This window comes from Prionailurus bengalensis, chromosome E4 (genome assembly GCF_016509475.1).
Source record: "Prionailurus bengalensis isolate Pbe53 chromosome E4, Fcat_Pben_1.1_paternal_pri, whole genome shotgun sequence".
Lineage (NCBI taxonomy): Eukaryota > Metazoa > Chordata > Mammalia > Carnivora > Felidae > Prionailurus > Prionailurus bengalensis.
This window is the reverse complement of record NC_057360.1, coordinates 42602226-42744281: the sequence shown is the minus strand read 5'-3', so window position 1 is coordinate 42744281 and position 142056 is coordinate 42602226. Positions and strand designations below refer to the sequence as shown.

At 53.6% G+C, this 142056-nt stretch overlaps 1 protein-coding gene and 1 non-coding gene across 3 annotated transcripts; both read left to right on the top strand.

Moving 5' to 3' along the window:
- Positions 1 to 33736: 33736 nt before the first annotated feature.
- LRRN2 (leucine rich repeat neuronal 2) lies at positions 33737 to 95414 on the top strand. 2 transcript variants are annotated; one of them, XM_043569024.1, is made up of 2 exons: positions 33737 to 33794; positions 92306 to 95414. In XM_043569024.1, exon 2 carries the CDS (start codon positions 92540 to 92542, stop codon positions 94679 to 94681), a length of 2142 nt encoding a protein of 713 aa, XP_043424959.1. In that variant the 5' UTR covers positions 33737 to 33794; positions 92306 to 92539; the 3' UTR covers positions 94682 to 95414. The 2 variants fall into 2 exon arrangements, with proteins under 2 accessions (XP_043424959.1, XP_043424960.1); XM_043569025.1 differs by lacking the exon at positions 33737 to 33794 and adding an exon at positions 41806 to 42271.
- On the top strand, positions 75150 to 75234 carry TRNAR-UCG. The gene has a single exon. It is a non-coding gene; the product is annotated as a tRNA-Arg (tRNA).
- Positions 95415 to 142056: the final 46642 nt, after the last annotated feature.

The window sequence follows — 142056 nt, the reverse complement described above, 5'->3', positions numbered from 1 at the left end:
ATTACAATGAATGCAAGGTACCCTGAGTAGGCAGAGCCAGAAACATGTGAACTGGGGAAGAAAGTAATTCACTCTCTGGTGTTGGTCACAGTTACAGAAAAATTCATCATCTTTGGGGTGACTGGGGGGCTCAGTCGGTTAAGCGTCCGACTTCGGCTCAGGTCATGATCTCACGGTCTGTGAGTTCGAGCCCCGCGTCGGGCTCTGCGCTGACAGCCTGGAGCCTGATTCGGATTCTGTGTCTCCCTCGCTGTCTGCCCCTCCCCCACTTGTGCTCTCGCTCTCGCTCTTGCTCTCTCTCTCAAAAATAAATAAATAAACATTACAAAAATTCCTCATCTTTGCCTTTCTCCTTATAACATACAGACGGAGAGCCTGACAGACAAAGCAGAGTTGACTAGTGGGCATTCGTATTTTTTCAGTGAAGATTTGTACTTCCCGCCGTGTTCTAGACCAGAGGGCTCTCGTGATGCACAAGCAAAGGCTAGTAGAGATGCCCCAGCCCAGACTGACTCCGGATTCTCTAGGTTTGCATCTCTTTCGGGTCTCCCACCTTCTTCTAGGAAAGGTTGGAATACCCCAAATGTCCCTGATTTTGAGGAGGAGAGGGAGGGATGGGAAGAGGCTGGCATGTGCTGACTCACCTGGTGGCTCTCCAGAGGCCTGGTGAGGAGTAGGGGTGACCCACGGGGGTCTCTTCCCTTGATGGCCCTTCCAGAGTTGGCACACACCCATTCCGGGCTCACGGAGGCTCGTTCCCTCAGGACAATTGCTGTGGGGCCGCTGCTCTGGGCTCAGAGCCAGGAGACTCTGGCGTTCAACCCAGTCGCAGCCGAGTGCAGAGAACTACAGACAGGACAAGTGCTGCATGTCAATGACAGCAGGGAGGTGGGAAACGCTCCCCTCTCTGCTAGTCTCCATGTACACCGGCCCAGCCTGTGAGAGCCTGTGGGGGAGAGCGTGGGTGCCTCGGCGTGCACACATGGGGCGTGAGCAGGCATCAGAGGGACCAGGTCTGGGCAGGAGCTGTCATGCCCCGGGGAAAATGGAAGAGGCACGTATGTTTGTGTGCATGTGAATGTGTTTGTGGCATTTGAGTGCGTGCTGCGTGTTGTGAGAAGGGTGGGTGGGTGTGAATGTGTGTGTGAGCTGTACACATCCAAGACGTAAATAGATGGCAGAGAGGCTGACGCCATAAGCCACAGACAAAAACTTTGCAGATTAATGCTCTCAGCGGGAGCCTGGCTATGTCGCCTGTGTATGCCATTGGCATGGATGTCTGGTCTAGGGTTCTGTGCGCTTACAGGCGTGTCCGAGCACCTGGGTGAGTGTCGTACACATGTGAACATGAGGTTCCGTATGCGCGTGCTGGCATGTGATGTGGGCATCTGCGTAGGTCTGGATGTGCTTCTGGCCAAGGTTGGGGACAATGACGCAACTCTTCCTTTCCTATAGGCCTGGGATTCTAGCTACCATTTCTCCATCCCGAGTGAAACCTTAAAGGTCTAAGTATATCACATCAGGCTTTGACCTCCAACTGCATCCACTCGCTGCTCACAGCCAAGCCACCCAGGGACACCTCCCCAATGGGTCCCTCTTCCAGGAGGATCCACTGATCCAACAGCCGGACGGTCCAGAAGGCAGTCTCTCGTAGTCTCCTCTCATTCCGTCCCTCGGCGAGCCGGGCCCGTGGCTGAAACCGAACAGTCCACCCTAGCTCCGCTTTGCAGGACGTCATCACAGATGTCCCAGTTTCCCACCCAGGGCCTAGAGGGGCTGGTTGGAAGGCCCAGATGATTTCCTCACTACCCTGTCATCTCTTGAAAGCTGCTTGCTCTAACAGGCCCCCTCTGCTCTGGGGCTGACACTCCTTCTTTGCTCATTTCTCTCCGCTTTTGTCTAATGAGGTACAGGAGGCTGCTGAACCTGACAATAGAATTACCTGGGATGCTAGATTCTGTCAATCTCCATTAGGAGTCCAGGGAGGGAGCAGTCAAAGCACAGGGACACCTTGGTGCTGTTATTGCAACAGGGCTCCCTGCGAGAGCAAACAAAACAAGCTTTCTCCCAGACGCTTACCCTGGGCCAGTGAGTCAACCTGGCTTCCAGCCCAGACTGCAGCATCTACCTCACCGGGCAGCTGGGACGTCGGAGAGAAATTGCACGTCGCTTCGGAGGGTACTTGGGACGTCAGCTGGGCTCTCACCCTTCCCCAGAAGGGCTGCCTGAAGTTGGCTCAACCACCCTTCCCCACCGTTGTGACTTGTGCCAAGTCCAAGGCCTTCCTGTAAGTTCCCGGGTGACTTTCTGTAGCCTCCAGTTCTATCAACTGCCCCAGCAAATTAATACAAGCGAAGAAGGGAGTCACAGGAACCTCTGATTTCTAGCCAGTCCGTCAGAAGCACAGGTAACAATCTGGACTTGTGACTGGCACCTGAAGGGAAGGGGCAGGGGAGTCTTGCGAGAATGGCTAAAATTTTTTAAAAACTCAGACAAAACCAAGTGCCGGGAAGATTATAGAACAAGAGAAGCTCTCCCACACTCCCAGCAAGACCGCTGATGGACCGGCTACTTTGGGAAACAGTCTGGCGGCTTCCTATAAGTTAAATATACATCTCCCGTATGACCCTACGATCCCGCCTTTCTTTGCTCAAGAGAAACAGAAACTCACCTTCACACAAAAACCAGTTCATGCGTGTTTGTAGCAACTTTATTCAACCCCCCCCCAAAACTGGAGCCGCCCACACATTCTTTAACCAGCAAGTTCATAAACAAAGTGTAGGGCTGCAAGGGAGTGGAATAGTACTCAGCAGTCGACAGGAACAAGCCACTGACTGACACACAACGTGGAGGAGTCTTAAATGCATGTTGCTAAGTGAAAGAAGCCAGATCTAGACAGCTATTGTTGTGCGATTCCACTTATATGACATTCTGGAAAAGGCACAACTCCAGGGAGAGCAAATAGACTAGTGGTTGCCAGGGTTAGAGATACAGAGAGGGGCTGACTACAAAGGAGCAGGACGAGGGAATTTGGGGAGTAACGGAACTGCTCTGTATCATGTCTGTGGGGGTGGATACACGACTCTGCATTTGTCAAGACCTATTACCTTCTATACCACAAAGAGTGAATTTTACTGTATGCAAATTTTTAAAAATCACCAGAATGTTGGGAGGACCCACGATGGAATAGAAACTAAGAGATAAACCAAACTGCATTATAAATAAATCCTCTTGGGGCGCCTGGGTGGCTCAGTCGGTAGGGCATCGGACTCTTGATTTCAGCTCAGGTCATGATCTCAAGGTTTGTGGGTTTGAGCCCTGCATCAGGCTCTGCACTGACGGTGCAGAACCTGCTTGGGATTCTCTCTTTCTCTCTCTCTCAAAATTAAAAAAAAAAAAAAATAAGAAGAAGAAGAAGAAGAAGAAGATGAATCCTATTACCCACACTGAAGGGGATGGTAAAGAAGAGAACCAAGTAACTTTGGAAAAATAGTTTTGACTGGGCACCATTGGACTAAAGACAAAAAGAACTGTACCCAGGTTCTGTAGTCTAGTTAGTAAATTTGCTTCCCACAGGGTATGGGTTAGCCGTCCCGAAACTATGTTGTGTGTGTATACTCGGGTTTAAAAAGCAACTAAATTTAGTTGGTTCTCCTTATTTACAGTAGTTGTGGTCTATAAATCCCTGCAAACACTGAATTAGCAAATACTGAACCGCCGCTCCTAGGGGAAATACAGGGTTAGGTCCCTGTGAACCCCTGGCCACAATGTTTGCATTAATCAATCAATGTATAATCTTGTTGTACATGTGTTTCTGTTCAAAGACACCTTAATTTAATATATAGTTGATTCATTAACATGGAACCCACAGCCAACAGCACTATAACTCATGCCTGAACAAGGCTTATCTAAACACATATTTCCTACACAAGACACATCACAGCTTTCTTGAGGCTAGAAACAGCAGACAGCACCCCAGCACCACACTTGGGGGCCATTTGAAACAGTGAAATCACCACCACAAAGCACAAAGGTGTGGAAAATGTGGCAGGAAATAGACCATGAAACAGGCACTTATTTAGAGTATGAAAGTCAGAACAAGAAGGCAGAGGGCTCCTCCTTTGACCTCACCTGGGAACGTGCACCTTGGGCAACTCAAACTTTTCATGTTCTGCACATTTCTGTGAATGATCACCCAAGCACCCTGAGTGTTGATTTCAGTCATATAAACAAATTTTAGTGACTAGACAAATTTGCAAATACAGAATCCACAGATAACAAGGATCAGCTATACTTTGTAGATGCAGATAATAAGAGACGGATGAGGGGGTATCATCAACCCAACCATCCCCTGTGGTCAGCTCTGTTTCCTGAGTGCCCTCAACTTTCTGGAGGTGGCTGGAAGGGCCTTGGACCCCAAGCATCGTCCCCTCCTTTTATAGGGGAGTAGACTGAGGCCCGGGGAGGGGAAGGGACTCATCCAGCCTCTGTCCTATCTCTATTTCCCGCAGTGACACTGGGCTGCCTCTGTTCACATCTCCAGGACCTGAGGCCCTGAGAGTTTTGCAGGAGTGGGGATAGAAGGGATAGGATGCTTGAAACCTAGGCTTCAGGTTACCCAGTTTACCTCTCCTATTCCACCAATCTGCCAGAAAGACTTTTTAATTTTTTTTTAATGTTTCTTTATTTTTGAGAGAGAGAGAGACAGAGTGTGAACAGGGAAGGGGCAGAGAGAGAGGGAGACACAGAATCCGAAGCAGGCTCCAGGCTATGAGCTGTCACCACAGAACCCGACGCAAAGCTCGAACGCATGAACTGTGAGATGGTGACCTGAGCCGAAGTCAGACGCTTAACCAACTGAGCCACCCAGGTGCCCCCAGAAAGACTTTTTAAGCCGCTCTGCCTTGGGGCTCAGCCTCAGACCTTTCCTAGCCACCAGCAAGCACTCCCAAAACATCTCCTCTGTTCTCATGATTATAAATGCCATCTATATGCAAATTTGTATCTCCAGCCTAGACCTCTTCTCCTGAACTCCAGCCTCCAATTTCTAACTTCTTGACATCTCCACCGGGATACTTAGCAGGCATCTCAAACCTAACATCTCCAAACCAGAACTCTTATCTCTCTCTTTGCTTTTATCTGCATTCTTTCCCATCTCGGTCAAGGGTACCCCCAATTGCTCAGGCTGAAACCTTGGCCGTCATCCCTGAATCCTTTCTTTGTCTCATATTCTCCATCCAATCCAGCAACCGATTCCATTGTCTCCAAGACATGCCCTACCGCATTCATTGCTACCACGCAGGCCCTCTGACTCCTGCATTTGACTCCTGAGCTGGGTGTCCTGCTTCTGGCCTTGCTCTGGCCCGTCTACCAAACAGCGGCTGGAATTAATTGTCCTTATGAAAAATCTGGGCATGTCACTGCTCTTCTCGAGCCCTCCAATGTCCTCTCTCTCACTCAGAATAATATCCAAGACCCATAGATGATGCCCAAGGTCTCCCTGAGCCTTGATCTCTCCTCCTACACTCCCCTGGCTCCTCCAGCTCCAGCCACAAGGATCCTGGCTGTTCCCAAAGCCTGGATGTGCCCCCAGCAGAGCCTGTGCTCAGTACCCTTCCCTTTGCCTGAGAAACCTCCCAGAGAGCAGGTCTGTAGGTCTTGAACCCTTCCCCCATCCCGGGTCCAGACACACGGAAGATCTGGGTCGGAAACCTTTACCTGTGGGCAGGGGGAGGCCCCAAGTCCATTTGATTCTTGGTCTGTTGTCCCTCCTGTCCTGCCGCCTGCTAGCCACCCTCTGTTCCGTTCTGTTTATTCTTTTTCCACTTCAAGGTTGGATTTCCATCTCCTCTCCCCACTTTTGGAAAGTGTCCCTAATCACTGGAGAATCTAATTACCACTCCTTCTAAGAGAGCTCTCAGTCTCTGTTATGCAAATGTGGCTATAATTGTGTCAAGCAGGTTTTGGTGGCGTTTTATCATTCCTCCACCCGCATCTTCCCCCCTCCCCCCAACTTCAAACTGAAGTTTGCAGTTCTCATTTTTTTATTGTGAAGGTCCCTGAGGTCCCCAGCTCCCCCTAACCATGGAAATCACCTTGATTACCCACTCCGGATCCCAGGAGCCACAATAGGCCCGCCTCAGGGCAAACAGAAGGAAAAATTAAACAGCCTTTAGTGGAATTTGTTTTATTTCTTTGGAGATGCAAATCAGAAGGTTCCAGATGAGCTCTGGGAGTGTTCATGTGGGGCGGGAGGAAGTTGGCTCAGGGGATGGGAGCAGAGACTGTGGGGGAGGGGGGAGAGGCGACAGGTCCCTCTGCAGCAGAGGGCCTGTGCAGATTTGATGCAGGGTGGGGGCAGGGGAGTGGGAAACAGCTCCAACCCCCAAATCCCAAACTGTTGTATTTTATCTTGTCTCTGAGCAGGGGCTATTGGGAAACTCCTGTCCCTTTCATGGACAGCCTTGGCCACAGACTGTGTGCTTCCCGGGACCCATAAGAGGGGACCAGCTCACTGCCCCTGGAATGGTCTCCGGGCCTGCTTCCTCAGATGCCATCTCTCCTCGTGGCTAGAAGGCCATGGGGATAATGCAGTTTGGAGAAGGTAGTCAGGGAAGGGCTCTGATACAGGCACATTTGGGCAGAGCTCTGCAGAAAGCGAGCTGGACGTCCAGGCCTGACTCCACCTGGCCACCTGCCTCTTCTGCCTGTCTGGACCCAGGACTAAAAGTGTTTAAACTGGAGTCTGAGGATCTACCCTAAATTTTGTGCACAATTGACCTCTCCAAGGTCCAGCAATGCACCTGTGAAATGGGGTCTGGAGGGCGAGTTGGTGATCACATGAGAGACAGACACCATGTAAGAATGAACAGAGGTTAAACGCGTGGGCAGTATGATCATTTGAAAGACACTTCCCACCTTTCCAGCCACTGTGTGGCTTCCAGTGGGGCACAAAGTTGACTCCGTGTGCGAGGATGTAGTCTTTGTTGTAGCTGAGAAGGCAGTTTGCCCTGGAAGGGGAGGAGCTTGGCACATCCGGCCTGCATCACTGCAGACAGTGTGAGCAAAGATGGCGGGGTGGAAGGCCTCGGGGTGTTAGGGACCATGGTCTTAGATCCGGCTCTCACCCCCTCCCTCCCAATCCCCGCTTTCTCCCCTGAAGAAAGCATGCATCGTGGGGGTCACCTTGAATGTACATTTGTGCATACATAAAACTCATTTGCAAATGTGGATCCCTTATCAGTAGTAACAGGTAATTTGCATTATATCCCTCCAACTGACTGGGTTATGAGCTCCTTGATGAGAGGGACCAGATTTTTATTATGTTTGTTATCATTTTTAATTCCTGGCATTTGGCCCATAGTGGGTGACCAGGAAATGTTTAAAGCATGACAAACCATTTTTGACTGTCCCTTCTTCCCCTGTGCTGTGACATCGGCCAAAGGCGGGAGACTCTTTGAAACCAGCAATCTTAACTTAGGTCTATAACAGGCATGACTCAGCAAAGGATTAAGGGATTTAGGGGACGTAATCCTTCACACGTGACTTCTGGGCAACGTTAGGCTACTGGAACCAAGGCCCCCCCGTTTCCAAGAAGAGAATGATGGCAAGCCCTTCTCTAAAAAGGAACAAACTCATCTCTACCTCACCTCTCATCTGGACCCCAACATTAGAAACTAATTGCTATGATTAGAGAAGAATGAGTCGACAATTGTTCTTTCACAAGGTTATGCGTGTGTGTGTGTTTTCGTTTAAGTTGTGGGTATGGAAGTATTTCTGTAAGTCAAGTACTAGCTGAAGCTAAGAGTTTGTGTTCAGCGGGTTGCCATGGTAACCCATCAGCTTCCTTTGCTTCTCTCTCTCCCCCTCCTCCCTTATGGAGAGACTCTTTTTTTCAAACAAGGAGGGCCAAGATTAGTGAGAGAGAAGGGGTCATGGTCCACACCAGCTTCACCTCCACGGCTCCCAGACCCCGCAGCTGAAGACGGGTTGCTGTAAAACCCGTGTGCCTGTCTGCCTGCAGCCAGGCTCAAGCCGGTACATGGACGGATGGGCTCTCTGCTCCAAGGTCACCCCTACCCCCAGATTCCTGTTCAGCCCCCGCCCCACCCCGACAGCCAGGCTGGTGCTGTAGACACAGCTGTGCCCAGGGACTTAATTACACACTTGGGATTCTGTTCTCTCCAAGACCAGGTATTAGTTTTTAAAATAGAAGGGCGGCCAGAGATTGGAAGAAAGACAGGAGCTGGGGAGAGGCAAAGATGACTAGGAAGAATGATAGACAGAGCGCTGGAAAAAGAGCACAAAAACTTTTTGACCTTTTTGCTATTTTGAGCCAACAACAGTCCCCAGAGATCACAGGTGGAGTGTAACAAGACAAGGACTCAGGCTCAGAACCAGTGCAGCCTTAGCCCAGACATTTCCCGGTGTGCAGGTTACTCACTTGATGGCACAAGGCAGAGGGATCCTTTATATATAAAGGATCCCACGCTTTTCTCTTGATATTTTCTGATATAGTTACCTTCTCAGAGCAAGGGGACAGATCCAAAGCATCGTAGACTTGAGGTTCTGTTTCGACTCGATCGCTGCTCTATTGCTATCACATGTATTCATTAACTCATTTCATCCCTACAAAAAGCCATTGATGTAGATGCTATTAAAAGCCCCCATCTTAGAGGCACCTGGGTGGCTCAGTCGGTGAAGCATTTCAACTCTTGATTTGGGCCCAGGTCATGGTCTCGAGGTTGTGGGATCTAGCCCGGTGTCAGGCTCCACACTTGCTGAGCGTGGAGACTGCTTGGAATTCTCTCCCTCCCTCTCCTTCTGCCCCTAACCCCCCACGCACACGCACATTCTCTCTCAAAAGTAGATAAATAGGGGCGCCTGGGTGGCTCAGTCGGTTAAGCGTCTGACTTCGGCTCAAGTCATGATCTCGAGGGCTCATGAGTTCAAGCCCCGTGCTGACAGCTCAGAGCCCGGAGCCAGCTTTGGATTCTGTGTCTCCCTCTCTCTCTGCCCCTCCCCCGCCCATGCTCTGTCTCTCTCTGCCTCAAGAATAAATAAACACTAATAAATAAATAAACTGAAAAAAAATTTTAAAGCCTCCATTTTATGGAAAGGGAAATACAGGCACAAGATGGTTACAGAAATTGTCCAAGGTCACACAGCAAGCGAGTAGCAGAGCCAACAAGATTCAGACTCCAGGGTTTATGTTGGTGACCTCCGCGCTAACATGGCTCAGGAGAACTCAAGAGAACATCTTATCAAACCATCTCACTTTACCCAGAGTCAGGAAGGGACTTGCTCAAGGTCGCCTGGCTTTTATGAGCAGCATCCCGGGACAAGGGCCCAGATAATGAAGCCTGAGCGGATCCCTCCCCTCTGAGAGAGTCACCTGGGACAAAGCTCTTCCCTCCAGTCCCAGCTGCCTCCCCCTCCCCAGGCTCACAGTCCTTGCTGCCTTTGAGGTGCCCCTCCCCAGATGCCCCTGCCAGCCCTGCCTAAGGCTCACCTCCTGGGTGAACGGGGTGGGGCTGGGGGGGGAGTGGAGGAGGCTCTGCCCAGCAGTCCTGCGAAGAGTGACAGCATCGCCCACCACCCTGTCATCTCTGCTCGCTCATCCCTGTCAGCCGCCTCCCAGCTCCCAGCTGTCTGTCAGCAGCTGCTCCGGGATATAAATAACCCGCGGTTGGCAGAGGCGCCCTGGCAGAGAGGGGCGGGGGCGGGGGGAGGAGACAGAGTGCGGTGGTGACGGGCAGGGAAGAAACTCAGGGGTATCCTTCAGGCTCAGGCCTCGGGGCTCAGATACGCTGAGCTGCCACTCGGAGGTGCCAGTCGAGGCCCCAAAGGGGACGGGGAGTTTGGGTTTAGCAGGAGGCCGCAGGGCAGAGGACTGGAGCAGGCCGGCCCTGACACGCGCCTGAGGCCTTCCTTCCTTCCTTCCATCTTTTGGGGTGCCTGGTGCAGGTGACCCCATTCTTCCCTCCCTCACGCAGTTGTTGAGGAAGTCTACAGGGGGCTCCTCTCCCCCCGCTATTTACACGGTGTAAAGATGCTAATTCTGTAAAGAGAAGGGGGGCCCCCTGAGGCCTGATGAAAGCACAGAGTGGGGCAGAAGCAAGAATGGAGAGGAGGTTTGGGCAAGACGGGAGGACCAGAGAGTGATTTAAAATTCAGCGAACATTTATCAGGCCTCGGGCACATGTTGGGTGCTTCCTCACGTATCACCTCATTTCCTCGTCTCTGTGATCCCAGGGCTGGGCATTATCTCTATTTCCCAGATAAGGACCGGGAGGAGCGATAAGGAGAACCAAGGATAGGCAGGCCTGGAAGAAACTTTCCGGAGCATCAGGTTCAGTGTCCACATTCTGCTGAGGAGACACGAAGAAGTTGGTGACAAGCCTAGAGACGCGAGGCAGCCATGACAGGACCTGGCAGCCGGGCGGCGCGGGCCTCCCTCCCTCAGGCTGTGTGGTTGACAGCAGGGGGACACCGCCATAGGTCACCTGAGGAAAGTCAAGTGCTCGGCCCCTGCGTGATAATGTTAGGGGAAGGGGCTCCCATGTGGAAACATTTAACAGAACTATTCTATGGCTCAACAATGGCTGCCTTTCTAATATCTCTCGGCGGGGAGTGATGGTTCTCGCACTCTCGTGGGCACCAGAACCGCTTGGAGGGGTGCGACAATAGTGTGGAGCCCCGCCCTGGAGTTTCTGAATCAGTAGGTGTTTTGTTTATATTTTTTTATTTTCTGTAGACGATGTTGTTTTGACATCTTAAAAACTTCTCTGGTGGGGAGCCTGGGTGGCGCAGTCGGTTAAGCGTCCGACTTCAGCCAGGTCACGATCTTGCGGTCCGGGAGTTCGAGTCCCGCGTCGGGCTCTGGGCTGATGGCTCGGAGCCTGGAGCCTGTTTCCGATTCTGTATCTCCCTCTCTCTCTGCCCCTCCCCCGTTCATGCTCTGTCTCTCTCTGTCCCAAAAATAAATAAAAAAACGTTGAAAAAAAAATTTTAAAAACTTCTCTGGTTGGGGGGAGAGACTGCCCTACTGAGAGGAACCAATTCTCGGAGGTAGAAAAGAGTTGGGGGGAGTACACCTTTGACGTGCAAACTAATCCCAAGCCACCCTTCCTCTGCCTGCTCCCAGACCCTCCGGCCCAGGGCTAGGTAGCGGGCACTCAGGGCCCAACCCTCCGGCTTAGAGCTCGCCAAAACTATTCACACCAGCCAATGGCAACCTGTTGACTCTGCCCTGCCTTGCCCTGCCCTCAGGAACCCCAATAAAGACCGTGGGCCGGCGTCTCCCCCTTGCTCCTGCTCTTCCTGCCTCCTGACAACACTGGTGTGGCCCCGTGTGGCCCTGAACGGTGTGCTTCCTGTTTCTGGAAGCTGTGAGTATAAGAAACTTTGTTTTCCTGAGCCTCTCCTTCATCTCTTCCTGTGGCTGCATCCGACCGAACGTCACATAAAAGAACACAATGTAGGAGGTGTGGGGTGAGGCCCGAGAATTTGAATTCTAACAAGTCCCTGGGTGACGCTCATGCTGCCGGCCCAGGAACCCCACTTTGAGAACCACTGGTAAAGGTGGCTCCAGAGTAGCCTGGGAGGAAGAGGCATGGGGCCCAAGGAGCCTCTTGAAAGGAAAAGGGTCAAGACGTCAATCTCTTACTTACTCAGATTCAGTAAGTCCTGACTTTAAACACCACTGGTGGGAACAGACACGAAGGGCCCCCGAGGGAAAGGAGAATCTAGCCCTATGCAGGATGGTCCCTGGACGGACAGCATCAGCATGGTGTGGGGGCTGGTTAGAAATGCACATTCTTAAGCCCCATCCAAAATCTGCTCAGTCAGAATCTCTAGAGGCGTGGCCCCAAATCTGTACTCAAACAAGCTTTGCAGGTGATTGTACCATACAGTCAAATTTGGGACACACTGATCTAGACCATTTGGCCTTCATACTGATGAAGTTTTGGGGTGGTGGTGAGGTGGTCCGGAGCTGACGGCCAAGAAAGAATGCTTGAAGATGTCTTTGGTGCAAAAACGTGATTTTCTTAAAGCACGGGGACAGGACTCGCAGACAGGAAGAGTTGCACTGGGGTCGTGATGGGTAACTCATTATATACCCTCGGGGTCAGGGATAGAGTAAGTCTCTATGGAATTTTGGAAGCAAGGCTTCCAGGACCTTGAGGGGCTAGCTGTTGCTAGGGAAATGCCATTTATCACCATTTAATAAAACCTCAGTCATGAGACCCTTTAGTTGTATATCGGGGGCCATAACCTTGGAGTCTGATTGCCACATAGATCTTGGGGGAGTTGAGATAAAGGAAGTAGACTTACAGGATCCTCAAGGTTGGGATGATGCTAAGCTAAGGTTCTCTTTTGCCCCCAGCAAAGTGTCATCATCGAGGCAGCTGAGCTCCCAGAGGGAGGTCATTCTGCCTGTGTCAAGGACTCGTCAGTGGGCTACAGGCGGTAAGGGAATTTAATTTTTCATTTGCCTTAGTTTCCCACATCACCATGGCAAGCACTTAAACCCCTTTCCTTTGTTCTTGGGTAGCCAGGAGTGTCCGAGGAACACCACACATGTTCCACCCGAGGCCTGTATTGTTTGCCCTCAGCTTGCCCCAAGCTCCCTCGTCACTACTGGGGTCTAAAATATCTCAGTGGCAGAGTGGCTGGTTCTGGCACAGAGTGTGGCTGTGGCTAGAAACTCTCCTAGACCCAGCTACTTAGCCGGCAATCTTTGGCAACAGTGGCTGATCCTATGGGTAGATATTCATGTGCAGTATGCCCGGGGCCCAAGACCAGAACCTTCCTAGGTGGGTCTGTGCAGGAATCTGACCAGCAACCGAAAGCTCAGCACGTTGTGTACGACCAATGGCGACCATTGTATCATTAGCAAGGACAGGAGCATGGGCTGGTCAGGCCCTCCAAGTATCTGCTTGCAGGCCCCTTCCCACCTGCACAAGGGCTAGGCCTTTTTTAACAAGCACAAGGGCGGGAGTTGGGGAAGAAGAGAGGAACGTTGAGAAAGAGATACTGGGCTTCTCAATAAATCGGGCAGATGGATGCTTAAAGGATTAACTTAAGGATCAAAAACAGCTGACCTGATTTGTACCCTGAGCTGATAAAGCACATCACACCAGCTATCTTTTGATAATTTCATATTTTCTTTATGCTTCTGATAGAGAGAGTTGGTTACTGGGACTTGCAACGAGATTTAATGGTAACCCAAGGGCAAGGGCTAAGAACTGTGGTCTTTGGAAGCATGGCGCATGGCCCAGCGTCTTTAGTTTGCTCCGCCCTGAAGGATGCCCATTGCCAAGCAGCTGAAAAGCATTCCCTGAAGTCCTCCTGCACCAGCCCAGAAGACAAAGGCTCACGCCACACCTGCCCTCAGAGGCCATTGCCATTTCTCCCAGCGCCTCCTGCTGGACACTATATGTACCTCTGTCAGAGCCCATACAAGGTCTACCAAATTCCCAAGGGCGGAGGTCACCCTGCCTCTCCTCTCTAGACTCAGCACCTTGCATGGTGAACAAGACAGATGCTACCCAAGTGGAGTTTATACTCAGATGCAATTTTTATGAAGTTATCCAAGTAAATGATTAAACCCTGGATGATGAGCCCTAAATGCCTGATATTTGACCAATTAAACTACCAAGACTTTAGCACCTAATCTACTTAAGAAACGCTCCTGCTCTGAGGAGCTCCCAATTTGATGGGGGAACCCAGCTCTCACCCCCGGAGAGTTCCAATCTGGTAGAGGTGACACATCCCTTGCCCTTAAGAAGTTCCCAGAATGATGGATAAATATATTAGTCATGACACTGCTTCCTGCCATTTATGGGTCCCTTTTCATGCTGGGGGAATGGCGGCCCTGGAAGCCTAAGGCTAAATTGCCCTACAGATCACAGTCCGGAGGAAGAGCCCACGTCCTAAGATCAGATCTCAGAGAAGGTACTTTGTGGCCTGACCAAGGTGCCCCTGCCACCCCCCCAACCTTGGGCAGAGGGAGCAGGGTGAAGGAGGGACGGGCTAGTGGGCTGGGCCAATAGAATGGGTTTGCCATAGGGAAGAGTTCTGGTACAGGGGTGGGGGAGGGTGGCAAGTTGTGCCGGACACACTGCCGAGGAGGCTGGACCCACACATCTAGCCCAGAACGTAGCTGTGGACGTGTATGACAGAAGCAAGTGCAAATCAATACTCCAGAGTACACTCAAATGCTGAGAGGGATCCTGGCACTTGAGGTCAGGTGGAGCTAAACAGGGAAAACTTATAGGGGGTGGTGAATCTTCACGGGGAATTGGAAATCAGAGGGCAACAGGTCTTGGAGGGACAGAGGAGACAGAGGGCTCCTTTCGGGTGCCCCAGGGACAGGGATGGGGTGTGTTGAGGGGATACTTGGAAACCTAAGGCTTTATCATTCCCATGATCCTGGCCCAGGGCCCTTGGGCCCTCTGCTCCCAGTTACAGTGTGGGCCACCAGCCCCCTCAGTGGCTGGGACCAGCTCTTGAGAACCTACCGTCTCAGAAGGACTGAGGAGAAATGTGCACAGCCTTACTCCTTCCAGAGGGACAGACGGGGGAGGGAGATTTAAGTCCCATGGAAATTAGGAATAATGGTGGTGGGGGGGGGGAGGGAAATTGAGAATGATGGAGAGACAGAGACAGAGAGAGGTTTTTAGCCTGTGAAAGGAGCAGAGCATGGGGTGGAGAGAGAACAGGGGCAGCCCTCACTGTTGTCATGGCAACACAGACAAATCCAACTGTGCCCATAAACACCAGTGTGTGAGTCTTTTTCTAAGCCGAAGCTCCAGGACAGAAAGAAACGGGGGACAGCAGAGCCTGGGTTATGGGGATCACCCCCAAAGAGCTTGCACCTAGCATGGCTGGGCACTGTACAGGGGCCCAGGGGCCCCCAACAGGAGCAGGAATGGGGGATCCTTTCAGAGGTCACCTCTCCCTTGGAGCAGAGGAAAACCTCGGATGCAAAGGGCCTGAACTAATAGAAATGAATCTAATGATTATGCGCACAGTTTGCGCACTGGGACCGGTGGGGCTGTGGGGAGTCGGGGAGGGGGTTCCCGTCAGGAGGGCAAAAAGTTGGCACAGCTCTGCCCACCTATATCCCACACAGCTGCAGGGGCTCGTCTCCAGGACCGGGACCCCGGTGAGGCCACATTCTCCCTGGGATGGGGCACTGGGCTCCAGATGAATCCCAGGATAGCAGATCCCTCCAGCTGGCTGGGGAAGGGGAGACCCGGGAGGAGTCTCCACCGGCCACCAGGGAAGCTGCGTTCCCCACCTTGGCCCCCTTCCTTTTTATCCTCTGGCTCCCCTGTTCTCTGCACAACTTCCCTTTCAGCTTTTCCCTTCTTTCCTGCCTGCCCTTCCTCTCTGCCCACCTACCATGCCTTTGGCTCCTCCTCCTCTTCCCTTCTCTGCTTCAGTCTGCCTCTTGTTCCCCAGGTCCTCCCCCCACCCCACCTGCCTTCTCTATTTAAATCGATACCAAAGCCAGAGGAGTAGGTGGAAAAATACGGCGCTGGGGACAGCAGGGAGGAAGGAAGGCTTCAGTGGTAGGCTTTTTGCTTTCTGCCACAGTAGAACCACAGCAGAGATCCCGAGAGGCATTACCATGGGGATATAGGTCACCCACGCAACCCTGGCACTCACAGCCCGCGCCCCAACCCAACACGGTCCCTCCCTGATCAGGAGACAAGGAAGGAGAGAGGGACCACATCCCAGCCCCATCTGGTAGGCCACACTATAGCTCATTGTGATTCTAGACCCAGGGGGAAACTGGAACTTTCCTAAGTGTGGTTCATCTTGGGTCCAGCCCCCCACAGAAATCCTAGGTATTCTGCATGTGTTGAAGCCACCCGAGAGTCCCACGGATGGAGTTGTGTACTGATGTACCCAGGAGGCAGGGAGGAGGCCTGGGTCCCTGCTCCGGGCGGGGGGAGGGGGGGGTCCCTGCTCTGGGAAGCTCCCAGAGTTGCTGGAACACATATGCCAGGCCTGTGTGTCGGATGGCCTGACACCTGGGGCTGGGAGGGAGGACACAGGTTGTCCCAAATGTCTGGTGTGGACACGTCTGTTGAGAAAACTTTCTCCAGAACGGAAACTGAAGTGCAGTAATAAAGAAGGCCCTTTGAGTCCCATTCTGCTAAAGTTGTAAACCCACCCAGTGAGATAGGAGCCGTTACAAAGGGCCCATAAACTCATTTCCTGAAGCTTATCTTTGGGGGGCAACTACTCACCGATGAGCCTCTCCCCAACTGGGGTAGCCACACCAGGCATAGGCTAGCCAAAGAGTGTCCCAGGATGTCACCCTGCCCCCCCCCCAGAGGAGCTGTTGGCCCCAGAAGGCCCCACCCCCACCCCACAATGGATCCAGATTTATATCCAGAGTCATCCAAGTGTCTCCTGGATCCTAGAGTGTGGGCTGTGGGAGGTAAGGAGTGGGGCTGTCACCCCAAGGGATTTTACTCCTGGTCCAGGGTCCCACACTAGGGGGAAACGCGGATTCTGGGTCCCTTGAGGGCCTATGGTTGGGTGCTAACGACCAGTCAGCACGTGGAGCTGCACGTGTGTGTGCATGTGTGTGTAAAGTGACTGAACACACACACACACACACACACACACACAGAAGAGAGAGGATCTGACTAGCAGGCACCAGTGATGAGCACGCACACCCAGTACGGCCTGTGGAGCACTTGGCTTCCTCCTGGTGCCCACCAGCTCACAGCTGCTGCTCATAGTGGTTATTGTGGTTGTTACCAAATTCGAGACACGCTAGCGCACTCTGACTTTTCAGCGCGCTCTCTCATCTACTATCTCACTTGCTCCTCACGGCAATTTCACGGGGATCACTTTCCCAACTCCCAAGATGAACAGCTCTGAATTCAGAGAGGTTGAGTGACTTGCCCAGGGTCACACAGCTTATTAGATTTGACAGAGTACTTCCCAGATGTTTCCAGCGGGTCAGCAATGTCTTCTTTTTCACATTGCTTTGTCGCTCATTGGTCTAACACTGGCCTGACACAGCCCGGGGAATTTGCCCCTCTAAGACCTCCTGGGCTTGGGCCAGGATGGGAGGCGTGTGGGCAGCAGCCCTACAAGATGAGACAATAAGCAAAAAACTAAAATGCTCTGAAAGAAGGCAGCGCCCACAAGACTTGTGACCCGCATGTCAATGTCACTGCGTGTGCCCACGTCCACATCGTCTGGGCGCCCTCTCCCTGGCTGCCCTGGATGTCCTCTCCCTGCCTAGCAGCCTCCTTACGTCCAGGCCTGCTCCCAGAGCAGAACCCCCGATCTAAAAGAGGCAGAAGCCCTCGTGCCTGCGCTCCAAGCTCTGCGCATGTGGGCAGGATACACACACACACACACAATGATTGACACAGGCAAAGAAAACAAACAAATGCAGAGGAATCAGCCAGCTGCGGAAGCTTTACACAGCCATGCCAGGGGGTGGATGGAATGAGCCAAAGACGCATCACCGAGGGTGCTGGGTCCAAACATCTGTGTTCTGTGTTCGGGAGCTAACTCTCAGGCCAAGCTCTGGTGGGTACACGAGTCCTGAGCCCCCTCCACGTACGGTCTCCAAAGAGCACTCCTGGGAGGCAGGGGGGCGGGGGGAGGATGCTTAGACCCCACAGGCTCTGAGCCAGGTCCTGAAGCTCCCTTTGGGCCTGGAGCAGGAAGGTGAAGTGGCAAGGGGCCAGGGCAGAGAGGAGGCGCTTCCATAGAGGGCTGGGCCCAGAAAACCAGCCCCGTCCTGGGGCAGCCACAAAGCTGCACCGACACCCATCCTCGGTTCTGTTGGGTCCTTGCATGAAAACAACCGGCCCCCAGAACCAGCTGGGAGGGAGAAGCCACGGCACCAAGGGGGAAACAGAGGACGCGTGGATCGGGTCACACCGAAATGACAGCCAGGCCCCTCCTTGCAGCTCTTCCTCCCTGCTGGCCTCATTTGAGAGCTTCTGGAGGTTGATTTAAATCAAGCTTTAAAAAAAAAAAAAAAATCCCTACCTTGTATCCCCTGGTTTATGTTCCCCAGGCTCCAGTTTCCTGCTTGTAATTTGGACCGCACCGAAAAGATATAAACATCTCTCCGTTTGAAGAGCCCCTGAGGAACCGATAGTGGCTCCCTGGCCGTTCCGTGATCAGGGAAAGCGCTGGAGGTCAGAGATGCCAGCCCTCCCGGCCCTGCCTGCCCCGGGGCCTGGGGGTGCTGGCAGAGGGTGGGGTGCAGGCTGCCTGGGGAGAGCGCGGGGAGACGCGGAGGGAGGCTCCCGTCCGTGCTTCCTGCGCCACGGCTGCTTCTGCAGTTTACAGCCGGCCACCTAATTTATAAGCTGTTTTTACTGCTGTTGTCAAACGGCCACAAACCAAAGAAATAAAGTAGCCAAAGGAACAATGTCTCCCCTCTGCCTGGGCCCTCCCAGCCTGTCTGCTGGGTCAGGGCCTCTGTCTAAGGCGCTGAGGAGCCCAGGTCCTCTGGGACAGACCCTCCCAAGCGACTCCCTCGGGCCCGGTCAGGGCAGGGAAACCAGAGCTGGCTCACGGCTGCACGGAGCACCTCAGTGAGGGCTCCTCAGCCCCCCGCGGAGAAACGAGGACAGGCCCAAACCTCGCTGCCTCCTGGCTGAGCATATGTGGAAACTGCTCCCCGGCCCTTTATGCGGCTACCTGGCCAGCTACTCCCTGGTGCCGAGGGGACTGGGGCCAAGCATGATGTCTGGCAGAAAGAAGGGGGTGATAATGTCATCACCCCGTGGCCACGTGCTATCCCCAGGGGACAGCCCAGCCATCGCTGTGCCTGCCCACGCCCTCGTGGTCCATAACAGACGGCCCCCAGATTAGCCCTCGATTGTATGCTGCTGTTCCCTTGTGGGGGATTGTGTCTTCTATGAAATGATGGCAGCTCTGGGGCCCCCTTCTTGTCACTTCTGGGCAGGGCCCGGGGCAGGAAGGCGGTGGATATGTATGTGAGAAAGGAACCAACGTGATTCCGGGAGGGAACGCGGGCAAGAGCACACGAAGGAGGCAGCCAACGGGTGGACGTAAGGGGGTCCCCGGGGAGGAGTTGGTCCCACTCTAGACCCTCCCACTGGACTCCGGGGAAGAAGGTAGGGAGAGCCGGTTATTTCTGACAGCCTCTCCTCTCTGGGGGGCCTCGCACACATCAAGTGTTTGGTTAGACATTGAGGGCCTCAGACGGCCTCTTCTGCATGTCAACGAGGAGATGTCAAGGCCTGTCGTTAATCGCGCACAAGAGCACGGAGAGGAGGGACCGCCTCTCCCGGGGCGTCCAGGAGCGTGTCACAGAGCTGAGCTTCAAAGGCTGGGTTTCCTGGCTGGAGGAGGGCCCACAGCGATTTCAAGCCGTGGAAAGCTGGGTAGGTCATGGCAACTCAGTTGCTGAATCCTGTTTGCTCTGGTTCCGCACAGATAACCAGCTCCAGCCACAGCTCTGAGTCAAGACCACCCTCTCTCACCGCCACCCGAACCACAAGCTCACCTATAGACCCATTCAGAAATCCCTCTGGTAACAGTGCCAGCCTAAGCGACGCTGCTGTCCGCATTCTTTAACCCAGACACAGACCGACCAGAAGGAGACAGACCTCTTCCTTCTCCCTCTTGCCCAGGCCAGGCTCCCTCCGCTGGTTCGACTGCACTTGGTTCCCATCTCCATCCATCACACCCCTCACTCTTTTTTTAAAAACTTTTTTTTAACATTTATTTATTATCTTTGAGAGAGAGAGCGCGCCAGCAGGGGAGGGGCAGAGAGAGGGAGAGACACAGAATCTGAAGCAGGGTCCAGGCTTCAAACTGTCAGCACAGAGCCTGACGCGGGGCTTGAACCCACAAACCTGAGCCGAAGTCAGTCGCTTAACTGACTGAGCCACCCAGGCGCCCTCACACCCCTCACTCTTAACCAGCATCCTCCTTTCCACTCACCCCCAAAGCTCAGCTAGTCTACCGCTCAGCTAGTCTAACAAGCAGCGTGGGCCTCCTCTATGTGGGAACAATGGGAGACACCGGTGAGGGAACCTTGACTGATTTCTCATCTCTGCCCTTGACGAGCTCACAGTTGGGGAGCACCCCTGGCCCCTCTGCCTCATATGCAGTTCCTCTGACTCTCAGGCCAGACTCATTTAGTGACCCCCTGGGGCGCCTGGGTGGCGCAGTCGGTTAAGCGTCCGACTTCAGCCAGGTCACGATCTCGCGGTCCGTGAGTTCGAGCCCCGTGTCGGGCTCTGGGCTGATGGCTCAGGGCCTGGAGCCTGTTTCCGATTCTGTGTCTCCCTCTCTCTCTGCCCCTCCCCCGTTCATGCTCTGTCTCTCTCTGTCCCAAAAATAAATAAACATTGAAAAAAAAAAAATTTAGTGATCCCCTGAGGTTTACAAAGTACCCCGGGGATATGAAGAAAATAAGGTGAAACCCTTGCCCTCTAGAAACTTAGAGTTTGGGGAGAAACGACACAAATATGAAAAGAAAATGACAGCCCGAATCAATGCCCAATAATTCCCATGTGAGTTCTGACCCACGAGGGATCACAGTGGGTTGGAATAATCAGGGAAGGCTTCACAGAGGTGGCAGGATTCCAGACAGGCCTTGAAGGATGGTAGGGATAGGTAGGGACAGACATTCTGGAAGGTAGAAATGGAATATACAAAGCCCCAGAGGCAGGACTAGTCTCCAGTATGGAGAGGGCACATCAAGTCCCACCCTTTTGTATCATCCTTTCATTCATTCATTCATTTCTTTATTCATTCATTCAATAAATCTTTCTTGAGCACCTACTATCTGCCAGGCATTGTGCTAAACCCTGGGCATAGGGAGATGAAAAGTGTGGACACTGCTCTCAAATAACTCAGCCTAGTTGGCAAGACCAACTAGACGATGTGGAAATATTCAGGTAGACAAGCGTAGGGGCCAGGGGATCCAGAGGAGGGCGCTCCATCCGTTATTGTGCGGCCAGGCAAGGTTTTCTATGGCACATGCTATCTAAGTTGAAACATGAGGGACACAAATATGGAATGATTTTTTTAAGTTTATTCATTTATTTTTGAAAGAGAGAGAGTATGTGGATGCAAGAGTGGGAGGAGGGGCAGAGAGAGAGAGAGGGAGAGAGAGAATCCGGAGCAGGCTCCTCACCATCATGGTTCTTTCAGACCCCCCCCCCCCCCACCCTGGTCACCCCCAGGCCAGGGAGCACTAAGTATCCCATGACGACTGCAGGGTGGAGCCTCAGATCACCAGGAGCACATGATGAGTTCAGAGAGTTGGCCCCGAAATAAAGCAACCCGTATACCTGCAAGTCCTAGCCTAGGGTAATTGAATTCAGGATCCTCCTTAAACTTGAAGGTGAAGCTGATTAGGCTTAGGATAATCAAATAAACAAAATAAGTTTATAGTCCTACTGCACAGGGTAGATAATCCACTTAGAATACAATACCCCAAGAGGAGGCATAGGCTGGAAATACATAGAGCTCCCAGATGAGATTATAGTGATTCTGGGGAAAATGGCTTCATTGTAGGTTAGAAGGAGAACTAAAGTATTTCAGCTACGTTCCTAATATTTGAGAACGCCAAGAGGATCTGGCCCTTCCAAACCTACCCTGAGCGTCAGGCCCGAGATCAAAGGGAGACCAGGGGTTGACATAGAGTGGTAACAAAATCTGCAGCTGCTTTTTTTTTGGTAACAAAAACAAAAACCAGGAAATGAACACTGGGACCCCCCACAGACCTCATGCAGATTTCAAAGGTTTCACGTGCACTCATATGCGCGCACATGTATGTGGTTCTAGGCAATTTTATCATATGTGTCCCTTCCCGTAACCACCACCATAATCAAGACACGGGAACAGAGGTCCCTGGTGCTATCCCTCTATAATCCCACCATACTCCGCTTCTCTTTTTTAACCACCCCAAACTCTGGCAACCACTAATGTGTTCTCCATCTGTATAATTCTATCACTTTGAGAATGTCATATAAATGGAATCATGCAGTATGTGACCTTTTGAAATTGGCTTTTTTCACTCAACAGAATGCCCTGGAGATCCATCCAGATTGCTTCATGTATCAAGAGTTCGTTCCCTTTTTTTGTTGCCGGGTCTTATTCTGTGGCAAGGGTGGACCACAGTTTGTCTGGTCATTCACCCAGTGAAGGACATGTGGGCTGTTTCCAATTCAGGGCTATTACAAATAAAATGACTATGGGCGTTTCTGTACAAGATTTTAAGTGGACATAAGTTTTTATTTCACTGGGACACATGCCTATTTAAGGGAGTGCAGGATCATATAGTAAGTATACGCTTAGTTTTTAAGAAACAGCAGCTGGGGGCAAATGGACAGAGACGCATCGGGAAGAGCAGGCTGGGAAGGGAACGTATACTTACTGCCCTAAAAAGACGAAGGTTGGACCCGCCAGGAAATGGCCACAGGCAACTGGAAGGAAGAGCTATCTGAGCTCCAAAGCTATGCAAAGCAATCCAGGGAGAACTCAGAAACAGATTGTGAGCAGCAGAGTGATACTGGCCTCCAATAACCCCCTTAACCATGCTAGAATGATGGGTTGACCAGAATGATTTTCAAGCCATGATCACGTGCTGGTAAGTCAGGGCCCTGTACACAGAGAGCACAATCAGAGAGCTTAATTGTTCGCCAAGGAGTTGTGTGGTCCAGACGCAGCCACACCTGATCACAGAGGCTCTCAGGTGGAGGCCCCTGGAACATTCACTGTCTCTCTCAACAGACATTAGCTGAGGTCCTACTATGTGCATAGCACTGTGCTAGGCTTCTGACTATACCTAAAAGAATCTGGTATCTGAACAAGCAGCAAGCATCTAGAGGCAAAACCTAAGTCCTGCAGAACAAGAGGACGTTGAGGGCTGTCCCAGGGCACGAAGAAAATGAACATCTCCACCAGCTGGAGCTTCTGAAAAGGGCAGATTCTAGAACATGCAGATGAGGAACAATGGCTAACCCTCACTGGACACCTTGTCGGGCACCCGTATACTGTGCCAAGCACTAGAACATAATTTTTTTAATGTTTATTTATTTTTTTGAGAGAGAGAGAGAGAGAGAGAGAGAGAGAGAGAGAGAGAGGGAGGGGCCGAGAGAGGGAGACACAGAATCTGAAGCAGGCTCCAGGCTCCGAGCTGTCAGCACAGAGCCCGACACAGGGCTCAAACTCACCAACTTCGAGATCTTGGCCTGAGCTGAAGTCGGACGCTCAACTGACTGAGCCACCCAGGCGCCCCACTAGATAATAATTTAATACTATAAGACTCATGCAACAGATACTTCTTGAATTTCCTACTATGTGCCAGAATGACCAAGGAAGACACTGATTTCACAGGATGGGGAGAAGGACAAGAGATAAAAATGTCCTAGGATGGTCCCAGGTTGGCATAGTCAATGCTTTTCTGACTTCCTGTACTAGATATCTGGGCAATGATTCGGTAATTCTCCAATAGGGAGGTGCAGGGAAGTTTAACCTCCGGTTTGGAACTTTAATAGAGATTGAAAAGCATGTTTGAAATGACACTATAATTCTACATTTGGAAAATAACCATCCTTTTATTTTTATAGTAAAAACTAGAGTAAGTCAGGCTTAATAAAACGGTTTTAGCTAGAGCAGAGACGCAGAAAAATGATAATTCTCAAAGAGGGCAAAGTTCTGGGACAAGACACAGCAGAATCTCTGAAGGTGTGTGTGCTATTTTTATGCTCATCACAAAGAGAGTTTGAGTGGAAAAAAAAAAAAACACCACACCCCCCAGCGTTGTACCAGGGGATTATCATCCCCACGCTGGCCCTACCCACCTTCTTACACGAAAGACCCTCTCTCAACCAAAGTTAGAAAGCGGGAGCTTTGCAGCACCAGTCGGGGGCCTTGGGCGCCTCCTGCCCCATCTTTCTTTGATTAACAGTCTCTTTCCTCCAAGAAACCCTTTGTCGATGTCAAGCTGTTCCCCCTTTCCTCTAAGGTTGTCCAAGGAAGCAAGGTGTTCTCGTGCTAGAAACTGACTGGACTCAGCCCTGACTGAAAAATCCACTCTGTTGGTGAATGGGTCAGAGGGTCTGCCTGGGTAGTATAGGCCCCACAAGCCCAGCGTTCCCTTCGGGAAATCCGGCAGTTGGAAGGCAGGGAGAGCGGGTGATGGGAGACGATAGGGTCTCCGACCCGAGGCACCCCCTGAACATCGTCTGGCAGCCCCTAGAATGTTGTAAACCTCAATCAGTGGAAAAGGAGCCAGATCAGCTTCTTCTCTTGGCCCTTAAGAAAAAAAAAAGATACATTCCAGATAATTTCACCGCGATGAAAGAGGAAAAGCCGCTGAAGTAGCAAAGGAAATAAATTAACGCCATCTCAGCTAAAATCACACACAATTAAAACCTGGATCTGAATGTACTTTTCCTGTGCAGAGAGAGCATCTTGAAAATGACGTGCATTAGTCATCCGCTCCAGCCACCCAACTCAGTGTGTGGGGACACCATCTCTGACATTGCAAGGGGGCGGAGAAGGACAGGAGCTGGGTGCCTGATCCCAGCCCTGTGGGTTCTGTCCTGCCATCTGGAGGCTGAAAATTCCACTCCTCTGTGACCAAGGCATCCAGGGTGAAAGCCACCCAACAGAGGCAGGAGCCTGGGGTCTGTGAAGGGATTCGGACCGGGAGCTACTTGTGCAGAAGCCCACAGAAGTGGCCCAAGCTCCTGGATTCTCTGCCGGGAGTCCTTGCCTGCAAGGAGCCCGGTATTTCGGGGGCCGCCTCCTCACGTCTCCCCTTCAGGAAGATCAGTCCCCCTCAGCTCAGGGACACATGCCATGACTTTATTTCCTCAGCTCTCTTCTTCCTCCCGCTTCTCTTTTTCCTCTCCTTCTAATTTTTCTTCTTCCAGAAAAGAAAAGAAAACCCCAGCAAAGGAGAGGAGTTTATAGTGCCTGAAGAAAAGCGCACAAAAGAGACTTCATGAACCAAAAGGCCCCGGGGTCCCCACACACAGAGGCTGGCGCCCAGTGACAGGCTGTTCATCATCGCCTCGGGGGTCAGACGGGAAGAAACGTGATTCGTGGCAGAAGGACCTGTAAGGATAAAACATAAGGATGAAATTTCTGAAAGTGAACATGTTAAACCCTTTGACAAGTGGTGCCTGGGGAGTGTGGGATCTCTTTTCCAGGAGAGGCAGGGGGGGATATGGAGGGAGAAGAAAGGCAAAATAAAACCAAACAAATCCAGTGGACTTCCACCAGAGAATCTGGGCCGGCTCCTCGCCGGGAGCCCAGCCTCCGAGGGCCTCATAAGGACTAAGTGAGACATCACAGCGAACACTCACGGCCCAGAATCAGGAGCTCAGTGTCAATTTTACCCAAGCTGCTATCACGCAGGACGGCTCCTCGGGACAGGAAAATGGACCAACCTGACCTCCGCCTGAAGAACCGCTTAATCTTTCTCCCTCGGTCCATTGTAAGGCCTGGCAGTCAGCACTTAGGGCCCAGGGAGCTCGCTTTAGGCTGCCTTGCAGGGCTGGGACTAAGGTGAGGCAGGGAAGGAAGCACCCAGAGAGGGTACCCACTCTCGGGACCCTGCAAGTGCAAGGTCAGCCCCTGAGAGTGCATGCTTCCCTCAATTTTGCACCCTAGGCGCCAGCTTGCCTCGTTCTAGTTCTAGAAAGCTGTTCAGTCTTCTGCCCTTGCTGTTCGATGTGTTTCTAGACCCGAAGGATATAACAGTAGGTGATGAAGCTACAATCCCAAGGGGGTCATCTGGACTCATTAGTTTTTACCAATTCACTTCTCCCTAAACCCATAGAGGTGAAAAGGACAAAGTCAGACAGAGCCGGAATCACCCAATCGATAGTGCTGCTTGATCCAGGGAACAACTCAGACACTTACCGCTGGCCTAAAAACTGCTAGGTGGGGACCCCCACCCAGAGGCCAAGGGCCGGGAAGGGCAGGGGGGATATATGGGAGGATTCTGATAAGGGAAGTCTGCCAGGAGCAAGGTCTTACTGGGCACTCTGGGAAAACAGTAATGATTGATCAGTTCCTTGGGGGAGTTTATAATTTAATCGGGAAGGCGGGGTACTTCTCAGTACAAGTCCTAACTTCTCAGACGAGGTGCAAATGATTGCAAATAAATGCCAAGTGGCATAAACCAAGACTATTCCTGCGGAAGGGAAACAGCGGAGGGATCAGAATCAGGAGTGATGGGAGAAAGCTTCTGGAAGAAGTGGAATTTTCTCCATGGTTTATTAATAGCATTCTTCAAAGGGTGATCCTTAGAACCACTTGGGGAGCTCTAAAAAATGCAGTTCAGGAGCCCCACTTCAGCCCTACTAGGTGAGATCCAGGAAATACGTTTTAATCAGTTCCCCAGGTGGTTCTTTTGCACACACAGCTTCAGAAGCATGAGTTTAGAAAGCAAAAATAGACCCAGGTGCTGGCTGCTGGGACAGGCCTTGGGAATGATTTTTGGAGAGCCCCGTGAGCTCTAAGATCTATGCTGGAATTAGTCCAAATATTGGAAGTAAAACCATAAAGACTTCCTTCTCTGTGAGAAAATAAGAAGGAAAGGAGAGGGGTCAGAGACAGTACAAAGAGAAAAGGACAGAATTCAGATACATGGAGTCCCAGTTTCTTTGCCCTGTGAACCACTTCTGAAATGAAATGTTCAGAAACGAATAGAGTCTGATTGGAAAAGAAGACAACAGAAGTAATGCCAAGTAAAAAGGCTGGATTTGAGTAAATACTTTATTCTTAACACGTGAGATACCCCACGTGTATCTTATTTGCAGGCTTTGGGACTAAGAAGCCAAGATTTGATAAAGACCCGTGGTAAGAAATACACTGAATGCCATAACTCGGTACACACATACGCTTACGTGAAATGAACAAAAGTGTTAATGAAAGACATTCCTTCCTATCCCATTTCATTTTTTTTTTAATTTTTTTTTCAACGTTTTTATTTATTTTTGGGACAGAGAGAGACAGAGCATGAACGGGGGAGGGGCAGAGAGAGAGGGAGACACAGAATCGGAAACAGGCTCCAGGCTCCGAGCCATCAGCCCAGAGCCTGACGCGGGGCTCGAACTCCCGGACCGCGAGATCGTGACCTGGCTGAAGTCGGACGCTTAACCGACTGCGCCACCCAGGCGCCCCCCCATTTCATTTTTTTTAAACTAGTTCGTATGGGGTGCCTGGGTGGCTCAGTCGGTTGAGCATCTGATTTTGGCTCAGGTGATGATCTCACCGTTCATGAGTTTGAGCCCCGCGTCAGGCTCTGTGCTGACAGCTCAGAGCCTACAGCCTGCTTCAGATTCTGTGTCTCCCTCTCTCTCTGCCCCTCCCCTGCTCATGCTCTGTCTCTCTCTCTGTCAAAAGTAAATAAACATTAAAAAAAAATTTTTTTTAAACAAGTTCTCATTGTAACCCGCTAATGGGTCCCCACCTGTAGTTTGAAAACCACTGAACAGGACAGGAGGTGGGAAATGAACGCTTAGATACAAAGTCTTCTGACAGCCCATGGGTCATGGTGAGGTGGGTCAAAAGTCAAATGAAAATGGGGGCGCCTGGGTAGCTCAGTCAGTCGAGCATCCGACTTCAGCTCAGGTCATGATCTCACAGCTTGTGAGTTCGGGCCTTGCATCGGGTTCTGTGCTGACAGTTCAGAGCCTGAAGCCTGCTTCGGACTCTGTCTCTCTCTCATTCTCTCTCTCTCTCTCTCTCTCTCTCTCTCTGCCTCTAACTCACTTGCATTCCGTCTCTGTCTCAAAAATAAATAAATGTTAAAAAAAAAAAAGTCATGGGGCGCCTGGGTGGCGCAGTCGGTTAAGCGTCTGACATCAGCCAGGTCACGATCTCGCTGTCCGTGAGTTCGAGCCCCGCATCAGGCTCTGGGCTGATGGCTCGGAGCCTGGAGCCTGTTTCCGATTCTGTGTCTCCCTCTCTCTCTGCCCCTCCCCCGTTCATGCTCTGTCTCTCTCTGTCCCAAAAATAAATAAAAAATGTTGAAAAAAAAATTTAAAAAAAAAAAAAGTCAGATGAAAATGTGTTGGACCTCCCTGATGCTAACCTCTCAGGATACCTAACCATTTCCCGCTCCTGCCTTCAAGTATCTTCTCAAAAATGTACTCCTCCAGAAAGATCATTCCAGATCACCCTCATCCAACTTCAAGCACCCCAAGCCCTCTTAAATGTCTCCCACACATGGTGTGTGTGTAGGCGGTCCTTGACTCACACACATGCACTTCAGAATCAGCCAGGTGCGCCCAGATGCTGCTGCTTGGTTGGTCTCTTTTCAGAGGTGCAGGGGCGGGGGGAGGGGGGTACAAAACCCCGTCCCTCAGCTTCGGACCTCTGAGAGTCTCCCTCCTGCCTTTACAGGTTCCATATGGAGGGAAGGGGGAGTCTCTCTGATCCTCTCCACCGCTCGCTCCTGCCCCCCAAAATAACGATTCTCCTGGGAATCTTCTGTATACATTAAATTAAACAGAATGGGATTTGGTTACCATATTGCCCAGTTTAGCTGTTTTGTATACTCGGATGCAATTTTACCGAGCACAAGTGTATCATTTACAGTTGATTAAATATGGTGTTTATGGTATTTATACTTATTCCTATAAAAAGTTGGGCACCGGGACCTTGATGAGGAATGGAATTTCCATTATCGCATTGTTTCTGGGCAAAAACAGATTCAACCTCCATCATTTTTACCTGCAGTGCCTTTTCCAGGAATCTGTGGAATCCCTGCTGTTCCCACACAGCTCTGCAATCTGCATTGTCCTCCTGCCCTTCTGGTTTTCTGTGTTCCAAGGGTATCTGTGGATCCTGGGAGCTCCCTGAAGGCAGGGGCCCGGGAGGAGCCAGGGTTCGCGGGGGGGCCTCTCAAGAAAAAGAACAAAATACAAAATTCAGTCTAATGGTGATATTTCTTTAGAACTAGAGAGATCACAGCAAAGTACACAAGCCTGGGCAACTCAGATCCCTTTCTCCCGATAGCTCTTCGTTCAGTGGACCAGAAATGCTTACATAAAAATGCTTCCTATTTGCAAAATGGCCTCCTCTCCCCACCTAGAACACTCTACAACTCCCAGCTTTCATTGCCCCCCCCCGCCGCCGTCATCCCACAAGTGAGCGACCCTAAAGTTTAAGCTTCATCAGCTTCCCCATGAACCTGTTTCTGGTAGAGACCCTCTGCTCCCCTTTCAACGGTTCCCCAACAGCCAGAACAGGGCTCTGTACTTGCTGAGCCCAAGCAGGGAGCGGTCAGAAAGCAACGGGCACCTCGGGCCAGTATGTCTCAAAACAGGGCCCCTCCACTGACCTGAATCAGAATCGCCCGGAGAGCTTGCCAAAATGCAGATTTCAAGAACTGCAGAATCAGACTCCGAGGAGGACCCGTGGGTCTGCATTTGCACACATGCTGTAGGTGAAGCTTAAGCCTAAGGGCCGCTGCTCTGAGCCACACTCTCTCCCTACTCGGGCCGCTGGTGGGGCAACAGGCCTCTGGGACTCCAAGGGCCCCGCCCAGGGTCTCCTGAGGTGGGGGCTGGGCAGAGGCTGTCTAGAGAAGCAGAGCTCCCACTGAAGGAGGTGCATCACATCGCCAGCCTTCCTGCCCTGACTCGGCTCATCTGCCAGGCTCCAGGAGGAGCCCTCCGGTCCTCACCGCCCCCATGCCACCCAGCTCAGTGTCTGACCCCTACTTTAAGAGCCCAGGGAGATGAACCGAGGATCGCTTGCAGAGGCGTGTGCACAGCATCCTTCTTCAGAGACGCTGGTGTCACAGAGCCCCAGCCTTCCTGGCAGGGAGTTATGCATGGCTAAGCTTAGAGATTAAACTTACAGGGCGCAAGGTCAGTAACAGGGCCATTAAATCCTCGGGAGTAATTACCTAAGAGCTTCCAAATGTCGGAACCGAGTCCCCATCTTTTCCCAGCAAAGCGTCTGGCTCAGCGTGGCCACCATGGGAGCCCGGTTGTGAGAGAGAGAGAGAGAGAGAGAGAGAGAGAGACTGCCATTTACCGAGGTATGCTCCCTGCCAGACACGTGTAACCCCTGTTACATCTCACAACAGTCCTAGGAGGATGACTTAGTACCCTCATTGCTACCCCCATCTTGAAGAAATGTTGCCGGGTAGCAGTTCGGCGCTTGGACTTCGCCGTCCGATCGCCCTGGGTTTCGAGCTCCGCTCTATCACTACGAGTTATGCAAATGCGAAATGTGTGTTTCCCCCTGGCTCCAGAGTCCTCGGGGTGGTGAAATTTTCAATGAGCTAATGCACAAATGCGCCTAGCCTCGTGGCTTACGTGTTGGTATTCACCAAGCATCAACTGCTATTACTTGAATTAACATTGTGACACGGGAAAGAATTAGAGTTCAGAGAAGTTAAGCATTTTTCCGGAAGCGACACAAAGGAAGTGATAAATAGTTTCAAACCTCTGGCTTCAAAACCTGTGCTCTTGCCTCGGTCCCACTGAGTCCAGGAAATTTAGAGTCAACTCAGGAGAACGTTGCCTCAATCTCTGCTTTACTCACCATGTGTCTCACAGGGTCTGTCGCTCAGGACCCAGTCACTTGGCAAACGTTCCTTGCTTTCACCCTATCTATTCCTCTTTCTTTCTTTTTTTAATGTTTATTTATTTTGGAAAGAGACAGAGAGAGAGCACGAGTGGGGGAGGGGCAGAGAGAGAAGTGGGGGGACAGAGGATCCGAAGTGGGCTCTGCGGGAGCCCGATGCGGGGCTCAAACTCACAAACCGTGAGATCGTGACCTGAGCTGAAGTGGGGCGCTTAACCGACTGAGCCACCCAGGTGCCCCCCACCCTATCTATTCTCAGTAATCAGTTACTGAGCGTCTACTTTAAGGTACTAGTCCTGACTTGACACTGTACAGGACAGTCTCAGTCCCCAGAGGCACACGTTCTGGTTGGGAGCTGAAACACACATGACAGATATTTCAGGGGGGTGGGAGGGGTGGACGCGGGATTGAGCGCTCAGGCCACTGAGAGGGTAAAGGGCAGGTAACATCTCCTTTTCACGATCAATCTGTGAATACACTGACACTGGCCCTCCAGAGGGTGAGGTGGCCCCACTGAATTGCCATGAGACCCAAACACTCATGCTCAAAAGTCTGGAGTCAGGTTTTCACCTCTTGACTCAATGACTCTGACTCAGCGACAGAGTTCTGCCAGATCTTCCTGACAAAGGCCCATGGTCTTTACTGTCCATGCTCACGGCTCCCTCTCCACCGCTCTCCACTGGCCTCCTCACTGGTCTCCCATCTCCCTGCCTCTTTCGTCCCAAATGCCTTGTGTGCTGGGCCACAGCCAAACTGCTCAGCCTGGCAATTCAGGTTCATCAGCTGCCCCCACTCTGCATGCGGATCTCCGAGATGGTGCTACAGCCAGGGCAGCGTGTGTTTCAAGAAGAGGGTTCAGGGGCGCCTGGGTGGCTCAGTCGGTTGTGCGTCCGACTTCAGCTCAGGTCACGATCTCACGGTCCGTGAGTTCGAGCCCCGAGTCGGGCTCTGGGCTGATGGCTCAGAGCCCGGAGCCTGCTTCCGATTCTGTGTCTCCCTCTCTCTCTGCCCCTCCCCCGTTCATGCTCTGTCTCTCTCTGTCTCAAAAATAAATAAAACGTTAAAAAAAAATTTTTTTTTTAAAAAGAAGAGGATTCAAATTCTGCCTGTAGACCTTCCGCCGAGGCTCCATTCTCCTGTCTGTTAAATGGGGAGGGGAAAATGAGAGAAATATGTGAACAGGCCTGGCATCTCATAGTAGCTCTATAAATCGCCTCTTGCCACCTACCCTCCACACAATGCATTCTACTCTGCCTGGCTCCACTTTCCTGCCTTTGCTGGTCCCCGTTTTCTCTGCCACTTCAAATCTTGCCCCGCCATCCAGACTCACCTTGAGTCTCAACTCCCCGATAAAACCCTCTGTGAATAATCCTAGCCAATAATGGCTTTCTCATTCTGTATTTCTATGACACTTCCATTGCCTTGAGATGTTAAAATTTGTTTCATATACCTCCAACTCGTCCTCCTAAGCTCCTTGAGACCATTATGCCCCACAGCAGGGGTGGAGGGTGGAGGCATGGGGGTGGTTTAGGAGGTATAATGGGAATGTGATATGTGCTCATTGGATATACGAAGGTGAGAACCCGCTCTGTGCTTACAGAACACACAGACCTTCAAGCAGACTTTATCAAAGCCTCCAGGCATGGAGTTACCACTGGCTGTGCCCTTGGAATCTAAGACAGAACCAGAAAGCTCTGTCAATGTTCCATCCGGAGCTCAGCTCACAGGAGGCATTGAGCTCGCTCAAGCCCTGAATGAAGGAAGGCAGACTGGATGGCTGTCACTTCTGGCAGGACTCCCTATACCTTGGGGTCCCCCTCACCCACCCCCCTATGATGTGTTCTGTACACTCCGGTCAAAACCCATCATGGAGCTGAGCTTGTGTGCATTCTGAGTGATCCAGGCTGAAGGCCCCACCAGGGCAAGGGCCTTAAGCGGTTGGCTCCAGCAGGAGGCCCACTCTCCTAAGCCCCGATTTCAGTGGTAGTGATCCAGCTTTTCTAAGGCACCAGGCAGGCAGCAGCCCAGCACCCACCTGCAGCATGGATCAGCCCTGCTTTGCTTTTCCCAGTGCTCATAGTACAGTCCCCAGAATGGGCATCCCCCAAAGCCGAGCCCCTGGGGGGACTTGCCAGTTCCTGCCTCACACCGATGTAGATTGACATCCTTCACTTAGGGTCACGATGGGGTCTTCCAGAATGCCAGAACTGCCCAGCTCTGGAAGGGCATGAGAACTGGTGGGGGGGGGGGGGAGGGGACAGGTATCTCACTTCATTCTTTAGCATGAGAGGTGCCTGTGCCCAGGAACGCGTTCTTACCCACCACTGCATTCCTTAGTCCGCTGTTAACTTCGGGAGGGTAGGAAAAAATGTGGTCTTCGGAGCGCTATGCCCGTGAGATGCACCTGTCCTCTAAAAGCTGCCGAATTTCCCTTCTGTCCTCCTGGCCTTTGCAAGAGGCTGAGGCAGTGTCAGAAGAGCCACCCCTTTCCCCCCTCAGATCCAGGCGCCGCGTCCCCTTCTTCCAGCCAAGCCTAGCGTCCAAAGGCACGAGACCACCACCGGCCCCAGAGACTCCAGCCTCAACATCGGCCCCACCCTACTCCTCCCTCCCGGGTGTGCGTGTGCGTTAGGGAGAGGGGGCCTCTGGCCACTCAGGAGTTAAACTGGCAGCGGGACTGGAGGGGGGTGGGGGGGGGGTGGCGTGGCTTGCAGACGGGGAGGAGGCGACCGGAGCGGGCCGCGGAGGTTGGGGGAGCGGCGGCGAAGCGGGCGAGCAGGTTGAGCGCGAAGCCGGGAGGAGGGGCGCGCGGCGGGGGCCGGGGCGCGCGAGGGCCTGCTCTGTGCACTTGCGGCCGCGCGGCGCGGAGGGAGCGCCCGCCTGTCGCCCGCCAGCCTCCGGCCACGACGCGCAGGGCGGCGCGGAGCCCGGGGCGCGGACGGTGCGGGCGGGGGCGGCGAGGACGGCGAGCCTGCCACCGCGCTCGCCCGGCTCGGGCCCAGGACCGCTCCCCGGACAACTCCGCGGCGGGGAAGGCGCCCGCGACCCTGCCCGGCCTGTGGCGGCGGCGGCGCGGAGGGAGGGCGCGCCCCGGCCTCCCCCAGCCCAGCCCGGGCCGAAGCCGGAGCCGAACGGGGCGCGGCGGCGCGGGCGGCGGACGGCGGCCCCGGGAGCCCGGACGGCGCCCGCGGGTGAGTGTGCGGCCCCGGGTTGAGCCCCGGGCGGCGCGGGGGGGGAGGGGGGGGACCGTCGGCGTGGCGGCGGGGGAGCGCCGGGCCCGGGTCCCCGCCGCCCGGTTTCCCCGCCGGGCCGGGCCGGGCGGGGGCTGGGGGAGGGGCGGGCCGCGGGGACGCCGGCCGGGGAGCTGGGGACTCGGGGAGGGAGGCGGCCGCCGGGGGCAGACGGAAGCGGGGCTCGAGAATGTAAAGACGGCGGCCGACCGCGCGGGCAGCACCCGAAGCGGCGGGGAGGGGGCGGCTGGGCCTTGATCCCCCAGGGGGGCCTTAATCGCCCCCAGGGAGGCCCGGGGCACCCCAAACTGTTGCGTGGCAGAGCGGCGCCCGGAGATGTCGGGGAGCCGAGCGGTGGCCGAGGGGATAGGGAAGGCGGGACAGGGGCCGACTGGCGGGGTGGAAGCTCTCAGGGGCCGCGGGGACTTCCCCTTCCTTGGAGCTCGGGTGTCCGTGCGGAGGGACAAGGTGGCCTTGGTGTGTCTGTTCGAAGTATCTGGAACCAGGAGCCAGGCTTCTCCCGGGCCGGCAGGGGTCTGTCCGCAGCCTGGGATGGGACATTTGCGGTGGGGGATGGGCCGGGCTTGGGCCCAGCCTGGGGGCTCTGGGAGTGGGAAGCGGAATCGGAAGGACAGCCCTGGGCCCACCGCAGCACCCAGGAGACAGGAGAGGTTGGCCAGCCACAGGTGGTCCGTCTGTCCTGCAGGCGAAGGGCGGCGCAGGCTCTGATGCCCAGCCAGCGAGGAGCCGCTGGTTGCGTGGGGGGGAAGATGGGGGGACTGACCTCCATTCAGGGCTGAGCTGAGAAACTAAAGAGGTGCAGGAGACCTGGGCACTGGGGGTGGGCCCTAGGGGTATTGCTGTGCTCCCCCTATGTCCCTGTTCTTCCTCCCCCGCCGAAGGAGCAGGAAGGAAAATGTCAGCTGGGCTTTGTGCTCTCTTCCTCAGGCTGCCGCAGCTCCCATCTGTTGGAGCCAACGCAGCTTCTAATTGGACGACTGGCAGGGTCGGAGGGGGTGGGCCGGACACAGCATTCAGTGGCCAGCGATGGACCGGTGGGGCCGCAGCTTGAGGCCCCCAGGTGGTGGGGTCATAGACAGAACATCTGCCCCAGGTCAGAGGAAGAGAAGTTGCTCCCCACCAGCTCTGTCACCATCACTGAGATTTGGGTCTTTCCATGCACCGGGACCAACAGTAGACTCCCTCTTCCCTGTCAGCTTGGGATGGGCCCTACCCCCCCCCCCCCGCCCCGTGTCTTCTTCCTGAGTGAGAAAGCCAGGATCCCTTCCCACTGCCCCCTCCTTCTTAAAGGTCCCACCAGCAAAGACCACTGGGCATGGGGTGATCAAGGGCCGTGTATAGGGCACTGAGGCCCCCCCTTGCCTGTGGGCCCTGTTGTTGTTAGAAAAAAGTCCGATGTAGGTGGCCTGACCCACTTTCTCGGCTGGCCAGGTGCCCTTATGTGGGGAAGGTGGAAAGAGAAGGGCACAGCTAGGGGTCTGAGCCTTCCAGGCCCTTTTCCTGCCCCTGGGCTGGCTCACACTGCGTCTCCCCCTTCCTGCCTAGGGGGTCCCTCCGGACCTGGATGGGACCTCATTATCTGGAAGGGATGGAACTCAGGCCTCAGTGCCCTGCCAGGGGCCTGGTGGACACCCGGTATTAGGAGCATCCCCAAATCGACCCACTCGCTGGCACAGCCTAACCGGAAAGATACGGCAGAGGCAGTGGGAACCAGGGGTCTGCTGAGACAGCAGGCTTCCTCTGTAACTGTCCACACTTGCTCCCTACTTCCATTCTTTCTCCCTGTGCCTCCCTCCCTCCTCCTCTTTCTCTCCTCCCCTTCACTCTCTTTCCTCTAGCCGCATCTCCATCCCCGTGTCTCCCTTTCTGTCCCCCTGCTCTCCAGGACCTCTCCCTCCTTCCACCCCTGATCTCTGTCTCCACCTTTGCCCCCCTTCTTCTCTGAAAACTGCAGCGTAAACCACAAGGCAGGCATGTGCGCTCCCCAACATCCTGAAGGGGGGGACACATGCACTGTTGACTTTGCTGTATTCCTTTTGCAGAGGAGGAGCCACGGCTGGCAGGCCGGGCAGATGCATTTCCCTGGCATGCCCCCTGTAACCCTACCATTTGCCCCTTCTAACCCACCCCCCCATATTTTTATTTGAAAGAAAAAGAAAATCCATTGCTTTGAAAAATAAATGATTCAATAATTTGTTGAGCACCTACTATGTACCTGGTACTATTTTAAGAGCTGAGGATACAGCAATGAAACAAACCTCTACGTCGAGGTCTCTGGTGGCTCAGTTAAGTGTCTGACTCTTGGTTTTGACTCAGGTCATGATCTCACGGTTTGGGAGTTCGAGCCCCGCATCAGGTTCTACACTGACAGTGCGGAGCCTGCTTGGGATTCTATCTCTCTTCCTCTCTCTGCCCCTCCCCTGCTCATGCTGTCTCTGCCACTCTTAAAATAAATAAATACACTTTCAACAAACCTCCATATCTCAGGGCAGAACCGAACTTGTCTTTGGACTTCCCACCTGATTAGTTCTGCATCCGCCAGGCTTTTTCAAAGACCCGCTGCTTGGGGGAAAGGGGCGGGGGGGGGGGGGAGACAATTCTAGTGAATTGTCATCATCACAGTGAGTGGGTGACCTCTAGCATGAGAGGCCCGTCTCCACAACCTACCACGTACCACAAAGCTTACAGACCAGGGTCATCCTGTCCTTAAGACATTTCTGATCTGAAAGGCTGGGCCCGTTCGTATCTCACCATTTATCTGAGAGGTGGAAGAGAAGGCCACTGTTTTAGACCGAGAAGGGAGAAAGAACCAAACGTGTTATTTGGCACATACCAAGCACCAATCCATCAGGACCTTTACAAAAACTATCCCATTCAATGCTCCTGACCTTCTAAGGTCTAGATTATCATCCCCTTCTTCATAGCTAGGATATTGAGGACCACAGAGAATAAACCACTGGCCCCAGGTCATATAGGTCTCTTTTAAAATCACTGATTGTCTGCAGTTCCTTTGGTCTTTATGATGTCTGTGACATCCGGTCACTTGCACACTTATCCGAAGTTACGTCGTAACCAAGTTTTTCAGAAGCACGCCTCCTCTTCTCAGTAAGAGTATTCGAATATATAAGGATTCGCTGAATGGTTGCATGAATAAACTGTCTCAAGTGATCAGGCGAGACTGTTTGGAGGAGTTGGGACCCTGAGCGAGGAGGCAGGGAGAGCAGTGGATCTTCTTTGTCCCATACAGATCCGTGACTAGCTGTAGGTAGGCAACTAACCACCCCCCCCACCTGCACCCCCACTCTGCATCCAGGTAGAATTGATGGGAAGTTGCTGTTTTCATTCAGGGTCAAGGTGTAGAGGCTTGGTCCACAGCCAGTGTAATGAGTCAATATCACCGGGCTCTCAGCCTCGTTGGGCAAGCCTGGGCTCCATAAGCGCTCCAACGCCAAGAATGGGGGGGAGGCGGCTTTGAAGCATGCAAGAGCTACTGGGAAGAACAGTGAGTGGGGGCTGGATGGGGCAGGACAGGGAGAGAGTGACCAAGGAGCAAAAGAGGAGAAGCACAAAGGCAGAAGATAAACTGAGAAACAGAAAAACAGAAGGCAAACGATAAGACAGAAGCAGACAGGACAGACAAGGCTGCGGTGGGAATGCTAAGAGAAGGAGAATGGGGGGGGGGGGGGTTGGCGTACCTTTATCTTACACTTCCCTGAGGGGCTCGCTTTCTCTGTCCTGCAGCTCAGAGGCTGGAATATTCACCAGCTTAGCCTGAAGCAGGCATTTGCTTATGCAGTCAGCCCATCTTTTCTAAGCGCCTACCACGTACCTGCGCTGGGTGCTAGGGACGGAGACTAATTAGATGTCACCCCCGCCTTCCAGGAATTCACAGGAAGACTGTAGAGTCTGGAGCCGCCCGGCTGGGGCTCAAATCCAGGCTCCCCGCTTCTAGCTGGGTGACACTGGGCATGTCATCTAACCTCTCTGCGCCTCGGTTTTCTCATATATAAACAGGATAATCATAGCACCTACTTCATAGAGTTGTCATGGTGATTAAATGAGTTGATACATGTAACGGGTCAGAACAGGGCGGGGCACAGGAAGTGCTGTGTGCTGAAGTGGGCGGTCAGTCCTAGCAATAACGATGCCAGTGCTATAACACAGGGACGGGCAGTTAAAGCGGTGGCCGTCTCTGCCCGCAGGTCAGGAAATGGTTCTCAGAGGACGTGACATTTGGGGCAAGGCTTGAGTCCACCAGGCACAGGTGGTGGGTCTGGGGAGCGTGGTGCCGAGGGCATCTGGGACCCCGGAGTTGGGTATGAAAAGGTGTCGTGCTGTATGCGTGTTGCCTCCTATGGATATCAGGAACACCTTGGACGTGTCCCTCCTTAGCCTCTTTGTTTCCAGGGCTCAGAGCTGAGCTCCCAAGCTGGCAGGTTGCCCAGAACAGCCCCACACGTTTCAGCCTAGAACTGTTGGCCTTTGGGCAAGGGATCTGGCGCATCCCTGCTGGGACTGGTCTCAGGACCATGGTCCCTCAGATGTTCAGATGGCCTGAGGGAGCTGCCTTTTAGCGGGTGAGCTGAACCAGGTTTGGTTTAGAATTCTGTTGCTCTCTGTACATTTCTTCCACCCACACTTTCCCTGCTGATCAGCATTCGATGGACTTGGCGTCCTGAGATGAAGAGCAGAGAAGGCAGAGGGCTCCTGGGGTGACGACTGTTTCCCAGCCTCTACCTGTCATACTGGAATGGCACCAAGGACAGCAGCCAGCATTTCTTGAGCACTTACTGTGTGCCAGGCACCGTGCCAAGGGCTTTACCTACGTTATCCTACTAAATCCTCCAAAACACCCCCATTGGGTAGGTTCTTTTATTGTCTCTATTTATTTATTTACTTTTTAAATGTTTCTTTATTTTTGAGAGGAGGGAGGGGCGGGGGGGGGGGGGGAACAGAGGATCCAAAGCCAGCTCTGCCCTGACAGTAGTGAGCCCTGTGAGGGGCTCGAACTCACGAAACATAAGGTCACGACCTGAGCTGAAGTCAGACGCTCAACCGACGGAGCCACCCAGGCGCACCTGTCTCCAGTTTAAACTCAAGGAAACCGAGACTCCAGGTTCAGTAACTTGCTCAAGGACAAAGAGCTAGATAAAACAAAGGAGTTCTCTCTGACCCGAGGGCTCCTGCCCCTTATCCACTCTCAGAATCCAGTGCCCTTTGGTCTTGGAAGGTTCTCAGGGGGCATCTAGCCCATTCCCCTCCCTCCCTAGGGTGAGAAGCTCCCAAATCCTGTCCAAGCTAGGAACTGCCTGTCCCCTTTGGGGGACCTTCAGAGAGGGTCTTCTCTTTTCTTGCCTCTGTAGGTCACAGCTCTTTGAGAGCCAACATTGGTTCTCTCTGTTTCAGCTAAGTGCCTCCAGGCCACACAGAGCCAGTGGCCTTAACAGCCGGTCCTCACGGCCACAGGAGTGGGAACCAATATGAGGGTGACTTCTGGGAGATGTGAGGGTGGGGTGCAGACCCCAGATTAGGTGGGGATGGTTTGGAAATACCAGCGGGGTGCCTCTAAGTAGGGAGGCTCTTACAAACATCTCACAAGGCGGATCCTTCAGGAAAAAAAACACACGTAAGGAGGGGCAACAGTGTTAGCCAGCCAGCATGGGTCCCCCAGGAAAAGTGGGTCTGTCTTACCTGACCCTTTCTTTTTTAAAGAAAAGAGGGGAAGAGAGAAGAAAGCAGGAAAGGTTATGTTCCTCTATAAAGTGTTCTCAAAGTGAACATTCAAAGGCAGGTGATGAAGCGTCTGTCTTTGGCCTGGGAGGGCAGAGGTGGGATGTCCAGGAGAGAGAGACCCCAGAGGGGCAGCTGGTGGGCAAGCTAGAAATTTAAAAGCTGTGCATAAAGGGAGGGGAGGCACTTGACCTTGCCTGGCAGCCCCTGGCCCATCTTCTACTTCCGGACAGACCTCCCGGTGGGATGAAGGTGGCTCACACAGCTTCAGGCCTCTGAACTTCAGAAGGTGCTTCCCCAGAGTTAGTCCAGGAGTGGAATGCTGGAATCCCACTTCAAGAGGGGACATCCAGAATTTTCCTGCCCATCGTCCATCTCTGAGCACAACTGTGCCTGAGCCATCTCAGACGCAGGGTGGGACTGGGGTCTCTTCATTCAGCAAGTAGTTATCCCAGGCACTGGGAGTACAGGCAACAGTGAGCAACCAGGGATCTCTGCCCTTGAGGAGCTTATACTTTATGGTCTGGGGAAGATGGTAAAAAGAATTGTATGTTTGAGAGTGGCAAGTGCTGACAAAAGAAAGGAAGGAAGGAAGGAAGGAAGGAAAGAAGGAAGGAGGCGGGGTAGGAGAGTCTGTGTTAGGAAGAGGAGAGTTCGTAATTTTGTACAGCGCGGGCCCGAGGTGACCTTGCTGAGAACGTGAGCAAAGAGGAAGTGGAAGCAAGATGGGAAGGTCACGCCAGGCAGAGGGAACAGCAGGTGCGGGGCTCAGAGGTAGGGCCGTGCCTGGTGGGTTTGGGCGACATTAGGAGGCCAGACCTCAGAGAGCCCTGGGGGTGGAACAAACAGTTTCTTCTTTCCTCAGACCAAGATGGGGAGGCTTTGCAGGGTTTAGGGCAGGGGTGACATGACCCGGTCTTTTAAAACCTGAGGTTTCAGCCATCCGTTTCAGCATTTCACTGGGTGGCTAGTCAGGAAGTTGTCCAGCCATCGAAGCCAAGCTAGGCAGTCCATCAGAACTTACCCACTAAGTCCCTTTTTCGTGGGTACTGTCTCCCGAGCAGTGTGGGCTGTGGTGTGGGGCGGGGCGGGGAGGCGGCGGGGGGGGGGGGGTGTAGAATGTAAAGAAACAAAAGACGCAGTCTTTACTGTTAAAGAAACCTACCAGTCAGCTGGGGAGGCAAAACTTACACTCACAAGAAATAACGAGGGAATAATACCAGACAGTTATTTAAAACCAAGTGCTAAACTGTGTGATTTCGACTATAAATGTTATCAGAAGTGTGAGCTGTGTGTGGGAGGGTATAGGGGACGCTTCCTCCAGGAGGTGCGGCTGACTTGGGCCTGGAAAAGGGGGTAGGCTGTGGCTCTGCAGAGGGGGGGGGCCCTCCTGTGGGGAACTTACAGCTGGAGAGGGGGAGGGGGAGAAGGGGGGGCCCAGCAGGGTGGGGTGCAGCCAGGATAGAAGCTCCCCCAGGACAGGCACTTGGTCCCCGGTACAGGCCTTTCCCCACCATCCCGGGACAGGAGAGCAGCCCTCCGGAGAATGAAAACCGGGCCGCACGGCTCTTGCCCTCTCCTACGGAGGGCCAGCATCTCGGTCCCGTGAAGCCCCCTTGCTTTGAGAAGGTCCCGTTTCCAGCCCTCCAGCGTTCTCATACATCTGCACTCCCCTGGTCTGCCACGATCCGCCAGGCTCCTCCCAACACCCCCCCCACCCCCATCCGCCCCCAATCTCTCCACCCCTGCCCCATTGAACCCCATTTTTTCACCCAGCCTGCAGCTGGCTTCTTTTCTTCTTTCCTCTCACCGCCTGGGCTCCTGTTTGATGGGTTACTCCTAGAACATTCCAGTTAGTTTCGGTTCGGATGAACTGGAAGTCAAGTTGAGCCAAAAGGAGCAAACGTTCGCCCGTGAGGGGCGTCTGCCCTCGCCCTGGAGAGAGGCTGCCTGGGTCTCGGGAGTTTGGGCTCACTCCCGATGTGTGCAGAGCTTGCCCTGGAGTGGAGTGGGATCCGTTGGTAGTGCCCTTGCGTACTGGAGACGCAGGCGGACCCTCTGCCCCACTCCCCCCGCCCCCCATTCCCCGGGGCGGCAGGGCAAAGAGCAGGAGCCAAGGGTCCCATGGGCAAAGCGGTCTGCTCAGCAGCCTTCTCCCCCTCCTCTGGGCCGTGGGCAGCCCGGGGAAGGGGGAGAGCCCACCAGCGCTGCCCCAGAGGCTCCTGGCACAACGACCTGGAAGATGCAGGCCTGACCCCAAGGCTCCTCGTGCCTCACCGTCCAGAGGAGCCGGGATCAGCCAGAGCTGGGTTAGAGTCCCTCCCGAACCGCAGGCCCTTGGACATTTGACTTAACCTCTCTGAGCCTCCATACATCGGGGTCAATAACGCCCACTTCATAGGATCGTTAATACCAAGAGCTAACCTCGTCGAGTGCTTGGGGAGAGCCGAAAACTCTACTGCCTTCAGCTCATTTCATCCACAGAGCGCCGTGGGTTACATATTATTTCCCCCCATTTTGCAGTTGAGGAGACCGAGCTGGGAAACGTTAAAATAACACAGCCAGGAGATGTCAGAGCCAGAATTCAGCCCCAAACCTTTCTGACTCCAGAGCCCTGGTTCTCAACCGCCGTGTTAAACGAGCTAATCTATGTAAAGTGCCCGCCACAAAGCAGAAGCTGGATAAATGTGAGTTCCTCTTCTCCTCAATTTCCCCAGCGCCACTCCTCCAAAGAATAGCTCTCCCTACCACATCACGTTTCTTTTCCAGCACCCCCTGGGACGTATGACAGAGGGAACAACGAGAATGAGCTGTCGGCTTGTACCAAGGGAAAAAATAAGGCTGAGAGAGGGTGAGGAATTTGCATAAAATCTTAAAACACCAGGGCTGTGATTAATACCCAGGGCACCTTTCTCATAAGAGTTTTTGTTGTTTAGCCCCACTGGGTCCCAGGCGGTCAGCAGAGGGTGCCTTGCAGACATAAGGACAGAGGCCGTGCTGCAAGGGAGGAGAATGAGAGGCCACCGTGTCCCCCAGGGGCCGTCAAAGCCTGTCCCACCTCCAAATGCTGGAGTATTTCATTCTGGGCCCGGAAGGGTGCTAGCAGGAAGATTGTAAGACGTATGCTTTCTGAACTCGGGTACCGTTTCCAGAGTTTGTTATAAAAAATCTGGGGACTTCTCTGGATAAACCTAGGAAGACAGTATTGAAGGTCAAGGTGTGGGAAGCAAGGATGCTATCTCAACTTTATGACTATTAAACCGGTATACCTTCTGCACCAGGTGTAGCGCCAAGAGAGGGAGGTGGGTAATGGGGAGCAAAGAAGAACAAGGTCACGGCCTCGGGGAACTTCTCAGTCTGATGGGAGAGACTATTTGCGTGCATGTGCGGACACGCATGCACGCACGGTCTATCTGACCTTACCCGGACATAAAAATAGGAACAGAGGACTGCAGACTAGTCTGAATATATGGGCGCCTATGGAATGGCGAGGAGAGAATTGAGGCAGGTGGGTTCCCCGAAACGTCCCTCCTTTTTTCCTTCCCGGATACTCCTTTTCTGGTGGACACGGAGACCCAGGTCTCTGCACACCCCAGCAGGACAGCCCAAGTCTGCCTACGTTCACCCTCAGGGCAGTCGACAGACCTCCTCTGAACTTGCTTGCGGGGATCCCCCAGGGAGAAAAAAGCATCCAAGTCCTAACACTTTAAAACTGCTGGCAACTGAGAGAGTCTTCTGGCCATGTGGCTTGCACACATTTATAGAAATTGGTACATTTTTCTTCAGAACGATTGTACAGCTGACCCCTTGAACAGTACAGGTTTGAACTACGCAGGTCGACTTGTACACGGATTCTTTTCCCCCATAAATATATCAGAAAAAATATATGCATTGGAAACACTTTATTTTGTAAGTAAATATGAATTTCTCTTTCACATTGTTTTCATTTTTGACATGTGGCATTAGTAACACGCATAACATCTGCACATCTACAGTGTTTTGTATCATGTATTATGTATTGATATAGGTCCTGACCGATGATTCATCTTACAAACAGATGACAGAAACTTGCAATGTCAATAAACACAGCACAACGCTGTAAGTGTATTCTCTCTTCCTCTTGATTTTCTTTAAATTTTTTTTGATGTTCATTTATTTTTGAGAGAGAGAGAGAGACAGAGTGCGAGAGGGAGAGGGGGAGAGAGAGAGGGAGACACAGAATCTGAAGCAGGCTGCAGGCTCTGAGCTGTCAGCACAGAGCCCGACGCGGGGCTCGAACTCACGGACTGTGACATCATGACCTGAGCCGAAGTCAGACGCTTAACCTACTGAGCCACCTGGGTGCCCCCCCTTTTGATTTTCTTAACATTTTCTTTCCTCTAGCTTTATTGTAAGAATGCAGTATGTAATCATAGAGCATGTGAAATATGTGTTAATCAACAGTTTTACGTTAGCAGAAAGGCTTCTGGAAGGTCAACATGAGGCTATTAACAGTTAAGTGTTCGAGTCTGGGGGGAGTCAGAGGTTATATGTGGATTTTTAACGGTGCGTGGTGGGGGAGGGGGCGTCGGTGCGTTGAATTCTGTGTTGTCCAAGGGTCAATGATATATGTGTGGTTGGCAGGATAATGGTCTCCCAAAGGTGTTCACCTACGACTCCCCAGAACCTATGAGTTTGCCATGTTATGTGGCACAGGGTCTTAAGGTTGCCATCAGCTGACCTTCAAATAAAGAGGTTATCCTGAATTACTCAGGGAGGTCCCGTGTAGTCAAGCACAACCGTCCTTTAAATGTGGGAGAGGGAGGCAGAAGTCATTGTTAGAGCAATGAGATGGGGCAAAGACTTGACAAGACCTTCATCCTGAGAACATGGAAGGGGCCATGAGCCAAGGAATGTAGGCAGCTCCAGAAGCTGGAAAAGGCAAGGAAGCCGATTCTTCGAGAGCCTCCAGAAGGAGCACAGACCAGCTGACACTCTGATTTTAGCCCGGTGAGACCCAATTTGAACTTCTGACCATCTGAACCGTAAGATAATAAATGTGTTGTTTTAAGCCACTAAATTTGTGGTAATATGTTACAGCAGCCACAGGAAATTAATATGAGGCGGCTGTAGGTGGAGCAAAGCCAGTGGACCAGAGCCCCACGGGCTCAGCCTCCTCCTGACCCATAACCCCAGAGGAATCGCTTCACAACCCACACGCTCTGGACAGCTCGGTGGGAAACACACTGTGTGTGAAACGCAATCCGGTTATTTTCCGGACGATGAAACTGAGGCCCAGGAGAAGGGCCTCTGTCAGAGGTCACACCGAGTTAGCGGAACCGCACAAACTGCCATCCAGGGCCTGCGCCCGTCTTGTCAGAAATCTCGGGCGCTTACACACATTCCCTCGTCCACTCATCCATTTTCAACAAACGTATGTGTGTGTGTTCACCTGCAAAGACGCGGTGCTGTGCTAAGCACTGGGCAGAAGCAAAAGCAAGTTCCAAGCTCCGGGAGGTGGGAGAGCGTTGCCCGAGTGCTGATCCTGCCCTCGGCTCCTCCCTGAACTCAGTTTCTTCCAAACCCAGGCCTTCCGCACAGGGTTCTTAGGGCCCTAGGGCCGGTCCCCAACTGGCCCGATCACAGGCACCTCCTCAGGTAGAGGTGCAGCTCTGTGAAGGGAGGGGCCCGGCCCCCTGGGCCCAGGCTCACCTGTCCCCCTGCAGCCCTGCAGCATCTGTCGACCTGACGCTCTTCGGGGGCACAGGGCTGGGCCCTGAGGAGGGGACCAACGCCCGGAATCAGCACCCCGATAGCATAACGTTATCTCCTTCCTGCCAGGCCCTCCCAGCTCTCCCCACAGCACACCTGAGCCACAGGCCGGCCCCCAGGGCTGCCAGCTCCTGGTATCGGTCTCCATGGCAACCCCGCATTTGCCGTTCTGGTTTCTAATGACTTATTGGCAAGTGTGGTAATTTGCAGAGCTTGGCAGGCAGAGCTGGGGGGGGGGGGGGCTGGTGAGGAGGTGGGGGGCAGCAAGAGGGACGCAGCGGTGGGGGGGGGGGTTGGGGATTGGGATGGAGACAGAGGCACACTTTCCTTCCCGCCCCACCCTTCCTATTCCCTGCTGACTAATATCTGGAGTAAGGGAGCTGCTTCTGGTCCAGGGCCTCCCCCCCAACCCCCAGGAGCCTCCGTTCTCTCCAGGCCCCTGAGAAGGAGACAGATGGACAGACAGATGTGGAGCACAGCTGCTCACCTGTCAGGCAGAGGCAGGCAGGCAGGGGGTGGGGGACAACAGCCGTGTTCATCCCCAGCAGGTCAGACTGCTTGTGTTTCCTGACGCTCTCCTGCCCGCTCCCCAGGCCCCATAGCCTCTCTGCCTCACGGGAAGGGAAGCAGGGAAGGTCTGTCCTCAGGACGAGTCCTGGCAGCTCCCCGGCCCTTCATACGCTCAGAGGACCAAGCTGGGCAGCGCTGGATGAAATGCCAGCTTGCATAGGTAGTGGGCGAATCAGCCAAACAATCAAAGGGGGAGAGATGGGGTGGGGGTTAGGGGGTGACTGGCTTCACTTTTCTTCAGCAGAACTTACCCAGCCTCAAAACTACTTCCCCAGGGGAAGGCAGTAGGGAGCCTCCGACCACGTTGCTGCAACAACCTTCCTGCACACTTCTCTGCCTCCCCCCTCCCTTCTGTCCCTGTCCATTCTGTTCTGTTTGTATACCGTTAGAGGCAGCCTGGTGGGCCGCAAAGAGCACCGTCTTTAAAGTTGGCTGGCCCTGGGTTAGGATCCTGTGGCCCCTGCTTCCCAGCTCTATGACCTTGGACATGTTTCTTAACCTCTCTTTGAGCCTTGGTTTGCTTCTCTGTAAAATGGGGTTAAAATACCCATCGCGCAGGTTGTGAAAAGGAAACGCACTCATACCTGTAAAATGCTCGGCACACAGTTAGCCCCGATAAATACGAAAGAATTTTTAAAGTGATCTTTTATCCACCCAAATAAATAGGAGCGATGTGATCAATAATTTAAAAAATTCCAGTGGGCTCAGTAGGGTTTTCTTTTTTAAATATTTGAGAATAGTCTTCATTTATTCAGTAAATATTTATAGAGTATCTACTGTGTGCAAAGTACTGGGTCAAGTGCTGGGTCTTCCCTGATAATTTACGATGAGGGTGGAATTAGGCTGCGTGTATACTCTCTACGCATATAGCCTCTGACAGGAGATGGAAGGAGAGGGAGGCCAGGGAGAGCGGGCCAAGATCAGCCACGTAAGTGGACCTTCCGTGGATCTCTGAGACGTGGCGGCTCCAAGGGAAACGTGTGCCTTGTAAAGGCTCCGTCTGAGTCCTGTGCAGCGAGACCTGCTGCCTGACTCCCCAGAAACAGTGAGTCTCTTTTGGGAACTGGAAAGTGGGTGAAGGAGCCAGTGGGTGGCTGCTCCCCTACTTTCATAAGCCCCTGCCGAGGCTTGAGGGGGCCGCCAGGGACCACTCAGCCACCGGAGACAAGTGTCTTGGCCTCACCGGGGCACCTGAGCGGATCACGGATCCCTCAGCTTGGGCTGGGAGGGAGGTGAGGGGAGCAGGGGGGGAGCCGGGGGACTTGGCTTCCACCTCTGCCAGCAGATGGACTTATGCCTGCAGCGGGAGTCTGTCTGTTCTTCTATCAGCCTCCCTGCAGCTCCCTCCGAGACCGAGCAGCAGAGATGCGCAAAACGGAACGTCAGACACGGCCGGGGCCCTGGAGGGTGTCTGGCCCACGCTTCCCCCACCTTCTCATTCACCTTATAGCACACACACACAGCGATGATGGCTCCGGGACTCTGACCGAGGGCTAAGGGGGGCGGTCAACATCTCAGCACACCCAAACCCATGCCTGCGGCCCCCTAACATAAGTTGGGGAGGTCTAGTCAAGCCAGTTCCCCCAGCCTATTTTTATTGATGAGAAATCGGAGATCCAGGGAGGTCACATAGCATGTTAGTCTCATCAGGACTGCATATAAATCTCCCAACTTTCTGACCCTGTGCTGTTTCTATTACCTCTTCTAAAGACTCCTTCCATTTTCTTTCCTGGAGAACATGCTTCAGATGGCAAGGGAATAGAATTTCTCTGAGACCATGATTCCCCAGATCTCATAAAATCAGGCTACATCCCCCCCTCCCCGCCACCGTCATCACCAGCCACCGTCCTATTTCAGCGAAGCCTTTGGCGTCCACCCATAGACATCCTCCCCTTTCCGAGCCCATCTGCTGTCCTGGGTGAGACCAGTGATTCCAGGGGCCGCTCTTACTACGCCCAGACCCATCAGCCCTTCCCACCTCAGCCAGTCGCCTGCAAAGCTGCCATCACCTATTAGAGCATCCTGCTTTCTGGTCACCACCTCTGGCCTCCCAGCCTGCTTGTCCGATGACTCGCCCACAACCATTCTGTAACCCCATTGGGATTTTCGGTCCACTGGCACCTCTCCTTTCTCTCCAGATATAGCCTTCCTCCGCCTTCCCTTCCCTGATTCCAGATACATTCCATCTTCCATCATTTTAGGAACCGCCCCCTCCAATATCCTAAACTCTCTTGACCCTCTGTCTTTTTATTACCCCAGTCTGGTGAAGTCCCAGTTCTGGATCAATTACTCTCTGCTGCTTTCTGCCCGCATCCAGATAACTCAACCCTCTAGAAAAAGGCACAAACTAAGGCAGATCGGTACCTCCAGAAATTCACCATCACCAACCCACCTTATTCTCCAGAAGCACCTGGTGTTCCCACCACATTCCCCTGGTTGTCCCTCTCCTGACTCCCCACAAGGCCCGTGTCCCACCTTCTTCCCCAAACCTCTACCTTCGCCCTCACTCTCCGCAGAGGACCTCACCTCCCTCTTCACAGAGAAACACAAGGCCTCGGGCAGGACCCCTCAGCCCGTCACACCAGACCCCCAGACACACCTGCCTCGGTGCCTGTCTTCCCTCCTTCCCTCCTGTGTCAGCGGAGGAGGCCACTCGTCCCCCAAGCTGGGTTCTTGATCCTGTTCTCCGGTCTCCTTGGGAACATCCTTCCCACCATGCTCAAGCTTCTCCCATCTTCAACAACAAAAGCAAAAGCCTTCCTCAGGGCCCAGCTCTGCTCCCTCGCACCTTGTCTCCTTTCTCCTGCCGAGCCAGGTCTCCAGGTCTCCCGGGAGAGTTGACCGCCCTGGCGCTCCTCTCCTCTTGCTGGTGTCTGCACCTCCCACTTCTCCCCCTGCCCCGCTCCAGCCCGGCTCCCTCCCCCATCCTGCTCTCCAGGGCACTCTACCAGGGAACAGTTTTTAGTTCTCAGAAGCATCTTTCACTCCCTTCTGACACATTCCTTTCCCTTGGCTTCTCTGGCCCCATATTCCTGGCTTTTCTGCTCACTCCCAAGTCATCTTGCTGACTCATCCTTCCCTTCTCCATCTCTAAACGTTGGCGTTCCGTCTGGTCTGGTTCAAGGCACTCTCTTCCGACTAGACACTTGTCCCTAGGCCATCTCATGAAAGGCGTCTATTAACAGCCACGTGCAGGTGGCACCCAGGAGTACGCCCCCAACCTGCATCCTTTCATCTCCGTTCGTATCCTTAACATCCACCCGTCCAGCTGACGAAGTCGGGTGTCCCGAGAAACCTCAGACTTGGCATATCGAAAGACAGTCTTGATCCTCGTCCTAAATCTCTCACTGCCTTCTCCGCCCCCTGCCGGCTCCCCTCCAGTGTTAGAGAATGGCACCTCCTGCAGCCAGTTGGATACGCGGGGAGTCACCGTCCAGCTTCCCCGCACCCCCGCCCTGCACCCCTTGGTGTCCAGCCCCTCACCAGTGGCTGTCTGATCCCCGGGTAGCACCCAGACCCCACCACACAGGGGTCTTCACAGCTTCCACTTCACCCCAACCTGCACCACTGGGGTCACCTTGTGACCGGTATGCCTGCATCTACCCTCACACTTCAAGTCCCATCTCGGAATAGCGACCACAGTGACCTTTAAGGGATACAGATCTGATCTGAGCACGATCTCCCAAACTCTCGAAACACTTCAGTGTTTTCAGTGGTACCAGTGCCCTCTCCTGCTCTGCACCCCGCACATTGGATTCTTTCAGTTCTTGGACTGCTGGCCTCTTTTTCGCCTCTTGGCCTTTACACCTGCTGTTCTTTGGCCCTTGGTCACTCTCTCCACCTCATATTCGTCCTCCCATCTTTCAGATATCAGCCCAGATAGCCCTTCCTTAGAAAAGTTTCCCCAGGGTACCTCGAGAATCTTCTCAGGCCCGTGTTAGACACTCTCATAACGTCCTGTAGGCTTCCTTCATAAGATGCATCATGTTATCTAATTATATAATTGTTTACTAGATAAATGTCTGTCTTTGCCAGTAGACTGTGGCGCCATGAGAGCCAGGGCCCTATCTGTTCAGTCCACCATTGTAGCACTGGTTCCTGGCACGTATGAGGCGTTCAGAGAACATTTGGGGGGTGACTTCCTTAGTGAAAGGTCTTTAAAATTTTTTTTCAACGTTTTTATTTACTTTTCGGACAGAGAGAGACAGAGCATGAACGGGGGAGGGGCAGAGAGAGAGGGAGACACAGAATCGGAAACAGGCTCCAGGCTCTGAGCCATCAGCCCAGAGCCCGATGCGGGGCTCGAACTCCCGGACCGCAAGATCGTGACCTGGCTGAAGTCGGACGCTCAACCGACTGCGCCACCCAGGCGCCCCAGTGAAAGGCCTTTAGATACAAAATGGATCTCATGGGAAAAGCCAGAGGGAAAAGCAACCCCGAGTGAGGCATTGGTAGACCAGCTGACCAGGCCTGGCCCCCCTCTTCCTCTCTCTCCTCCTTTCCCTTCTCTGCCCTCGCCTCCCTAAAGACTCTGCCCGGATTCAAAGGGGATTTACTCCAATTTTCCAAGCAGAGGTACAGGCCCCTCTTCACCAATAGTTTTCAGCAGCAATAGCCATAATCTCTCATACCTGAACAGTTCTTTACAGCCTAAAAGCTCTTCCACGTATGTTGTGGTGTTTGAGTTTTCTATGTCTTTTGAGCCACACTCCAGCTTCCTGTGTGTTACGGACCCTTGGTTCACAGTGGGGGGACCTGTAGCTCAGGAAGGTTTGGCGGCTTTCCCACAGTCGGGGCTGGTCAGTGAGAAGGTGGACTTGAACCCGGTGCTTGTGGCCTCACTTCCATGCTCTCCACACAGGCTTGTAGAAAAGAGGATGCTGCGGGTTCTGGCTTATCCGCAGCAGTGGTACCAAGGAAAAATCCACAAAGAGCAAAAACCCACGTGGTGTGGGAAGAAGAGGGCGGGTCTGGAGGGTGGCGCGCAGTCTGGTTTTCAGGAGTCTGACCTCCTGTGTGATTAAGGCCAGTCCGGGTTGGCTTTGCGGTGCCCGTGCTGGGCCCCTCACTCGCTCAGATACTTACAGTTCGTCATTCAGTGCTGGGATAGACTCAGCGGTCCAGCTCTCTCTGGGGTCCCCGGAGCCGGAGTGCCCGGGGAATCCACACAGTAAAGAGCCAGGGTGGTTGAGGCTGGTGGGGGACAGTGGCTCCTCACCCCTGCCTCCCCAAGGACAAAGTCTGGGCTCTGGAGGCATACACGGCCTCCTTGGCTTGACTTATGCCTCCTTTGCAGCTTCTTTTCCTGCTTCCGTCCGCCTCCCAAATGCTCAGGTAAAACCAACTGCCCCTGGTTCCGCAGCCATCCCGTGCCACCCATGCCTCCAGGTTTTGCTTGGACTGTTCCTTCTGCCTGGGTGCCCTTCATATTCTCCTCGCCTGGCTGATTCTTGCCATGCCTCGATACTTGGCTGTAATGATATCTTCTCCAGGAAACCTTCCCCCAAGCCCGCAGAACTCCTCCCATGTGGGGGCACACTCAGCACATCCTGTTAAAGATCTCTCTTTGCTGTGTCTTCCTCTTCTGCCGAAAAGGAAGCTCCTCAAGGACAGAGACTGTGGCTTATCCACGTTGCGACTCCAGTGCCCGGCGTATCGTAGTAACAACAACAATATGTAATAATGGCTTACGATGTGCTAGACGCTATATTAAGTGCTTTATATTAACTCAGGGAACCTCAAAAATAGCTTTATGCTGTAGGTACTATACCAATTTAAACACACACACACACACACACACACACACACTTTTAGGGAACCTGGGTAGCTCAGTCGGTTAAGCATCTAGCTTCAACTCAGGTCATGATCTCATGCTTCATGAGTTTGAGCCCCACATGGGGTGAGCTCGAGCCCTCCTTCGGGTGAGCTCCGCTCCCTCTCTCTCTCTGCCCTTTGTGGGATTCTCTCTCTCTCTCTTTCTCCCTCTCTCTGCCCCTCACTCACTTGTGCCCTGTCTCTCTCAAAAAAACAAAAAAATAAAAATAAAAAATGTTTTATTTTCAAATATGTATAGATTCACTAGGACTGCAAAGAAATGTACAGGGAGGTCCTGAGTTCTCTTCATCCAGCCCTTCCCATGTTAACAGCATACATAGCTAGCGTGCAATGTCAAAACCAGGAAGCTGACATTGATATAATGCGCTCATCCAAATTTCACCGGTCATATATGCGTTCGTTTGTGTGCGTGTAGCTTTGTGTAACCAGCACCACAATCAAGATTACTTACCTGTCCGAGGCTCCTTGTGCCAACATTTCTAACCACACCCGCTCATCCCTAACCCCTGGCATCTGCCCCCTGCCCCCATGGCTACGATTATCTCACAAATGTTACCTAAATGGATTCGCACTGTCTATAGTCTTTTGCTTTGGGCTTTTTTTTTTTTTTTCTTTTACCATCCGTATAATTTCCTTGAGGTTCATCCGGGTTGTTGCCTATGTCAAGACTTTGTTCCTTTTCGTTGCCCAGCAGTATTCTGTGATAGGGATGTGCCATAGTTTAACCATTCACGCACCGCAGTGTGTTTGCATTACCCCATTCGCGTGAGAAAACGAACTTGCCCGGGGTTGCTCCACTAGGAAGTGGCACTTAGTATACATTTAGGAACAGGCACCTAATGGATGTGTATTGTACCAAGCTCAGCTCAATGAGGACACTTCACGTTCTTCTCTGGTGTTTTACACAGGGTAGGCGCTCAAGAGATGCTTGCCAGTGAGGCTAGGAATGAGACGGCGTCTATATTTACATGGGTGCAGCCACGCCTAACCTAGCCCTGTGCCTAGACATTCACAGGAGAGAACCAGGTCCCTCTCAATGTCTTACATAACTGCACTTTCAGTTTCTCTTGGAATATCAGAAAAGGAAAATTGGGACAGTAAATATGGTCATACACAGGGCCGGCACTTAATTGCCTAAAATGCCCAAAGCCATTGGTTCCAAATGAATATGTGCCATATTGGCATGGTAGTTTGCATCTAATTTGCAGGTTGCTCATTTTAGCACAACGCGAGGAAACCCTTACAACTCCTGCTTCTTGTCGCCGCTGCCCTCTTAGCTGCTCCCGGGTCAGGCTGTGCCACTACAGCCTGCAGAAACAGTGGGTCGGGTCTTGAACTCACCCACCCGAGGCTGAAGAGTCCGCCGGGCCATTTTCTCCCGTAGAAGAGGAGCCGCATTATTGCCACTCGGCAGGGGCCTCCGGAGGCTTAATTAAGGAGGATTTGTGGAGCTGTTGGAAGTCCTCAGCCTCAGGTGTGGAGAGCCAAATGCGATTAAGTGATTGGAAGGGAACCACAAGTCAGACTAGTCTCGCTCTTGGGCACAGCGCCCGGGAGATGGGCTCGCTTGAGCACCTCTGCCCTCCCTCGGTTGGGAGAGGTGAGGTGCCAGAGAGCCAGCCCCGGGCTCCAGCGACAGGGACACATCGGAGATCAGCGGGGTCTCCAGGGCGAGACTTTCACAGAGGGTGTTGGGAAACGTGTCCCAGGGCCTCCAGGGGAGCCTGTGGTTTTATTCCAAGCAAGGCCTTACCAAGGGCCCGGGGTTAGAGGGACAGATAAAAAGGGTAGGTCCGGGTAGGTCCTGCCCTCAAGGAACTGCTAATGGGTTGACCTCCGCTCAAAGCAACGAAGAATAATTAAACGCGGGAACTAAATTGTACGGGCCCTAAAGCTTATGGTAGTGGGTGGAAACGAGAGACCGCGTTAATTGGAGGACATGTCCTGGAGGAGGTGAGACACACGCGTACCCCCCCCCCCACCCCCCGCAAGCCTGAGCTGAAGAATAAGCCTGGGAACGTGCTTCCCAGCGGTGCTAAACCAGTGACCCTGGCTCCAGGAGAAAGCGTTGGCCGAAAGCAAATACGGAGCTAGTGTGGAGTTCACCAAGGGGCATGAAACAAGGCTTCAGGGTAATTTTGACCTTGCGGCAGGCGATTCGGGATGGTATCCTCAGACCCCTGGGAATGCATGACCCCTCTCTGTTGTCAGAGGCACTTCAGAGGAAGAGCTGGAGGAAGGGAGGATAGTTGGGAGTGGTTGGGGAGGCAGAACGGTCTGTTGGGGGGAAAGGGCAAGTTAGGCAGTGGGGCCGATACTGGGGAGAGGGTATGTGTGATCGGAGACCCATGTCCTAAGGAACTCAGGTGGAGGTTCGGCGCTTTAGGGCACTGAATGGGGAGGAGCTACCCCTGGGACGGTGACTGGGATAGAGGTAGAGCTGCTGGGATGGGGGGAGTGGGGAGATGCTGCACGAGGCCGTAAGGAGAGGCAGCCACGGAAGAGTGGGGAGAGGCTGGTCCCGGAGGGAAGGTGAGCGCTGGGAGCCCCGAAGCCAGGAAGAAAGCTCCCAAAGGAAGGGTTTTAGCCACGCTGGGTGATTCTGGCCAGAGCCCCAGAGCCCCAGAGCCCACCGACCCCTGAGAAGACGCTGCTGGATGATGGCACATGGCCGGGAGAGGGAGGAGGCTGTGTGGTTCGAGGGAGTAACAGACAGAAGGGGCATTCTGATGGTTCTTCTCAAAGGTGGAGAGAGGATACATGAAGGACTAGGTTTCCTGAGGAGGGGGGAAGGGAAGAGAGTGGTGTTCACAGGGAGGAAACCTCTCTCCCAAGTCAGAGGGCAGCGAGAGAGAGTGGGCCGCGAGGGGGCGGGCAAAGGGGGTCACGCCCGCCACAGGCACAGGCCCCTGAGGTGGGCAAGGTCATCTCTGCGGAGCGCAGGGTGCGGAAGGAAGGAAGCACAGCGAGCAGCAGGTGTAGACAAGGGCTCTGCAGAGTGCGCCAGGGCGGCAGCAGGAGAGGAATGAACGGATTGCAGCAGAGGGGGCGGGTGAAGCCGGAATCATGAATCTATAATAGGGCTGGTCTGTCGGCTTCCGTACTTCTCCCTGCGATGCTTTGGGAGGAGAGAGATGGGGGCTGGGAGAACTGAGACAGGGGCAGCAGTGGCCTCAGTTTCCCAGGCTGCCCAGCCTTCTGCAGAGAGACCCTCCCAGCCTGGCCTCTTCCTGTGAACGACCCAGCGAGGAGGTCCGTTCGCCCGGCCTTGTCGCCTGGGGAACTCTGCACTTTGCAGAGCTCGAGGCCATTTCTACTTGGCCCGACTTATCAGTGGGCCCGGTTCTAAAAGAGCCGCATTTGCCCTCCCCTGCTCTCTCTGCCCTGTTCTCATTTTTCTCCCCTCCTTGCTCTTGAGGCCGCAGCTTAATAGCCTGCAAGAGGGTCAGACGGGGAAGATGAATGCCGGCTGGTGGGGGGACTGCCCGGGCCTCTCCGTGAGGGAGGTGATGGAAGGCGGGGAACAATGGATAATCCGAGGAGACAAACAGGCACAGGGAAGAGCTTGCAGGATAATCCGAACGGTATTTCCACTCGTGCTTGGTATGTGCTGTGGTGACCTCAGTGCCTCCGATCTGCTGGTCTAATTACGTCTGGCTTGGAGAACGCTGGTTGCATTTCCCAGAGTAGAGTAGGCAGTGAGGAGAAACCGGGATGGGCAAAAAATGTTTGTTGGAAAGCCACCAAGTGAATAATCCTCAAGTGCAAACACAAGCAGGATGGAGGGTCTGTGATGGCTGCCGTCCTAAGACTTGCACCAGAGCAGTCCAGATGCTGGCAGGTTCCTGATCAACGTATTCCTCACACCTTGTGTGTTGACCCCTTCGTGGCCATGTTAACCAGGGAGAATGGCTGGCAAATCCCTTAGGAGGAATGTCAGGGCAGCGGTCCAGTAGGACTTCCCTGTCCCTACCTGTACCTTGCTGACATGCCCCAAGTCCACAGGCTGATGATGCCTCTGGATGCTCTTCGCTGGAGGAACTATGAAGACCCCCAGGGACTGCTGCCCTCCCCTCCCCCCCCCCACCCCCAACATTGGTTGATGCTTCCTTTGCACGTTTGCTATCCATTAGTGTGAATGGTCCAAATGAAGGCCGGAAAGGGCCTGCAAGGGAAAGCACATAAGATTGAAGGAATATCCAGGCTCTGGAAACGATCCATTTGAGGAAACATGGGTTCTGGTTCCCGCTCCGGCCTCAGTGTCCTGTCTAATCTTGAGTAGCTCACCAAAGCTTTCGGGGCCTCCGTGTCCCTGCTGATGTCATCTTTCCATCTCAGTCCCTTGAGCGGGAGGTTAGTAGAACCGGTTTCCAGTCATCATGAAACCAAGCTGTGCTGTGCCCTAGGCAGTGGCATCCCTAGTTCCTCCCAGACTTATGACAGGGCTGGACTGTTTCTCAGGGTCCAGACAAGGGACTGTGGCTAATCTAGAGCCGCCTGACCTGGGTCTAAGGCCTTCCTCCCAGCTACTTACCAGTTGTTTGACCTTGAAGTTATTCTTTACCTCCAGGTCAACTTTTTATCCATAAGACTTATACCCTAACACCAAGATGTTTGGGAAAATAAGGTAATTGTGAGAAAGCATTGTGCAAATTCTCAAATGTGCTGTCACAGTTAGAGGTTGAGAGGGAGAGGTGGCAGGGAACAGGGAAAGATCAAGGGCTTGAATCCTACAGAGTTCACAGGCCAGCTATTTGAGAGTTTATGGCCTTGGACGAGTTGGCGAATGTGTCCTAGTCTTGATTTCATCTTTAATAAGGTGGACGTAAGTAAGCCGGGTCGGGGAATTATTGTGAGGTCCAGATGACATGGTGTTTGTAAAGGCTCAGACGTATAGTAAGTGCTCCCAAAATGTTCCTCCCTGCCCTGTATCTCATCCCTCCCAGGCCTTCAAGTCAAGGTCGACTCAGAAGACATCATTTGCATACATTTTCAGACGTTCAGCCTGTCCTGGCATTTAGCTGTGGAAATGCCACACCGTCGGCACTTTCCCCAGGGTCTCCTCTTTAAGCCCGTGTCTTCGGTCTTTGGGTTTCTTCTTTCTGTCCAAGGGCCATCCCGTGGTGCGCCACTTCTGCTTCCCCAGCCAGCAGCAGGCTGCTCCGTGATGTTTGCCAGGGTGCCCAGGGGACAGGAGTGCTGGAGAGGGCTCCTTGTCAGAACAATTCTTTTTCCCTGATGAGGGGGCCCACTCCCTGTCCTGATCCTTCTTTGCCCAGAGAGCTGCCCCACATTTCCCACTACTGCTTCCTCTATGCTGGAGTGTGGCCAACCTCTAACCCTCCCTGCCAAGGGCATCTGGGAGTCCTTAAGCACCCCGCCACCCCTCATGGCTCCCAGCAGGATGGCACTTAGGCCATTTGACTGGGCACATGTCCAAGCCCCTGTAGTCTTGTTTGTGGACCACGGGTCTCAAAAATCACCCTTGGGGAGGACAGGGATGTTGTTAACAATGTACATTCCCAGACAGCACCCCAGACCAACTAAATAGATTCCAGAGCGGCCAGAAATCTGCGTTTTAAATAAGTCCCCGTGTGATTCTTACGCACAGTAAAATGTGAAAGCCGTTGGTGTCTTTTTTTCCTCTCTCATTTTTATTGAGGTGGGACTCCTACAGTGAAACACACAAATCGTGAGGTGTGCAACCTGGTGAATTTGTCCACAGGGTTCGTGATGCCCCCCAGGTTACCCCAGCCCAGATGGAGATGCAGAACCCTTCCAGCTCCCCCGAAGGCTCCCTCATGTGACCTGGAGACGTGGCCACTATTCAGAGTTCCAGCCACATGGGCTAGTCTCGCTGTTTTCAAATTTCATATGATTGGAGCATTGGCTTCTTTCAATGTTGCGTCAATACTCCTTACTCTTAAAGGCCCAGACGACTCCTCCTCCATTCCCTGCACTTGCCCTTTCCCCCAAGATAGGTAGGTAGACAGGCAGGCAGATAGGAACCAATGAACAAAGAAAGAAAGGAAACACAGTCTTCTAGGTCCTGACCTTAAACCCCTCTGTTGCAGCTTCCTCTCTATCCTCCCCTCCTCGAGCCTTGTGGAAGTCACGTTCGGTCACCGGCCTTCAAGCATTAGTGCTCTTGGAGGCTCAGGACCTGTCACTCTGCGGCCGCGGAGGACCCGGCCGCCCATTCCCCTGCCGATCTCTCCATCAGCTGCCGGGACCACTCATCTGTTGGGTGTGGACTGCCAGAGAGTCCAAGCACATTCCAGATGAAATTGGCCAATTTGAGCTACAAATGAAAAGACAAATGAGCTGGAAATTGCACAGAACAAGCCTACTTCTCATCAGTAGGTATCAGTCCTGACATGCTGAGCTGAGCAACTTCTTTAGGCTTTTCCCTGCAGCTGAGGTCAGAAAGGCTTTCCCAGCCCCGGTGAACCCCAACCCCTTCGCATCTGGCCAGGGCCAGGCAGAGGAGCAGCCCAGGAAGCTTTGAGGGGAAGCTAGCAGGGGGGAGGCGAGGGGAGGGGTAGGAGGGGACAGGCCGAGGACCCAAAGCAGAGACGGAAACAGGACAGTACAAAAAGGATTCGGTCATTCCAAAAAGAAGGGAAAAAAATAACGTTTTGAGCACCTACTATGTGCAGGCCCTGTGCTGAGTGTTCAGATTACAACAACAGACAAAGCTTGCCCTTAAGGGGCTCCCAGCCCAGGGGAAGGAGAGAGAGAAAAGACGTGAGGAGGAGAGAAAAAGCGAGAAGAGAAGGAAACAAGGGAGGAGCAGCTGGAGGGTGTGCAGGACATCGATGAGCACACACAGCTGGAAAGGAGGAGTGAGAGCATCCCCACCCCACCCCCACCCCAGGCAAGCCAAGGCCATCTCAAGACCAGGGATGTCCTGGAGCAGAAGGGTACAAAGTCCTGGACCAGGGAAGGCCAACCACGAGGGAAGCCTGGCCAGAAAGCCTCACCAACAGCTGATCGGTTCTTGGTGAAGTGTGGAGGAGTGTGGCTGGCAGGGAGTGAGCTCACCCATCCAGACAACCAATGAGTAAAAAATTCAGATGGGGGCGTAGTGCCTATTGTGTAAAGAGGAGTGAAAAAACCCAGGAGTTCTCAATCCCTGGAAATTCATGCATTTTCTGAGTCCAAGTTGTTGCAGAGAGGCAGGGACTACGAATTTGTTTTCATATGGATCCAAGCTAAATACAATTTTTGCAATAATAATAATAATAATGGCAAACACTTATAAAGCACTTACAATGAGCCAGGCTGTTCTAAGCACTTACCATGTATTAGTTCATTTGCATAGTAAATATGCGGGGGGAGGGGGAATGCTAATGCATTTCAAAGCCAAGCAAGAATGACTTTTGGACTCTCTGTCTCCTCCCCACCGCAGCCCAACACACACACTGTGAAAGCTGACCACTGAAAAGCTCTGAGCCCAATCTCCCTTGCTGGGGTGACGTGACGCAGAAGTCCGGGGGGCGGGGGGGGGGGGGCTAGATTTGGAAACAGCTCCGGGAACGCTTGAATGAGTCCAGATCGTGGGCCAGACCGGCTCACCCTCTCCCTGTCCTTGTCCTCATCCTCTAAGTTGAAGTGCTCCAAGACAGGCCCCACCTAGGTGCTAGGTAGAAAGGGACCCAGGAGATGCCCTGAAGATGATGGCTGGTCATTAGGGGGAGCGTGGCCCCCTGTCTGCCCATTACCAGAGCCAGAATCCACATGCATCAAACCATCGTGGATGTCACTAAGCCCGACTGCCACCAGGGAGCTAGTTTCCATAGTGACAGAGGTACACTAGACCCTTTACATCCCGAGGGAGACATCATAGCCCTTCCTGGATCCACGGAGTGGAGACTGCCACGTAATTTTCCCCATCAAACACAGCCAAGGAGGACGGAGAACTGCACGGGGGACGTGGCTAGCGAGGGCAGAGTCATCGAGCTCCGCTTGCCGGGACGTTTCCCTGGACGGGTCTCTGGCACATGCCGCTCAGCACCGCGCACCGCTCCGTATCAGACGGGGTTTGCTTGTTGCAGGAGAAATCACTTTATGATAAGCCGGACAGCGCCAACTGTCTGCTGCTTTTCGAACCACACAGCCACGAGGGACTTCGGTTAAACATGGTAGGCCCAACATCTCCATGTTCCACCCTGCTGCCACGCCACAATAAGGGTGAGGGAGTGGGAAAGTTACAGAAGCCCCCAAGGGCAAGGGAGAGAACGAAAGCAATCAGCAATGCCTATACCGCTTCGGAAGTTGAGAAGCTAACTGACTCAGGTTGATAGAGAAAAACCTAGAGACCCCGGAGGCACCAATGAGAAATGGGCAGATTCTTTTCTTTTTTTTTTGAAATGTTTACTCATTATTTTTGAGAGAGTAAGAGAGAGTGTGCACCCCCCCTGAGCAGGGGAGGGGCAGAGAGAAAGGGGGGCAGAGGATCCGAAGGGCTCCACGCTGACAAGAGAGGCCCCGAGAGGGGGCTCGAACTCCTGAACCGCGAGGTCATGATCTGAGCCAAAGTCAGATGCTTAGTCGACTGAGCCACTCAGCCACCCCAGAAATGGGCGGATTCTTGCTATAGAGCCGCAGAAAGGCTCAGACATTGGTGACATGTGAAAATAGGGTAGGGAGTACGGCCACAAACAGGAAAGCGATCCCCCAGAGGAGGTGAGGCGATATATGGAAAAGTGGGGATTTCCCGGAAGTTTGCAAACCAAATGGAGACACCCCCCCCCCCACCCTTTTCCTCCTGTTGGCTTTAGGAATGCTGGTGGCTGGGCAAATGGCCCCATCTGGGGGCTCCACCGACCCCTCCCCATGGTGAGACCAGCAGTTAACAACTGTGCCGATGCACACAGAGCTCCCAGTCAGCTTTTAAACGCCTTGCTCGTAAATATGAGCCAACAGCCAGGGATTACTAGATTTTTGAGAAGAGCATCAAATATAAAAAGAAACAAGCCAAAGTAAAGGGAAAACAACCCGAAGAGGCCAGTACTATGCAAGGCACAAAAGAAAACATAAAAACCACCACCACCCATTTGGGACGCCTGGGTGGCTCAGTTGGTTGAGCGTCCGACTTCGGATCAGGTCATGATCTCGTGGTCCATGAGTTCAAGCCCCACGTTGGGATCTGTGCTGACAGCTCAGAGCCTGGAGACTGTCTCAGATTCTGTGTCTCCCTCTCTCTCTGCCCCTCCCCCACTCATGCTCTGCCTCTATCTCTCTGTCAAAAATAAACATTAAAAAAAATTTTTTAGGGGCGCTTGGATGGCGCAGTCGGTTGGGCATCCGACTTCAGCCAGGTCACGATCTCGCTGTCTGTGAGTTCAAGCCCTGCGTCAGGCTCTGGGCTGATGGCTCGGAGCCTGGAGCCTGTTTCCGACTCTGTGTCTCCCTCTCTCTCTGCCCCTCCCCCGTTCATGCTCTGTCTCTCTCTGTCCCAAAAATAAATAAAAAACGTTGAAAAAAATTTTTAAAAATAAATTTTTTTAGGGGCGCCTGCGTGGCTCAGTCGGTTGAGAGACTGACTTCGACTCAGGTCACGATCTCATGGTTTGTGAGTTCGAGCCCCGCGTCGGGCTCTGTGCTAGCAGCTCGGAGCCTGGAGCCTGCTTCTGATTCTGTGTCTCCCTCTCTCTCTGCCCCTCCCTCACTCATGCTCTGGCTCTCTCTCTGTCTCAGAAATAAATAAACATTAAAAAAAATTTTTTTTTTAAAAAGAGCATTTGAAAACCACCACCACCCTTGACATCCTCAAAGATGAGGGTGCCCACAGAACACACAGCAGCCTTTTTAAAAAATTGAGATAGAATTCACATAGCATAAAATTCACCCTTTTAATATATACAATGTAGTGGTTTTTCATCTACAAGGTTGTGCGCCCATCACCACCATCTAATTCCAGAACATCTTCATGATCCCCAAAAGAAACCTTACACCCGTACAATAGTCACTTCCTCCTTCTTTCCTTCCCCAGCCCCAGGCAAGCACTGATCTCCCTTCTGTCTCTATGCTGGGCCTCCCTATTCTAGACACTTCGTAAGTGGAAGCATACAAGACGTGGCCTTTGTGACCGGCTTCTTCCACTCCACACACTGTTTTCAAGGTTCATTCATATGGTGGCAGGTAGCTGGGCTTCCTTCCCTTTTAGGGCTGAGTAAACACTGCACTGTATGGATATTTCACATTTCATTCATTTATCACGTGATGGGCATTTTGGGTGATTTTTGTTTTTTAAGGAAAATGCAGAGAATAAGAATGAGCTCATAAAGTGAACTTATATATTCCGCTTCCTTAAATGAAAATGATTACTCTCCAAATTGCAAGGATCCCCGAGGTGCCCCGCAATTGATGAAAAGAGACCCTTTGTGTCTTCGTGAGACGCGTTTCAAAATTTCAGAACATCGGGGATAAAGGGAAGAGTCTACAAGTCTCTAGAAAGAGACCGGCTCTAGGGTAGCGGCTGACTTCCCAGCAGTCCCCTGTTGAGATCATGGAAAAATGCCTTCAAACGTGCAAGGGAAAGTTGCTTTTAGTCTAAAGTTGTATTTCCAGTCAATCTATCAATTAATTAGGGAGAGCAAATGAAGACATTTTCAAACATGCACATTTTCAAGAAACGTCTTTTTCGACGGTACCTTAAGGACGTGCCCCACTGACGTGAGAAAAACGACACGAAACCCAGGGAGAGACACCGACGGTAGGAAGACTTACCACCAGAGGGAAGAGCAGGAAGGAATATGCACCAACATAACAGTGGTTAGCCTGAGGAGGTGGAAAGGGAGATTGTTTAAATTTCCCCCATATGTTTTTCCATATTTCCAGATCCGTGAGGGTCTATCTGCTCTGCTAGGCTGAGAACAGCCCCAGGACAGAGCGGGGACTTGTTCATCTCGTTTATCCCCGACACCTGGCAGAGAACAGGCACAGAATCAATGCTTCAGTTGAATGTATGGAGGGAGGGAGGAGGGAAAAAGAAAAACTAGGAAGGAGAAATCCCCCACCAAATGTAGACCAGAAACTGAATGGGACCAGGGTCGGGATGCCATAAAGTTTTTATAGACCTTCTGGCTGGCAAATCAGGTTGGCTAGAGAACAAGGAAGGTGACCAGCCTCGGGCGTCCCTCAGGGCTCCCCCGCCTGGGGCCGGGGAAGCCAACTCCTGCTGTAAATAATCTCCCCACCCCCCCACCCCCCACCCCCCCCCCCCCCCCCCCCGCCAACATGGAACTTCACAGTTGAGAGGGACCAGCTTTCCTGTGGCCAAGTACTTTTACTGGCCTCGTCAGAATCAGAAGCCCAGAGTACCAGTGTGTGACCTCCTACACGTCTCTTCCCTGCTCTGGGCCTCAAGTTTCTTCCATTGAAAAACAAGGACGCAAAATGAAATGGGTGTGAGGTGCCTTCCAGCTCTGACCTGAGACCCTGCAACATCCGGGGCAACGGAGGACCAGCTCACTTGCTTAGGCTCAGAAGCTGCCCAAGGCGAGGGCCCCCAGGTGAGGGTAGAGACGGGGGGGGGGGGGGGGGGGGGGGAGTCTCCACCTCCCAGCCACCTCCTTCCACCCGCGCCCGCAGCTTCTGAAATGGGTGCAGGTGCGGAACAGCCTCGGGCCAGTTTTTTCCCCCAGGAGGCAGACCCTGGCCTGGGACAGCAGGTACGCAGCCAGCCGCCAAATCAGAATCGCCTGCTTCGGAACTGGTCACGGTTCCATCGGCAGGTTTCTGGGCTCAGGGGCCAGAGGACTGGGACGGGTATTTGCATGTGAACAAGCGCTCCAGGTGACCCTTGGGCACGTTGACTTGGGAACTGGTGGATCCAGGGGGCTGGGATTTGGGAGAGGAGGTTCAGCGCTCATCATCGAAATAAGGACCACGCATCCAGCACCTACTCCACGTGGGGCACTTTTGGACATCTCTGATCTTTACAACAACCACCCCGTAAAGTAGGTATTATTACTCTAATTGTACAGAAGAGAAAACCGAGACCCAGAGCAGTTAACTGGCCAGACATCACCCCGCTAAGCAGACAAAGAGCCAACATTTTTAACTCTGGGCCTTCTTTGTCCTTCTACCGCACAAGCCTGGCTCTTTGCTTAGGGCCTAAACGGCTGTTTCCTGCCTGCCTCCGGTGTGTGGAGGTGCCCTGCTGAACTGGGAGGGGAGGGGGGGTTCATGCAGAGGAGGAGCGGAGGGCACAAGGGGCCCGCTGCCCATCACTGCTTTGCCCTGTCCCTCTGCCTCTCGGGCCAGTCTCAGGCTCCCAGGAGCCGTTTGGACAGGGCGTGAAGCATCCGCGACTTCCGTCTTCCCTCCTTCCCAGCTTCCTATCGTCTCCCTAATTAAAGACGCCCGGAATAATTCCCCCTGCTGTGTGCTGCTGGCAGTGTGCCCACAGCCCTCCGGGAAGGCAGCTGCGGCACCTGGTACCCTCGCACCGTGGAGACACCTGGGCACCCGCAGGGGACACCTGGGGAAGGGGGACAGAGCAGGGGAGAGAGGAAGCAGCCCCGGGCTGGGGTAGGGGAGTCGGAGGTAATGAGTAAGCCCTACATTTGGGAGGAAGGAGGTGCCAAGAGTTCTCACCCCTCCCATCCCCACCCCCCACCCCCACCCCTGCACCTTAGGCAGAATGACCCAGTCCCCATTCTAAAGAGTTTTCCGAGAGTTTCCGTCAGCCCTGTCGCCTGCTCGTGTATCCGACAGCGCCTCGGTCAGGATGCTTTCTGAGAAGCCCCCACCCCAGAGCCTTGGCCCTGGCCCTGGCCATTCCCTCTGCCTGACAGTGACCAATCACTTGGCTTGCCCGGGACAGAAGGGGTTTGGGGGGATTCAGGACTTAAGCGCTCATGCCAGGAAATAGGGATGAATTAGTCACCGTGCCCCACCTCCTCCTCATTCAGGTCTCAGGCCGCGTGTCCCCTCCCCAAGGAGGCTTCCCTGGCCCTTCGGAGGAAAGTGGCCCCAAGCCACTCCACCCTGACTCCGTGTTGAGTGACGGGACTCGTTTTCTGTTGCTGCCACAGACTTCCCGTACACTTAGCCGCTTGGAACAGCACCCACATGGCGGTCCACGGTTCTGTAGGTCAGAAGCCCATCTGGGCTGGCTTGGCTGGTTTCCCTCTGCTCCGGGTTTCAAAAGGCCAGAATCAAGGTGTCGGCGGCTCTGGAGAGAATCTGCTTCTGAGTTCGCTCGGGTGGGCATCTTTGGAGGGCCATCCTCCTTTCCATGTTCCTTCAGAGCCCTTGGCACCATCTGATGTCATATTTACTTACATGCTGATTCTCCATTCATTGTCCATCCTCCTCCCCTATCTTAAGCTCCACGAGGGAAAGAATCGTGTCTCTATTGTTCACTACGGTGTCCCTAACCGTCCCTAAACAGTGCCTGGCGCGCAGTAGGTCACTGGTGTCGGTTGGATGACTGAATGTTACAAGGGCTGCTGAATGCTCAGTAGAAATGAGAACTTCTGGCAACGTCCAAGGAGGCCTCCCAGAGCTCACCCCTCAGCTGGTCAGATCACAGGTGGTCCGGCAGGGAGTCGCCCGAAGGCTAGAGCGCCCCCTCCTGGCAGCTGCGCTGGAGCCCTGAGCCCGGCTGGCTTCCTCTCTACCTTCTGACCTGCCGCTTCCCCACCCTGCCCTTCTGAGTTATTCTCCCCTTCTCCCACCCAGCACCCCCAGATCCTCGGTGTCCCTGCCTGAGGGTCCTAAAGGGCAGACACCTGAGGCCTGGTGAAGAGGTGGAGGACCGGTCCAGGAGGAGGCAGAGACTGCTACGCCTCCGCTGGGTTCAAAGCCAATCCACCTGGGACTTCAAACAATTAATTTCCCCAATCTGCAAAACGATCAGCTTCGGAGGGAAAACAATTAGCCCAGTGCAAATTGTAATTGTCATCTCACTCCTGATTTTAATTTGGACTAATGAGGGCTAAGTGAGCCAGTCTTCCCACTGCCCTGTGGCCCTGGGCCCTCACCCGCCAGGGGCATTTAACCCTCAGCTGCCCGCCTCGCACGAGTGGCCGAGGGACACTTGCAGGCTGGCACGGGGGCCGTGGCTGGGCTGAGCAGGAGAAAGCAGGTGCCGGCAGGAGGGAGGGAAGAAGAGAGTGCCTCCGGCCCACAGGGGAGCTGCCTGTTTACAAGGCCCCCAGGCAATCAAAGTTTTATTGAACAGAATTGACTACTGGCTCGCTCCTCTGTCACAGCCAGTTAACGCTGGCTGCGCAGTCTCCGGGGACCTGCTTCCAGGAGCATCTGGCTGCCTCCCCTGGGCCAGGGCGCCTCTGCCCGGCCCTGTTCTTCCTCACCCACCCCGCTGCTCTTCGTAGAGGGGCTGGAGAGGGCGCTCGGGCCCACCACCTGCTGGTCACGGGGGTCGGTCTAACGCCAACTCCCACTGAACACGCTAAGGCCTAGAGAGGGAAGGGACCTGTGCTAGGTCACACGGGGGGTCCGTCATGCTTTGTTATTATTACTGAATGGTGTCCTCTGCCCTCAGACACGTCTTTCCTCTGTGGCCCCAGGCTTGGCAGCCAGCGTAATGCCCGGGGTACTGCAGATACAGGAGAGAAGGAAGAATGCCAGGGCCCGAGTCCTCGTCTGTGTTCTTCTACCGCGCCCCTCCCCCCACGTAACCTCGGCTCTGGTTAGGTGGGTTCGATTCATTCATTCACGCATCACTCGTTCATTGCTGGAGCCGTGGGCGGGGCAGTGGGGGGGGCGCATACTAGGTGCCGGGACACAGAGACAAGTAAGGCCCATTCCTGCCCTGTAGGACCTCACAGTCTAGTGGTTCAGCCCTGGGCCCCAAACCCTCAGTGGGTGGCTCGTCCGTGACCCCAGATCCCGAGTGGCGGCAGGTAAAGGAATCAACCCTGGCTTCTGGCTTCTGCCCCTGGCTGCGGGGCCACCCTCAGCTCACCCACATCTTTGAGTCGCTGCTGCTTGTAAGTCTGGAGTCAGGAATCCTGAGCTCTTGTCCCGGCTTCCCCACCAATTTGCCATGTGACCTTGCGCACATCCCTTCCCCGGGCTCTCCCGTCTGGAAGCCAGGGCCCCGGGTTCCGCAGCTTCCGCCTCTGGATTCTGTGACTCTGGCGCAACCTCATCCCGGTTCCATGTGCTGGTGTCTGGTCCCGGCCTGCCACCACCGCTGGGTCACCTGGAGGCCCTGAGCCTCCTGTTCCTCATCTGCAAAGCGGGGAAGGTGGCGACCAGCTGTCTGCGTGGTGAGGTCTCCCTGCAGGTGAAAGTGTTTACAAAGCGGCGGACAAGCGGCAGGTGCCCATGGACCCCACGACTAGGAGAGTGTCATTACTGTGCCCCGGTGGTCCCTACCGCCTCTCAGGCGCCACCCTTCACCCCAGTGGAGGCAAGTGGGCCGGTGGAAGGTACACGAAACGGGCAAGTGGGAGAGGAAGGGCTTCTCCCTCTCGCGGCCTCGGCTTCCTGGGGCCGCTGGGCTGGATCGTGTCTCCGGCTTCTAACCCTGACGAGCCCAGTTCTGCAGTGGAGACCCCTCTAACAGCGAGGGCAGCCTGCGAGGGCTCACAGCCTCGTCAGTGTCCTGCCCGGGCCCCTCTTGCTGTCTCCTGACGGAAGGCTGCCCTTCTCCAACATTCTCCTCCTCTTGGCATTTTCTCCAGCATCTCCTCCCTCCCCCCTGCGTGCCCCCAGCCCGTTTCCCTTCCCCACTGCTTGTCTGGCCTTTGGTGACTTTAGCTGGGCCGCCTGCCTGGAATCTCTTTCCTCCCTATGCTGCCCCCACACCCACGTCTGCTCTGACGGAGGCCGCATCTGCCTCCCTCCTCTCCTGGGCCTGGCCCAAGGGAAGGGAGGTCGGGTCCACAGCCTCAGTACCCGTTCCCGTCAGAGGAGGCTTAGAACCCATCATCAGACGCTCGTCTCTTGTCACCAAAGAACAGGAACCAGCCCCTCCAGCATGGCTGCCTCCTCATGGCAGGACGTTCTCACGGCAACCCCTGTTGCTGCAGCGTGAGCCGTGACCCCAGGTGTTCGAGTGTCTCCCCCTCCCCTCAGAACGCATACCTGGTCTTTCCCTTCTGCTCAGATATCTCATGCCCGTCGGCCGATGGGGTCCGCGGAAATGCAGCCTGCCCCGTGGAGAAGTGGGTGTCCTGCTGGGGGTGGGGAGGTGAGGGCAGACCTGGGATCTCCATCTGTGGTTATCAAGGGCTACCTGGGGAAGCATGCAGGCCCCTGGGTTTCACCTCCAGAGAGGCCCATTCTGGGAGACTGGGGTGGATTCCAGGAATCTTCTTGATGAACAGGCACTCTGGCCGGATGATCGTGGCTCAGAAAGACCCTGGACCACCGTCTGTGAAACATTGGTCTGGATCCACCAGGCAGAGCTCTTGTCGCCTGCTCTTATTTTTTTTGTAAGTTAATTTAATTTGAGAGAGAGAGTGCAGGAGTGGGAGAGGCAGGGGAAGAGGCGGGGGGCGGGGGGGACCGAGGATCCGAAGCGGACTCTGTGCTGACAGCTGAGAGCCCGATGCGGGGCGCGAACTGACGAACCGGACGGTGAAATCATGACCTGAGCAGAAGGCTGACGCGTAACCGACTGAGCCACCCAGGTGCCCCTTGTCTCCTGTCTTTAAGGCCCTGGAGTTTAGGGGCAGAGAGAGAAACCATCAGCTCCCTGCTCCCGTCTTGTCAGGGGCCTCAAGGAGCGACTGACCCTACGTTTCTAGGCTGCTGTCAGCACCCTCTTCCTGCCAGGGTGGCCCCTGGCAATCCTGACCTGCACCCCCGCTGCACTGGCTGAGGAGTGGGAGCCACAGGAGAGGGGAGGGGCTGCTTGGGGGGCGGCAGCTGGGAGCAGGGACAATCTCTGTAGGAAAGATATTTCTCGCCCCGGGGATAAGGCAATGCTGTGGTGTCCCAGCGAAAGGTTTTAAGGCCCCTCTCACCTTTGCGGACATACTTTGTGATCCAAGCACTTTGAATTCTTCACCTGGGCTCACTCAGCTGGTCACAGCCCCAGGCGTCACATGTCACATACGGATGCTATGGAAGCTTCAGCATAGCCCCTCACAGGTTCCAGACCCCAGCCCAGAGAGCAGCGGTGTCTTTGTCATTAAGGCACAAGCACATCTTGTCACCCTAGGACCCACGGGAGCACCAATGCCGCACCCCCCATCCTCAGGCCATTACGGCTGCTTGCCCCTCAGAATGACCCAGGTGGGGGGCGCCGGGGTGGCTCAGTCGGTTAAGCGTCCGACTTCAGCTCAGGTCATGATCTCGCGGTCCGTGAGTTCGAGCCCCGCGTCGGGCTCTGTGCTGACAACTCAGAGCCTGGAGCCTGCTTCGGCTTCTGTGTCTCCCTCTCTCTCTGCCCCTCCCTCACTCGTGTTCTGTCTCTCAAAAATAAATAAAGAGTAAAAAGTAACAGGTGAGGGGCGCCTGGGTGACTCAGTCTGTTGAGCGTCCAGCTCTTGATTTCAGCTCAGGTCATGATCCCAGGGTGGTGGGATCAGCCCCAAGCCAGGCTCTGAACTAAGCATGGAGCCTGCTTAAGATATTCTCTCTCTCCCTCCCTCCCTCCCTCCTTTGCCCCTCTCCCCTGCTCCCTCTCTCTCTCTCTCTCTCTCTCAAATAAAAATAAAAGTAACAGCTAAAATTAATAATGCTAGTTGGCCCAATATATCCCCCAAATTATCATTGCAACATTTAATCAGCATAACAAACTTAATAATGAGATATTCCGCAGCCTTTGTCCATATTAAATCTTCTCAAGCTGGTGTTCATTTGCATGTGCAACGCATCTCAGTTTGGCCACATGTCAAATGCTGGGTGGCCGTATATGGGGCTACCATATTGGACAGGGTGACTCAGCATAAAATGCGGAGCCATCTTCTCTGGCCTCTGCCTCCCCTGACTTCCTACTGTCCTCAGGAAGCAGCCCTTCCCTTCCTCTGGGCTCTTTCCGGGTTGTGCTCCTCTCCCCTTCCCTCTCACCTGCCCATCTTCCAGTCCACCTCTCTCTCTCTCTCTCTCTCATCCCCTCTGTCTCCTCAGCTCTCTCCTGGAGAAGGCCTTATTGTCAGACAAGAAACCTTTAAATAGGTGAGACAAAGGTGACAAATGTTCCTCATTTACATTCAGGTTCTATCTGGCATTTTTGGCCCCGCTGAATGACACCTCTATCAAAACATCTCATTTGGAAATGTCAGAGTGGCCTTTGATAAGTCATCAGTCACCCTGATGGCGGCTGACAGGCAGTAGCGGTGTGGTGGTATCTAATACGCTGTGGAATGCGTCTTCCGCAGTTGCGTAGTATTTTATTTATCTAACATGGCACGAAATCCCTCCTGAAGGAAAGAAACCGTTAACCTTGCCACACTAGGCTCCGCCGAAGCTTCTTTTCCCTTCACTCTCCAGCCTCCCTTCCCGCCCGGAGGCAGAATCTTCCAGTCACCGCAAGCCACACTCTCAGGCACCTCTTCTCGCTCTGACAGGAGTCAAGCCAACCACCCTCGTGGCGCCCCTTCGGGAAGCCGTAGAAGGCGCACGCCGGGCCCTGAACCCAGGTGCTTGGGGTCGCCTGTGACTCTCACCTGGATCGTGAACCCGGGAGGAAACCCAGCCTCCTCTGCAGACAGCCTCCTCTTCCCGGATGTGATTGCCCGTCTCGTCCCCCTTCCCTTCCCCGTCTCCCTCCCGCCCTGCCCCAGCTCCTCCAGCCCTCCGGAGCCTGGCCCAGAGCCTGCCTGTGGCTGCCGAGAAAGCATAGAAATAAATGCCGAGGTTTTTCCGATCACCTATTTCTGATCAAAAATAAAGGCCACTCAAGTCCTTGATGGGCGGGGCTGGTTCAGTCCAAGCAGCCGGCTCCTGGCTCCTCGCCCCATTTCACCCTTGCGTCTGGAGTCCCCCTCTTTTCTCACTCCGGAGCGCTTCCTCCTCCCCTCCCCGCGGTTCCTCCCCACACTTTGGGGGTTGAGGCTTGGGCCAAGTAGTGCAAGTAACAGATACGGTGGGTTAGAAACGGGTGGCATAAAGGCTCCTGGCTTGTCCCTGAGTTAGAGGAAGAAACCGCTGTGTTAAGATAGCCACAGGCCACGGAAGCGTCTAGACGGTTACCTTGTAAACAGAAACCCCAGCATGAGATGCGCTGACCCGCATCCAGACGTGTTGGATGTCTGTCCGAAACCACTTTGGCAACCCATTCAAACCATCCTCCGACGATTCTCTTTGTCTCCGTCATCATCAGTGAAGAAGAAATACCCCATGCGTGCGCGCACACACGCACACACTCACACGATTTTTCAGCGTGAGCCTTTCCCCGTCCCTGCTTCCTCCGGGTGCTGTGTGATGATTTCTGCAGAAGACAGCATCTCGTAAAGAAAAGAATGCTCGCTCTGGAGCTGAACCAGCCCGCTCCGATTTGAGCTCTTCAGGCGCGGTTCTTTGCCAGGAAGCCGCTTCTGAGCCTCGGCGTTCTCATCTGTGAGATGGGCCAAGGATGCCAGTCTCATAGAGCTAGACCCAACACTACCAGCGGTCACCACCCCCCTTCCTCATCCCTCCCCACCCTCTCCCTCTCCCTGTGCAGCTGTGAGGGGGAACAGGTTCCGGGCTGGCTGGCAGAGCCCTCCGCCCTCGCCTCAGGCCTTGGATTAGCCACGTGTGGAATCCAAACGGGATGGACACGTCAGCCTGTGTCGCCCGCCCACGCATCTAGTCTGGACATGGGGCTAGGCCCTACTTCAGCAGGACCCACGTGAGCCACCCCTGAGGGGGGACTGCCACCTTCATAGAAAGCCTTCTGTTAAGGGGGACCCCGCTGCCAGCCGCGGGCAAGCACATCATTTGTTAGTTTACCTCCCGCCGCGTTTATTGAGCACCGACCGCTTGTGGGGCTCTGTGCGAGGCGAAGGCAGAGCCAGGATGACGCAGGCCCAGCCTGTGCTCTGGAGAAGCTCGGCCTGGGGAGGCAGAGGATCACTCCGTGGCTCCCGCCGGACTAGGGTGGGTGCTGTGAGAGCAAGAGGAGGGCGAGACCGCGCCACAAAGGGGAGGACAATTGAGCTGGCGCTCGGGGGGGTGTTTAAGAGCTCCCCAAGCAGAGAATGGAAGGACACTCCAAAACAACAAGTTCAAAGTCCTGAAAGCACAAAAGAGAACAGCCAGTGCCTACACAGCTTGGGGAAAGAGAAGAGGAGGGGAGGGCCTGGAGAGGTGAGCAGGGATGCGACTGGGGGGGGGGGGGGGCGCCGCTGCTGGAGTAGCCAAGGGCCCTGCCCTTCAATCGAGGGGAGCAGTGACCTCTCTCATCGCAAGACAAAAGATGTGTGTGATACAGACAGAAAGCCCAGATGGCAGCTGTGGGATGTCAGGACCGAGCACCGTGAGGGACACTTCATGGAGGAGGAGGGGCCCCAGGCGAGCCATGAAGGCTCAGAAGATTCCGGTCCGTGCGGAGAAAGCGGCTTCCGATCCCCATTCACATGCCACCAAGCAGCCGTGTCCCGGGGGGGGGGGGGGGCCCTTTCCTCTGACACTGTAGCGACGCAGCAGACGGACGGAGAGTGCGGGGCTCCGCCCATGCCTGCTGGAGGAGAGAACTCCCGTATCGAGCGCCTTCTCTGTGCCCACACTGTGCCAGATTGGCCGTATTGCGTCATTTAATCCTCAAAATAACCCCGTGAGGTATCGTTCCCATTTTGCAGCTACAGAAACTGATAGAGAGGTTAAAGAATTCGTTCAAGGTCACACAGCTAGTAAGAGACTGAAGTCGGGCGGTGGGGGGCGCCTGGTTAAGCGGTTAAGCGTCCGACTTCAGCCAGGTCACGATCTCGCGGTCCGTGAGTTCGAGCCCCGCGTCAGGCTCTGGGCTGATGGCTCGGAGCCTGGAGCCTGTTTCCGATTCTGTGTCTCCCTCTCTCTCTGCCCCTCCCCCGTTCATGCTCTGTCTCTCTCTGTCCCAAAAATAAATAAACGTTGAAAAAAAAAATTTTTTTTTAAAATAAAAAAAAAAGAGACTGAAGTCGGGATATGAACTCAGGTCTTTCATGTTCTAAAAGCTTTGTTCTTTCCGCCCCCCGCTGTACAGAGCATTTGGATCCCAGCTTCCTGAACCTGATCTCCTTTTAGCCCCTGGGGTTCTGGAGGAATTTATATGACACTGATGCTGCCTTCATCATTAGAAGGCTGTCACTAGGGTGACAGGGAACAGTAGATATGGAGCTGTCACAATGAGAAAAATGAGGTGATGGGGAAGGCACTTCATCACTGCTTCCGGATTAGAGGCAGCCACCGCTCTGCCTGGCAGAAGGCTCTGTCATTGTTCTGCTTCGGCTGCACCCCCCGAACCCGTCCTAGCCCCCCCGTCTTCAAGCAGGTGGAATCCAGGCCTCAACCCCACCCCCACCCCGATTCTGAAAGATGAAGTAACTTTCGTGGAAAGGTTGGCCAGCCCACCATCTTCAGAACGGCCCAAGGAGGAGGGCAGTGCTTCTGAACGCTTTGGGGGTCACAGGCCCCGCTGAGAATCTGAAGCAGGCGGTGCCCTTCTCTCCGTGTGCACACACACGCTCACACGCACGTGTGTCTGCACACAGTTGGAGGCATTTCCACGCTCTTCAGCCCATCTGTGGACTCCAGAGGCTCGGTGGGCGTTCTTTCTGGAGATGCTGGGGGAATAGATTCATGATAAACATAGTTCCTGACCGTGTTTCCCCTACTCACCCCCTTCTTGGTCCTGCGGTGTTTGGAGAAAGCAAAGGAAATGGAACTCAGGGCCAGTAGCTGCTTTCGTGAGTGTGGCGGGGGGAGGTGGAAGTCAGTGGCCACATGAGCGCTCTGGCTTCTCTGCGTATTTGGATCGCTTGAGGGTCTTTGCATCCGTCAGGGAGCACACGGCCTGCCTGGGCCATCCGTGGTGGGCCCCCATCTGAAAATCGGTCAGGCTCCCCGCCACTCAGGATGCCGGCCCTCAGAATCCTGGGAGCTCCGCCTTGCACTGAACTCACTGAAAAATGCTTTGGAGAAAAGCCCGCTCCCGCAGGGTCCCGCCGCCGCCCCGGCCGCCCCTGGGAGCTCCTGTCCCTCCCTGGCTGGAAACACGTGCGCTCTTAAAGCTGCCTCATCACCTGTTTAAACTAGACATTTGGTGCGTAATGACTCCTGGCTGGGACCAGAGAAAGCCATCAGCCGTCCTCTGCAGGGGGCAGACCTACCGGACGTGTCCTGGCTGGCGGCAGGTGCAGGGAGGCACTCCTCCCCAAGGCAGAGTTGGCTGGGGGGGAGGGAGCCCCGGGGTTGATGGGGGAGCTTTTAGAAGTCGGGCAAAGACGGCTGACACCTTGCTCCCTCCCTTCCCCTTCTCTGCTGCTCCTGGGCACAAGGTGATCCCAGAACGTGAGGGGACGCAGCAGAGAGGCGGCCCCAGATCATTCCCCAGCCCTGCCATGGCACTCATGGGGCAGGGCAGTCTCGTGTGCACCTGCCCCGGCCTCCCAGCTGGAGGAGTCAGACACTGTGGGCAATACTGAGGCTTCCGGGCCCTGGGGTGTGGCTATAAAGCCAGATTTGCCGCTTGCCCAGAGTTCTGAGGTCTGGGGAGAGAGGCTCTGGAGAAACGTAAGCTATAGCTGTGTTAATTATTATTTTTATCATTAGTACAGAGGAGCATGCGCCCCTGTCCATCCCCTGGGGAAATGGCTGTGGAAACAAGTTGCCAACACCTAGGCCTTGTGCCCAGGGGAGCGAGCCCTGGCAAAGCACAGCCTCCGGATCCTCCCCTGCCACCCCGCCAAGCGGGTTCACCTAGCCGGGCACCCGCCTCCCTGCCCGCCACCTCCCCCAGTACACACGCACCTCGTGCACGTGCTCACACATGCGCGCGCACACACACACAGTGCTCCAGCACAGGGAAGGGCACGTAGCCCCCGGAACTCTTGTTCTTACCTCCTCACCGGAAGAAAACTCGGAAAGCTACACGTAGCAGAGCCACGTGAAGGTCCGCGGGAAGACTCTTGCTTTCGGCGTTCTGGAGATTTCTGCGGACAGGCACTTGCGCGCGCGTCATTCCGTAGGCTCCCTCGCAGCCTGGCAGTTGAGGGCTGAGCCTCACACAGTGCTGGACTTGAATCACGGCCTCCACATGTACTAGCTGTGTGATCTTGGGCAGGTTGCTTACCTTCTCTGAGCCCCCATTTCCCTTACGGGCTGGTTGTGTGGACTAAGTAAGAAGGAAGCTTTGTAAAAGGCCCCGCACACGGTAAGCATTCAATAAATGGTTCGTATTGAAATTCAAGGCAGACATTCTTGTCGCCATGTGACAGAGGAGAAGAAACAGGGCTCAGCGAGATTGTCCCAAAGTTGGTGCATGGTGGGGCTGGGATTAGAACCTCTAGGGGAGCCTGGGTGGCTCAGTCGGTTGGGCGTCTGACTTCGGCTCAGGTCGTGATCTCGCGGTCCGTGGGTTCGAGCCCCGCGTCAGGCTCTGTGCTGACAGCTCAGAGCCTGGAGCCTGCTTTGGATTCTGTGTCTCCCTCTCTCCCCTCCCCTGCTCACGTTCTGTTTCTCTCTCTCTCTCTCTCTCAAAAATACATAAAGATTAAAAAAAAGAAGAAGAAGAATCTCTGAACTTCTACCCAGACTGGATCTCCTACTGCCAGACCCTTCAGAGGCTGATTTTTCCCTGGCCGACTTGGTGGCAGTTTGGGACTGGGGTCCCTTGCATTGGCCCTTTGGTTTCTCCCATGCAGCCAGCTGTGTCCACCACCGGGGAGAACCCCACACACATGGCCACCTTTCCAGGGACTTCCCAAAGGGGTCCCCTGGGGGGCACACGCACGGCTCGGTCGGTTAAGTGTCCAACTCTTGGTTTCGGCTCAGGTCACATCTCACAGTTTGTGAGTTCGAGCCCCGCCATCGGGCTCTGTGCTGACGGTGCGGAGCCTGCTTGGGATTCTCTCTCTCCCTCTTTATCTACCCCTCCTCCACTCATGCTGTCTGTCTCTCAAAATAAATTGATTAAAAAAAAAAAGGGGGGGTGTCGCCTGGGATAGCTCCTGCAACCCGTGGCTCAGTCTCTGCTGGGTAGAGCGAGACAGTGAGGGACAGGGAGGGGAGACCCCAGAGCTGGGTGGAAAACTGAGGGTCTGGCAGGGGCAGGGAGAGGATGGTGATGGATGGAGAGCAAGGGTGGAGGAGGGGCAGAGATGGGAGAGCCGAGAAAAGAGGTGGGGCAGGGGGAGGGGACACAAGCCTCACAGCCACCTCCAGGGACCAGCGTGATTCGCTGCAGCTCCTGAGGGCCCCTTCCAAGATGAGACACCCCACATTCACAAAGCCCGTCTTCCTATCTATCAGACAATAACACATCTTTAAGCTTGGTGGCAAATCCGGCTATTAAATTTACTTGTCAGATATAATGTGATTGTGAATTTATGGTGTATGGATTGTATCTCAAAGCTGCTACTAACATATATAATCATATAATACGTACGTGCAAATGCACATACACACACACACGTACGTGTTCGAGTTTTAGCTAGATACACATGGCTAAGAGCACTGGTTGTTGCCCTTCCCTAGCTGTATGACCTTGGGAAAGAGGCTTAATTTCTTTTAACCTCAGTTTCGGCATCTGCATTGTGGGCATGGTAGTTAGTTACTATGAGGATTAAGAGATAGCGAGGGGCAAAAGTCCCTGGCAGCCTTAATGAACTTAGCTCGTTTTTTTGTGGGGTTTTTTTTTTTTGCATCTGTTTTAGCTACACAAGGCATATGTCATTGTCCCCGTTTTAGAGCTGAGAAGACTGAGCCCAGGAGAGAGCACAGGTCTGGAGGTCAGGCACCCTGTGGTATCATCTCTGCGGTGCCGTGCGCAGGGCGGGACTCAGGAAATGTTTGCACGGGGAGAGACGATTCGCCCCTTGCTGGCACCGCTCCTGAGCCCGGGCTCTCCCCCTCAGCCCGGCTGACCACTTGGGGAGGCTGAGGAGGCCCCAGTGGCCCAGGGGCCTACTGGAGCCCTGGAAGGCAGTGGGCCTCTCCTGAGCGGCTTGGGGTCATGCTGGACTCCCCATGCTTGCTCACACGAGAGGGACTCCCATAAGTGAGGAGCTGAGGAGGCCCGCCAGAGGAGGGCGCTGTCAGGATGGGATCCTTCCGTGGGCTCACAGAATTCCAGAGAACCTCCCCCAGGCCTGGGAGCAGGAGCCTGGTGGCAGGCCCCCACAAGCAGGCCCCAAGCCCTGCTCCACTAAGGGCAGATCGGGTGTCCTGCCGTTCTTGGCAGGTCACGCCTGTTACGTTTCCACCTGTCTCTTGCCCAGAAAGTTCTTCTCCACAACCAGCCGCAGCATCCTCGGGTAGTTCGTCTGGTTTCCTGACCTTTGGTCCTAGACAGAGATGGGCGGCCGGGAAGAGTGATCTGACCCCCTGGGCACGTCAGCAGGTTCCCGGGGCCCGGGGGTAGCCTTTCGTGAGACACCTTCGCACATTCTGGACCTACTGGGGTTAGGAGGCCAGGGTCCTGGCACCACCACTCCCACCCAGCTTTACCCTGGGATTGTTTTCCTGGCGGGGTGGCTGGAGTGGAACCCACCCTTTAGGTTGACATAGGAGAGGACAACCCCCAGCCTTGAGAGGTATCTGGGGTCATGTTTCGGACCCTGGCCTCTGCAGTCAGCCTATCTGGCTGTGCTTGTCCATCACGTATTCTACTCACAAGATCTTGGGCAAGCTGCTTAGCGTCCGTAAGCCTCAGTTTCCCTGGGTATAAAATGGGAATGCCGGCAGTTCCTACTCCAAGGGTGTGGGAGGATTCACTGAGATAATGCCCGGGAAGCACAGAGCTGGTGTCCGCAGCGTGAGGCGTGTGCTGTGTGGATCCTGAAGCCAGGGCCCGAGGCCCGGCCCCGAGGTGCTCTCCGAAAGGCGACACACAGGGTCAGAGCTGCTGATCATGGTCCCCAGACTGCTGCCTGCAGACCTAGGCCCAGGCCCAAGCTGGGGGGAGTGGCAGTCACAGCCGGGGTCCCCCTACGCTCAGTGAATGCTTTCATGAAGCAGAAGGGAGGCCAGAAAAAGCAGAGAAGAGAAAAGAAAACCCCAGCAAATTCTCTGCCTCCCCCAGCTCTGCAGCTCCTGGGGGATCTGAGCTGCATAATACAATGGGATTTAATAAAATGCCTTTAACTCACAAAGTTTGTCTGCTGCCAGCTCCTTAATTAAATTGCCTAATGCTGCTTTGCGACGGCAGCACAAACTCCCGTGTTTAAAGGGCACGGTGTTGCCATGGCACTCGCCCCCCCCTCCCCTCGCACACACACACACACACACAGGGCCAGCGGGGCCGTGGAGGAGCGTACAGATGAGGCGCGGGGTCAGCCCTGCCCGCGGTGTCCTCCCCACCACACACACACATACACACACACACACGCACTGCAATAGACTCTGGTCTGGTTTTCCTGGGAAAGCACTGAATCCTTGCTAAGAATGCTGAGCCAGGGCTTCACAAAGGGGACACTCAGGGGCATTTGAGCAGAGCAGAGCCAGCCGGCAGGGCCACGGTGGGTCCCAGGCAAGCCCTGGGAGGCCCGGGGGGCAGCCTGGCCTCTCCCCAGCCGCTCGCTCCTGCTGCAAGTGGCCTCCTCCGTCTCCCCCGGTGCACTATACAAACACACTTTGCTGTGTGTTTCATGACCTAAGAAGGATGGAGAAGCGCTGGGCGAGAGCCTGATTGGTTTGATGAGAACCGGAGGGGCTGGCAGGGTTGGGGGGGCGTGGGCACGGGGCGGGGATTATGTTCTTTCACACGAGGAGGGTGGAGGAGAGAGAAACATCCCTGCTTATGGATTATTCCGTCAGATGCAGTGGTTCTCAGTCATGGCTTCACACTTAAACCACTTGGGGATTTTTTTCCCCAATATTTTATTACGAAAAATTTGAAATATCCAGCAAAGTTGAAGGAATTTCACAGCAAACAACCATATACCCACCACCTGGATTCTACCCTTAGCCTTTTCCTAGACTTGCTCTCACCTCCCTCTCCCTATCCAGCCATCTCATTTTTGGTGCATTTCAAAGTAAATTGCAGACGTCAGTACCCTTTTTCCTAAATACTTCAGTATCAATGACAATGGAGTTCAATCCTGTTCTACGGCATTTTTTTTTCTTTCGATGTATGATTTACGTATAGAGAAATCCTGGAGAGTTCTTTTTAACATTTTACTTTTGAGAGGCAGAGACAGAGCGTGAGCAGGCGAAGGGCAGAGAAAGAGGGAGGGAGACACAGAATCTGAAGCGGGCTCCAGGCTCTGAGCTGTCGGCACAGAGCCCGACGCGGGGCTTGAACTTCTGAACCGCGAGATCTTGAACTGAAGTCGGACACTCAACCGACTGAGTCACCCAGGCGCCCCGAGAGGTTTTTTTTTTTTAATACCATGGCTGCATGGCACTACCAGTGACCGATTTCATTGGCCTGGAGTTACATGTAGGTATCAGAATATTTTAAAGGATCCCTCTATGGTTCTGTGGGGTGCAGCCAGAGTTGAAAATCCCAGGGATAATAAGACGCAAAGGGTTGTCCTTTTTAGTTCCCCCAAGCAGAACGTGCAGGTCTCCTGGCTGCACCTTGGCCTGTCCCCTGCGGATTCCCTTCCCCTGGTGCTCTCCGTGTGTACCTCGTACAACCATATTCGTGCTGCTTTGGGGGGGCACCTGTGTGTGCATGTGACTCCAATCCTTCTTGTGTTAGGATCACGGGCGTCTCACCGTCTGATGTGTATTTCCAGTGGCGAAGGCCACACCCGTTTCAGATTCTGTACATGTGACAGTGACGAAAGCGTGCAGGTTTCCACGTGACGAATGGGGCACTTCCGACGTGGCAGCGGACGGAGGAGGCGATGGTGTGCGGGGATGGCAGCGAGTGTGGCAAGGGTGAGGCTGGTGATACTGGCGGAGAGGGTAGGCTGCAGGTGGGGAACCGTCATGATGACGCGGTGGTGACCGTCCTCATGGTGATGCTGCTGGTCACCTGTGCTGTGAGGGCGGTGTGCAGGCAGACGCGCATTCCCCACGCTAATACTGTCTGAGAAGAATGTCGCTCGTCACGTGACCAGAAGGTTGGTCCCCCCGTTTGAGGACCCTGCTGCCGCAAGGGGCAGCTCCTTCCAAGATTCAGAGAAGCTACCTGCGAACCTTATCCGTCCCCCCCCCCCCCCCCCGCCAGAGACCTGGAAGAGGCCCCGACAGAGCGACAGCAGCTCCACACTCGACCGCCCTGTCCTGCTGCACTTTAACAAGACACAGCTCTGGTATGAAGTACCAGTGGGTCATTAGGAACGTTTATTTAAGATGAACAGTCCTGGGAGCCAGCCCGGTTGGGATGCCAGCCATCTCATGATCGATAGAGATTTTGTTTGCCGCCTCCATGGTTTCCCGTTCCTTTCCTGCCCGGTACGCTCGAGGGAAGACAGAGGAAAACCGCTCTGGGTGCCTCTCCCTTGACCCAGGCGGGAAGGGCAGAGGGCAGAAAGCCCCAGAACACTCCTGATCTCCCGCTACGGCCCTTAGCCAGCACGTCTCTGAGCTGTCCCGGGCTACTGGGTTTCAGAGAGATTTTCAAGGCTGAGAATGAGGTTGGGCTCTCAAGAGACACTGCCCTTTTAAAATATATACATTAACGAGTATATATTTGCCTGAAAAACGCCTATAAAATAACGTTGTCCAACCCTTTCTCATCTTACAGATGAGAAAACCAGGGCCAAGTGGGCAGCAAATAAAATAGTGTTGAGAATGACAATAAAAATACCCCTCGTGCATCTAATATCTCTACCGATGCAGACCTCTCACACCTGGGATCTGACTCGGGTTTTTGACCAGGCCAGCGAGCTGCTAGGGACTCCTGAGCCCCTTCCCAGAATCTTCCTGCCGCCGCCGAGCCTAGGTGACGTTTGTGTTAGCCCCGGCGGCTCAGAGCGTGCCTTTCACACTCATGTGTTCATCTCATCCGCACCGCATCTCTGCACAAAAGACAGAAGGTACTGGTCTTACCCCTATTTGGCAGAGGAGAAAGCGGGGGCTCATAGAGGTGAAGCCAAGCTTGCATGGTTAGTAAATGTCAGAGCGGGAACTAGAATCCAAGAGCCCTGTATCAGTTTGCTGGGACTACCATCTCGAAGTATCACAAACTGGGTGGCTTAAAAACAATAGAAATTTATCGCCTCCGTTCCGGAGGCCTGAAGTCTGGAATCAAGGTGCGGCAGGGCCGTGCTCCCTCCGAAACCCCTCGGGGAGCACTCCTGGCTCTCGGTGCCTGCTGGCTGTCGTTGGAGGTCCTCGGCTTGTAGCTGCCGGGCTTCAGTCCTTGTCTGCGTCATCATGTGGAATTGTCCCTGTGCCTCTTAGTGTCCAAACTCCCCTCCTCTTACACGGACACCAGACATTGGAGAAGGGCCCACCCTAATCCAGTATGACCTTACCTTGTATAATCTTAACTTGATTACACCTGCAAAGACCCTATTTCCAGATTAAGGTCACCTTCACGGGTACTGGGTATTAGGACTTAAATATACTTTTTGGGGGCCACAGTTCAACCCGCAATGGCCCTTGTCCCAAGCCAGTGGCCTTCTATAGAATGCTCTTGGCCTCCTATGCTCCACCCCACCCCACCCCCTCTTCCCCATGCTCCCCCGAGGACAAGGGGCTCCCCTCCCCTGCAGTGGAGAAAGTGGGGCTGGCCGGGAGCATTGTTCGTCTTCTGCTCTTCCCAAATCATTACAAGTTACTAAGGCAGAATCATGAAATATAGGTGGGCTTTTTATCTTTTTTATTCCCAGACAGCAAAAATCACTAAGACTTGTTCTTAATTAGTTTAATTTTGAAGCTTCTAAATATTGATTTAACCTACACTCCTTTGTACTTGCCGCAGTCACTGAATTATGCCTGTTATCGATCACAGATGGAAGCGTTTCCATCCACTGGGCTCTGGGGGCGTCTGGGAGCCCTCGGTCCCCTAGCAGGTGCACTGGGCTCAGAAGGCACGAACAGGCCTGGAGGAGAGGGTGCCTGTGCCCGATTGGAAAGGGCCTTCCCTTGAAGGACAGCTGCTCAGCATAGGCCAGGGGCCGGTTTCTTTCTGATAACGTTGGCTCAGGCCAGGGGAAGTTGAATGAGAAGTCACTGGAAATCCCATTCCATTCTGAGCCCTAGCTGAACTGGGCAGGGACAGGTAGAGGAGGAGGAGGAGGAGGATGTGAGGTCGGGGTTCAGAGCACAGGTTTTAGAGAAGCGTTTAGGCTTTGGCACCAGCCGGAACCTCGTCTGAGTCCTGTCACCACCAGCTGGATGTTCTTGAGCGACGTACCTACCCTCTCACATCGGTGAAGGGACTCGTAACCCCTGTCATTTCGGTGCACACTCACATCAGGCCTCCGACATGTTCTCTCCTCTAGGCTATGCCCCTGCTGCGCTCGGTATATACTTCCATGACCACTTTTATCATGCTTTAGTAGATTGGGTGTTTTTTTTTTTAATCTGTGACCCTCTGCCTGCCCTTGCATCCTGAACCCTTCCCAGTGCCAACATACAGTCGGGGCTCTATTAATGCTCATTGGGTAAAGAGTTCCCCTGTCGCCAGGACAGAAGGGGTGAGGGGGTCTGGAATACCGCGGTCCTAACCGTCAGCACAGTGATAAGCTCAGCATCGTCATGGCCGTAGCTGAGCGTTCCCAGCCCGCACCGTTCCTGTGTATGGAGTCCTGATCTCAGCTGGAGGGACCTTCGAGATGATCTCGCCCAGGGATTCTCCAACAGGAGCATCCATCAGAATCACCCGGCGGAGGGCTTGCTCATCGCTGGGTTACGAGGCCCCACTCCCTGAGCTCGTGACTCTGGAGCCATTCTCGGGGTGGGGTCACCTGCATCGCAAGTGATGCTGCCATGGCTGGTCCGGGGACCGCGGTTTTAGAGCCGCTGCTCCAGCCCAGCTGCCTCATTTCACGGGGAGGAGCCCGAGAAGTAAGAGGGAAGAGAGAAGTAAGGGGGCATAACCCCAGGTCTGTCCCCAGGCCGAGACTGGAACCCAGCCCTGTCCTGTCCTGTGTCGTCTACCACCGGCTCCCATGCCTGGCCTCCGCTTCCCCCTCTGGGCCTTCGAGAAGCTGGGTGAGGGGTGCGGAAGGTTGGACGGAGCTTCCGAGAAGTGCTCTTCGCAGGCCCGCCGTGAGCTGCTGAGGGCCAGGCCGGTGGCACCGGGGAGGGGGACCCGGCGAAGGGATGGTCAGGGCAGGCCCGGAGGGGGTGGCGAGGACTGACAGGCCGTCCTCGCTGCAGTTCGGGGAGGAAACCGCCTCCACTGGGGCCTCAGCTGCAGCCATATATCTCCCAGGCTGCCTGAGACAGCTGACAGAGGGAGAAGGCAGCGAGGCCCGCCGGGCACCGGGGCTCCTTCCGCCGCGTGATTTATCTCCGAGCTTCGTCTGGCAAACCTGCTGATGAAACGGGCCTCCTTTTCTCTCCGCCTCATCAATTTTCATTCTGATTTCATTTTCCTTTTCCGTTAGAAGGGGTTTGGCCTTTCTCCTCGTTTAACTGGTCTGCTCCCCATTCGCTCTGCCTGCCTTTCTCCTCAGCCGCCCCGGGGCCCCAGGCCCTCCCCCGGCCAGGCATCTCCCCTGACCCCCCCCCCCAGCGTGCCCTGGGGTTCCCTCCGTCCGCACCCCAACACTATGGAGAGAGAAACCTCCTCAACTAGCTCCCCATTCACATCAGACGGCGCTGCCTCCCTCCGTTCCTTCCAGGGCCGCAAAGCCACAGCGCCGTGCTGGGACAGCTCGAAATCCGAGGGAAGGGACGAACATCGAACATCGTATTGGGCGTGGGTTCTCAGAGGATGGCGGGGGGAGCGAGGGATGGATTAATTTGTAGGAGAGGCCGCGGTCAGGGAAGACCTCGGGGATGGGAAGGAAGGCCCAAGGTGCGTGAGTGACGAACGGGCCTTCTGGGCAAAGACCCTGCACGTGCAAAGGCCCAGGGGCAGGAAAGAGCATTGCTTGCCTCTCTCTGAAATCTTCCCGCTCTTCCCCCTGCCCTTGCGCCTGGCTCCCAGGAACCTACTATGTTTGAAGAGACGTCCTGGGACACTGGCTGTGGGAGGGAGCCTTTCCAGAACTGTGCAGGGTCTTCCCACCATGCCCACTTGATCGTAGGAGGGCCAAGGGGAGCTCCAGGGCGGGAGGCTGGAGAGGCTTGTGGGTCAGCAGCCGGGCTTGGCTGCCCCCCGCCCCCGACTTGGGACTGTGGCCGGTGTGGAATGTTTCGGGCTGAAACATCTAAACTCTGCTTGCAGGAGGGGCCCTCTCCCGGCTTCCAGGGAGCACCTGGGGGAAACAGAGGCACTGCTCACCTAAGCCAGGAGGAGCCGCCTTGTTTCCTGAGTGCGAGTTGTGTCAGACATCAGTGACCTCTAAATGAGCTGAGTTCCGCGACTGGCCTGGAGGCTAGAAACAGGACCACAGTTGGAGGGTAGCTGGCTGCATAAGGAGGGACCGGCAGCCCGCGGTGGTAGGGTCCCTAGGAGAAGGTGCCTGCCTTCGAGGCCACACGACCACTGACGGGGGCAGTCCGGTGCTGGCTTGGTGCAAAGGTGGTCTAGAAGCCAGGGACCGGGCCTCAAAGAAAGAAAGAAGGGGGCGCTACTCAACACCGGGCGCTTTACAGACATCATCTTTCTCAGGTTCCCCCATGAGCTAGGCTACCGCTCCATGTCCAGAGGGAGAACCCGAGTGACGACGCACGAGGTCACACAGCCAGCGCCAGGACTCAGGCGCAGAGCTGCCTCTAGCGCCTACCCCTGCACCTCTAACCCGAGCTCTCACGGGATTTGATGGAGTCTGTGGGACTTCCCGAGGAGGAGCCTGGAGAGCTCTAGAAGGGTGAAGACCATCGTAGGAGCAGGTCGAATCCAGAGGCAGAAGCCTGAGTCAGAGAGCAGTGCGTTCTCCCCCCCCCCCCCAAGGGAAGGCCCAAGCCAGGGGCAGGGGTGCAAACCTAAGGGAGACGGGCCCTGGGAGGGAGTGTGGTCTCCTTGCGGGTGGCAAGAAAGGAGGCAGAAGGGCCTGAGCCCAGACTCTGACTTGCCTGGTCTCCGGGAGCTGGGAAGCAAGCTCTGCCCCACCTGCCCTTCCTCGCCTTCCTTTCCCTCCTGCCCTCCCGCTCGCTGTCCTTCCACAGATGCTTCCTGAGCTCCTACTGTGTGCCAGACCGTGGGAGGGACCGGCGACTCGAGCACAGTTCCTTCTCCTGAGGGGCTCACGGTCCTGGTGGGAGAGACAGGCCGACAACCAGCCGGCTCATGATGGAGGGAGGCTGGGAGCCGGGACAGGGGGAGAGGGGTCCAGACCGGCTACCTGCGGGTGGGCAGATGATCGGCAGGACCTGGCAGCCGGCGGGGGGGGGGGGGAGCAGACTCGTCTGGCGCTGCCCCCCGCCCACAGCCTCCTGCGTGCAGTGCCCCCAGACAGCGGTGGCTGTGCCCTACCTCCTGGCGCCCTCCGGACCCCAGAACTCTAGCACCCTCTGCCCAGGCCGGCCGGGACTTCTGCTTGGGACAAGGCCCTGTCCTCCAGGGCGAGGAGGGGATTTTACTGAACGCTGACTCCTCACATCGCAGAGGCAGGTAGGGGAGCGGTGGAGGAGGGAACCCTCCTCCTCTCCCCAGGAGATACCTTACCGCTTCCCTCCCTGCTCCCCGGGCCCCCACCACCGCACTCTCAGATGTCAGCTTGTGGCACCAGAGCCGTGGAAATAGAAAGGGCCGGCGAGTGACACCCTGGGTTCCAGGCCGGGCTTTCCGCACTCTAGCTGCGGGCCCTTGGTCTGACCCCCCAGCTCCGAGCCGGAGCCTTCTGGTCTGTGAAGCAGCCACCTCTCAGGTCGTGGGGAGCAAATAGAAATCCTGGCACAGAGAAGGGGCTCGGGAATGTCCCGTCTATCTCCTGAGACTCTCCTTGATGTCACCCGTCCAGTGGCGTCAGAGCGGAGGGGACTCACCTTACCAAAGAGAGACGTTCAGTAGAATAATGGTGTTCGAGCTTTGATCACTGTGACCCAAGGGCAAAAACTGCATGGTTTTTGCCTCATGCTCTTGTCCGTACCCAAGTGTGAATGTGTGTGCATAAAACTTCTCGAAACGGTGCTGAGTCTAGCTACCGTCAATGCGCTCTGGCGTTTTCTGTTGTATTTCATTTTTTTGAGATGCAGATTGTGACCCACTTTAAGTTGTTTTTATGACCCACTGACGGCTTGCCATTCACCGTTCACGCAGCACATCTCCTGCCCCTCCCGGGAAAGTGCGCGCTGTGCCACGCTCCGAGGACACGCAGATCAATAACAAAGCACCCTTTCCTCCAGCAGCTCACAGCCTCGTATGGAAAACAGGCTCACAGACGGACAGTAAGGAAGGTGCTGTCGGGGAGGAGGAGGTCTGTCCCAAGAGTCTCGGGGACTGCGAGGCGGTGGGAGAGCCCACCCTTCTTGGAGGGAATCGTGGACAGTATCACAGAGGAGGGAGCATTTGGGACGGGCCTCTGTGGCTGAGGTTGAAGCTGGAGGAGGGCTGTACAGAGTGGACGGGTCCGAGGCGTGGCAGAAACTAGCAAGTCCTGTTTGGCGGGAGCATGGGGTGCCCGGGAAGGAGAGGGCCGCTGGGAGGGAGGTGAGGAGGCGGCCCCAGGAGAGGCTATCCTAAGGGCCAAGACAAGAAACGAAAGGGGGAAGGAAGTGCAGGCACCGTGGCGGGCGTGGGAGGTGGGAGAGGGACAGGTCAAGGTGGCAGAGATGTCCAGCCTCGGAGACTGCTGGGCGGCGGTGCCGAAGGACAGAGATGGGGCGGCCGGAGCGAAAGCAGGCTTGGTGGGAGACACGGGGTGTGGGACAAGTCGAGGCGAAGAGGCTCTGAGGCAGCCAGGTGGAGGGGTCCGGGGGCAGCTAGCCGCAGGTCTGGGCCTCTCCTTCCTGGCCACGCCCACGTTTGTCCTCTTGCCTGGTGCCCCACACTCCGTAATGAGAAGGCCCAGGAGTCTGGGGGTGGAAAGGAGGCAATAGGGCCACCCCGGGGGGTGGCCAAAACCCAGCAGGGCTTTGGGTGAAGGAGGTCGGGTGAGAGGCATAGGGCTGCGTGGGGCCGGGAGGTCATTCCCGCCCTCTTCCCGCCTTCAGCACAGGGCACTCACAGACCCAGCCCTGAGGAGCCCCCGTGGAGAGGGGGACCCGAGGTGTAGAGCGATTTCCAGATATGGGAATTGTGGAAGAACAAAGGGGGATTAAGAGGAACCAGCCTTCCCGCCTTCCTGGAGATGGCCGGTCCCGCGAGACACCCCGAGAAGTGTAGCCCCCTTTGCGGCAGGAAGATGAAGTGAGGGAATTTCAAGCATCAAGCTCCGGGGGGTCCCTAAAGCCAGAGTCAACTGTTTCCAGAGTCCCCGGTCCCGAGTTGTGATGGAGAAGGAAGAGGAATTCTGGGTTTAAAAGATGAAACTGATTGATGGTGACGGAAGTCAGGACAATGGTTACGTCCAGGTGGGGGCTGGATATTGACTGACCGGGAGCACCACACGGGAACCTTCTGGAGGGCTGGAAACATTTACGTCTTGTTCCGGGTGGTGGCCGTCTGGGTACCTACTCACGGAGAAACTCATCGAGCCGTGCGCTTGGGACGAGGGCCATGTAGTCACTCTCCTGTACATTTGTCACACTTCAGAATATTTTTCTTTATCACAAGAGCTGAGAGATGAGAAGTAGGTGGTAAGATGGAAGGAGAGGCAGGGGTGAGGGGGGCGAATGAAGGGAACGCAGGGCTTCCTGCACCGGAACTCCCGCACTCCTCCCCGCGGCCCTGCCAGGAGGCTGTCACCCCCACTCCCCAGCTCAGGCACTGGCTCCGAAGGCCGCCTGCCTGGCCCAAGGTCACACGGCAGAGCCAGGCTCCAACTCTGATGGCAGAGCCCGGGCCTCCCGCTCCACCGCTCCTCCTTTGCATAAGTTATTTATGGAATTCAGACTCTGCAAGACTAGATAAACGCGGAGGTCTCCTCCGGCTCTGAGGTCCTGCTTGTCTGCGATTAAATGAGAGGTGGGAGTGAGGGGCCGGGCTCCCCTCCCAGGAGGAGCAGGAGGCCAGGTGCGCAGATGGAGGGCTGGCCTCCCTCCCTCTGCACCCCTCCCACCCCGCGCTTATCTGCCGGTGAGGAGGCCGGAGTTTATCAACGCTACACTCAATTACGCTGCCCATCTGTCTCCGCAGCTCAGGGGGACCTGACGCTGAAGCAGCGAAGGCCAGGCCATCGATCACCACCGCCGCTGCTCCTTCCGGACCCTTGGCTCCAGCTCCGGAGGCTGGGTGGAGGCCGCGGCCGGAGGGAAGGGGAGAGAGGGGAGGGCAGGGCGAGAGTCCACGTCCACCGACCTCCTGGGGGAGCCCCCTGTCATGTAGGAGCAGCCAGAGGACAGAGAAGGAGGGAAGGAGCAGCCGCAGACACAGCTTCTCCCAAAGTCTTCATTAGGAGCTCTGCCAAGGGCCCGAGTTTAACAGGAAAGGTAAGGGACCAGTGCCACCCTGGAGTGGATGGCCCTGCTTCCCTGACTGTGGCCCCAGAGCTTTCAGTCTCCTGTCACTGCAGGCCAAGGCTGACAGGCAGCCCCCAGCCCCCAATCAGAGGGCAGGCCGAGGTCCACGTGCAGCCCGCTGGCTCCGTTTGTCCGTTTGCGGTGCCAGCCCAGCCACACTCACACAGGAGCAATGTCTTCCCTCTGCTGTGCCCCACGTCGGGGGCGGGGGGTCGCTGTAGCCCCAAATCAAGGAATGGTGTGTGCGGGGCCCATCAGGTGGCTGTAGGGGCGGAGGAGCTGAGGACCCAGGTCATCTCTGAAGGCACACGGGGCCAGCCCCGTGCTCTGCTCCCGTAAGGCCGGCCTGGATCCGCCAGGCGGCTAGCCTTGGCTGGGCTGGTGGCCCAGGTTGTGGAGTCCGAGGCCTAGGTTTGAATCCCAGCCCCGCCACGTGGACCTTTGTGCAACCCCTGACGAGTCATGTGACCCATCGGAGCCTCAGTTGCTTCCCTTGCAGGATGAGACTACAAAATCCCTCCTCTGCCCACGCGCGGGCTTGATGGGGGGCGGGGAGGGGGGGCGCTCCCCACTGGCGTCCATTTACAAGGCCCCTCCGCGTGCTCGGCCCTGCGCCTGGTGCCGTGGGGGCACAGACAGCGTGTGTGGCATGGCCCCCGCCACGAGGAGCTCGAAATCCAGGTGGGGAAAATGTCCACGCAGTCGTGTGAACTCCTGCTCACCCCGGAGATCACAGATAGAAGACAATTAGCTTTCTCCGCAGCTCCCGGCAGAAACTGCTAATCAGCCTGCACGGGTGGGCAGGTGCAAGACAGCCTGAGACGGCGATGGCAGGTGAGTGGGCAGCTCTGCCTTCCTCCCTGGAAGGGGCTGTGCGCTCAGCCGCGAGGGGGAGGACTCGTCTGGGCCTTTGCCAAGCCTTGGGATCAGAGGTGCGGCCGAACGTGAGTCATTGAGCCACCGCCTCCCTCTGGGCGCCGAACGCCCGCCCTGGGCTCCTGGCGGGGGAGCAGGTGCACTGCCTCCCCCACCCAGCCAGAGGGGCTGCTGCGTGGGGTGGAGGAAAAGGTTTTGAATTCAGTCTTAAGTGGTTCCTTCATCCCCGCCACGCAGCTGAGCCTCCGCGGAACCGAGGCGTTAGAGCCAAGGTGGTGGAGGAGAGACCCCTGCGGCTCAGATCGCGTCTGAAGGCCAAGGGGGAGGCCCGGCCGGGCCCGGCCTGGCGGGAGACCCCTCTCCACTCACTGCAGGCTTCTCTGCCCTTCGGGACTGTCCTGCGCTCTTCTAATCGTTTTGCAGTTTTCAGCCCTGCCGGAGTGGAGGAGGTTAATGTCGTGACGTGTTATCTATTTCTGTTCCTCGCTCCCCCATGCCACCCGGAGGCAACGCTGGGCCACGGTGGGCAAGCCCAGTAGGGGCTCGTGGAGGACCTGGACGCACTTTCTGTTCCCCCTGAGAAGTCCTACCGCTGGAGAGCCTCCCAGCCCTGGGGGAGGACCGGAGCCGAGAGGCAACTGACATTTATTGAGCTCTTTCTGGGTGCGCCCCACTCGGCTCCCTTAATCCTAACGGCGACCTCATGTTAGACGGAAGGAACAGAGGCTCTGAGAAGCCGAGCCGTTTTCCCAGCGTGCTCTGGCGGGAGGTGGGAAGTCAGAGTAGGATCTCTTCGCCTGTGGGCTCTGCTCTCTCTCTCGTGCCGGGTCGAGGCAGGAGGCAAGGGCCTCTGGGATGTGTACGTGTGACAGGACCACCGGCCTAGGTCCCGTTCGGTGACAGGGCCGTCCTGGGACTCAGCTCGTTCCTGCCTCCTCTCCACCCACACAGTACACCGCAGAGTCCCCTGCCCTCTTCCTGCCCACCAGTCACTAGCTTGGGCGGCCAGGTTCCCTGGGCTCCCGCTGCACGTGTATGCGGGCGTGCGTGCGTGTGCGCACGTGTGTTTGTTTGCTCTGAGTTTTACGTGTCAGTGCACACACACCCCCACGCAAAACCTCTGTGCATTTTAAGTCACGGTTGTTTTCCCACCTTCAGAAATAGCTGCAGAGGAAGGTGGGAGGTAGTCAAATGTAAACAGGCATACCACTCTCCTGCTCGGGGGAGGGACGGCGCCTCCAGCCGCTCCCCTCCCCAGCATCCTGGAAGCAGGGGGAGGTGGGCGAAGAGCCCCTCTGGCCAGGTGAGCGGCACCTGCCTGGCAGGTGGTAGAACGCATCGTCCCGGGACACGAGAATGGGCACCCGGCCCGCGGCCGGACCTGAGGACAAAGAAACGTGATGTGAATGGCACAACCCCAGAACTTGGGTGGATTCCCGTCTCCTGCCGCCTACCAGCTAACGTGTCTTCAGCGAAGTTCTTTAACCTCGAAGAACCTCAATTTTTTCATGCGCAAACTGGGGGTATTATATTAATGCTTATCTTGTCGGCTCGTTTTGACGGTTAAGTGAAATAAGATACTCAGAGTCTGTGGAGTCCTGGCAAATCTCAGGTGACGAGTAAGTGTTGGTGTGCTTCCCTCATAACCCGCGGTTGGAAAACTACCCAGATCGGACTTCTACTCGTGAGGGGACCGGGCCCAGGAAGGCCCCCTGGTTTTTCCCCCATGTTCGTTGTAAACCAAGGCTGGATTTGCCTCCAGGGTGATTCAGCCTGGCCTTGGGGTCTGTGGGAGCCTGGATTACCCATACCTAGGAGGTGGGAAACAGTGGCTTAGATTCTAGGCTGTGTGGGGTGGGGGGCGGGGTGAGCGACCTCCTGGGGGAAGGGGCTCTGGGGCCACAGAGATTGATTCGTAGAGTACACATTCACTGGGCACCTGCTGTGTGCTCTAAGCCCAATGATGACCAAGACAGGTCCCCAGCTGGGGAGACATTTCCATGTGGTGTGGTCCAGGCTATGACAGAAGGGAGCATGGGGCACTGTAAGAGCGTGAGGCGGGCCCCTTAGCCAGCCGGGAGTTGGGGAGGGGGATGGGAGAAGCTTCTGTAGGAGGTGACTGACCTTAAGTAGAGGCTTGGAAGGGAGGCACGTCAGGGTAACTTCAACTCAAAAGTGTTGCTGTGCATAGTTGGTAAGTGGGAGGCAGGAGGCAAGGGCCTCTGGGATGTATACGTGGGACAGGACGTCATAGAAGGAGAGGCGAACAGCAAGAGAACAGCAAGAGAAGCCAGGAGATCGGCCAGGGACAGGTCCTGTAAGGTCTTACCTGCAGCGCTGAGGAGCTCAGACCCAGGCTTCCTAACCCCACCACCTTCCTCCAGGGAGCTCAGTCAGGCTGTCGGCAGGTCCTGCCTCCGGGCGGGAAAGTTGGCAACAACCAAAGCCATACACTAGGAGAGCCTATGCCGACCCCAGGCTGGAGCACCAACTTCCCCAGCCTGTCTGGGTATAGGGTCAGGGACCATTGCCTTTCTGCTTCCAGAGTCCTGAGAGCCCACCCTGGAATTTCGAATCTGTACTATTTCCACAACCACCGCCGTCCCCTCCACACACACACACACACACACACACACACACACGCACTGCTCAGAGGGATGCCTGGAAACTTTAACCAGTGAGCCAAAGAGGGCAGGGGAGATGTGAGAAGGTAAGAGAATCCACTCCACATCTCTCGGCTCAGAAGGACTGTGGAGATGACGGTCATTCTAGCATCTCCTCTCCTCCACACACGTGCACGTACACCCCTTCCCGAGTTCTCCCGGAAGCTTCCCAGTTCAATCTCTCCCCCCTTCCCTGAAGACTCACAGTTGCTCCCTCCCCCAGCGGATGGTAGAAAAGGACACCCAAGCCTCAGGGCTGTAGGACGGAACCCAGGAGCCCTGGCTGTCCCCGTCTCTCCGTTCCTTTGCCCTCTGGAGTCAAGCAGGGGTGACACGGGAGGAGGGAGTAGATTCTGCTTCTCTGCCACCTCCTGACTGTGCATCCTTTTCTTCCAGGGCTGCCCCGATGGGGCGTGGCAAGGAATGAGCAGGCCCCGCCCCAGCGGACAAGGATGGAGAGCCGTACCCAGGAGGGCGAGAAGCGATGCCCACCCATCCCCACGTAGAATGACCGTCCCGGGAGGGCGGTTCCCCAGGCCCTGGCAAGGCTGCTGACCCTCGGCCTGCGAACCGCTAAGAGTAGGACTCCAGACTCTCCTTGCGGATGGTTCCCTACCCTGCGGCTCCATCATGAGGCTCCTCGTGGCCCCCCTTTTGCTGGCGTGGGTGGCCGGTGCCGCCGCCGCCGTGCCCGTGGTACCCTGGCGTGTGCCCTGCCCCCCTCAGTGCGCCTGCCAGATCCGGCCCTGGTATACGCCCCGGTCATCCTACCGTGAGGCCACCACCGTGGACTGCAATGACCTGTTCCTGACGGCGGTGCCCCCCGGGCTGCCCGCGGGCACGCAGACCTTACTGCTGCAGAGCAACAGCATCGTCCGCGTGGACCAGAGTGAGCTCAACTACCTGGCCAACCTCACAGAGCTGGACCTGTCCCAGAACAGCTTTTCGGACGCTCGGGACTGTGATTTGCGCGCCCTGCCCCAGCTGCTGAGCCTGCACCTGGAGGAGAACCAGCTGAGCCGGCTGGAGGACCACAGCTTTGCGGGGCTCGCCAGCCTGCAGGAGCTCTATCTCAACCACAACCAGCTCTACCGCATCGCCCCCAGGGCCTTTGCCGGCCTCGGCAACCTGCTGAGGCTGCACCTCAACTCCAACCTGCTGAGGGCCGTTGACGGCCGCTGGTTTGAGATGCTGCCCAACCTGGAGATCCTCATGATTGGCGGCAACAAGGTAGACGCCATCCTGGACATGAACTTCCGGCCCCTGGCCAACCTGCGCAGCCTGGTGCTGGCAGGCATGAACCTTCGGGAGATCTCCGACTACGCCCTGGAGGGGCTGCAGAGCCTGGAGAGCCTCTCCTTCTATGACAACCAGCTGGCCCAGGTGCCCAGGCGGGCCTTGGAGCAGGTGCCCGGGCTCAAGTTCTTAGACCTGAACAAGAACCCGCTCCAGCGGGTGGGGCCTGGGGACTTTGCCAACATGCTGCACCTCAAGGAGCTGGGTCTCAACAACATGGAGGAGCTGGTTTCCATCGACAAGTTCGCCCTGGTCAACCTCCCCGAGCTGACCAAGCTGGACATCACCAACAACCCCCGGCTGTCCTTCATCCACCCCCGCGCCTTCCACCACCTGCCCCAGATGGAGACCCTCATGCTCAACAACAACGCTCTCAGTGCCTTGCACCAGCAGACGGTGGAGTCCCTGCCCAACCTGCAGGAGGTGGGTCTCCATGGCAACCCCATCCGCTGTGATTGCGTCATCCGCTGGGCCAATGCCACGGGCACCCGCGTCCGCTTCATCGAGCCGCAGTCCACCCTGTGCGCCGAGCCGCCCGACCTGCAGCGCCGCCCAGTCCGCGAGGTGCCCTTCCGGGAGATGACGGACCACTGCCTGCCCCTCATCTCCCCCCGCAGCTTCCCCCCCAGCCTCCAGGTGGCCAGCGGAGAGAGCCTGGTGCTACACTGCCGGGCACTGGCTGAACCGGAACCCGAGATCTACTGGGTCACGCCAGCCGGGGTTCGACTGACGCCTGCCCGTGCTGGCAGGAAGTACCGGGTGTACCCCGAGGGGACCCTGGAGCTGCGGAGGGTGACGGCAGAAGAGACAGGCCTGTACACCTGTGTGGCCCAGAACCTGGTGGGGGCTGACAGTAAGACGGTTAACGTGGTCGTCGGCCGGGCCCCCCCGCAGCCGGGCCGGGACAAGGGATGGGGGCTGGAGCTCCGGGTGCAGGAGACCCACCCTTACCACATCCTGCTGTCTTGGGTCCCCCCACCCAACACAGTCTCTACCAACCTCACCTGGTCCAGCGCCTCCTCCCCCCGGGGCCAGGGGGCCCCTGCTCTGGCCCGCCTGCCGAGGGGAACCCACAGCTACAACATCACCCGCCTCCTTCAGGCCACGGAGTACTGGGCCTGCCTGCAAGTGGCCTTTGCCGATGCCCACACCCAGCTGGCATGTGTATGGACCAGGACTAAAGAGGCCGCTCCTTGCCGCAGAGCCTTAGGGGACCGACCAGGGCTCATAGCCATCCTGGCTCTGGCTGTCCTCCTGCTGGCAGCCGGGCTAGCCGCCCACCTTGGCGGTGGTCAGCCCAGGCAGGGGGCGGGTGGGCGGCCTCTCCTTCCGGCCTGGGCTTTCTGGGGCTGGGGGAGTGCCCCCTCCGTTCGAGTGGTATCCGTGCCCCTTGTCTTGCCCTGGAACCCTGGAAGGAAGCTGTCCCGGTCTTCGGAAGGGGAAACACCATCACCACTATTGCTACAAAATTCCTGAAGCTCGGCCCGCTCGCAGCAGTAGACAAATAACGAGGACTACTTTTTACCAAAAGGGAAGCGATCTGGGCCAGATGCCCTGCCAGGAAAGTGACATGGACCCGCGTGCTTGAGGCCTGGCAGCTGGACCAAGACAGACGGGCTTTGTAGCCTCACGGGGGCGCTCCCACCGCCTCCAAAAAGTTGCCCTTACCTTCCGGGAGCCTGTCCGCTGACATTCTGACGAGCATCTCCAAGGGACAGGAGGGACTCTGGCGAGAGCCTCCTCCCACCCCCCCCTAGTTGTCTGTGTGCCCAGAGGCTCCCGGGCTTCTGCTTGGATGTCCCCTGCCTGTGTCCCCAGGCCCTTGGCCCACAGGATGCGCCCCCTCCTCTTCTCTTTCTTTGCACAGTCTCAGTTGCTTGCTCTTTCCCCTCCTGGGCAAGGGCTGAGGGAGGCCTCTCCTCCCCACCATGGGGTGACCGCTCCCAAAGTGGGTCCCTGGTCGGATCTGAAGGACATCTGGGGAGAGGGATGCCCAGGAACGCCTGATCTTGGCAGCCGGTTTGGCATTCTGAGGTTGACTTTCTATAGGCAATTTTGTACCTTTGTGGAGAAACGTGTCACCTCCCCACAACCCAGTTCACTCTTTTCTCCTGTTTTGTAAAAAATAAAAATAAACAAGAATAACATTAGTAAGGGGGGAAAGGAAACCAAGGGAGGATAATCTTTGAATACTAAGTGTAACTGAAAAGCTCTGTGCTCTGGAATCTCTTCACACCCAGGGGGTGGTTGGAGGGAGGGGCTGGGAAGGGACTGGAGAGGAGAGGGAGATGGTGACAGAGGGCACAGGTGTTCCCTGTAGGTCTGAATTCGGGCCTGCTGGGGTGAGGGTGGGGGGCGGTAGGGGGAGGCTGACAGGAGAGGGAGGAACCACAGGAGGCAAGGAGAGGGTGGGATAGAAAAATGGAGGAAAGCACAGAGAGAGAGGGAGAGAGAGTGGAAATTTCCATCACCAAACATTGTCACCCCTTCTCTTTCCCTGATAAGCAATTAACATGCCAGTGCATAGGAAGCACTTGCCGGCCTATTTCTAATTAAACAAACCCAAGAGGCAGAGTCATGCAGAGAATTGCAAATCATCAAGACAGCAAGAACTTTGGCTCACTGGGGCAGAAGGGGGAGTGGGTTGATAGAGGATTTGGGGAGGGGAAGGCTGTGGGAGAAAGAAATTGCTGCATGGATCTTTCCGGTCCATTTCGGTATCATTTGCCATGAGCCTGGTTTGGTTTGCGGTATTTTTTGGTGGGTTTTTTTTTTGGTTTTTGGTTTTTTTTTTTTTTTGCTTTTTTGGTTTTTAAGACAGATTGACTTGTTAGGACCAAATGCGAAGAGGGGTCTCTGTCGGAAAGGCAATAGAGCCCAGGGGAGGGGGCTGCCGTGCCCGGTCAAGGGGGCCGCTCCAGGGCAGAGGCCACTGGCCACAGCCTTGGTTTTGGAAACGGGCTGAGAGGGCCCTGGGTTTCCTGAGACTGAAGAAGCAGCATCGAAACCTGAGCCCCCCTGTGCTACAGACCCAGAGGGCAGACTCATCGCGGGTTGGCTCCCAGCCGCCAAGGGGATTGCAAACGTATACGCAGGTGGAAGCCAGGCCAGGAGACGGAGCATCGGGCCCCACGGAACCTAGAAGGAGGACACTCACCCCAAGCCAGAGGGCAGCGCTCCTCTCTGAGTCTCGGGACCACACTTGGAGAACCACGGAGTCCGGCCTGCGGGGGCTAGAAGGTTTCGCTCCCTCCGCTGCCGGCCCCAGTGTGTTTATGGGTAGCGGTAAAGGTTCTGGGTCCAGGAGAGTCAGAAAAGAGGCAGGAGGATGGTGCCTCTGGCCCCCTCCCCTCCACTGGTGGTCTGCTCAGCCCCCATCACGAAATGACCACCCTCTGCCCTGATTCGTGCATGTTTTTTCCCACGGGCCAGTTATGTGCTATTTAGGGGAGGGGGCTGGGAGAGCAGGGATCTGACACACGGGCTCCCCTTCCCCTTTGGGCACCCATGGCCGACATTGCCAACGCCTCACAGTGTCCCTACCTGAGGAGCTCTGGGGTCACCTCAGCTACTCCGGGCAGCCCTACCCACTGGCTGGAAATGGCCTGTGGGATCTAGCTGGTTCTCTCCATCGGTGCGGGTTGATCCAGAGCTCTGTGGGGAAGACGTGGGGCAGGGCCCGTGCTGAGCATGGAAAACGGGAGTTGGAAATCATCCCCTGTCCTTTCCTCTAGGACAGCAGGCGCTCACTGCCTTCCTTGACAGGCTCACACGGCAAGGAGAGTCAAGGTGCTGTTCCCTTGAATAAGCCCCCAGAGCCTTGTGAGGCCTGGGGAGCCCTGCAGCCCTGTCCCATTGCTACCTCCGCTGCCACCCCTAGAACATTCCTGTGAGCCCTGGGCCTGGTCATAGCAACTCAAAGAGTGGCCATCTGCACAGCTGGGGGCCCAGGGCCTTGGAGCCTGCTGGTTCAAAGTACCTGTAAACGTGCCTGAGGTTGGAAGACGGGGGCGGGGGGTGGGGGGAGGCTGGGAGGTGGAAGAACCCACTTTGCTTTCACATAGACTCCGCAGTTACAGACGGGAACCCTGCGGGAATCATACAAGCCGTGGGTCCCCAGGGAAGGGGATTCGAGTCAGGCTCCTGGTCTCAGGCATCCAGGCTCTCGCGGCAAAGCCGCCTCCCCGTTGCCACGGGGCTTATGCTGCTCGCACCCTTGACAATGAATCCCTCCTTCTTGGGGGGAGAAACAGTCACAGGGGGTTAACCTGTCTCTCCTCTGAACCCCAGTCCTAAACGTGGTGGCCATCGCAGAGAAATTGGGCGAGGCGGAAGAGGATGGAGCGAGTGACCTCCTTTCTGTCACAGAGATGCCACTAGAGGGACATCCGTAGCCAGTTGGGGACAGGGAGGAAGAGGCACCTTGCGGGTTGCTGTGTCCTAGAAGAGCTAGAAACCGAGCAAATGAGAGTGAGCAGCCTCTCCCCTGGCACAGAGAGCCAGGTGCATGGCTCGGGTGTGTTTTGCCTGGCGGGGGGGACAGCGCAACCGTGCCCACTTCAACCCACAGCTGCCTTGTACAGCGGATGCCACTAGCCCCATTTGATAAATTTGGACGTCAGAGCTCAGAGAGGTTAAATGACTTCCCCAAGGTCACGCAGCTAGTGGGTGGCAGAGTCAGGCTTCAAACACCGTCTGATTCCAAGGGCTCAGGTTTAACCACCCTGCTCTAGTATATTCAAATTCATATACTTCAGAAGTATGTCAGTAGTTTCTCGAGAACACGCGAACTTCTAAAATCTGCATGCCTTAGAGAGCTCCTGCACAGCCACGTTTATTTTTAGACGCTGCCCTCTTTTATTTTTCTTCCTTACACTCAAGATAATTTGTGACTCCATTGTCAAGACTGCCGTTGTGAAACCTCTTGAACTATATTCTCTTGAGAATCACAGTTTTGATTCTGTTCTCTGAATTTTTGAAACATCCTTTGTAGAAGTCTGGGCGGGGGCGGGGGGGGTTTCTGATTTTGTCCCCTCATCCTTCCCTTCCTTAGATACTGTGAACTCTACAAGTACGTGGTGGCTTCCTCCAGAGTTTCTGATCCCTCCCCTCACCGACCAGTTCTTCTGTGTCGGTCAGAATTACGTCCAGAGCAGCCTTTGCCAATGGGTTTCCATTGCTTCTGAGCTCAGACATCAGCTGGGCAAGTCAGGAGCTCCTCAGAGGCTCGACACTGAACCCAGCAAAGCACTAAACAAGTGTCTAGGCGGCAGGAGTAGCTGTCGCTGACTTCTCCTGGCCTTTGCGCCATTATACAACATTGATTAGAAAATGTGGTCCCGAGGAGCCTAGGTGGCTCAGTGTGTTAAGCGTCCAACTTCGGCTCAGGTCATGATCATGCGGTCCGTGAGTTTGGGCCCCGCGTCGGGCTCTGTGCTGATAGCTCAGAGCCTGGAGCCTGCTTCGGATTCTGTGTCTCTCTTCTCTCTCTCTCTCTCCCCTAACCCCTGCTCATGCTCTGTCTCTCTGTCTCTCAAAAACAAATATTTTTTTAAAACAAAGAAAGAAATATGGTTCACATGGCCTCCTTCTGGCCAGGTGGCCCGGACCACTCTCATACCACAATGCTGAGCCATCCTCCTTGGTATCTTCATCTACAAGCTGGTTATGGTGCCGTGAAAAATGGCAGCTCCCTCGGCAACAAGAGGACAGGAGCAGGTTTGACGGAGTGGGAAGGACCTCTACTTCATCCCTTCACTGCCACTGTCAGAAATCAAAACGGCCAGGCTGTCGGCCTGTACGGAGGGAAGAAGGAACCCACGCTCAACATCGTGGTAAGAATAACGTATGGCCCATTGTGGTCTACTACTAAGCTCCTGGATATCTACCTTCTCATCTGCCCTTAGTAATTACTCAGTGAGTTAGGCAGCACAGACAGGATTATTAGCCCCATTTTACAGGTAAGGAGACTAAGGCTTGGGAACTTTAGATGAATTACCCAGCATCACACAACCAATAAGGGTAGAGCTGGAGTTTGAGTGCTGGTCTTCTAATTCCAAATGCCCATGCCCTGTCCACGTACCCCCACTACCTTCTACGTGACAAACCAAGGAATAGAGGGGTGCATTCCTCTCAGGGGTGTGGGATGCTAGATAGCGGTCATCAGGCACCAATGACAGAGGATAAAAACGAGATGGTATCACTTGTGCTGACAAGGATGAAAGGAATGGGTGTGTGGTGGGCGGGAGCAAGAGCCCCAGGACTTGTGGGAGTGGAGATGATCGAGGCAGAGGAGCCACGGGCTGCGAGGGTGAGCTGTGGCATGTGCCGTAGTTCCAGAGCTCAATGGCCACCGGCCACCACTTGGTTTAGTCCCAATTCTCGCGGCTGAAGCCAGGCACAGAGTCCTCCGATTCAGGAGCCTGCCTTCCAATTGCTTCAACGTCATTATCTCCATTCATGTCACAGTGAGGGGTGGAAGGGAACTAGCACTCTGGTGTCCTGGTTCAGGGCAGGGCTGGACTATCACCGGAAGATGGAAAGCCATCCTCCTCAGGGCCCTCCACCAGAGCCAGTGGTTCAAAGATGCTCTTGGAGGGTCCGTGCGCCTCTATGAGCTCCCGACAATTTTTTCTGTGTATATGATCATGAGATTTGCTGGAGAGAGGGCACCTTGGATTTCATAAGATTCTGAAATGGGTCCAAAACCCAGAAAAAACAAGAATCGCCACATTAGAAGGTCCCAGGACCCACTCCCAAGTACACAGCCTCGAGAATACGGTTGGGAGTTGTTGCCAAGGGCAACAGAGACACCCACAACAGTTGGACGGTCTGTCACGGAGGGTCAGGTCGGTGAACACCCACCATCTCTGCACCTAAGTGGGATTCAGATTTACACATACGGACATTTCCTTTCAAATGAGGAAAATGAATTCCCGGTGTTTCCATTTGCAAAGCAAGGGCTCCTGTATCTGCCCCTAACCTTCGATCCAAACGCCAGGCTTTCAGATCGCCAACATCTACGGGCTTCCTGGAACTCTTGCCCCACCCCCATGTCCACTCCACGGCTTTTCCAACCTAAGAGCCACATTAGAGATCACTCAGCCGGTCAACAGCATCCTTCTGGCCACCAAGTGCCCCAGGAGGGCACAGGATTCACCCAAGTGCCAGGGGAAAGCCAGCCTCCAGCCCTTCCCCTCTTTAATCTTAGGCAGATTTGAGTCATCCCTCCTGTTCTGCTTCTCCTTCCACAGTTCCTCAACTTCTCTGACAACCCCTCTCCGCCCCACGTGCACACACACCAGCTGTGCGCACACGTGCACATGCATGTGCGTGTGCACACACACAATTCTGTAAATGTCGTCTGCAGCTCGGCTCCAGTCCCCCATTCTGCACACCATCTGCTAGAAGCTATTTTAAGCACCTAATAAAACTGTTTTAGAACGAATCCCGGGGTGTTCTGCCCTGTGCTCCCCTAGGGCGAGAGCTGTCGGGCTCCAGATGGAGCTACATATTGGCACCAAGAGAAGGAGAAAGAATCGACCCAGGGCTAGCAGGAGACCCCGGTCACTTCCCCACAAACCGTGTTGGCGTGTCTTAGCTTTGACCACGGAGGACCCTACGTAAAGGGGAGGACATTCGGAACACACCTGGATTCAAATCCCTGCTGTGATCCTTACTATCCCCGGGACTCGGGCTAGTGACTACACCCGTCGGTCTCATCTGTGAGTGAGGGCTGCCGTACCTAACTCCAGTTCTCCCAGAGAACTGCAGCATTCTCCACAGCCACCTGGAGGGCGTTCAAAACACACATTGCTGGGCTCAACCCCAGACGACCCAATCCCGCGAGTCTGGAATACAGCTTGAAAATCTGCATTTCTCACACAGGTTCCTAGGTGGTGCCGCTGATTCGGGACCAGGCTCTAAGAAGCTGCGACCCTAACTCCTGAGCTGCGGTGAGGATTAATGAGAAAATATATGTAAAGCACCTGGCACTTAGCAACGTGGTGGTTCTCAACCTTGGCCGTGCATTAGAATCACCCGGGGAGCTTTAAAACCTGATGCCCAACTCCACAGACCAATTAAATCAGAGTCTCTGGGGGTGAGGTACAGCCATTACTACTGTTTTTAAAAGCTCCCCAGGTGACTTAAATGCACAGTCAAGGTTGAGAGTCACTGTAGTAAGAGCTCAAGACATTTAAAACAACTTTTATGCCTAAGCCAGCTGCCCCTCTTTTCAGGACCTCTCTTCTTTCCCCAGGGCCCCAGTCGCCCACTCTGGTTCCCGGGGGAAGGACGGTGGGGAAACTTAACCTTGGCTCTGGCTTCCACCGTGGCCACGTGTGAAGGCCCATTTGGAAGATGCGAACTTTGTCCATGCCTTCAGTGAAGTTCGTCAGACATTCACTCAGTCGTCAACCGAGGTGCTAAGACTGTACTTCTGCAGCTCCTGGGAGGACACGGGGATGAAGAAAATCCAGCCCTGTCCGGAGTTTGTACCGTAATACAAAAGACACAGACCTATGGACTCTCAGATCTGGAAGAGTCCTCCAGCCCCACCCCTCACCCGTCACCAAAGTTCTCTCCACAACCACCCACCATCTCATCCCAGCTTAAATACTTTAAGTGGCCGAGAGCTCATTACCTCATAAGGCAGCCCATCTGGTTTAGCAGCTACTTGTTCAAAAATTCTTCCTTAGACTGAACCGAAATCCCGGGTCTGTGATTCCTTCTCATTAGCTCCAAACTTTGGAAGCGACTCAGCCCAGGCTTCCCCCACGGTGACAGCACCGTAGATTCCTTCTACAGTGGGAGGAACCCAGAACCGGCAAATCGAGAGTGCATTCGACATCGCCATCAAAGGCCGGTACAGAGGTCCTTACCTGAGTGCTGTCTGGCTCTCACAGGTTGTGTGGGGACACAAGGGTCAACATAACACCAAGTACTCCCCGAGGAACCGACCACACTCTGACGTTTACCCCCACTCAGTCCTTTCCCGCTTATCCACAGCCTCAGCCTCACCCAGCCCCCGTGTCAGAGGTCTTTCTCCATGTCTGCTGATGGCGGGTGGTCATCACCACACAAAACAAATGTGACTCAAACCCACTGTGAAATGAAATTGGGTATCTCGGCCCCCAACGTCAGAGGAGTGTTTAAATCACCCACAGAGCCACGGAAAAAATCAGGCTCATGGGGCTCGGTAAATAACTGAGGATGAGAAAAATCAACAAGGACCATGACATAATAGCTCCCTCCAAAGTAAAGGAGCTGGATAGAAAAAATAATCGAGAGAGGCCCATGGGAAATAGATGAAACGCTACCATGTTTTCACCAAACAAAACCTGCATTAAGATCCCGCTGGGCAGGGGGAGCCTGGGTGGCTCCGTTGGGCGTCCGACTTCAGCTCGGGTCATGATCTCACGGTCTGTGGGTTGGAGCCCTGCGCCGGGCTCTGTGCTGACAGCTCAGGACCTGGAACCTGCTTCGGATTCTGTGTCTCCCTCTCTCTCTGCCCCTCCTCCACTCACACTCTGTCTCAAAAATAAATATTAAAAAAAAAAATTGTAATAAAAAAAAACCCTGCTGCAAAGTCAAAGAAGAGATGAGGAATGTTTCCCTCCAGGAACCTACCACGTGATTAGGGAGTCAAGTCTTACCCAATAAAACCATTTCTATACTATGCCGGTAAAATGAAACCACAATGATCTAGAGTGAGATGAAGGGGAAACACAGGTTAAGAGCTCGGAAGAGGAGAACCAACAGAGACCAGAAAGGCTGGTGAGGCTTCGCCAAGAGGGAGCCTGTTTTTAAGAAAGACACCATGTTCCTCCTTGCTGACCCCTCTGTGGACACCCACCGCATCCCGGTCGAGAGAAACCCCAAAGCTTAGGAAAACCGAGCACCCAGCACTCTGAGAACTCAACCGCAGTGTTCGTGGTCGAGATCCCACAACACGAACATGCAATGGATCAGGCCAAGTGGCAGAGGCAGGCTTGGAGCTGGAGGAACCCCCTAGGAGAAGGGCGCACTTGAGAAAGCACTCCAGCGCCTGGGTGACTGAGGCCCAGCCCATCGGGGCCCCGCCAGGCCCAAGCTGGGACCCCCAGTGGGTCCGGCTGCTTCAGCTTGAGGTGACATGAGGAAGGTCAACATCACATTTGAGCTGAAGGGAAATCCGCGCCCCCTTCCCTCCACGCCGGTTCTTCCCCTTATGGATCAAAGGGGCTTCCCACCCATCATCACATCCATCCCTGCCTCCAGCTGGACCTCAGCTAGTTTTCTGGAGAGAAACCAGGTGAGAGGCAGAGGGAGGGAGAGACACGCCGAGGGGAGTGTGGGACCGAAGGGAACGTCATGTTTCCCACCTCTCAGCCTTCCCCTATTTTTGCAGAGAAGAAACAGGCTGAGATTAACAGAGAGGGGAAAGTAAGTTGCAGATATGTACCGGAGGGGAGAGGGAGTGTTCGTGGGGAGGAGACGCGGTTGGGAAAATGACAACTGTGATCCTTGGCCACCAGGGTACCTGTAAGTGCTCAGCGCCTCCTCCTCATCCTCCAGCGGCCTCTGTGCTCACCGGGCATCAGTGAGGCCCGAGGGGAGGTCGGGGAGTCAAATGTCCTTACCTGGGGCAGCCCAGGCCAGGGGAGTCAGAATCGGGGATGACCTTCTCTCACTTCCTGCGGCCCTCAGAAAGCGGGAAGTCCTAACGCCCCCACCACCCACCCTCGTTCCTGCTTGGCTTTTAAAAAAAAATTTTATGTAAGTCATCTGACTTCTTTAATTTTTAATTGTGGTTAAAAAACACATAACAGGGGCGCCTGGGTGGCTCCGTCAGTGAAACGTCTGACTCTTGATTTCAGCTCAGGTCATGATCGCACGGTTTCTGGGTTCAAGCCCCAAGAGATTCTCTCTCTCTCTCTCTCTCTCTCTCTCTCTCCCTCTCTTTCTCTCCCCTCCCCTGCTCATGCTTGCTCTCTCTCTCTCTCTCAAAATAAACTTTAAAAACAAACAAAAACGCGTAACACAAAATTTACTATCATAACCACTTCTGATGGTGCAGATCAGAGGCGTAAAGCGTATCCACCTTGTTGTGCGACCAGCAGCCAGAATTTTGTCCTCTCGCAAACCTGAAGCTCTACCCGTTAAGCAACAGGTGCCCACCGTCCCCTCCCGCAGCCCCGGTAACCGCCACGCTGCTTTCCGTTTCTGTGAATTTGACTTCAAGGAGGTGGAATCATACAGTCTTTTTGTGACGGGCTTGTTTCACTTAGCACAACGTCCTCAGGGTTCATCCACGTTGTGGCGGAATTTCCTTCCTACGGAAGGCCGCGTAATACTTCCTTGTGTGTATACAGCACATTTAATTGTACATTTCGCCACTGGTGGGCACCCGATGTGCCTAAACCCTTCGGCGCTCGTGCACAATGCTGCTGGGAACGTGGTGTGTGTGTATCTTTTTGAGACCCGGCTCTCACTTCTTTTGCGTCTACACCCAGAAGAGGCATGACTGGATCACATTACATTTCTGTTTTTAGTTGTTTGAGGAACTGCATACTGTTTTCCACAGCGGCTGCACCATTTCACATCCCCCCCCCACCACCACCAACGGCGCACCAAGCTCCCGGGTTTTCCACGCTACCTTGTTTTCAGGTCACTGAGCACAAAGGGGCTCCCCACACCTCCAGACTTGAAGTGAGAACCTCAGTCCAGTTCGAACGAGTGGGGTCCCACCTTAGCCTGCCTTCTTCCTCGGAGCCCCCACATCCCCTGTGGGGCAGTCTCGTGGCCGTGACGAGGCCTGATGAGCGCTGTCCTCCAGCAGGCCTGAGAGGAGCAAAGAAAACAAGGACTTTGAAGGCAGTGAGTTAAAGCAATGTCCAAGAATAGTTGTGCTCTCATAGCAGCTCCCGCCGCAGGAGCATGCCGCCGTGAGACAGGTGTGGGGGAAAGGGAACAGGGGTCACCACCCTCTCCTGAACTGGCTGCATGGGGCAAGTGGCCAGAGCCCAGGGCAAGGGGATGGAAGCAGAGAGGCTGGCCGGGGAGAACAGGCGTGGGAGTCGAGGCCACAGTCAACTCTCCCCTGAACCTTCGTGACAGTCCCCAGCCTGGCCTCTCTGACGCCCTTCTTGCATGTGATAGAGAATCAGCAGTTAAAACGCTCCTTCTAAAATTCAATCCAATCCAGAGGCGCCCAGGGGGTTCAGTCGGTTGAGGTTCCAACTTCCGCTCAGGTACAGCTCGTGGGTTCGAGCCCCGCGTCGGGCTCTGTGCTGACAGCTCAGAGCCTGGAGCCTGCTTCGGATCCTGTGTCTCCGTTTCTCTGCCCCTACCCTGCTTGTGCTCTCTCTCTCTCTCTCTCTCTCAAAAATAAATAAACATTTAAAAAATTGTCTTTTAATTCAATCCAATCCTATCACTCCCCTGCTGGAAATGTGTCATGACTCCCCATAGCCTTCAGACTAAACTCCTGGACACACAATCACAGCACTTCATGACCCAGCCTTGCCTACCTCTCCATACGTCTGCTGTGTCACTCCCTCCTTGTCTGAGATCCAGCCACACAAATGAGTTTCACTGACTAGAATATACCACACTGGCCGTCTATCTTGAGACATTGCTTACTCTCAACTTGGAACATTCTCCTCACAACACCGTCCTTCCTCTCTTCACCCAGCTAGTTCTATTCATCCCTAGGGTCTTAGCTTAGATGTCACTTCCTCCAGGAAGCCTTCACGGTCTCCCCGATTCTGAGTCGGAGCCTCTTCTCAGCATTACCACGGGGATCACGAGAGGCTTCTCGCACTGGGTGTATGCCCTCCTGGTGATTTGTTCGTGTCCCTAAAACACTAGGTTCTGGGAGCAAAGCGGAGTCTTGTTCGCTTTGTATCCCTGGCACCTAGAACACAGCCTGGCTCAGTGTAGGTGTGTGTTACGAGTTTTTGACGCGTGAATGAACGTGTGAGTAAATGCATGAAGGCCTGAATCGCGGGGCTGATGAGACACGGGAGCAGTGGGGGGGCTGGCCGACGTCCATCTCCCTGCCACCCACATAAAGTGTTCTAACGTGCAACCACTAATGTCAAGTTTAAAATTAGCCCGATCTGGAGCACCTGGGTGGCTCAGTCTGTTAAGCGTCTGACTTTGGCTCAGGTCATGATCTTGCGGTTCGTGGGTTCGAGCCCCGCATCCAGCTCTGTGCTGACAGCTCAGAGCCTGGAGCAGGCTTCAGATTCTGTGTCTCCCCCTCTCTCTGCCCCTCCCCCACTTGTGCTCTGTCTGTCTGTCTCTCTCTCAAAGATAAATAAATATTCAAAAATAATAACAAAAATAAAATTAGCCAGATCTTTTGACTTCTTTCTTGTCTTCTGGCCTTTAGTGCCTCCCCAAAGTTATGGGAAATGACAGTAGGTGAAAAAGGGTGGGGACCATGCAAACGACACCTGAACGCTGGGGTTCCTTCCGAATCTGATCCAAAGCTCTGGAACGTAGGCATATTTGAACTTCCCTGGCTGTCCCCTGTCCTGTGACACTGAGGAATGACAAGGCCTCCCTGGCTTCCCAGCTTCCACCCAGTGATCATGTCCTTCACCGCCCCCCCCCCCACTTCGGCCCCCTGCTAGGAGACAGCTGTGATCTATGGCCGGTTGCCCAGGGAGCCAGACTGGCCAAGGGGACCTACAAGCCAGGTGTGACAGGCATCTCTCAGAGCTGGGCTGTAATTGGCCATTGCCTGCGGAGTGTAGAGACTTAGCAAGACAAAAGTCTCCCCTGTAGCATCCTGAATGCTTTTCCTGCAACTGATAAACAGCAGGTCCCCAAAGCGGGAACATTTGGGAGGGAAGAGCAATGATTTGGGGGAGAGGTGTGCAGAAGGGGACCCATCCCCAAGTTCTGGTTCTCTCCCCAGCTGCACATTCTGGGAGCAGAGTTCTAGGGAATTTTACGTAAATACTACTGTTATCACACTAATAACCGCATGCAGAACCCCAAAGAGCTTCCATATCCATTAGCCCTCTCACTCCCATGCCGTCGCTGAGGGGGTGGGAGCAGCAGGCAGGGTCTCCTTACAATGATGGCTACCATTCTTCAGCAGGTGTCCCCTGCAAGACAGGAGGTTCGCACACATTATCTTTGATCTTCCCAGAAATCCCAGGAGAGGAAGAGGGGTTTTTTTAATGTTTATTTCTGAGAGAGAGAGAGAGAGAGCAAGAGGGAGAGGAGCAGAGAGAGTGGGAGACAGAGAATCCCAAGCAGGCTCTGTGCTGTCAGTGCAGAGCCTGACGTGGGGCTCGAACTCATGAACCGTGAGATCATGACCTGAGCCGAAATCCAGAGTCAGTCGCTGAACCGACTTAGCCACCCAGGCACCCTGAGATGAAGAGTTTTAACCTCATTTTAGAGACCAAGGTCTGGAAATTAATGTGACTTAACCAAGATCAGGTCCAGAATTCAAACCAGAACTGTCTGGTCCCAGAGCCATCCCCTCATGCGGCAAGTGGGTGAGGTGTGGCCCTTTGTCACATAGCGAACCGAGGGCCATGTTGGGACAGAAGACCAAGACACCTGCCCTCTCTCAGCAGCCTGCTGTGGTGGTGGGGGGGGGGGGGGTGCAGAGCCCCATGCTGCCCTTCCTCTTTGCCCCTGGGTGCAGCTGCCTCCCCACTCTCACCCATTTCCAGAACTGGCAGAGAGAGCGTACAAGACCTCTCATGCCCATTCCCTTCTGTACATCAGGAGCCACATTACATCTTAATCAGGAGGAAACCCGAGGCAGTTCGCATGGGGTCGCATGCAAGGAACACGTCCATGGAGAGTGACGACCACTCCACCCGCACGGGCCCCAGAGGACACTGCCCAGGCTCAGGGCAAGAGACAGTGTGCCAAACCCTTGCAGCCTCGGACGGGTTGCCAGAACTGGGCTCCTGGACCTCCTGGCTCCTGCCCCAGGGCAGCCTCCTCAGTTATCTCTTTGCATAGGGGGCCGGAGGTCCGGTGGGGGAAGGTGCAGAGGTTACATCGCAGGCAGAGCTCAGCTTAGTCTGGAAGATGCTTTCTCCAGTGAAATGAGATTCCATCACATCCAAAGTGAGAATGGAAAGGCCCAGATAGACGAAGCTCTGAGACTTGTGCTCAACAGCTGTTTTCTAGATTACTCTGCTACATCACACACACACACACACACACACTCACACACACACACACACACACACACACACACCCAGCACAGCTCTGCTCCAGAAGACAATGTTGCCAAGCATCACCCCACAAACCAGGAGAGGCACTCCAGCTCCCCTCCCTCCCCCTCTGCCCAGTACTTAGACTCAGAAACCAGAATCACAGGTGACTCAGACCAGACCAGACCCCAGAAGCCTGTGGCTCTTGCTGTCTCATATTATTTCCTGCTTTGAGCTAAGTTCCAGAGTCATTCAGCCAAGCAGTCTAGAGCAGGGGAAGATTTCTCTTGCCAAAAAAGCAAACGTGAGGTGAGATGGCATTAATCATGCACGTATAGCGTCCAGACAGGAGGCAGTGATCTGGAAACGGCGCTGGTCGGACCTCACCTTGCTCGGCCTGAGCGCCACATGCTAATAGCATCGAAAAACTGGGGCCCCGTCAGCGAAGGCACCAGAAGTGGGTCTAGCCGAGACCCTTCCACACTGCAGCCTGTGAGAGCCAGCTGCAGACGGCTTTAGGACGATCATATGGAAGGGGAAGAGTGTGGTTTCCAGACGTCTACAGGGGACGCTCAGAACAGGGCACGTGAGCTACAGGGAGGTAGGCTTCAACTTGGCATAAGGAAATTCTCTAACAGCCAAAGCTGGCTAAGTTATATCCATCTCATACGTAAGATATCATTTATATCTGTATCTATATCTAGAGCATGAGTTATCTCTTGAGGTGGTGACAGCTCTGTCACAGTATATATTCCAACAGTACAGCATAGTGTTTATGAACGGAAGCCACCAAGTCAGATACATCTGGCTTCAATTCCTGACTCTTATCATTTACTAACTGGGTGACTTTGAAGTAGTCACTTGAAACTGTTTCTTCATTCGGACGTAGGCATAATTACCTCCTCAGGTTTTGAGGCTTATATGAGGTTAATGCATATAGAGTACCTCACAAGGGTAAGTAAGCGCCTGATAAATTGTCGCTAAAACGATTCTTAGGTACCATGACAAGCAGACATGAAGCGGCTACCGGTTGAGGGATATCAACAAAGAGCGTCTCAGAATGGTCGGGGATAGGGCCGGATCATCTCTGAGATCCCTTCTAACACAGTGGAAACCCAGATTTATTCACTTGTGTTCTTTTCTGTTCTTTTTTTCTCGTTCAGCAAACGAAACTACTCTGTGACAGAACCTACGCTAGCCCCTGAACAAACAAGGACTGAGAGACTGCCTCACTCTTCCCTTCCCCTGATACCTCTTCAATCATCCCTTGCCTGAAAGCCCTCCTCAGCGAATCAGAAAGATGAGATATTGGTAGTAAACACACACACACGCACGCACACACCGCCATGCCCTCATCAACACGACGATCACTGAACTCTGTGCAAAGCATAAATGTTTCAGGACTTGGCTGTTCACTCCTGCAGCCAGCTTAGGCTCACGCACTGCCTCACGGTCCGTCTCTGAACCCTCTTGATGATCCACCCATTGGCAGCGAAATCCGTCTGCCACAGCCTGGCTCTATTCCAGGAATCTATTCCTTGGGAAAACTAACAGACAAAGGTCTGCAGACCTCCATCATTACAAAAGTGACCCTGGTTAGCAGGGACCCTCATTCTACTAGGAATAATTGTCTGTTCCAGGAGAACAAATCATAACATCTCCATGGATGGAATCTGAAATAACCGACGTGGCCTAAAGCAGCTGACCAGTCACCTAGTTATTCTACCAATAGAATAGTAGATTCTATTGGTTATTCTACCAAGTCAGGAGCTCAGGGCTGATTTCTGCTTTTGGAATGGTGGGTATTTAACATCGGCAGGTTAGTCTTGGTGAGACTGAGGTTAATCCTTTGCCAAGCCCTCAACTTGGCACCGTGGCCACTCAGTTCACAAGCCCACTGAGCAAACTCTGGGGTTGCTGAGGGAAAATTCTAATGAACATCCATGAAGTAGACCATCTTGTCTACCTGATTACCAATAGGACCTTGGTAAATATCCAGTGGAACACAGATATTCTCATCCTGTGCCCATTCCAGGAGACCCATCCACATATCTTTTTCTAAACTTCCCTGTCACCAATTCTTGAATCTTATCTTACCCTTTGCAAGCTCTTGACTATCTGGCCAAACCATTAGCAAAGCACATGAATCAGTGAGAACCTTACCTCTGGCCGTCTCTCCTCCTCCCAAGCAAATTAGTCAAGTCGTACTGCTCAAAGTACTCCCCCCAGGAGGATATCTGTTCTCCATTTCAGGGGTCCTTCCGAACGAGCTATTATGCTAAGGTGGCTTCCTTTGGGTGGATATAAATACAGAATGAAGAGTTTTGCAAAGCAATCTTGATTATTCTCCTCCTTGGTCAACTTTCCATGAATCCATGGGTGTAGATTGAGGAAGAGGTGGCAAAGCCACAAGGGTGGGCCCTCTCAGAGTTTGAATGATTTGTTACTAGAACGTGAGCCATTGGTATCTGCTCGGCCAGGTTCCATTGATATCATTTGCACTTCATGATGAAGTGCTACTGGGCATGCCTGAATTTTTGGCTTGGTCAACATGATGAGTAGCTTTGGCTACAAGCTCATGCGTGGTCCAGTGGTCAGGGCTTTTGTCTATCAGGGCCAGAACAAAGCCAAAACTATCACTCAGAAGAATAGTGACTTGAGAAAGAGAGAGTATGTTTACTCCCAATGCCTCAGGACCTCCACTGGGATGCTCCTACTGAGTTTGCCACATGTGACATCGGCATCATAAAATTGGTCTCCAGGGGCACCTGGGTGGCTCAGTCAGTCGAGTGTCAGACTCGGTTTGGGCTCAGATCATGATCTCACGACTCATGAGTTCTAGCCCCACATCTGAAAGCCAGGGAGCCTGCTTGGGATTCTCTGTCTCCCTCTCTTTCTGTCTCTCCCCGACACTCTCACTCTCTCTGTCTCAAAAATAAATAAATATTTTTTTAAAAATTGGTCTCCAAAATCCAAAGGGACCAGCTTCCGGCCAAGATGAAGTAATAAGGATAGGACTTACCCTCCCACCTAAAACAACCAAAAACCAGACAAAATATATGACGCAACCATTTATGGGATATGACATGCTAGGCAATGTAGCACAGTGATGCTTTCAAGGTGAGAAATAAACAAGACCATCCCGATGATTGTCCAGGCTCGCTATCTTCAGAGAGTTTCCAGGCTACAGGTAGGGAGGGGATGCCAGGTGGAACAGGGCAGGTAGAATTTGCCTGAAAGAAGAGTGGAGAAAAAGTTGTACAGAACTCTAGAGATCCACAAAGAGAATCTCCCTCCATCCCTCAGCTGAGTACTCATCAGCCTGTACAGGTGAGGAATCCATGTGAAGCTGGGGAAAAGAGCAAACTGAAAAGGTTAAGGTGAAGAGTGCTCACCACTCACGCACGCTGGGAATAGCGTCTGCTCCCACAGCCCACACTGGAAACCCCATGCCTGGTGGGGCAGTGAACAGGGCGCATAAAAGAGTCTTGTCTCACTCGAGGGGAATAATTAGCTCTAGATTATTGCTTCTCAACTTCCTCAATTGACATTTGGGGCCAGATCATTCTTTAATGTATAACAATTGCAAACCTCAATACGCCTTATAACAGAGCTCCACGATATGTGAAGCAAAAATTGATAGAACCACAAGGAGAAACTGACACACTCACAATTACAGTCAGAGATTTCCACCCCCCCCCCAATAATTACTAGAACAAGTAGTCGGAAAATGAGCAAGGATATAGATGATCTGAACAACACTGTCGCTCTGCTCGACCTGCTCACCATGACAGCACACTCTACCCAACAATAGCAAGAGTACACATTCTTTCAAGGAAACACCAAACTTTTATCAAGAAAGATCATCTTCTGGGCCATAAGTAACATTCAATGAGTTTTAAAGGATTTGAGTCATACCAAGTATGCTCTCTGACCACAAGAGAAATAAATTGGAAATCAATGCAGAGAGATAACTAGAAAATCCCTAAAACTCTGTGGGCTAAATAACACACCTCTACACAATCCATGGAGCAGAACAAAGGAAAATTAGGAAGCGTTTTGAGTCGGATGAAAATACAAATACGACATCAAAATCGTTGGTTTTGGGGTAGTGATACTTACATGACTTTTATTATTAATCATAATAGCTCAACTTTATTGAGTGAATATTATTATGTGCCAGGCATATGTAAGTACTTTACATGTATTATCTCATTTAATCCCTAGAAAAGTTTCACATGAATAAGGTACTATTATTATTCTCATTTTGTACCTGACGAAATAGAGACTTAGAGAAACAAACAAAAATCATAGCAGTACTTAAGGGGAACTTAGAGCACTAAACACATAGTTTAGAATAGAAGCAAGGTTTCAAATCGCCTCTCTAGGCTTACGTCTATCACTGCCCTGATCTGTGTGTGTCTCCCCAACAAGGGTGTAAGCGCTCTGAGGACTGTGCACATACCTCGTCCATCCTTAGGAGTCCAAAGGCCTCCAGAAACATGACTTGACTTAACCAAAATTCCGCCATTATTGTTTTTCCTGTTCTAGGAGGTAGGGAACACCCTGTACTCCGTTCCATCTGGAACAAACAAAATTCTGGCCCCATAATGTAAACCAGATCCGCCTCTGCAGAACTGGAGATGGGCCCATTCCCAAGCCCAGTCTGTGAGGGAAGACAGAACCGGCCAACCAGACCCTTGAAAATCCAAGCTCTTTCCTACCATCAGGCTTTGCCCTTTCTAGTCCCTCTTGCCCCAGTTCTTCATGTGACCAGCCCCTTCTCATCCTTTTGGTGTCAGCTCAGATAACCCCTGGGAGGCCTTCTGAGATATAATGTGCCCCTGAGGCTCCAGTAAGCCCATTACCTGTGACCCAGATTTCATCTGGATGACTACCCCTCCCCCAATGGACAGCCCTGGTGAAGCTGTCACTCAAGGTGCCCTGCCTTCCTCAGCTCAAGAGTGAACACCTCTGTCTCTGGACTGTGACTCCTGGGCAGAATGTCACAAAAACAGAACACGGTCCAGAGACATTTCTCCCAAAGGCCACCCTCTGAAGAGACCATCTGCGGGTGCCTGCCTCCGCTTACCCTTTTTCACTTTTATTCTTTCCTTTGGTCCCTTATGAACTCCCCTTATCCTTTCAGAAACTTCCTTTCGTTGAGTCAGTTTCTACTGCTCGAGGGCAAGAACTCTGATACTCATTTCCTACCCTCAGTCACTATTTACTCCATCCATAGCATTTTTCAAAACCCAAAATAATTTTAATTTTGTTGACATTTATCATCCACCGCTGCCACTAGAACGTAAGCCCCATGTGAACAGGGACCTTCCCTGCCTCGCTCCCCGCTGTCCCCCAGCACCCAGCCCCAGGCTGGCATGCCGCCACAGGGGCTCCAGAGGGAGGCAGGACCACACTGTTGCCTGGGTCGCGCTGTGAGGTCTGCTTTACTGGAGCGCTGGGCTGTGGGAAAGAGCAGGAAGGAGAGGGCAGTGGGAGCCCATGACGGAGCCTCCACTTTTCCTGCGAGAGCAAATCCAGCTTCGGCATTCCCAGCAACAGATTCCAAGACCCGATCTCTCCTCTGCTCCCCCTTTGATCTCTACCAATCCTTTGTAAATCTCAAGCAGTGTCTTGTAAATCTTTAATTACAAGAAAATTGCAACCCAACCAGCGAATACATGAACAGTGTTGATAAATATTTAAAATTGCTACAGCAGCAGATCTGAAGGGATTAAGAAAAGATATATTGGAGTGACAGTTATTAAACACTACATCCCAGTAAATGTTACAGAGCAGATAAATAATGCAAACCCCTGACAGGCTCTCCCTTGCCGACAAGACAGGGGAGATCAGCGAGGGGATATGGAGTCGAGGCGGGGGCAGGGGTGGGGGGCGGGGAGTGAGTCCTCACTGCCTGTGGCTGGGGTGTCCGGGAGTGGACAGCTATGGACTTAGCTTGGAGGCTTGCCCTGCCTCACACTCCCTCAGCACCACTGTGTCCACAAAGCAGAGGTGGATGGCGGCTGGAAGGCAGGGGAGAGAAGTCTCTAGAATGGCTGTATTTGGGGAGCTCCAGCTGCTGAGCCCTCCTTCAGTGCTGTCCCTCGAGCAGCCACAGCCCAGACTCTTCCCAGGGCTCTGGAACTGGGCCATTTAAGCCATTACCACCAAACAACCTTTCACAAGGGAATGGGCATCCTTCCTTCACTCAACTCTCCTCACTCACTGATGCACCGTTCACCTGTCCCCTCCCTCATGCCCTGATGGACTCATTCATTGATCCATACCTTCACTAGAGAGTGCATTCTTTCACACACTGATTCAATTACTTATGCTTGTACTGATTTACTTATTATTTGCTCACTCACTGGTCAAATGTTTATTGAGCACTTGTTATATAGCAGGGGAGATACAAAGCTGAGCGAGACCCAGCACTTGCCCTCAAGATCTGAGAGCCTCGGGGCGCCTGCATGGCTGAGTCAGTTGCGCATCTGACTTCAGCTCAGGTCATGATCTCACAGTCTGTGAGTTCGAGCCCCGCATTGGGTTCTGTGCTGACAGCTCGGAGGCCTGGAGCCTGCTTCAGATTCTGTGTCTCCCTCTCTCTCTGCCCCTCCCCTGCTCATGCTCTGTCTCTCTCTGTCTCAACAATAAATAAAAACATTTTAAAAAATTAAAAAAACAAAATAAAGATCTGAGAGCCTCATCGGGCGGGCAGTGGGGACCAGAAAGATAAAAATATTACGTAAAGGGACCCTCGGCACTTGGAGATTCCAGATTTGCAGTTTGGCTCTTCAATAAGCAACCACAGGGGTCTGTGACTGTCAGAGATGCGTACTGTTGTTGAGACACAGATTTAACCACACCGAGGCTGGCATGTGGGGATGAGGAAGGCTGGAGAAGACAGGGAAGGCTTCCTGTAGGAGGTGATGTCGGGGCACTAAGTCAGTGTATGCCAGGCAATTTGTTTGTTTACTTGTAACAATTCCCCAACTCACCTTAAAGATGTAGGAAATCAGAGATCAGCTTTCCAAGGTCACAGTGGTAGTGGCAGAATAGAATCAGAACCAGAGACTGATTCCGAAATCAGTGTGATTTCTACTACACAAGACTGCTTCCCAGGGGGCCTGGCCTGGCCAGCCACCTATCTACAGTGAAGAAGAGAAGGAAAATCTCTCCCCTAAAAATAGTGAGACAGGGTTATCTTGTTTATTTATTTGAGATCTTGAGTCTACAATTCAGTAAGCCTAGACAACTGTATACAACCAGGTAACAAACACCTCAGTTAAGACATAGAACATTCCTACTACCCCATGAAGATCCCAGCAGAGGCCACCACTGTTCTAATTTGTCATAAATGTCATCAGTTCTGGAGCATCACGCAAATGGACCTAAGGGTATAAACGGTTTCTTCCTCTTTTAAAAAAACATTTAAAAAAAATTTTTTTAATGTTTAATTATTTTTGAGAGAGAGGCAGACAGAGCACAAGCAGGGGAGGGGCAGGGAGAGAGGGAGATACCGAATCTCAAACGGGCTTCAGGCTCTGAGCCGTCAGCACAGAACCTGACGAACTATAAAATCATGACCTGAGCTGAAGTCGGACGCTTAAATGACTGGGCCACCCAGGCACCAGCCCCCCCGCTAAAATTTTTTTAAGTAATCTCTACCCCCAGTGTGAGACTGGAACTCACAACCCTGAGATCAAGAGTCACATGCTCTCCTGACTGAGCTAGGCCGGGGCCCCCATTTCTTCCTCTTACCATAATAAGAGAAGGTTTTAAAAGGGGACTTTTGGGGGCGCCTGGGTGGCTCAGTCGGTTGAGCGTCCGACTTCAGCTCGGGTCATGATCTCACAGTCTGTGAGTTCGAGCCCCACGTCCGGCCCTGTGCTGACAGCTCAGAGCCTGGAGCCTGTTTCAGATTCTGTGTCTCCCTCTCTCTCTGACCCTCCCCCGTTCATGCTCTGTCCCTCTCTGTCTCAAAAATAAACAAACGTTAAAAATAAATAAATTAATTAATTAATTAATTAATTAAATTAAAAAATAAAAGGGGACTTTTGTGGGGCGCCTGGCTGGCTCAGTCGGTAGAGTGTGCAACTCTTGATATTAGGGTTATGAGTTCCAGTGCCACGATGAGGGTGGAGATTACTTAAAGATAAAATAAGAAATAAAAGGGGATTTTTGTAAGAAGTTAAAGGCAATCCTCAGGAATGTCCAACACAATGACGTGACATATCCCCAAGTTTTCACTGAACCGTAGAAAAGGCAAGCCTGGATGGCACTGCCCAGGCCTCCCAAATCCCTAGTTCCATTTGCTTGCCCCAACCCTCTAGGAGGTGGGTGATAACCACAGAAGCTCAGGGGCCCCAACTTCTGGGTCTGAGGAGCCTCTGACCCTTCTGGACCCGTCCCCTTACCTCCTCTCAAGGTGTGAGCACCAGGGACATACTGAGCCTATGCTAGTCATCTACTCTCTTACTGCCGTGGACCTCAGGAGTTACCTTAACTTCCTGAGTAAGGAAGACTCCTTTTTATCTGGCCTCTAGATTCCTTCCCAGCATTTGAGGCTGTCCTGTACTTTCCTGGCCACACCTTCCTCATGTCTCCAGGAGGCAGGAATCTAGGCTTGTTCGGGGAGCCCCACCGTCTCCTTTGAGGTCCTGGGCCGCCATCTTGGTTCTGGCTTTCTAGGAGCTGGGAACCTCTAGAGTGGACACAATCTCTGCAGGGCTTCTGCCTTCACACCGGATTCTCTGTGAGCCAGCACCTGCCCCATGCCTCTCGGTCTCCGTCAAAGCTGGCTTCCCTTTCCGGAGCCCCACCACATCCCTGTTTGCCACGTAAAAAGTGCCTCTTTTCTCATTTAAAGAGCAAGGACAATGGAAATGGCTTGACTCACAGAATGAACAAGTTAGCTCGGGGAACCAGACTTGTCGATTGAGGGTATGATATCCAGGTGTTCCCTGGGGAGGAGCAGAACATTCCCCAGGGCTGCTCAATTATATTTTCACTGTCTGGGAAAATTGCTTTTATACATGACAACTGGATAGCAAAATTTCCTGACACAGGGTGACTGGGGAAGGGAGGTAGATTCTGCCACAGTGGAGACCCCTGCCACAAATATCTGCCACAATGGAGACCCCTGACGGGACCAGAACTGGATCAGAAGCAGGAATGGGGGCGATGACCTCAGGGCCCCCTGGCTGATCCAGTGCCTTCCCCTAAAAAGGCTGTGGCTGAGCCAGAGCTGCCGGGAATGACTGACTGAATCTTTTTAATTGATGTCCTGAACATCTCAGCAGTAATTATCTGTGGCTCAGTACTAATGGGCCCTGTGGCATTCTTCCAACGCACCCCTCACAAAAGACTCAGGCTCTGTCTCACCAATTATCTGCCTTGTGCTGCTCATCTCAGAAGGAAGGAGGGGCCGGGGCAGGATGGTGTCCCTGTTCCAGAGTCTGTCCATCAGTCAGTCAACAACCTTAAAGAGCCCTTCAGAGGCAAATGCCTCTTTCATTCACTCTGATTCACTCTCTTGTACTATTTCCTAATTGTCTCTGTCTCTGTCTTTCTCCCTGACATCATCATTTATCCAACAAAGATGTAATGAACTTGAGAGGCAATCTAGTACAAGAAAGAACACCAGCTCTGGAGCCAGATTTTCTCGGTTTGAACCCCAGTTCTTCCACTTACTAACTCTGTATCTTGGACAAACTATACTTTGGATACCTTGTCTGTGAACTGGAAATAATCAAATACTCACTCATAAGCTAAATATGCAACCTGCTGGGGCGCCTGGGCAGCTCAGTCGGTTGGGCATCCGACCTGGACTCAGATCATGATCTCACAATCCATGGGTTCAAGCCCCGCATCAGGCTCTGTGCTGACAGCTCAGAGCCTGGAGCCTGCTTCAGATTCTGTGTCTCCCTCTCTCTCTGCCCCTCTCCCGCTTGCTCTCTCTCTCTCTCTCTCTCAAAAATAAATAAACATTTTTAAAAATTTAGAAAACAAAATGCAACCAGCTCTGGAGGATTTCTGGCACCTAGCGCTGTAGACGTATTTGCTATTAAAATAATTACTGCTATGATTAAAACACAGTGCTAGACAGCGATAAACAGTGATCAACAAAGAAATTCCAAAAAAAGAAAAAAGAAAGAAATCCCACCCACCCTCATGGATCTTACACCTTCAGAGGAGGCCTGCATCTCACAATTGTGACAAGCGGGAGAAGTAGAAGCCAGGGCCTAGGAGGGACATGATGGGAGAGGGGCACCCCTGCGGACTAGGACCTCAGGGAAGGTGCCCGTAAGGAAGCTTAGGGGTTGAATTCCAAAGGCTGGGTGGCAAAGGCGGCAGAAAGTGAGGCCATCTCAGCAACTGAAAGGCTTGTGTTAATGAAGTTCGTGGAGAGCCTCAAAGTTCAGGGCAGGGAGGGCAAGAAATGAAGGACCCAGGGGAGCCAGCAGTCAGCAGACCACTGGTGTGGCCCACGTCATAGTACACACAGCACCAGAGGCACGGCTCTGAGAGAAATAATTAATAAGCTGGACTTCATTAACATTACAGACTTGTGCCGCGTGAAAGACACTGTCAACCGGATGAAAAGACAAGGCACAGACTGGGAAGAGATATCTGCAAAAGACACGTGTGGTAAAGGACGGCTGTCCAAAATACACAAAGAACTCGGGGCGCCAGGGTGGCTCAGTCGGTTAAGCAGCTGACTCTTGATTTCAGCTCAGGTCGTGATCTCACGGGTCATGGGTCCGAGCCCTGCATCAGGCTCTATCTACTCTGACGGTGCAGAGGCTGCTTGGGATCCTCTTTCTTCCTCGCTCTCTGCCCCTCCCCCGCCTGTGTTCTCTCTCTCTCTCTCTCTCTGTCAAAAAATAAATAAACTTCATGGGGCGCCTGGGTGGCGCAGTCGGTTAAGCGTCCGACTTCAGCCAGGTCACGATCTCGCGGTCCGTGAGTTCGAGCCCCGCGTCGGGCTCTGGGCTGATGGCTCAGAGCCTGGAGCCTGTTTCCAATTCTGTGTCTCCCCCTCTCTCTGCCCCTCCCCCATTCATGCTCTGTCTCTCTCTGTCCCAAAAATAAATAAACGTTGGAAAAAAAAAAATTTTTTTTTTAAAAATAAATAAATAAACTTCAAAAAAATAATAAAAAAATAAAACACACAAAGAACTCTTAACACTCAATGGTAAGAAGACAAACACCTGATGAAAAGATGGGCAGAAGATCTAAACGGACACCTCACCGAAAAAGATACGCAGACGGCAAGTAAGCATGGGAAAAGAGGCCCCACATCACAGGTCACCAGGGAAATGCTACCCACCTAGCGGAAACGGCCCAAATCCACAACAGTGACAACACCAGGCGCTGCTGGGGATGTCATCCGTTGCTGGGGGGCGGGGGGGGGGGATGCAAAAAAGTACAGCCACTTTGGAAGACAGCTTGGCGGTTTCTTACCAAAGTAAACACACTCTTACCATACGATCCAGCAATCTACCGAGAGGAGTCCAAAACTTAATGTTTGCACACAAACCTGCACACGGATGTTTATAGCTGCTGTATTCACCACTGCCGAAACTTGGAAGCAAATAAGATGTCCTTCGGGAGGTGAATAAATACGTCGTAGTACATTCAGACGATGGAATATTATTTCGTGCTAAAAAAAAAAAAAAAATGAGCTATCAAATCATGACACGACATGAAGGAGGAACCTTAAATGCACGTTACTAAGTGAAAGAAGCCGATCTGAAAAGGCTGCATGCTGCACGGTTCCAGCTATATGACATTCTGGAAACGGCAAAATTAGGAGCTAGTTAAACGTGGTTGCCAGAGGGTAGGGAATAAAAGAGGCAAAGAGGATTTTTAGGACAAAACTCCTCTGCGTGAGCCTATGATGGTGGACCCAGATCGTTACACACTTGTCCAAACCCACAGAAGGACAACACTGGGAGTGAACCCTCATGCCAACTATGGACTGTGGGTGATTAGGATGTGTCAGTGTGGGTTCATCAATTGTAGAAAATGTACCCCTCTGGGGGGGGGATGGTGATAATGGGGGAGGCTGTGCATGTGTGGGGAAGGAATATATGGGAAATCTCTGTACTTACCGTTCAATTCTGCTGTGAATCTAAAATCGCTCTAAAAAAAATAAACCGTATTAAAAAAAGAAAAAAAGGAAAGAAAGAAAAAGTCAACCAAGGCAGCGTCGGTGGGGAGGGAGAGGGAGAGGGACACAGGCTACATGTGAGGATGAACTGGGGGTGAGAGAGAGAGGAGGGATGAAGGTGATTCCCTGTTGGGCCCCAGGCCCTGGGTAGGGTGAAGGGACTCACGGAGGGTCTGCTGGAGAAGCCGGTCTGTATGCGGGATGGGATCGTTTGGGCCTTAGACACACTGGCTTTGGGAAGCCTGAAACAGCCAGGGGAGGGGGAGGTGTCCAGCAGGCATCTAAATTCATGGCTGTAAAGTTCAGAGATGGGGCAGAGCTCTGGGAAGCACCTGCATGTTTAAGCTGCTGGTTTAAGCCAGGAGATCGAGAGGCCTGCCCAGGACAACGTGAAGAGACCGAAAAGTAGGCCCGGTCTCTGCAAGGGTTATACATGCCTCCTCACATGCACCCCAGCCGCCAAAGTTGGGCCTTCTTACCAATCCCCATCGAAATGTAGGCAGCTGGCGCTCCCCTCTTTTGGGAGAAGGGAACCTGGTCAGAGACTTCAGGGCCCAAAGTCAGGTAGGGATGGGGAGCACCGGAGGCAGCCGGGGGTACAGGGAGGACAAACAGGAGAGGAAAGAGGTACAGGAGGGAAGGGAAAGGAGGGGTAAGGTGAGAAGGAAGGAGAGGCAAGACCTGGGGGAAGCCAACACAGCAGGAATATTGCTGACTTTTTTTTCTTTTTTTAAAAAGTTCTGGAAGCTAGCATTTACCTACAATGGGAAGGTTGCTTCTTATCAGATAGATGGAGGGTCCCTGGGTGGCTCAGTTGGTTGGGCTCCCAACTCTTGATTTCAGCTCAGGTCACGATCTCCTGGTTTGTGAGTTCAAGCCCCACATCAGCGCAGAGCCTGCTTGGCGTTCTGTCTCCCTCTCTCTCTGCCCCTCCCCAGCTTGCTCTCAATCTCTCTCTCAAAATACATAAAAATAAACTTTAAAAAATGTTTTTAATATATTTTTAATGTGTATTTACTTTTGAGAGAAAGACAGAGCTCAAGGAGACAGGGGGAGACACAGAATCCAGAGCAGGCTCCAGGCTCTGTCTGAGCTGTCAGCACAGAGCCCAGCGCAGGGCTTGAACTCACGAAATGTGAGATCGTGATCTGAGCTGACGTCGGACACTTACCCGACTGAGCCACCCAGGCCCAGCCTCCCCGCTGCCAAATCTTAACAGATAGATGAACACAGGTGTGAGTGTAAGTGTAGGTACAAACACGGACAGCGATGGGGCAGACATGGGTGTGGACATGGGTGCAGGTGTAGGTGGAGACGTGTGGATGCAGTACATATCTCTACATGGAAAAGAGAAATGGGACAAAGGGTTATAAATAGGCAAACTGCCCCTCTACCGCCCTAAGGAATTTGTTTGTATTTCCTTGTGCCATGCGTGGCCATGTGATTTCATCTCACTGTAATCTTTTTTTTTTTTTTAATTTTTTTTTTTCAACGTTTATTTATTTTTGGGACAGAGAGAGACAGAGCATGAACGGGGGAGGGGCAGAGAGAGAGGGAGACACAGAATCGGAAACTGGCTCCAGGCTCCGAGCCATCAGCCCAGAGCCTGACATGGGGCTCGAACTCCCGGACCGCGAGATCGTGACCTGGCTGAAGTCGGACGCTCAACCGACTGCGTCACCCAGGCGCCCCACATCTCACTGTAATCTTAATGAAGCTGGAATTCTACATTCTGCCTCCCAACACAGACACGCGCACTTGAGAGGCAAGGCCCTCTGTCACGCCTGCCTTGGAAGATGAGGGAGGCCACTGATTTAGGCTCTCGCTCATTAGAGTTGATGACCAGCTGAGGAAAGCAAAGCCGTGCCCCATCCGGTAAAGTCCTAGACCGCAGACAGCAGACTTCTTACTAGTCCTCTCCTCTTGGCCATCCCCTCCCCCCAGCCCTCCTCCCACCCCAACCTGGCCCGGCTCTTGGCGTTGTTCTTACACCTGCTGCGAGTGTCCAGATCCTTCTTCCTCTGAGGGCCCCGCTGCCCCTCTCTGGCTCTAGTCACTGACTCCTTGGCTCTGCGCGGCCGCTCCTGCCCCAGCACTGAGATGCCTCCACCTTCTCTCAGTAGAGGCCCCTCTCCCACGTTTCCCTGGTCCGCGGTGGCTGGCAGGTTCTCACACAGCTAACAGTTCTTGTGCAATCCCTGCTATTCCCTTCTGACCTGAGGGGCTGGGACACCAGGGACCAGCCACTCTACAAGGTACGACATAGGTGCTTTTCCACGCCATGTACGATCTGGGTGGTATCAGTTTCATGCATGCATTATATCCCACCTCCAAGATCTCCTCTACTAACCAATGCCTACGGTTGAAAATGTTAGGCAATTTCCCCCCCCTTTTTTTTTAAAGGTGCTCTTTTTCTTTTTTTAAAGGAGGGTTTTCCCCCCTCCAAGTGTTCCCCTGGAGTACATTCCTCCTGAATCTTGGAGCAGTTGAGTCTTAGAACTGTCTGCTCTGCAGAGAGCCTGGGAAAACGGTGTTTCCCTGTGTCCTGCCTTCCTGACCCATTTCCCCAGAGTCCCAGGAGAAGCAATGGGGAGGGGCCCAATCCGAGGGACGCACCGGTCACTATCACCGGATTTGCCACCTTGCTTTGCAGCACATCTTGGCTGCCCCCGCCTCTGATACCCCGCGAGTACCCTAAGTAAGGGCTGGGCTGTGTTCTCTTCACTTCTCCATGCTCAGCACTTGGCTCGGCGCCTGGCACATTACAGTAGGAATACACAGAGCAAACACTGAGTGAGCCCTTGCATGTGCCAAGGACTTTACACGTATTAATAACCTAAGAGGTGAAAGCCTCTAGTGTGCCCATTTACAGATGCTGAGACATTACAGATGCCCAGGAGGTTAATCAACATGTCCACGGTCATGCAGGTAAGAGAGACCCAACTCACCTTCAGGCTCACGGACTTCTGACATATTCATATTGCAGCAGACCTCTGGATTCAGCTCCAGGTCTGGGAGGCCCGGCTTGGGGGAAACGCTTTTTCCTCCTCTGCCTCTGCTGAGCCACAGGAGGCCTCAAAGGAGGTAAAATAATGACCATAAATACCCGTTATTACAGTAAGACTCACGTGTGCCTGCATATACTTCTGAAACTACTTTATTACCAAACATCCTCTTGGGGGCTGTGAAGAAGGCGGGGCAGGCATCTTCCCATTTCTGAGAAAGAAACTGAGACCTTGAGAGAAGTGACTCATCCAAGGCCACAGCACGGTGAAGCCGGGAATGGCATCTGTGAGACGAAAGGCTTTCAGGACAGCAGGAAACGAGCTTGTCTTTACTATGTGTTTGGAGAACAACCTTCCCTTCTGCCACTTCCCAGTGGTCCCAGGCATCTGTGGCTGGAGAGCTCTCTGCTCAGGGGCTGCCCGTGCACCAATCTGCTTTCGTCTTGGAGGCAAAAGCCGGCTTTGTAGCACTTTGCACGGTGCAGGGATGGCACAGGGCTCCTCGACCTCGGTAGCTGCACGCTCCAAAGCCAGCTTTATGATGGAGGACCAGCCGTTCTTTTCCACATAAAACACCTTTATGGACTTGGAAGCGCCAGGCTCCCAAGTTGGCTCGCTCAGCTGGACCTGTTTGAGTAAGCGATGTCCGCCAGTCACAGAGAAATGGGCCCCTCCATCCGGAAAGGGCCCTAAACCAAAGCCTGGAAGTCTAGGCTGAGCTGGGAGGGGACACCAAGCAAGACAGATAGTCCCTGCCCTCTCAGGAGACGTGTGCACTTTGGATGTCTGTACAGTTATGCAGGTGCACACTTGATAAGCTGCCACCAGATATGTGAGCACACAGGAGACTCCTAGGGGATCGCCTGCCCAGTGGCCCCTTCTCTAGAAACTACACACCCATGTGGTCACAGCAAGAGTCCCAGGGATTCCTGCTCCCACTCCAGCCAGGCAAATGGACCAGAAGACTGCCTGAGCTGAGCCAGTCAGAGTTCTTCCTTGAAAATCAGGAACCAAGAGATCCCAGTGAGGTCTGGCTTTCTCATAAATAAGAGGGACGTACACATCAGAACTTAGTGGTGGCCATTTTCTTCCATATAGGCAAAAATACAGAGGAAGCTAGTCTAGAGCAAAAGAAAAGAAGAAGTCAGGTCTGGGGGCATCTGGGTGGCTCAGTCAGTTAAGGATCCGACTCTTGATCTCGAGGTTCATGAGATCGAGGCCCACATCACGCTCTGTGCTGACAGCACGGGACCTGCTTGGGATTCTCTCTCTCCCTCTCTCTCTGCCCCTCCCCTGCTTGCATGTGCTCACACACTCTCTCTCAAAATAAATAAATAAATAGAAGAAGAAGAAGAAGAAGAAGAAGAAGAAGAAGAAGAAGAAGAAGAAAGAATGAGTCAGATCTGAAAAGAGAAGGCCCAGTGCATCTATGCCCTTGGGTTTCATGATACCCCCAGATTCTTCTACCCAAGTCCCGATTTTTGCTTAGAAGTGATTTCTGTTACTTGCAACCAACAAATAGTTACTGGGGTGTAATTCAGTTGTTCTCAGCCTGGGGTGGCTTTGTTCCCCAGGGGACATTTGGCAATATCTGGAAACATTTTTGGTTATCATAATTAGGGGTCCAGGAGTGCTACTGGCATGTAGTGGGTAGAGCTTGTGGGTGCTGTTACACATCCTGCAATGCTCAGGACAGCCCCCGGCAACAAAGAATTATCCAGTCCACATGTCAGTAGGGCCGCAGTGAAGACACCCGGGTATAACTGAAGCTACTATGTGTGTCTAAGGCGGGAACATCCTCATATAAAAGTAGAGTCTATGTGTCACTTCTCCAGTTAGCAAATTTTATTTTATGTTAAATGATAATTTTCAGTGGTGAGAATTCTTTTACTTTAATAGTGGGAGGAAAGCCTATTAGTACCACCTCTCTGAAGAATCATTTAACACTAGAAGGGGCCTTAAAACGTCCACTCTTAGGTCCAATCATTGGCTTTTAGAATGTATCCTTGGTAGAAAAATCTTCATTCCGAGATATATACAAAGATTTATGCAGAAGGATGCTCATTGCAGCTTCATTTGTAATGATGAGGAGCTGAAACAACTTGAATATCCGACCACTGCATGTCGGTTACATAAATTATGATACGTTCATATCACGGAATAATATATACAGCACTTAAAATTATGTTTGTGGAAGTTATTTAATAACACAGAGAAATGCTCATTTGGTCAGCTGAAAAAACAGGATACAGAAATTTTGAAATATATATAAGCCCAGAAAAAAGGCAGCAGGGAAATTTATCAAAACGTTGACCGTGGCCATCTCGAGGGAGTAGGCTCACAGCTAGTTTCTGTTACCCAGGTTTTGAAACTATTCTCTAACTCTTCTATAATGAACATGTATTACTTTTATAATCAGGGAAAAAATGAACACTCAAAAGGAATCCTAGAAGCAGGATTGAAGACAGTATAGATTTATTCATTCATCCAAAAATAAATACAGTAGTCCCCTGCCCCTCATCCACGGGAAGTATGTTCCAGGACCCCCAGGCGATGCCTGAAACCTCAGAGAGTACCGAGCCTTATCCATCCTGTTTTTTCCTATAGATACATGCCTTGATAAAGTAATTTATAAGTTAGGCACAGTGAGAGATTAATAATAACTGAGCAAAATCGAGCAATGATAATAATATACTGTAATAAGTTTGGTAAATGTGGTTTCTCTCTCTCAAAATCTCTTACTGAACTGTACTCATCTTTCTTGTGATGATTTGACATGGTCTATGTGATGAGATGAAGTGAGGTGAATGACGTAGGTACTGTGACATAGCGTTAGGCTGCTACTGACCTTCTGATGACAGGTCAGAAGGAGGATCATCTGCTTCGACTGCAGTTGACCACAAGTAACCACAGAAAGTGAGACCACGGGTAAGGGGGGTACCGCTGTGTGGACATTAAGGGTCTACCAAGTACCAGACATCATGGACAAAAGACAAGGCCCCTGCCCTCATAGGGTTTCCAGTTGAGAAGGGGAAGCACTTTGGAATTTCCAACCACTTTCAAATTTACAATCCCAGAAATCGCTTGAAAAGCTGTTACTGTGAATAAATAGCTACCATTTGTTGAAGCTTATTGTTTAAGTACTAATGTAATTTAAAATTTGGATCACATGATCTCTGCACAACACCTCAAAGAAATATGGTGAAGTCTCGGTCAAGGTCGTATGGCTGTGGGCAGTGGCCAGGATCCAAACCAGACTACTCTGAGAACCAATTACCTATCTACTCTGGTCCCTGCCTCAGTGGCTGAGGATCTGTGAGCATGAGGAATAGATAGCATAGGTTCATTCCGGAACCATGTGAGGTGACAAATGGGGGTCACCAGGGAAGACTTTAGGGTTCACAGAGCCAGATGGTAGAAAGGAGCACGCAGGGGGCAAAGTAGGTCACAGACTGGGCAACCAACTAGAGGGCCCACGGCTAGTTGTAGCTTCAGGGAAGGTGGTGGGCTCGGGGGCCAAGGGCATTGTCACCATTGTGCTCTGAGCTCCTTCCAGGAAGGGAGAACAAGAGAGGCAATTAAGGGAGGAAGAGAAGGAAAAGCAAAAAAACATTTCGGGAACCGGGATTCGAAAGAGGACGTCGCTGCAGTCTGGAACAACTGCAGCTGTCGCCGCAAAGAACATTCCTTCCCCAGAAGTAAGTCACTAGAGAAGGTTCAAAAAAGGGAGAAGCAGGACAGAGGAGACCGTTCATGCTGCAGACCACAGCCCGGGGAACTTTGAGGACGGAAGGAAAGCGGGGACCTCATGGGTAGGGCAGGACTACTGAGTTTGCGTCCTGCTGGAGAAGACCAACAGACAGGCCCCTGCTTCCCTGGTGACCAAGAGCCCCAGGACAGGTGGGTGTGGAGGGGACAGGGAGCACCAGAAGGGATACTGGAGACGGTTACGAACTCGGGTTCGCTGGATTAACTTCGCCAACTGAAATGAGCGGCAAGCCCGGGTGCCTGCGGTGGAACCTCCTGGGCAGCGTGTGCCCAGGAGGGAGGGAATGGTTTCTGCCCTTGAACCACTGGCTGACTCAAAGCCCAGGTCGCTGCGGTCGGCAGTGACGTCCTGGCCCCTCAGTGGCAGAGGCGGGAGCTCATCGGTGGAGAAACACCAGGGCGGCCTGAGCTGATGTCCACTCACAATCTGGCTGTTGGCTTTAGTCCAGACATCGTGATCTGAGGGGGCAGAGAAACTTCTGGGGGAGAGCACTGGGCTGGGAACGTAGAGGCCTGAGCTCCAGTCCCAGGACCAGACACCTGTCCTGTCCTCCACTGCGGCGTGAGAATGACAGGGACTACTCCTCCCCTCCTGGAGCAGCCCACCCTCTCAGGGCCTCAGCATCCCCTTCTGCACAGAGGAGGTGGTGACAGCGCCTACATTCAGGGTTATGGCCGGAGCTCAGGCAGATGGCACACACAGGCGCCCGAGGAGCAGCCCTGTGCAGGGAAGCGCTCAGGGTGCAGCCGCTGCTGTTTGTCAGCTAATTTGAGATCATAGATGCGGAAGGGATTTGAGGAACACAAAGCACTTCAGGTTCAGGTCAAAGGTGTCGTTCCCGTTCTTTCCTCCCGCTACGTCCTCAAAACTCCCTTTCCACGCCAGGCAGCTGCCGTACTCAGCTACTAAATGTGCCCAGTCCCCCACCAGGGGCTCCCCTGAGGCTCCCCCAGCCTCCCCCACCCCCTTCCCCTGGCTGCCGCACTCCTGCCTGGCCGCGAAGCCCCACCCTGTGTCCCCGGCCCTTGCTGCCTTCCCTGACAACCCCCCCACACCGGGCTGGGGGGCCCCCTCTGGGCTTCACCCAAACGCGTGCTGAGCTGCGCCTCCTGCCGTGGTCTGTGTTTCCAGTTCTTATTCTGTTTTGTCCCTTTCTTAGGCTCTTGGCTTTGCCACCCCACCTCCTCCCCACAACTTGGAGCTCCCTGTGCAGACAGGCATCTACTTTGTCTTTGACCCCGACCTCTAGTGAAGTCTAGGCAGGCTACCAGGAAGCCCACACGGTGCGAATGGATGGGTCCATAAGATAATGTGTATGAAATCACTTTTGACCATCTTCAGAAGGGTCACTATCAAGTGTTCATGTCGCAGATATTCATTGATCACCTATCACTCTTTGCAGGGCCTCTACTAGGTGCCATGGGCGATCCGTGCCGCAGTCCCTGTCCCGGAGCGCTTTGCGGGGTAATGAGGGAGAAGCCCTAGTATGACTTCGTTTCCTACAAACTGCAAGAACATAAACATACTAACACGAGAAGAGGCTATAAGAGAGGCCCAGGCAAGGCGCTGTGGAAGTACAGTCAGGAACCCCTCGCCCTGGGGGCTTCGAGGAGGCTTCCGAAAGGAGGGGGCGGCTTGAGAGCTGCCTTGGCAAAGGCCTTGGCAGAGCCCCTGGCAGGACACGGCAGCCCCCTTTGCTGCCAGGGGGCGCCCTTGCCCCGAGGCCTCTGCAGCGCCCCCTCTGGCCAGCAGAGGCAGAGGATAGAGAAGCCGCGTGGTGCAAGGCTTTGGAGCCCCGTGAACCACTTGCTTGCTGTGTCACTGGATGTACTTACTTTATCCACGCCTCAGTTTCCTCATGTATAAAATGAGCTCAGTGGTAGTGATTGATGCGGTGGTGACATTTCAATGAAATAACACATACAGAGAACAAGGAACATTAAAAAAAAAAAATCTCTCAGTAAATGTAAACTCCTTTCACCTCTGGGATCCACCGACCTGCATGCTTCTGGGACAGGGGTGGGCACTCTCAGCCTCGCGTCACTCAGACAGCCTGCCCCTGTGGTCTCCAGGGCCGGCCTGGGTTCCCAGAAAAATGACGCGGGTTAGTGAACCCCAGACCTCCTAAATTTTACAGGTACGGTTAAGAATCTCTCTCATCAGGCTGGGTTAAGAATCAGTCTGAAGGGGCGCCTGGGTGGCGCAGTCGGTTAAGCGTCCGACTTCAGCCAGGTCACGATCTCGCAGTCCGTGAGTTCGAGCCCCGCGTCAGGCTCTGGGCTGATGGCTCAGAGCCTGGAGCCTGTTTCCGATTCTGTGTCTCCCTCTCTCTCTGCCCCTCCCCCGTTCATGCTCTGTCTCTCTCTGTCCCAAAAATAAATAAACGTTGAAAAAAAAAAAAATTAAAAAAAAAAAAAAATTAAAAAAAAAAAAAAAGAATCAGTCTGTAATCAAGTTGCAGATATCTGAAATAAGAGAATGTCCCACTTTAGACTCTGAATCTGTCAACACAAAACGGCAGGAATAATTACCCCTGATGAGGAAACCAGGCCCAGAGAAGGGAGAAGATTTGGCCAAGGTCACATAGGGAGCCAGTGGCGGAGTCCAGACCTACTCTACTTTTGCCTCTGTTGCACAGAGTTACCGCCTAATAGGCTGGATGTCAAGGGCTGAAGGCCCCTGCCATCAGAAGTCACAGCCAGAGCACCTTATCTTATTCATGTATTGGTTAGGACTGGGGGTGACCCTTCTGGGAGATTATCAGAAATGCCTAAAACCCTCAGTGAACAGATCAGCTCTCAGCTCTGCAATCCACAAGCTCTGAGACCTTGAGCATGACCTTCTCCCTCTCCCGGTCTGCTCTCCCTCACTGTGGAATAAAGAAGTTGTCCTTGAGGTCTCCAAGACCCCTTCTCCCCGATTCTCAGGAGCTCCCAGGCATTCAGCAGAGGTAGTTAAGGCCAAATCTCAAGCCAGGACCTCCCTGCCTTTCCTAGGACACAGGCCCCACGATATCTGGCTGGTAGCACTGCTCTCTACCCTGCCCTCTCCCCTCTGCCTCTTGCTTCCCAAACAGATCTGCCCCTCATCCATCTGCCCCTGGTTGTCAGCACAGCAGCTGGCTGGAGAGGAGGAAGAGGCTGTGTTCATGGCAGCTTTGCCCCATATCCACCAGGTGTGTTGACCCAGAGCCTCTACCCCTCCCCTACCCACTCTGCCACTGTATCCTCTCCAGTGTCCCCTCTCCGGTGTCTCCCCCATGCCCCAACCACAGGAGCCTAACAGATGCCAAGGTAAACAGCCAGAAGCTACTTACAGCTGGACCCTCTTCCGGGGGGGGGGGGGGGGGGGTGTGAGCCCTCTGACCTGGGCATCTCAGGGGGAGACAACTTGGGCTTCTATTCACTGGGTCTCCTACCGGTCCCATCTGTCCTGTCAATCCCTTTGTGTGAGGTTGGGAGGGGCGGTCACAGACAACCTTGCCTGACACATTAAGGCTGCAGAAGCCTGGGAAGTTTCAATGGCTTGCTCAAGTTCACATGCAGAAGCAGGGAGAGGAAGCCACCCAGTGTGTGATAGAGGCTTGTCCAGGGCCCCGGGCCATCTTGTCATTCCAACCCCCAAAGCCACATTCAGTACGGTGGGTGGCTAGATGTGCAGGAGAGGAGCTCTGTCTTCTAAGTCAGTTCACTGTGGAGGGTCAGGGAAAACTCCAACTGTAAAACTCGGAGGGGTGGGAGTAGCAAAGGAGGAAAAAATAAATCAAAAAACAGACTCCCTCAAGAAAGGAGGCTTTGATCCATGGATCCACTCCCTCAGCCCCAGGCACAGCACCCCTCCTACTGAATCTTTTTTTGTTGTTTTGTTTTTAAGTAATCTCTATGCCCAACGTGGGGCTCGAACTCACAACCCCACGATTAAGAGTAGCAAGCTCTGGGGCCCCTGGTGGCTCAGCCAGTTAAGCATCCGACTTTGGCTTAGGTCATGGTCTCGCGGTTTGTGAGTTCGAGCCCCACATCGGGCTCCGTGCTGACAGCTCAGAGCCTGGAGCCTGCTTCGAATTCTGTGTCTCCCTCTCTCTCTGCAACCTCCCTGTCTTGCAGTCTGTCTGTCTGTCTCTGTCTCTCTCTCTCAAAACATTTTATGAAAAAAAAAAAGAGTAGCAAGCTCTACCGACTGAACCAGCCAGGAACCGCTGAATCTTTCGTTAAAAGAACAGGACATAGATGGGGATGGGTGTCCAGCTACATGCTTAATCTGTACCAGAGACTGCCCTCCGCAAAGAGCTGAGACAGATCAGATCTCCTTCCCTGGAGCTCTGGCTCTCCAGGGGAGCTGGAAGCAGAAAAAGACTCAGAAAACTATAAAAAGTAGATGAGTAAAGAGGAGAGTCAGAAGTAGAAGAGTGGATGAGGAACGCGGGCCAAGGAGAGCCCCGCTTCCAGGCCACACTTGGTTCCCTGGTGTCTTTCCTCCCGACTAGCCACAGGGACAAGTTGACCAGTGTCCTCAGCTCTGGGTCATTGCTGCAAGGCCCCTGCCTCTGTGCACCTGACTCAACCGAAGACCCTTGCTGTGACTTCTCTCCATCTCCGCTCCCAGTAACTTACAGCCCTCCCTGACCACTCACCTTCTTTCTTGGGCCCTGAGCCTTTGCCACTGCTGCTCTGTCTGGACTGTCCTTGGGTTACATTTCTGTCACTCACATCCAAAACAGCCTAACAGAAGAGAATGCTCATCTAGGAGGGCAGAATAGATAGTCGTTAAGTAGGTGGACTCTGGAGGCAAACTGCCCAGATTTGAATCTCTGTCCCCATTTGCTAGCTGCGTGACACCCGGCAAGTCATTTCTCTGTGACCCAGCTTATTCATTTGTCAAATCGGGTCATGACCGGGCCTATTTTACAGGGTTGTTGTTGATGAACTAATATGAGCAAATATCTGATTAGAAGAGCACACTATGCAAGCACAGGCCATTATCACTGCCATGACCACTTCCCCGCTGGACCAGCTGGCCAGGGCTCCTTTCCAAAGGGTGGTAGGCACACTCATTCAGCCCACTGGCCACGCCTGCTTCCACAACCCAGTAGCATTCCCTTGTGCACGGTTCTCCAGGCCACATATGAGTGGGGGCATGGAGCCTCGATGGGGAGGGGGAGTTTGGTGGGAGAGGGGTGTGGAGGGAGCAAGTGGAGAGAGTCAGGGAATGAGGGAGTAAGCACATGGCACTCCTTGGATGCCCTCCTCCTCGGTGCAGTACCAGGAAAGGGGTGCCCGCCAGCTCTGCAGAGGCCAGGGCTGAGCTCGGGGCCCAGAGCTGCTGGCAGGAGGCCTCCCTGCTCTGACTGCAGGCTTCCCGTCCTCACAGCACCCGCTTCCTCCTAAAAAGCCTTAGGTCAAATACACCTTACCGCCAAGACTAATCTCTTTCCAAAGCTCCCCTTTGGCCCCTGGAAGGAATTCACAAATTTCCCTGGCCTTATTGTGCAAATAGAGCCTTTATCCCCTATCCTTTACCTTAGAAAGCTTTCTTGACCTGAACAAAAACATTTTCATCTGCCTTGTTGAGGAAGGTAGGGAGGCCCTCCGGGGGATGGGGGACAGGGACAAACGTTCTGCTACAGCATGAAGGAGTAGCGCTTAAGGCATGAGGAACATGCTGCTCTTCACAGGGAACTGACACAAACCAGCCCTCTCTCCTGTCTGGGAGTCAGTAAATATTTGCTGAATGAATGACTGTTAACAGCACGTGATTCGGTCTCTCCTACTCTGGTTAAGTTAGAAAGTCCATGCAGCCAAATCAGCATGAAACCCACTTTACGTGCTTGGGCCCCCAGGCCAAGGTGAAAACACTGTTTGAGAAGCGGATTGTCCATTCGGGACCATTCGCCCTCTGTATATTTGGTGGGGGGGTTCACTTGGTTTGGTGCTAGGACCGGAGGGTTGGGCCCCTCTCCTCCCTCTGAAGTTCTCTGGTTCCCAGACAAACCGGGGTTAGGCTTCCTGTCCTTTGTGAAACGGCACTGGGACCCACAGGCAGCCCCAGTGAATGACTGCCAGGTGGAAACTCATGGCTTTCTTGCTGAGCCCAAAAATGTGCAGAGAAGAAGGGGTGATGCCTGCAGGACAGCTCCTGGCCTCTTCTGGGCCCTGCTCGACTCACTGCAGGTATTTTAAGTCTCTCCCCTAATGCTGTGATTGGCATGTCTGTCCTTGGTTTTGAATTCTGCAGGGGAGTCACACACAGACGTTGGTCACTACCTGCCCACCAAGCATGCAGAGAGATTCTAGGGACGATCATTTCTGAGTAAATTGCCTAAGTGCAGCAGGGTCCGCCACAGGAGCTGGGGGAGCATAGAGCAGGGACACGAGGTGGGAATAAGGGACTTGTGCATTAATCACAAAGCAATCAGTGGGTGACAAGGGGCCCTGGAGCCACAGGGTTGGTCCAGCTGGACTCAGTGGAAGGAAAGGTCACACTTGCCGGGAAACTCCCATCCATCACCAAGACACCCACTTACCTGACTTCATGTGCCCAGGCCTCCTATATTCCAGCTTGGCAGAGATGCTGTACTGGCCTGACTCATCGTCCTTGACCTATAGCATCAAGGGCCATCCCAGCGTCCACAAGCCCTGCCACACCTGGCCCAGGCCATGGAATCTTCCAGGCCAACGCACAGGAGGAGCTCCGACTGGTTAACCTTCAGAAAGCCAGGGATCGGGTTTGGCCTTCCTCAGCTCCTGAGGCCTGCGTACTTCTCCCAGTTATCAGGGTCTGAGGAGAGAGGGAGTAAGTGCTCACTGCTCTCCCACCAACCTGCTTGTCTGACCCTCCCTGGCTTCTTCCTTCTCTGGTCAAATAAACCCCCCCGCCCCCGCCTCAATCCCCACTGAGCAGAGAGGCCCCTGCCCACGGGAGCTCCCGGCTCACCTGCCCCTGCTCCTCTTTGGCTGCGCCCTAACCCTTGGATCGATTTGTCTCTGACATTATTTTCATTACAAGTGTGCTATGCCTTCCAGGTCATTTCCATTTTAACGGGAGCAATGCCTTGGCCCACGTGTAACACAGGATTTTAGCAGTGGTGATGGGATTGGGGGAGGGAAAAGAGTCTTTTCTTTTTTTTTTTAACATTTATTTATTTTTGACAGAGAGACAGAGCATGAGTGGGGGAGGGGCAGAGAGAGAGAGAGACACAGAATCCGAAGCAGGCTCCAGGCCCCTCACTGTCAGCACAGAGCCTGATGCAGGGCCTGAACCCATGAACCGTGAGATCATGACCTGAGCCGAAGTCAGGCGCTTAACCGGCTGAGCCACCAAGGTGCACCAGGAGGGAAAAGAGTTTTCACCAGAAGGACCGTTCCATGGCTCAAATCCACAGCTCTGAATTCAGACCCTAGATTTAAATCCTGGCACAACTTCCTGGCTGTACAACCTTGGGCAAGACATTTAACCTGTCTTTGCTCATCATCAAGAACAAGAATAAACACACCCACCTTACAGATGTCAGGAGAAGATTTAAAACATATATATTTTAAGATCCTGGTTACAAGGTTGAAACGACCCTCCTTAGTGTGGTAAGGCTGGTGCCTCTGACACTGGAAAGAGGGCGAGGGGAAGGATATCAAACTGTCCTCAGCAGCTGAACCCCAGTAGGACAGGTGATTTTAAAGGCACCTGGCTCCAAATACCCACAGCACCAGGCACTGTGCTCCCCTGGAGTTCCCCCGTTACAGCCAGACCTCTGGGTCAGCATTGCCTCCTCCTCAGATCCTCTCATGACATGTGCAAGTCCCGGGGACATCAAGGTCCCTAATACTGCAATGTGAAAAGTTTAATGAGAAGATTTTGTTTGTTGATTTGTTTGTGAAAACACAGGGCAACCCTGGGGCTCCAAACGCAGGAGGAAGCACGGATTGTCCCAGCGGCGGAAGGCAAGGTGTATGCTTACCCATGACCTCGTTCCACTCCTACAACATCTCTCAGCGGTAGTTGCTGAGGACGGACAATTGCGCTAAAGGTCACATCAAGACCCTTGTGCAAATATAAAAGCAACACATGTCAATGATTTCATTTCACTCAACAATTAATGAGGGAACTAGTAAGAGGTCACAGGTGCTGGGGAATCCAGAGCAGAAACATACATAAGCCATCAGGAAACTGCACCTAAGGCACCAAAGACGCAAACTTATCGATATCTGCAGGGCAATAATCGGTTGCATTTCCTCTGGACACAATTTGTATTTCTTTGGGCAAAATCATTTGCATTCTTATCGGTTTCCTACAGTTTTGTTCAAAGACAAAGGAAGACAAAGATAATCCAGAGGGAACCAGACAGGACAGCCAACAACAATCTTTTCTGCCCATTTCAAAGGCTCTCACAACTTGTCCTAACATGACAATCACCCTCCTTTCATGACGGAGCAGAAAAGACAGAGATGGGCATAGAGAGTGGGAAGGGGGACCCTGTCCAGGGCCAGTCGCATCTGAGGGCGGAGGAAGTCCGTGACAACGATGTCACCTCCGGGATGACTTTCGAAAACCAAGAATGAGGTCATTTGCCCCACAGAGTTCTAGGATGCCCTTCAAAGGGCAGTCCTTCATAGCAGAGCACATCCTTCATACATTTATGGCATTCATATGTCCTTTCCTTTCTGAAAACATGGTGGTCCTAGACAGTAGTTACTAGCTGTTGCTTTTTAAATGTACTCGTTTGATGAAATAAAGGCCGGAAACCCTAGGTTGAGTCTCCATCTCATAAATACAGCTTCGGCTTTTGCTGTTCTTGGGTTTTGTTATTGTTTATCTTATTCATCTGTGATAGCCTAAAATCTAGAAGCCCCGATCCCATTCACAATTCTGAAATTTTGCGTAACAGGTAAAGTGGCTGAGGGCCGTGCTGAGCACCGCCTCCCAAGTCCCCCAGCCGATCAGGGTTCCCCTGGTCCTGGTGGAGGATGAGCACCTAACCTGGACGAGGCCTCTGGATGTGAGGCTGAAGAGAGACGGGAGAAGAAAATGAGACTTACGGACTGAGTCCTGGGGATGCCAGAGGGAGGCTGAGACAGGAGAGCCAGGACCTTCTCTGGGGCGAGTCTCCAGATGATTCCATGCATTGTGCTCCATGGCTTGTGGAAAGCCTTCACCTACACGGTCCTCCCCATCTGTGGCACAGAAGATTCTGAGGTTCATTAAAACCTGGTCTATGCTGGCACATGGACCAAAAGGGCAAGGAACAGGGCTGGGGACCACCTCCCTTCCCGAGAGCCTGCCCCAATGCCGGATGTAGGGATGTAAGCAAAGCCCAGAAGGAGAAGGGTTACGGACTTGAGAAGCCAGAGACGGATTAGATCTGAAGAATGGGAACAGAGATTTCCTAGCAATGTTAGATAGTAACATTTGCAGCCTGGCTTTTCAACTCCTCCACAGCAGGAGTTTGGTTGCCAGAGCCCTGCTTCCTCCCCCACATCTGACTATCCCACTGCTGCAAGTCAGAAACCAGCAAAGGCACTGCTTTTAAAGGCACAGGCTGCCCAACCAGAGAGCAAGACCCCTTCCCAGAGAGCATGGAGGGCACAGGCACTGGCAACTGGGAGCTCCACTACAAACCAGATGGACGTCCCGTCCCATCGTGGCCCTAAAGGGGAAGGTGGGTGGAGTCCGATGGAGGACCTACGGCCCCAGCATTCTAAGCGTTAAGTACTGCTATCCTGAGTACCTGCTTTCTGCTGGATTAACGCCAAGAAAATGAGCAGAGGGAAGGAGACAGCTCCTGATGGGTTTTAAAGAAAAGTGCATTTAAGCTTAAAGTCAGTGTAGCAGAACAGCTGGGCTGGAAAATTGGCTGTTTAGCTCTGCAGTTGGTGTCAGGGACCCACTGGCTGCGAGACAGTAAGAGCAGCTTGCATGTGTAAACTTCAGGTACTGAGAACCGAGACAAAGGGCCTCTAGGGAGCAGGGACTCCAGGGACAGCTCTTCCCCATTCCTATACATCAGGGGGAAGGACAGGGCCTGAGCTGGTCGCACTCCAGGCACTGGCCAAGCTCTAGAGTTTCCATGTTCCCAGCTCTGCCTTCGAGGAATCACAACCCCAGGATCCCAGAATCTCAGATCCAGAAAGGACCAAAGATGGCACAGGAATCCTTGCTTCAGCTTCTGGGGGTCCCACTGCCCCTAGGAATGCCCGCTCGTCCTCTGCCCAGCCTGCCCTGCGGCTGTCTGCAGCTGGGATGGGGAGGAAATTCTTTTTTGTGTATACTGAAACCTGTATCTCTTCTGTCACCAGCACGGTGGACATACACTGTGGCACCTTTGATGGGAATGGCCTCTCAAAGACGACCTGACTCACAAGTCAAGACGATTCAAATTCACTTGCAGGCATTTTTTTTTCTTGGCCTACCTAATGTTTTTTTTTTCTTTTTTTAATGTGTATGTATTTATTTATTTATTGAGAGAGAGCGAGAGATTCCCAAGAAGGCTCCACAGCAGCACAGGGCAGGACGCAGGGCTCAGTCTCACCACTGTGAGATCATGACCTGAGCTGAAATCAAGAGTCAGATGCTCAACCGACTCAGCCATCCATCGGCCAAACGAATGTTAGAACTGCTTTTACATCCCATATCTACGATAGAGAGATTTCCTTTAAAAATCTGGCCTGGTGGATTCTCTGGAAATATTAGAAAGGCTGGCAACAATGAGCCCACGCTACCACATGAAAACACCCTTTGTGTAGGCCCGGCTGTCCAGACGGCTCCAGCCCCGGCACTCCCTTCTGTCCCCTGACCCGGCTGCCATCCTGGTCTGTGACAACCGATTGGTCTCTAAAGGTATGAGTTTGAGAGGCCAGACTCTGTCCTCGCTCCGGGTTTTAGCAGCGATTAGAAAGGAAGATCGCCTTGGTCTAGAGCTCATTCCCTTCCTTTGTAATATAGCCTCTTCCCTTACAGAGTTCTGCTCACCCCCAGGGATCTCCTTCCTCTTGTTCTGTTATCTTCATCTAGCGACCTTCATTAACGTAAAAATAACCAGAGGAGCAACGCAATTTGTTTAACCCTCCTTTTTCCTGTGACCATGCATATGAGTCAGTGGTTCTAACAGGTGGCAGGACCACCTACCTGTACTGTACCTTCTGGGGTTTCTGGAAGGTATAATTTGTACCTTAACGACAGGGCTTGGGGGCCAGAGATGTTAAATATCCTGCTATGTAAGGGACAATCCATAAAACAAAACCAAACAGAACAGAACAAAACAAAACTTGGCCTTGTGGAATGCTTCCAATGCTGACTGAAATGGAACCCTGGCGAAGTCTTCCCTGTCCTTCATTTAGCTTCTCTGTGCTTCTGTGCGGGGGTAGTCCACTCCACTCGCCCAACACCACACTTCTCTCACAGGGTTGTTGTGGCGATCACATGACATAAAACCGAACTGATAGATGACCCAATACGAAGCACACGGCAAACGTCAGCCATGACAACCCATCTAGACAAGGGGATGGTCAGGGGCGCCTGGGTGGCTCAGTCGAGAAAGCGTCCGACTTGATTTCAGCTCAAGTCATGATCCCTGGTCACGGGACCGAGCCCCGTGTCGGGGCTCCACACAGTGCGGAGCCTGCTTAAGATTCTCTCTCCCTCTGCCCTTCTCCCCTGCTCTCTCTCCCTCTCTCTCAAATTAGAGAAAGAAAAAAAAAAAGAGTAAGCAGTGGGTACCCTGGATATCACTGCTCCCCTGAAATCCATGACATTTTGAGGAAGGCTCTAGTGGCTGGTAGCCTCCACTTTTCCTAGCTGTTCCCCTCCTCAGATGGAGCAGATGGAGAAAGGGCTTTCCCCCCCCCCCCCAGAACACAGCCTCTTGTGATGAGTACCCATCCATCACTAGACTCTCACCTCAAAGGGATTTAGGGAAATGGCTTCTGAGGCTCAACAGTAAGGCAAAAGGATCAGAACTGGATCCCAGCCCCCACTGCTGGAAGGAAGGCTGGCCATGACTAGGGGAAACAGGAGGGAGGCTGCACATCAAAGGGAAAAACAGCAGTTCAGTTCATTGGAACAAACCAGGAAGAAAGGACCAGCAACAACTTATTACTGAGAGAATAATTTGTAACTAGGTTACAGATAGTCTGAAGAGACAGACAATGGATGGTAGAAATGGACAAAATAAAACAACGTTAATAGAACTCTCTTGATGGCTGATGTAGAGTAAGAGCACCAATTACCCTAAACTTCTTACTTCAGATTTCCCTTCTGCATTTTGAGGAATCTTGCAAATGATTCCTTCAGGCACCAAGAGCAAGAATATTTAAATAAAGACTTGAACCTAAGGGGTTATCCTCAGGCAGATTCAATTAAGGGCAAAGGAACATTCCTCTTAGATTTACAAGTTACTGGTGCCCTCTGGTGGACAGTACAGGTTATGTCTGTTGGTTAGAAGCCGGAGATTTGAGGCTCCTATTTGAGGAAGCCGCCTCCCCAGCTCTGATGCAAGCAAGTGGAAGGAAGTCTCAGGTGCTAAGCACCTCACGTGCATTAGCTCATTTGTCCATCAGCTCTGTTTTCCAGATCAGTGAGCTGAGGCTTAGAGACATTAAGCGAACTGCCGAAGGTCACCCAGCAAGTAGCTAACTGGCAATTCTGATGCAGTGCCAAGGATTCCAGAAATCCCGATGGTTACAAGTGTTTCACACACACACACACACACACAGAAGAAAGTGGATGTAATTTTTGCCAATATGCATCCCATATTTAGGTAGCAGCTTTACCCAGTTTTGAGCAGTATAAAGCTGGAGTTTTTGAGTTAAAATTTCCCAATTTAGGGCCCAGGAAGTCTCACATTTCTGTAACTTGATTCGAATGCATGGTTTATTTCCCACCAGTGACTCTTTTAAAGGTTAACGATGAAGGGAAGAGTCCCAGAGTGCGAGGAGGCAAGATGGGGTTACCTAGACCAAATGCGTTCGTTATAGTTTAAACTGTAGTCAAAACCTCCTGGGTTTGCACGTAAGATTTTACATGCGTGTATATCCTTTCTCTCAAGAGGCGATCCAGAGCACCCACCCCTTGACCCCAAGCAAGTTACGAACTACGACTCTATGAACTGTTTCATGGTAAACATCCCCTGCCTGCATCCATATACTCTTTTGCTTTCCTCTGTTTCTTTAAGGCTTAAAGGATACCTGGGTGGCTCAGTCGGTTAAGTGTCTGACTTCGGCTCATGATCTCATGGTTCGTGAGTTCGAGCCCCTCCCTCATCAGGCTCTATGCTGACAGCTCAGAGTCTGGAGCCTGCTTCAGATTCGGTGTCTCCCTCTCTCTCTGCCCCTCCCCTGCTCACACTATCTCAAAAATAAATAGATGATTGATAGATACCTGGCTTTCCCCCAAGGAACCTTGGCAGTCATTTCTCCAAACCTCATGCACCTTCAGTAGAGGAGACGGGCCTCCCTGACCTCATCCAGACTACTATCCCTCCACACAGAAATCTCTGCTCTTTTGAGACTTAGACCTCCTTTATAGTGCCATCTGGTTACCTTCCAGATATTTTGCTCACTCGTTATCGGTTTTGGGTTCCCACAATCCTGCCAACATCCTGGGTGATATCGACGCCACAGGAATGACCCATCCAACACCCCCAGCCTCACAGGACCCTTCCTCATTGACCAACATCAAAAAACTCCTCTTCCATGATGCTTGAACTGCTCACTCCATGCCACGCCTGGGACCTACCCTCAGCTGGGATTGTCCCACCTTTGTGCCAGTCCGCTCAGACTAAGTCAGCGGCACACCCCCCAAGTCTTGTTTCTCTGCCCACTGCAGGACAGCCGCAGCTCTGCTCCCTGTTCTCGTCGATCTTGGAGCCAGACTGCAGGGCAGCCTTCATTCTGGGGTGCACTAGCCTCTTGCTGAGGGAAGAAGCCCTGACTGACCCTCGCAACGTCCCCCGAACCTCTGCTCAGAAGCAGTACACTTCATTCCCGCTGACATTTCATGGACAGGCCTGGTGCCACCAGGGCACAGAGCACTACCCACCCTCTCTGGAGCGTGGTGGAGAGAAGTGGCAGATGATTTGATGACACCATCTATCACAATCTTGGAAGTCTTGATTAGAACATCGGTCTAGGGGTGCCTGGGTGGCTCGGTAGGTTAAGTGTCCGACTTCAGCTCAGGTCATGATCTCGCGGTTCGTGAGTTGGAGCCCTGCGTTAGGCTCTGTGCTGACAGCTCGGAGTCTGGAGCCTGCTTCCGATTCTATGCCTTCTTTTCTCTCTGCTTCTCCCCTGCTCACGCTCTGCCTGTCTCTCTCTCAAAAATAAACCTTAAAAAATAAAAAAGAACATCAGTCTATCTCGGAACACAGCGGCCTGTCGTTCCTGCTCTCAGTCCGCTCCTACCATACATCTTTCAACTTCGTTCAGCCTGTCCATTTCCTATCAGCCCCTCCCAGAAATAATAATGATAGATAACATTTATTGAACACTTCGTAGGTGCTGACTTAACATCTATTATCCCATGACGAAGCTGAGACTTAGAGAAGTCAAATAACTTGTCTTCACTTTCTCCTTCCTAGCTTCGAGGGTAGAAACATCACTTCAACTGTTAGGGGAACGGGAGAACCAGGGAGAACTGAGAGCCCAGGCTGGGGACATGAATGCGTCGTAACAGCAATCTGCAAGTTCTTTGATTTTTCTCCTGAAGTGCTCAGCGGCTGGGCTTACTGGCTCTCAGCC

What these genes read in the sequence shown, in the direction of transcription:
- LRRN2 (XM_043569024.1), top strand. Translation starts at nt 92,540, where the DNA reads ATGAGGCTCCTCGTGGCCCCCCTTTTGCTGGCGTGGGTGGCCGGTGCC.